Genomic DNA, 144,179 nt, shown 5'->3' with positions numbered 1-144,179 from the left:
AAACTTCCAGCGCTGGCATTCCAAGCGCTACTATTTTCCCGCGCTCCAAACCTGTGCGCTGTTATATTCCAGCGCTACAGTTTGTGTCTTACAAAATCACGCAAAAGATAGAATTGATCCAGCTGTCACCAGAATAATTTCTGGCGCACAAATGTCAAGCGCTAGAAATAACCAGCGCTCCTGATCCAAGCGCTTTTAGCGCTCAGCAAATCTCAGTTGGAAAATTCCCATTCCGAAACTTTTCTTATTCTGGCCTATTTTACTATAAATAGGGCCTGTGAAAACCGGAAAATAACACACAATTCCAACCCTAAACCCTTAAGCTTGAGTATTGACCGAAGCTTTCCTCTGTCCCGTATTCGTGCGATTGCCGCTTTAACACACTGTTAAGCAGACCCTGCCCGTACGACCGTCTGCTCACTGAATACTGTCGAAGTGCTGTTGAAACCTAAACCCAGTCCTTAAGCCTAAAATACTCAAAACTCTGGAATAATCCCGTCCCATAGTCAGTCAGTCATCGACAAGTTCTAAAACTAAACGGAAAGCTAGCAAAGTCAAGTGGTAGGTGTTCCTGAGAACCGCAGTAAAGCCTACGCTTTGCTGTAACGTGAATCTATATTTTATTGCTTTCCCCACCATATGAATTTTTTAACTTTAATTTGTTATATTGCTCACGCCTAAATCAGACAATACTTGGACAAACCGGTTTATTGTTAAGCACCCTTAAATCAACCTAAATCAGCGTTTTGACATCTGTTTAATAATATATGTGCATTAAAATCAATCAAGAGTAGTAATGTAGCATAACGCATGTCCCATCATCGTCACAATTGAACTAGTAAGGACCGCGCCGCGTGGGCTAATGTTGGGCACTCCTCATATTAGTAAACGTCCCCCGAACTCTCAATCTCTACTCCGCTGGATGTACGTTGAGGGATCTCCATACCAGGCATCACAAGGGAATCTATGGCCGTCGTGAATCACATATGTTTGCACTCCAGGCATATCACGATAACCGGGTTTTGTCAGTTTTCTAAAACTGAATGACGACTCCTAAAGACTAGTAAAAAGAGGCTAACACCTACATTTAGTCCATGTTTACTTAATATTCTTTCCACATCCCGAGGGGAAAAGTCGTGCGGGCCGTACACTCTTCCTTAAGAGGTGCCCCATTGTGTTTTTCGATCCCCTCACAGTGGCGAATCCGCTGGGGATAATATTGAATTGATCTGTGCAAGTAGTGCGTCGGTGAGGAAGCCGTATAGCAGAAATCGAATGCTACGCCACAATTATTTCCATATTAAGTTGGGACGACCTGAATATTCAATGTGACGAATGATCCGCGACAGAACCACATAAACGAATCTCGGCTTCCTTGGCATGTTACATCTCGGAAGTCCAGACTAAGGACACCTATTAGCCCGGGGGTGCACGCGCTTCAGATGTTATCCACTCGATGCATTCGTAATGTAGCACATCCACCAAAACTAATCCGCTTATCTCCTAGGTCCATTCACGGTATATGCCACTCAAGCACGTAGCGGATAGGCCTTGATAAAATTCGTCATGAACCTGGCTACTCTGACAAGGGCCTGTTGGGGAATTGGCGATAGGTTTGGTACACTTTGACACCCAAGTCTTTTTGAACCTTAGAGATTAGCATAAACTAAGTGTGCATTATACCTGAAATCATGCTCGTTGTTAGTTTGATGTAAAATTTTATCTGCTATGTGAACTAATCAATCAAACTCCTAAAACATACTCTAAACGTCGAAACAATATTAAGGCTATGAATCAGAAACAAAATTCCGCAGTCAGGATCCCAACGCCAGAAAAAAGTAGCGCGACCCTGACCTGCGATAGAAAATTCCAGCTCTAAGAAGCTGAGCGCAAAAAAGTTCTAGTGCACGCGACAAGGAAAAGAAAAGTAATCACAATGGTCAGCGCACCAAAATCCAACGCTGACTAGGCCTGCGCTGGAAAATTCCAGCGCTGCCCTTTCATGCGCTGGAATTTTCCAGCGCACACTCACTTTTCCTCGCATTTGAATTACTTACCAGAACTCGAAAATTCAGAACCCAGTCTATCGTGCAACCAATTCAAAAGACCAAAATACGCATTTGCCTTAAAGGACTACGTAGGTTTGGCTGAAAATACCCATTCCTGAATGCATATTCAAAACTGCGCCAAAGGTATTTCCACCGAATTGAAGTCTCCTTAAGTCAAAATTAAATGAAAATCCGCATTAGCTTTTACCAATCCAACCCAAAGGCTAGTACGCACAAATTACATATCACTTGCGTCGGAATGCTGAACGTTTGAGCGCACGAACGCTCTAACGAAGGGTCCAGTTTGGTAAAATTCAAGCCACAGAGTAAAACTGACTGAAAGGAAAAATCTGCACAAATGCCTACAAGCGTTGGAAATTTCCAGTGCTCCACAGGCAAGCGCAAGAAAATTTAAGCGCTGAAATATTCCAGCGCAGCTGGCTTCATCTTTGACAATTTTTGTGTACTCTGGCCTTAAAAAAACAATTCGTAAAGTAATCGTTGGCTCACCAACGATACTTATGAGTGGCATAACACCACTCAAGCTAAAAAAATAAATAATCTGACGTTCACATGAGTTAAGTCTTTGTAAGAAACTACCCTTACCCAAGAAATTGAGCCATTCCGGGTCAGTGTTAAGTTTGTATCCTATAGTAAGCCAATCCGTCATCCTAAATAGCTGTCTTGTAACACAGAGTTGGTTCCCCTACTTGGCGCCGAACTCAAGATCAAAGATTAGCACGTCTTGAGTCTGTCACCCCAATTTCCAGTCCGATTGCAGAAATAGTAACTCCTGTCTCCACCCGTCGTTCCCCTTTTCCAGGATCTCCAGTCTTCCAACCCAAGTTCTCCTCTACATCAACTAGCAACATGTCGCTCGAAGATTTGGCTGCACGGGTCCAGCTAATGGCCACTGCTATGGAACAGCCGAATAGCTCGGCATGGAAACTCAGAAACTAACGGCTACCCAGGCCCAAAATGAGCAGGATAACGCTAAGAAGATCGAGAAAATAGTCCTTCAACAGACCATTGGAAGCAAATTCTTCTCGGTCGATCCTAAACCTCTTGCTGGCAAATTACCAGACAAGTTCAATTCATCCGACTTGCCCAAGTTCAAGGTGAAAGATAATCCCAGGAATCACCTTTTGAGCTTTGTGGGCGCGATGAACCTGAAAGACGTGGATAGATCTATGTATCTGCCACCCTTCCCCTCGTCCTAGGAACCGACTGCACTCCAGTGGTTCTATGAACTGGACCCTAAGACTTTCCCCACTTGAAAGGACTTTACTAACATCTTTGTCAAACAATACTCGTCGAACATGGACTTCTAGGTAACTATGCGCGAGCTAGAAGTCCTCTCGCAGAAAAAGAACGAAGGATTCACGACTTACTTCAGTCGATGGAGAGCGCAAGCCGCTCAGATAATACAAAGGCCTCCCGAGCTAGAGCTAGTCCAAAAGTTCATTGATAACTTGGACCCAGCTTACAAACAGCATGTTCGGTACCTCGGTCTGGATTCCTTCAAGAGAATCTACGATGTGGGCATCAAAATTGAAGACGATCTCTTCAAAAGCACCCAGAATGCTGCGGCAAAACTGCAATACACGACTCGGAAGAACACTTACAAGAAAGGTGAGCAGTCCCAGGCCCAAGAGGTCCACGCTGTCGAAAACAGTCCGCCAAGGACTAAACGTTGGTTCAAGGGTCCAAAGTTCGCCCCACTAGGGTCAACTTTGGGAGCGACATTCGACCGACTATGCGCTCAAGGAAAATTGGTCCCATTAGAACCAACACCAGAGCCTACAGTAAAAAACAAGTACTTGGTTGACTCTGCCTACTGCAAATACCACAGGGTCAGAGGCCACGATATCGAAGATTGCTGGTTCCTTAAAAACACGATACATGATATGATAGAAAACACATCATTCCCCTGCCCAACGTGAACAAACCAAGCAACAACACCAGCCCTTTGGGAGCCTGCTGCATAACACTCGATCACCCAAAGTGCATAACTATCGACCCCTCAAGCTATATAACACCTCAAGGGGAACCACTGGCCCGATTACTAGCACACTATGAATATAACGACGTCTGTGACATTTGGGACGACAATGCCGAGGATGTCTACTTGTTCCAAGCCGAAGCCACATGCCAGAATTACTTCATCGAAGACTGGCACGCAATACCCTTCACCTACCCTCCTCTTGAAATCGAGGTCAACAACTTAACCCGGTCTGGAAGAGTGTATCAACCGGATATTAGCCCGCCACCTACGAGCGATATCCCGGTTCGGAAAAACCCCGAACAAACCCGACCCAACACCGTAGCCGGGGTTATCGAAGATCCCTTTCTGAGGCAGTTAAAGAAGACCAAGGCAGAAATCCATTTGGGATCTCATGTGCACCTCAAAAGTGCACCGTGACAATGTAGTCCCTTGACCTTGTTTCAGTCCCCACAGATATCACTCCATACTTGCTAGTAAACCAGGTCACCGAGGACTTAGAAGATCGGGAAATAGTCTTTACTGAAAAAGACTTACCCAAAGAAGGGAGCGCTCATAACAAAGCGCTTTACTTAGTGGTCGGATGCAAATGCCAAACCATCCCACTCGGACTAGTAGACAACGGCTCAGCTGTAAACGTTTGCCTGCTCCGCACGACTCGATTCCTGGGCCTGAAAGATACTGATCTCCAGCCATCGAGTCAAGGAATAAGAGCCTACGATAACTCAAGCGAGCAGTGTATGGCAAGATTAAGCTCACCATACAGACCGGACCTGTAGCAAGAACCAGGAGTTCCAAGTGGTGGACATTAAGCCCACATTCAACCTTCTCCTAGGTCGCCCATGGCTACACGACTTGGGAGGAGTAGCTTCCACTCTGCACCAAATGGTCAAACTAAACCATAACGGAGTGACGATAGCCATCGAAGCCCCGCCTCTCGACGTCAGCTGTTCCATGATCGAGACAACGGGAGAACAGGAAGACCTGTACGACTTTCAAATAGATGAGACCGTCTTAGCCGTCAAGGCATACGATCCAACGTTCTTGGATCCGCGAGCATCATAGATTATACCAAAAATGATGCTATCCTATGGATACTTTCCAGGGATGCCACTAGGCATAAGGGGAAGAGACATGACTTATCTCCCCTTACACATGTCTCCCCATTGTTTGGTTTGGGCTACAAACCACGGCAGGGAGAGGCTGACTTACGCAAAAGCCAAATGCGCATAGGAAGGATACGATCCGAAAACCGGGGAGGCCAGGAAAAGCCCACCCTGCAGCCATACCAGCTAACCTTGAATGGCATGTTCGTGCGAGAAGGAGAAGACTACCCATTTTACGACTTTCCGGAACCATTTGTCAGTAATGGCATCCAGAAGCCCGGCTTAGAGATTTCTATGACTGTAACCTCTCGGACGAGGCACTATACCTCGCCCTAGATAGGCCTGAATATGAGCTATCCATAGAAGAGCAAGCCTGTAATTTACAGGCTTGCTCTTCTATGGATAGCTCATATTCAGGCCTATCTAGGGCGAGGTTAGGGGTGCAAACGAGCCCAGTCAAGCCGAGCTTTACCATGTTCATGTTCATGTTCATGTTCATGTTCATTTAACTTTTGCGAGCTCGAGTCCGAGCTTTTAACCGAGCTCAAAATTCTGTTCAAGCTCGGTTCGTTTAAAAGATTTTGTGTTCGCGAACTGTTCGTGAACGACTCATTTATTAATCGAGCCGAGTTTATAAACGAGCTTTCTTAAACGAGCTTTCTTAAACGAGTTTTAGAGTTTAACCACTTGAAAATCTAACAAATTATAATCATATCTAATAATAAAGATTAGAGTACATTAATTTATTTGATAAACAAACTAATAATTTAAATTAACAATCTTGAATAACATTATAAAAACTTAAATTATGTCCTACAGAATACTCAGCTCCTCGAGCGACATCATAGTTCCGTAATAACTTTATTGCTACGTCCCTTACTTCTTATAATCTGGAGAGTAATTAAAAGAAAGTTAGTAAAAAAATAGTGTAGACACCTACTTTTGTCCCCATTCCCGAAAGGGAAGGTTAGATGATGAGAACATAAATCTCCATTTGGCAACACATCTCCTATAAAATAACGAATCTCAATCACCCTTTCATTTAAGCCAAAACTGCTATTTATAGAAACCTGCTAAGATTAGTAACTGCCGTAAGAAGTACTCCCTTTGTATTTATTTAAGGGATACACTTGCCTTTTCCGGCCGTATTTATTTAAGAGATACACTTGCCATTTTTAGTAACTTATCAACCCCACCATCTAATTAAATAATCTATCTATACATGTAGACACCTACATTTGTCCCCATTCCCGAAAGGGAAAGGTTCGATGATGAAAGCATAAATCTCCACTTGACAACGCATCTCCTATAAAATAAACGAATCTCAATTCCCCTTTTCATTTCACCCGAAACCTGATATTTATAGAAAACTGCTATTTATGGAAACCTGCTAAAAATAGTAACTGCCGTAAAAGGTAGCTTCTAAAAGTGGCAAATCATAAAGGATAGAAACCTGTCAGAATTAGGTGTTGCATTCCAACATAAATCCTAAATGAGATAGAAAACTACGAGAATCCTATTCCTAATATGATTCGGAAATAAGAGTTACGTATTAATTAAAATCCTAACGAGCCTAGAGTTCGTAACGGGCACAGACGCATCCCGTCGCAAGGTTAGTACGCACTAAAAGACTCGATTAAGTCTCAAACTCTACGGATTTCAGGAATCCAAATCTGACTAAAGAAAACAGCCCAGACCCTATTTTCAACGCCTGGCTCTGGGCGCCGAAATCTTCAGCGCCCAGGCCTGGGCGCTGAAAATACCTGGGTACTTGTTTTTTCCTAATTCTTTATGGATTAGAACTCTGCAATTCTATCTTTCCACGAACTCTTCCCTATAAATACAGCCCTAAATTCGACTTGAAAAGAACACACACACAACACAATTATATTCTGAGTATTGACTCCAACCCTTAGCCTAAGCCTCACGCTGCGAAACTGTTCACGCGTTCTGTCGCAATCGATCCATAAATCGAACAGAACGTATCCTGTCCCATAATTGAGATTCGTTAAATAAAAAGGAGAAATAGCAAAGTCAAAGTGGTTAGTTTTCTGAGAACCGTGACGCACCTCTCAAGGGTGCGTTGTAATGCCCCCCTTCTCGATGATTTAATTGCTTTCCTCGCCCTTTTTATGAACTGTTAAACTAACTAAATCTGATTGTTCTATCACGCCTAACAAATATAATATTTTTGGGAAATTGGATTATCATGCTAGGTCCCTTAATGCAATCTAAATCAGATAATCGTGATCGATCTAGTATTATATGTTGCATATTGCTAAAATCAACTCAGATTAGTTTAATAGTTAACGCATGTCCCTTCAATTATTTATGTTGAGCTAGTAAGGATATCCTGCCTCTGGAGTTATCGACGAGCGAAGTACTCCTCTCGGTAGTTACAGTCCCCCGAACCCTCAATCTCTACCTTGCGGGTGTATGTTGAGAGATCCCCACACCAGGGATCACAAGGGAACCTACGGCCGTCGTGGTCAAACATAATTGCACTCCCTTTATGTCACGATAACCGGGTTTTGTCAGTTTTTCTCATTGTCGTTAAAAACTGAATGGCGACTCCTATATTACTAGTCAATTGGGTGTATACTCACAGGAAATCCAATTACACTTGATTGAATAAAAGAATCATCACACCCACGAGGGACGAGGTCACGCATTAGCCTCGTGCTTTTTCGACCCCCTCACAGTGGCGACTCCACTGGGGAAGTGAAGGAAATACTCGTGCTTGTGGGTAATCGAAATAGCCGAAGGGTGAAACGATCCTACCCCTCGTGTATTTCCCCATCAAGTTGGGATGACCTGAAAATCAGCATATTAATGTGAACGGGCAGAACCGCATAACGAATCTCGGCTCCCTCGGGAGTTGGGATTAAGGATACCTTTTTCCGCCAATAGGGGGGTGCATACGCCGCACATGTTGCCCACTCGGTACTTGTGCAGGTAGTACACCTATCCCGAACCCAATCGCTCGCTCATTAGGTCCCTCTCGCCTGCATGCCCCCTTGGCTTGCACTTGCGGGTTGGCCTCTTGGGCGAAATTCGTCTGTTGAAGACACTACCTCGACCGGGGCATGTGTTAGATCTACGATAGAAGCGGTACCAAGCCAGGCGCAAATAAACTATCCATAGAAGCCTATCATAAACTATGTGACATGTTTAACTTTCAAATCCATGTTTGTAATATAGTTATGTGTAGCGAAATATGTGATTGTGTGTGACAAACTATCCCGGAAAACCAACGACCTTAAAAATTGCCCAAATATTCATAGACTAATTTGCCAAAGAGTTATACCGAAACACGTGTTCCGCAAACCCGAATGATCGCCACAAAAATAAGCGACGCTCGGGATGGCCTGTAACGAATCCCACAAACGCTGCTACGCGTAAAGGACGTTATTAGGCAAGCACGCAAATCGAAGTCGCATAAACAGAAGACAGAAAACGAGAACCAGCCAGGGACGCATTTTCAACGCCCCTGGCTGGGCGCCAGAATTTCTCACGCCCCTCGCTGGGCGCTGAAGTTGCTGCTTGGCCTTCTGGTCAAGCGCAGCAGCCTCGGTACCCGCGCGAAAGGAAATACGTAGCACAAAAAATGTTCGTAAAAAGAATTGCTACGAGGGCGTAAGAAAAGCACTCGATTTCAAAAGCGACTCGTGAAAAAATTAATAACTCTTTGTGTCGTTGTTAGGCCTCCTACGACGACAATGCTCGGCACCAAAACCGAACGTGCTAATAAATATGAATGTCACACGGGCAAGTGTTTCGAAAATCCAAAGAATGTTTAAAAAATAAAAAAACCAAAAAGTGTACCGACAAAAAAAAGAGTGAAAAACCAATTTAGAGAGTCGAAGTCTAGACTAAGTAATGCTTGAAACTTTGGGAACCTAAACTTTAGCTTATCTTATCCCCAGGACTGGTCCTGCCACTTGGTGCCGATCAGGGAATCAACGGTTAGTGCGTCTCGAAGATACATCGCCAACATCAGGTTTAGTGACTCCAAGCTCCGTCCGTCATCCCTCATTTCAAGGATCTCCGCTTCCCCAACCTCGATTCGCACCTTTAAACATGTCCATCGAAGATTTGCAAGAGCAGATGGCTCAAATGACCCGACTCATGGGCCAACTAAAAATGGAAATTGAAGCTTTAGCGGCTGCGCAAGCCAAAAATGACCTCGATAACGTGAAGAGGATTGAAAAAATGGTCCTACAGGAAACCATGGGGAGCAAATACTTCTCCCTCGATCCTGAACCTTTTCCTGGCAACCTACCAGAAAAGTTCAGTTCATCTGACTTACCAAAGTTCAAGGCCACGGATAACCCCCGTGATCATCTACTGAGCTTTGTGAATGCCATGAACTTGAAAGGCGTGGACAAGTCCATGTACTTACCTGACTTTCCTTTGTCCTTGGAACCTGTGCCGCTCAAATGGTACTATCACCAGGACCCTAAGCTCTTCCCCACTTGGGAAGACTTTGTCAATGTCTTCATCAAGCAATACTCGTCGAACATGGATTTCCAAGTCACCATGCGCGAGCTGGAAGTTCTCTTCCAAAAGAAAAATGAGGGTTTCACGACCTACTTTGCTAGATGGAGGGACCAGGCGGCCCAGCTAATCAATAGGCCTCCCAAAACAGAATTCGTCCAAAAATTCATTGACAACCTGGACCCGGCTTACAGACAACAGCTTAGGTACCTGGGACTTGACACTTTCAAAAGAGTTTATGATGTGGGAATAAAGATCGAGGACGACCTCGCCAAAACCATACAAAGCAAACCCACATATAAGAACAACACCTATAATCGGGGTAACACATCCCAAGCCCAAGAAGTCCATGCTGTAGAAGAGACTCCCGCCCGAAGAAGCCCTGGAAGATGGGTCCGAGACCGAAAGTTTGCCCCACTCGGGTCGACTTTGGTACAAGCCTTTGAAAGACTAACCAATCAAGGAAAGTTGAGACCTATAGGCCCCACCCGTGACCCTCCTGTCAAAAGCAAATATTGGGTCGAAGGTACTTATTGCAAATTCCATCAAGGAAATGGGCATGACACTGAAAACTGCTGGAATCTAAAACATACGATCCAGGACATGATAGAGGATGAAGTGATACCTCTCCCTAACGTTGGCAAACCCAACAATAACAAGAACCCACTCGGCTCTTGTCACATCTCTCTCGACCAACCAGAGAATTTCGACCCCACGGTGTATATTACACCTCAAGGTGCACCACTCGCTGTGGTCCCTATGGATCGAATCGAGAGGGAAGTGTGCGGTGTGTGGAATGGTGATGCTGAAGATATTTACCTATCTCAAGTGTCGGGCCAGGACCTCTTCACTGAAACTTGGCTCGGGTATGCTCTCATTGACACCACCCCTCAGGAGCCCGAGGTCGACAACCTCACCCGATCCGGAAGAATATACCAACCGGATATTCACCCACCTCCTATGGAAGACTTCCTGGTTAGGCAAACTCCTGAGAATGGACGGCACGCCACCGTCGCAAAAGTCATTGAAAATCCTCTCCTGAAACAACTAAAAAGAACCAAGGCCGAGATTACCATCTGGGATCTTATGTGTACTTCAAAGGAACATCGCGAAAAGCTTATTCGCTCACTTGACCTCATCTCAGTACCTACAGATATCACACCTGACTCATTGGTTAGCCATGTCACGAGAGATGCCGGAGAAAAGGCCATAGTTTTCACTGATAAAGACTTACCCAAAGAGGGGGGTGCTCACAATAAAGCCCTTTACCTAGTGGTTGGATGCAAAGGACAAAACATCCCCCTAGCGCTCGTAGATAATGGTTCGGCGGTTAATGTCTGCCCATTGCAAACCGCCCATTGCTTGGGGCTAGGAAACGATGACTTCCAAACCTCCACGCAAGGGGTACGAGCTTATGATAACTCCAGAAGGCCTGTATTGGGAAAAATCAACCTTACCATACAAACCGGGCCTGTGACACGCACCACGGAGTTTCAAATAATCGACATCAAGCCCACTTTCAACCTCCTCTTGGGGCGACCTTGGCTCCATGACTTAGGAGGTGTAATTTACAGGCTTGCTCTTCTATGGATAGCTCATATTCAGGCCTATCTAGGGCGAGGTTAGGGGTGCAAACGAGCCCAGTCAAGCCGAGCTTTACCATGTTCATGTTCATGTTCATGTTCATGTTCATTTAACTTTTGCGAGCTCGAGTCCGAGCTTTTAACCGAGCTCAAAATTCTGTTCAAGCTCGGTTCGTTTAAAAGATTTTGTGTTCGCGAACTGTTCGTGAACGACTCATTTATTAATCGAGCCGAGTTTATAAACGAGCTTTCTTAAACGAGCTTTCTTAAACGAGTTTTAGAGTTTAACCACTTGAAAATCTAACAAATTATAATCATATCTAATAATAAAGATTAGAGTACATTAATTTATTTGATAAACAAACTAATAATTTAAATTAACAATCTTGAATAACATTATAAAAACTTAAATTATGTCCTACAGAATACTCAGCTCCTCGAGCGACATCATAGTTCCGTAATAACTTTATTGCTACGTCCCTTACTTCTTATAATCTGGAGAGTAATTAAAAGAAAGTTAGTAAAAAAATAGTGTAGACACCTACTTTTGTCCCCATTCCCGAAAGGGAAGGTTAGATGATGAGAACATAAATCTCCATTTGGCAACACATCTCCTATAAAATAACGAATCTCAATCACCCTTTCATTTAAGCCAAAACTGCTATTTATAGAAACCTGCTAAGATTAGTAACTGCCGTAAGAAGTACTCCCTTTGTATTTATTTAAGGGATACACTTGCCTTTTCCGGCCGTATTTATTTAAGAGATACACTTGCCATTTTTAGTAACTTATCAACCCCACCATCTAATTAAATAATCTATCTATACATGTAGACACCTACATTTGTCCCCATTCCCGAAAGGGAAAGGTTCGATGATGAAAGCATAAATCTCCACTTGACAACGCATCTCCTATAAAATAAACGAATCTCAATTCCCCTTTTCATTTCACCCGAAACCTGATATTTATAGAAAACTGCTATTTATGGAAACCTGCTAAAAATAGTAACTGCCGTAAAAGGTAGCTTCTAAAAGTGGCAAATCATAAAGGATAGAAACCTGTCAGAATTAGGTGTTGCATTCCAACATAAATCCTAAATGAGATAGAAAACTACGAGAATCCTATTCCTAATATGATTCGGAAATAAGAGTTACGTATTAATTAAAATCCTAACGAGCCTAGAGTTCGTAACGGGCACAGACGCATCCCGTCGCAAGGTTAGTACGCACTAAAAGACTCGATTAAGTCTCAAACTCTACGGATTTCAGGAATCCAAATCTGACTAAAGAAAACAGCCCAGACCCTATTTTCAACGCCTGGCTCTGGGCGCCGAAATCTTCAGCGCCCAGGCCTGGGCGCTGAAAATACCTGGGTACTTGTTTTTTCCTAATTCTTTATGGATTAGAACTCTGCAATTCTATCTTTCCACGAACTCTTCCCTATAAATACAGCCCTAAATTCGACTTGAAAAGAACACACACACAACACAATTATATTCTGAGTATTGACTCCAACCCTTAGCCTAAGCCTCACGCTGCGAAACTGTTCACGCGTTCTGTCGCAATCGATCCATAAATCGAACAGAACGTATCCTGTCCCATAATTGAGATTCGTTAAATAAAAAGGAGAAATAGCAAAGTCAAAGTGGTTAGTTTTCTGAGAACCGTGACGCACCTCTCAAGGGTGCGTTGTAATGCCCCCCTTCTCGATGATTTAATTGCTTTCCTCGCCCTTTTTATGAACTGTTAAACTAACTAAATCTGATTGTTCTATCACGCCTAACAAATATAATATTTTTGGGAAATTGGATTATCATGCTAGGTCCCTTAATGCAATCTAAATCAGATAATCGTGATCGATCTAGTATTATATGTTGCATATTGCTAAAATCAACTCAGATTAGTTTAATAGTTAACGCATGTCCCTTCAATTATTTATGTTGAGCTAGTAAGGATATCCTGCCTCCGGAGTTATCGACGAGCGAAGTACTCCTCTCGGTAGTTACAGTCCCCCGAACCCTCAATCTCTACCTTGTGGGTGTATGTTGAGAGATCCCCACACCAGGGATCACAAGGGAACCTACGGCCGTCGTGGTCAAACATAATTGCACTCCCTTTATGTCACGATAACCGGGTTTTGTCAGTTTTTCTCATTGTCGTTAAAAACTGAATGGCGACTCCTATATTACTAGTCAATTGGGTGTATACTCACAGGAAATCCAATTACACTTGATTGAATAAAAGAATCATCACACCCACGAGGGACGAGGTCACGCATTAGCCTCGTGCTTTTTCGACCCCCTCACAGTGGCGACTCCACTGGGGAAGTGAAGGAAATACTCGTGCTTGTGGGTAATCGAAATAGCCGAAGGGTGAAACGATCCTACCCCTCGTGTATTTCCCCATCAAGTTGGGATGACCTGAAAATCAGCATATTAATGTGAACGGGCAGAACCGCATAACGAATCTCGGCTCCCTCGGGAGTTGGGATTAAGGATACCTTTTTCCGCCAATAGGGGGGTGCATACGCCGCGCATGTTGCCCACTCGGTACTTGTGCAGGTAGTACACCTATCCCGAACCCAATCGCTCGCTCATTAGGTCCCTCTCGCCTGCATGCCCCCTTGGCTTGCACTTGCGGGTTGGCCTCTTGGGCGAAATTCGTCTGTTGAAGACACTACCTCGACCGGGGCATGTGTTAGATCTACGATAGAAGCGGTACCAAGCCAGGCGCAAATAAACTATCCATAGAAGCCTATCATAAACTATGTGACATGTTTAACTTTCAAATCCATGTTTGTAATATAGTTATGTGTAGCGAAATATGTGATTGTGTGTGACAAACTATCCCGGAAAACCAACGACCTTAAAAATTGCCCAAATATTCATAGACTAATTTGCCAAAGAGTTATACCGAAACACGTGTTCCGCAAACCCGAATGATCGCCACAAAAATAAGCGACGCTCGGGATGGCCTGTAACGAATCCCACAAACGCTGCTACGCGTAAAGGACGTTATTAGGCAAGCACGCAAATCGAAGTCGCATAAACAGAAGACAGAAAACGAGAACCAGCCAGGGACGCATTTTCAACGCCCCTGGCTGGGCGCCAGAATTTCTCACGCCCCTCGCTGGGCGCTGAAGTTGCTGCTTGGCCTTCTGGTCAAGCGCAGCAGCCTCGGTACCCGCGCGAAAGGAAATACGTAGCACAAAAAATGTTCGTAAAAAGAATTGCTACGAGGGCGTAAGAAAAGCACTCGATTTCAAAAGCGACTCGTGAAAAAATTAATAACTCTTTGTGTCGTTGTTAGGCCTCCTACGACGACAATGCTCGGCACCAAAACCGAACGTGCTAATAAATATGAATGTCACACGGGCAAGTGTTTCGAAAATCCAAAGAATGTTTAAAAAATAAAAAAACCAAAAAGTGTACCGACAAAAAAAAGAGTGAAAAACCAATTTAGAGAGTCGAAGTCTAGACTAAGTAATGCTTGAAACTTTGGGAACCTAAACTTTAGCTTATCTTATCCCCAGGACTGGTCCTGCCACTTGGTGCCGATCAGGGAATCAACGGTTAGTGCGTCTCGAAGATACATCGCCAACATCAGGTTTAGTGACTCCAAGCTCCGTCCGTCATCCCTCATTTCAAGGATCTCCGCTTCCCCAACCTCGATTCGCACCTTTAAACATGTCCATCGAAGATTTGCAAGAGCAGATGGCTCAAATGACCCGACTCATGGGCCAACTAAAAATGGAAATTGAAGCTTTAGCGGCTGCGCAAGCCAAAAATGACCTCGATAACGTGAAGAGGATTGAAAAAATGGTCCTACAGGAAACCATGGGGAGCAAATACTTCTCCCTCGATCCTGAACCTTTTCCTGGCAACCTACCAGAAAAGTTCAGTTCATCTGACTTACCAAAGTTCAAGGCCACGGATAACCCCCGTGATCATCTACTGAGCTTTGTGAATGCCATGAACTTGAAAGGCGTGGACAAGTCCATGTACTTACCTGACTTTCCTTTGTCCTTGGAACCTGTGCCGCTCAAATGGTACTATCACCAGGACCCTAAGCTCTTCCCCACTTGGGAAGACTTTGTCAATGTCTTCATCAAGCAATACTCGTCGAACATGGATTTCCAAGTCACCATGCGCGAGCTGGAAGTTCTCTTCCAAAAGAAAAATGAGGGTTTCACGACCTACTTTGCTAGATGGAGGGACCAGGCGGCCCAGCTAATCAATAGGCCTCCCAAAACAGAATTCGTCCAAAAATTCATTGACAACCTGGACCCGGCTTACAGACAACAGCTTAGGTACCTGGGACTTGACACTTTCAAAAGAGTTTATGATGTGGGAATAAAGATCGAGGACGACCTCGCCAAAACCATACAAAGCAAACCCACATATAAGAACAACACCTATAATCGGGGTAACACATCCCAAGCCCAAGAAGTCCATGCTGTAGAAGAGACTCCCGCCCGAAGAAGCCCTGGAAGATGGGTCCGAGACCGAAAGTTTGCCCCACTCGGGTCGACTTTGGTACAAGCCTTTGAAAGACTAACCAATCAAGGAAAGTTGAGACCTATAGGCCCCACCCGTGACCCTCCTGTCAAAAGCAAATATTGGGTCGAAGGTACTTACTGCAAATTCCATCAAGGAAATGGGCATGACACTGAAAACTGCTGGAATCTAAAACATACGATCCAGGACATGATAGAGGATGAAGTGATACCTCTCCCTAACGTTGGCAAACCCAACAATAACAAGAACCCACTCGGCTCTTGTCACATCTCTCTCGACCAACCAGAGAATTTCGACCCCACGGTGTATATTACACCTCAAGGTGCACCACTCGCTGTGGTCCCTATGGATCGAATCGAGAGGGAAGTGTGCGGTGTGTGGAATGGTGATGCTGAAGATATTTACCTATCTCAAGTGTCGGGCCAGGACCTCTTCACTGAAACTTGGCTCGGGTATGCTCTCATTGACACCACCCCTCAGGAGCCCGAGGTCGACAACCTCACCCGATCCGGAAGAATATACCAACCGGATATTCACCCACCTCCTATGGAAGACTTCCTGGTTAGGCAAACTCCTGAGAATGGACGGCACGCCACCGTCGCAAAAGTCATTGAAAATCCTCTCCTGAAACAACTAAAAAGAACCAAGGCCGAGATTACCATCTGGGATCTTATGTGTACTTCAAAGGAACATCGCGAAAAGCTTATTCGCTCACTTGACCTCATCTCAGTACCTACAGATATCACACCTGACTCATTGGTTAGCCATGTCACGAGAGATGCCGGAGAAAAGGCCATAGTTTTCACTGATAAAGACTTACCCAAAGAGGGGGGTGCTCACAATAAAGCCCTTTACCTAGTGGTTGGATGCAAAGGACAAAACATCCCCCTAGCGCTCGTAGATAATGGTTCGGCGGTTAATGTCTGCCCATTGCAAACCGCCCATTGCTTGGGGCTAGGAAACGATGACTTCCAAACCTCCACGCAAGGGGTACGAGCTTATGATAACTCCAGAAGGCCTGTATTGGGAAAAATCAACCTTACCATACAAACCGGGCCTGTGACACGCACCACGGAGTTTCAAATAATCGACATCAAGCCCACTTTCAACCTCCTCTTGGGGCGACCTTGGCTCCATGACTTAGGAGGTGTGGCTTCTACCTTGCACCAAATGGTTATACTTAACCATAACGGGGTAATACTAGAAATCCGCGCCCCTCCTCTCGACGTCAGTTGCACTATGGTTGGAACGGCCGAAACTGCAGACGACCTTTACGGGTTTCAAATGGAAGAAACAATCCAGTTCATCGAAGATTATGACCCAGCATTCCTAGACCCGCATGCATCCCGAGTCATCCCTAGAATGCTGTTAGCTCAAGGTTATTTCCCAGGAACCCCATTGGGCATAAGGAAGAAGGAATACACATTCCATCCTTTTCCCGACAAATCTACTCCCTTTGGCTTAGGTTATGAACCAACGGAGGAAGATATTGCTGACCGCCTGTCTAGGCTACGCCTTAACAAAGCCAAACAAACCACCCTCCTTCCCCCATATCAAAGGACCCTTAACGGGATGTTCGTTCGGGACGGAGAAGAACACCCATGCTGTGATTTCCCTGAACCCTTCGTTCAGGATGGCTTGCTAAAACCCGGATTTGAAATTTTCCATGACTGCCACACCTTGGATGAGGCACCCCACCTCACCAAGACTAAAGCAGCTGAAATACAGGACAACCAGGCTCTATGGACATTGTTTAACGAATCGAGGCCTATGGAGAACGAGACTGTGATGACTACCCTAGCTTTACAAGATGAAGGTTTCGATTCAACCCGGTTAATCTCTCCTGCATCAACACTAGAAGAGGTCGAGAACGGATAGGTGAAGACATATCAGTGGGTCAATGCAAAAGGAATGGAATTCAAGATGAGTATCGGTGAAGGACCGAAGTTTTATGAGACTAAACCCCAGGCTTGAGCCACATAGAGCACCATTAGTAAAAAGCGCCTAGTAGTTCTTTAGATTGATAGAAAAAAAAAAATAATAGACTTTAGATGGTCCTAAGGCCCCTTAGAATATGGGTCAGTTTTATTTCAGTGTGTTTTCCTTATTTTCCGAATCAATAAAGGCGTAATATTTCTCCTAAAAATTTTATTCTAACACTAAATAAACACCAAATGTACTTGCAAAATACAAAAATAAAGAGGCGGCCCACTCCAGGCCCAACAAACAAAGCCCACTCGGTTTTGAAATAGTGCCATGGGAACCAATTCCCGAAACCCACAAAATAAACCACACTATCCCATTCATACCCCCAAAACCTAAAAAGCCAAACCAGTGTCATCATAAGAGTCAATCCATGCAACCCAGAATCAAAGGAAATCAAAATCCAAAACAATGCAAATGTTACCAAAAAACAGATTCATAAAACATAGATTCCATCATACCCTTCACTAACAACACCTCAAAAACCTACACAAAGATCTTCATAACTTCCGCACCCTAACCCCATTTTCAAAACTGTTTCGAGTCACGAATAGAAAAAATTGATTCGGACAAAAACGTATTTCACGCTAACAGTCAAAAAAGCCTCCAAAGTAGCCTCAAAATTGGCCTTTAAATACGAGCAAAATATCAAGGCACAAAAAAAGGAAATGCAAGAACATGTGAAGCAAAGCGTCAAAAATCGACCGCCCAAGTCATTTTCAGCGCCCAGGGCTGGGCGCCGAAATTTCTGACGCCCTAGCCTGGGCGTTGAAACTCTCTGCCTGACAAAAATTTTCTTTTCAGAAAGTGCTCGTCATTTTATCCGCACTAAAATAACGAACACTTGGGGGGTACAGTACGTATCCAAGTATCCAAATAGGCTTACCAACCAAGAATATAGCCATACAAATTAGTCGGATTTCGAGTTTCATATTTTACGCAACTTATGGCAAAAAAAACGGCAGATGAAAATAATGATAATACTTCACTCATTTGACCGATTAAGTAATATGTTTCCACCTCAGGGCATATCTACAGAAATCCGGCATACTAGAACTTATTCTAAAGCGAGAACTACACGCGACCTGATTCTGACAAGATACGTAGGCAATCCTTACCAAGGATTCGGTCCAATAAAAAAAAAACGAATATTCTTTGTGCAAAAAGTGTTAGACATATAAAATACATAAAAAAAGGAGAAACAAAAATAAATGAAAATGAAAAATAAAAATACGCCTTTATTAAAAAATAATAAGAAGGAAAACAAAGTGCTAAGAATAAAAACAAACACAACTGAAATAAATAGAGGGCACCTACACCCTAGCAAGAACTACACTACTCTAGTTCTTCCGGATCATCAAATAAAGTCTTGTAGAGGGCAATGTTCGCAGATCCACCCCCACAGTCTTCTGCGCTGCCCCAATATCAATCTCCATAAGAACCGGCTCCTGGACACTAACTTCCAAAGATGCCAAGGCTTCAGAAACATTCTCAGTTATAGCCCGCTCAGCCAAAAGGGCACAGACAATGGTGGGAGAAGGATTATTATCATCAACTAGACTAGCCACTGTTTCTACAGGCGGCTGAGCCTCCCTAACCCATACATTGTTCCGGCGACGATCTCCGCGAGAGCTTGCATTTCTTTTGACAACAGCAGGCCCCTTCATGTTAGGCATCTTTTTAGGCCTGAAACTGGAACGGGGAGGAACTTCCTTTCATTTTCGATCAGGACGAGCTTTCACAGTCTTAATACTATAGGTACGAGGTCTGGCAGAATCAGGACCCTCATACTTAACACGAATACGAGGTATCAAAAGCTCAGCCGGCTCCCCATTACGAGCCTCGGCCCTCACATCTTTATCATCGGAGCTCATCCACAACTTGTAGTTTTCAGAAAGACCCACAAAGCCATTTGTAGCTACGGCCCAACGCGGGAGACCATCATAATACTTAGCCCACGCTAGGACCCGTGTTTGTGAAAAGGCCGCTACCTTAGGTGGTACCGTATCAGAAAAGGGGATAGTCTGCCTTAAACCATATTGACGCATGACTCGGTATGGGAAAATATAAATAGGACGAGATAGCCCCAACTAAGAAACATAAACCGATACATCAGAACCCCCTGTCATAGTAGTCAAACCCCACCATGGTACCACCCACTTAATAGAACAAATGCCATAAGTAAAAAAGGAGGTCCATTCGGCCTCGTCCTGGCCTTGGTGCAAGTATTTTCGGTTACCCAAGGCTATAGGGCGATAATGTTTAGGATCGGCAGGAGCTTCCAAAATTCTAAGCCGTTCCGCAAGCCAAATCTGCAAAAACAGGTACGATCGAATCAAAAGAATGAAAAGAAAGAAAAAAAAAACGGTTCCTGGGGCGCAGTTTCAACGCCCAGGACCAGGCGCCGAAAATTCCAGCGCCCAGCCCTGGGTGCTGAAACTCAGCCCCAGGCAAAAAGAAATATATGCAAAAGGGACGTATACGTGCGCAAGGAAAAATCGATTACCTGCAGTAAGAGGGGGCTTCCCTTAAAATGTTCAGATTTGGCATCCTTCTTCAGCTCATCCGCACTCAGCAAAGTCTCGGCAACAACCAACGGCATAATAGAATAGCAACTTTCCATCTGGCTAATCAAGGGGATCAACCTTATGTCACCGAACTCACCATTGTTATTCGATAGCAAATAGTGATTCAACAAGCAAAATACAAGGGCTCGAATATTCAATTTCTATTCGGTCATATTCTTACTAGGCCTAAAGTGATGTTTTACAAGTTTTGCCAAGTTAACCTTATCATCTACAACAATTTCAGCAAACATGTTATCATCTAGTCCTAGGAAAGCCCTTATGGCTGTTTTACCCTCTTCAATAGTGCCAGGGGTAACAGGAGTAGCATTAGTAGGATAACCAAGGATCGTAGCAAATTCATCGGGCAAAGGACATATTTCGTTGCCCCGAAAGGCAAAAACATGATGATTTGAGTCCCAAAATCTTAGGGCAGCATGCAGAAAGTTATAATCAATATTGATTTGTTGTAAGCCTAAAAGTGCCTCTAAGTGGTATTCTTTTAAGAAAGCTTTTTCTGTGGGAGTAAGGGCCCGTAGGCAACGCCTAACAGTCCGTTGGAGTGAGAAAGTAGGGATCGACATGGAAAAAGCAATGAGTAATTAAAGCACAACAAAAAGGAGAGAAAGAATTTGAGAGTGTGGAAAATAGGGACGTATCTAGCCCCTATATATAGCTGAACGCACCCAATGACATCCTGATCCCATTCGGAAACGTGTTAGGAAATCCGAAAGTCAAATATCACCAGGAAAAGACTTTCAGCGCCCACGGCTGGGCGCCGAAATGTTTAACGCCTGGCCTTGGGCGCTGAAAATGCAGCCCAAGGCCCAAATTTCACAAAACACGGAACATGAAAGGACTTAAGACCGTGTTGCTAAACACGAGGCCCTATTGCAAGTAGGATCAAGCCCAAAGCACCTTTAGCTCCCAAATAAGCAAAAAAAAAAATAAACATTAAAAACTTGGTCGAAACCTAGACTCGTCTCAGAAAATGCTTATGTACACTTTTCAAAAAACAAGTTAAATATCATGGTCATTCTTCGAAACACCAAAAATGTGTATCGTTAAGTCGTTGGTTTTCCAAATAAAAATGATTGTCAGTCAAAGGATTAATCCGGGCCAAGCTAAAACCGGATGTCGCCTGAAAACTAAAGTCGCACTCCACGGCTTGGCTAAAGTAGCACACTACTATAAAAGGTCGCTCGCACATACGAGCATGACCCCAAACATGATTACAGGATGCGAAAAACGACCGACGAGCCCCAGTGCTTGGGGGCTCGCGGAAAATAGACTCCAACAAGGAGCGCACAATCGAAATCACATTCTCGGACTGCGCCATACACCATATCATGTTTGGATATCTCAAAAAAAAAATAACAGGTTCGACCTGATCGAAAGGTCGTCATTGACACTTGTGCACGGTCCTCTGATCGAAGACCAAGTCGAGCCGTAAAGACTAGCTCAAAATCACGAAAGCAGACGGTCGCAAGACAAAGGTCCGTCTGAACACGTTGTCAGCCCACGTTCAGGTTACAACTAAATTCGAGCATCCCTCGAAAGAATTCTCTCTTGCAAGAATGAATAAAAAGAAATTCTCAAAAGAAATCACAAAGAACCAAAGAAATAGGAACTTGCCCATCTTCAGTCGGCAAGATCGCGTCACAAACCGAGCGAGTTCCCAAATCGAAAAAAACGAATTCAGGGACGTCCACCCTCAGCGGACAGGGCTCGCCCACCCTCAGCGGGCGGGGTCTGCGTCACTAGCCGCGCAGGTCCTCAGTTTTCGAAAAAATAAAGTCTTCAAATTTAAAATAGGCTCGCCATCTTTAGCCGGCGGGGTCTACGTCACAAACCACGTAGGTCCTTATTTTCAAAAAAGCAAACAAACTTCAAAACAGATTTTTCCACTTCTATCGGACGGGGTGTCCACCCTTAGCGGACAGGTTCGCCATCTTCAGCCGGCGGGGTCTACGTCACAAACCGTGTAGGTCCTTATTTTCAAATTTCAAAAATAGATTCGTCCACTTCTATCGGACGGGGTGTCCACCCTTAGCGGACAAGCTCGCCATCTTTAGCCGGCGGGGTCTGCATCACTAACCGTGCAGGTCCTTAGTCGCTGCAGCGATAACTTTTTCTGGTTTTCCCTTTTCCAAAAATTAAAAGGATTGGTTTTCCGTTTTTTCCAAAAAAGAGCGATGTGCTGGATTTTCCTTCGTTTTACGTCCCACAAAAACAAGGGGGTTTTCTCGTTTAGCTAGCCCTGAAAATGAGAATCTTTAAAAACATTTTTACCTCGTGGTTGGGCTTGGCCAGGCCCAATTACACTTTATAGCTTTGATTTCGAAAATATCTGTAGCTACTCCCAATGACAAAGTGAGGGAGTTTCTACGCCTCTTTAGATACTTCCAATGACAAAGTGAGGGAGTATTCTATACTATCCGTTGAATAATCCCAATGACACGTGAGTGATATGTCGACATTTCAAGTGATGACCCTTAAGTCAAATGTTATCACTCGGGGGCTCGTGAGACCCTCGCAAAACAGGTCACATACACCATGGCTTGTGTGACGCACTCCGTCTAGTACTTTGACCATCGTCTTACTCCAAGACTCAGTCAAAGTGGGGGCTAACTGTAGACACCTACTTTTGTCCCCATTCCCGAAAGGGAAAGGTTCGATGATGAAAGCATAAATCTCCACTTGACAACGCATCTCCTATAAAATAAACGAATCTCAATTCCCCTTTTCAATTCACCCGAAACCTGATATTTATAGAAAACTGCTATTTATGGAAACCTGCTAAAAATAGTAACTGCCGTAAAAGGTAGCTTCTAAAAGTGGCAAATCATAAAGGATAGAAACCTGTCAGAATTAGGTGTTGCATTCCAACATAAATCCTAAATGAGATAGAAAACTGCGAGAATCCTATTCCTAATATGATTCGGAAATAAGAGTTACGTATTAATTAAAATCCTAACGAGCCTAGAGTTCGTAACGGGCACAGACGCATCCCGTCGCAAGGTTAGTACGCACTAAAAGACTCGATTAAGTCTCAAACTCTACGGATTTCAGGAATCCAAATCTGACTAAAGAAAACAGCCCAGACCCTATTTTCAACGCCTGGCTCTGGGCGCCGAAATCTTCAGCGCCCAGGCCTGGGCGCTGAAAATACCTGGGTACGTGTTTTTTCCTAATTCTTTATGGATTAGAACTCTGCAATTCTATCTTTCCACGAACTCTTCCCTATAAATACAGCCCTAAATTCGACGTGAAAAGAACACACACACAACACAATTATATTCTGAGTATTGACTCCAACCCTTAGCCTAAGCCTCACGCTGCGAAACTGTTCACGCGTTCTGTCGCAATCGATCCATAAATCGAACAGAACGTATCCTGTCCCATAATTGAGATTCGTTAAACAAAAAGGAGAAATAGCAAAGTCAAAGTGGTTAGTTTTCTTAGAACCGTGACGCACCTCTCAAGGGTGCGTCGTAATGCCCCCCTTCTCGATGATTTAATTGCTTTCCTCGCCCTTTTTATAAACTGTTAAACTAACTAAATCTGATTGTTCTATCACGCCTAACAAATATAATATTTTTGGGAAATTGGATTATCATGCTAGGTCCCTTAATGCAATCTAAATTAAATTATCGCGATCGATCTAGTATTATATGTTGCATATTGCTAAAATCAACTCAGATTAGTTTAATAGTTAACGCATGTCCCTTCAATTATTTATGCTGAGCTAGTAAGGATATCCTGCCTCTGGAGTTATCGACGAGCGAAGTACTCCTCTCGGTAGTTACAATCCCCCGAACCCTCAATCTCTACCTTGCGGGTGTATGTTGAGAGATCCCCACACCAGGGATCACAAGGGAACCTACGGCCGTCGTGGTCAAACATAATTGCACTCCCTTTATGTCACGATAACCGGGTTTTGTCAGTTTTTCTCATTGTCGTTAAAAACTAAATGGCGACTCCTATATTACTAGTCAATTGGGTGTATACTCACAGGAAATCCAATTACACTTGATTGAATAAAAGAATCGTCACACCCACGAGGGACGAGGTCACGCATTAGCCTCGTGCTTTTTCGACCCCCTCACAATACCCCACTCTCACCCCCACCTCCTAAAATGACATGGTCCCCACTTGTTTTACCTATTAAAATATCTAACCAACCCCACTTGTTTTATCACTTTATTTCATTCAATTATTTTTCTTAATACCCGTGTCCGGCCAAGTGTATCTCTTAAATAAATACGGAGGGAGTAGTTGTTAAAAGTGGCAAAGTCATAAAAGATAGAAATATGTCAGAATTAGGTGTTGCACTCCAACATAAGTCCTAAAAGAGATAGAATTGGCAAAAGGAAATCTATTCCTGCTATAATTCGGAAATAGAGTTACGTATTAATTAAATTCCTAACGAACCTAGAGTTCGTAATGGGCCCAGACGCATTCCGTCATAAATTAATACGCACTAAGAAACTCGAATAAGTCTCAAAAGCTCCGTGTTTAAGAGTCCAAATCCGACAAAAAGGCTCAGCTCAGATCCTATTTTCAACGCCTGGGTCTGGGCGCTGAAAATACCTTGGGCCGTGTCGTCTCCGAATTCTTTTTGGATTCGTATTCTAAAGATCTATCTTTCCACAAACTCTTTCCCTATAAATACAGCCTAAAAACCAACGTGAACACAACACACAATTACATAACCTGAGTATTGACTCTAGCCTTAAGCCTAGCCTCACGCTACGAAATTGATCCCGCGTTCTGTCGCAATCGACCCAAAAGTCGAACAGAACGCATCCTGCCCCTTGTAGCTGATGAATTAAGCCTAAATACTGGAACATTGCTTGGAAACCCGAGATTCGTTAAATAAAAGGAGAAATCGCAAAGCCAAGTGGTTAGTTTTCTGAGAACCGTGACGCACCTCTCAAGGGTGCGTTGTAATGTGTCCCTTATATGATTTAATCGCTTTCATCACCCTTTTATAAAATTGTCAAACTATTAACTTGATTGATCTATCACGCCTAATAAGATAATACCTTGGACAATTGAATTATCATGCTAGGTACCTTAAATCAATATAAATAAGATAATCACGATCGATTTAGTATTATGTGTTGCATATTGCTAAAATCAATTCAGAATAGTTTAATAGTTTAAACGCATGTCCCTTCAATTATTTATGCTGAGCTTGTAAGGATAACCTGCCTCTGGAGTTACCGATGAGCACTCCTCTCGGTAGTTACAGTCCCCCAAACTCTCAATCTCTGCCCTGCGGGTGTACGTTGAGCGATCCCCACACTAGGGATCACAAGGGAACCTATGGCCGTCGTGGTCGAACGTAATTGCACTCCCTTTATGTCACGATAACCGGGTTTTGTCAGTTTTTCTCATTGTCGTTAAAAACTGAATGGTGACTCCTACATTACTAGTCGATTGGGTGTAAACTCACAGGAAATCTAACTACACTTGATCTAACAACGTCACGCCCACGAGGGACGAGGTCATGCATTAGCTACACTTGATCTAACAACGTCACGCCCACGAGGGACGAGGTCATGCATTAGCCTCGTGCTTTTTCGACCCCCTCACAAATAGCATCGAGCTGAAAAACTTAATCATTACCGAATAGTATAAATAAAAATGAAGTCATTACCTCCATTATTAACAATCACTCTAAAGCTAAGGTAGATCGACAAGCTTGATCTCTTCTTTGACCTAAAAAGATAAGATCTATATATTTCAACCTTATAGCTTTTAAAATATTATCAGACAAAATTAATTTCTTAAACTTCAGTACTTCTATACCTTTTGTTTCCTTTTGATTCCATAAAAGCTCCTTAGCCAATCTTCAGTGCACATTAGCATCCGGACAGTTGATGTTCCTAGGGATGCTCTATAAGAATCTATGACCCTGCCACCAGCGCTAAAGGTGGCTTCAGAAGCAACCGACGTAACAGGAATAGCAAGAATGTCACATGCCATCTTTGATAAAATGCGAAACTTCAATTTGTTAGCCTTCCACTATTGTAATGTATCAAAAGCCTCAGACTCTTCATCACATTCACAAATGACAACACCTTCTTCTAAATAGACATCAAGCTCTGATTTTACGTTCTTAAATGAGCTATAGGCACTCCTAATGTAGCTATCAAATTTCTTCCTACCCTTTTGGAAAATCTTGTTTTTTTCCATTGCTACAAGATCCTACTTTTATAGCATTTTCATCACTTTCTTGAGCACCTTTTTGAGCATTTTCTAAATCATGGGCTTCAGCATACTCCAAGTAAATATCAAATAAAGTTACTTGCACATATTTTGTATGTATTACTGTCTCATCCTCCGAGTAAAGTGTAGAGAAAGACCACTCTATCAATTTTAACTTGTTTCTAGGATCCAAAGCAACATCAACAGATATAAGCAAATTAAAATTTCCCCAATATTTATCAAACTTAACCTTCATTCTTTGAGCCATTGCCCTCATAAAATCAAAGTCGCGTAGACCTTGGTTTAACAAAGCCTCTTTTATATTGGTAAGCTTTGGCAAAAACAAGTTTGAAGTTGGATACTCACTACCTACATGTAATACCTCGTATTTTTATAATAATTATAAATATACTTTATTATAATTATAAAGCATTTTATGATTTTTAGAGTTTATTTCGCATTTAAATGTTATTTAAATGTATTTTAATTAATTAGAATATTTATTATTTTAATTAATTACGAAACGAACTTAATTTTCGAGTCGGGAAATTTAATGGGTCGCAAGTAATTTTAAAGGTTTGGGTTTTTCAATAAAAGTCCAACTCGTTTTATTAATCGAGCCCAATCAAAAGAATTTAATTCTAAGCTTTAGGCTAGCCCAATCATTTAATTGCTAAGCCCAATGTCAAATTTCCAAGCCTAGACCACTAGGGGTTTGAGAGCCTATAAATAGGACTCTCCTCATTAAATGACCCCCTTGTTTTTCATAAAAGTCTCTCCTCTTTTCTTGCCCCACACTCTTTCTCTCTCTCTCCTCTCTTGTCGGGCTCACCCTCACCCGCACGCCCGCACGGCACTCGCATGCCTTGTGCCCTCGCTGCTCGCCCACTCTCTTGCTCGCAGCCCGCCCAGCCAGCACGCCTTGCTGCTGGTGCTGTGCTGTTGTTGTGTTGCTGGTGCGCTGCTTCCCGCCCAGCCACACACGCCCCTCTCGCTCTCATCTCTTGCGCGCCCAGCGCCCTCGCGCCCTCGCCCCTCGTCCCGCGCGTTGTGCCCTGCTCGTCGCCCCTCTGTCGCGCGCGCACACACGAAGTGTGTGTGTGTGTGTGTTCTTTTGTTTTGTTCGTTTAATTCTTTCGCCCAATCACAATTAATTCGTGGTTGTTCCGTGCTATAGGCCGGATTGGTATAATTCTCTTCTTCCTTACCTATTCTATTTCAATTCCGTATTTTAAATTATATTATTATTATTGTTTTGAGTAATTAAAATGCTGGGAATCGGTTATGAACATCGTATTTTGAGGATTTTTTTTTGTTGATTCATGAGGCGTATTTTAATTATTAAAGTATGAATTTTCAGATTTGTTTATGTAATAAAGAATTGATTTTTATGATGTTAAATTGGTTTTATCGGGAAATTCAAGTTAGGGTTTTAACCTAGACCTAATGGGTCAATTGATTAGCATAATTAGGTGACTAATTTAATTATGATAATCAATTATATTTTCAGATTTATAAAAAGGTCTAAAGTGTTGATTTTAAGGGTTGAAAAAGTATATTTTCATACTAGGGATTAGTTTTGCAAATTGAGACGATTATTTTATTAAAGAACGATTGAATTCTAATTATTAACAAGGTTTTATATTTTATAAAGTTGCTGGAAATTTAATGAACATGGAAATAATTAAAGTTTCATTATTTTGATGATAGGAGGTGATTTCTAAGTGAGTGATCGTTTTGCAAAGTGGCCCCTACGCTTAGGTATTCAAGGTACGTACAAGTCTAGGGCGATCACATTATTTGTCAAGGGACATTACATGATTGTTATTGATGTGAACTATATTATGTGAACTTGATGGATTCATATTTTCTTTGGTGAACGATCATGTGAATTATTATTATTATTGAATTATTGATTTATCGATTGAACAAGCATGTTGGGACTATTGTGAGTATGGATTTCATTGTCGATCATGTTGTTCAATATTTATGCATGTATGGTTTGTTTCACATGCAAGGGATAAATTATTTATTGTTATGCTATTGTACGGGATGTCTAGCATACTTTTGAGCCAATTATTCGTACCTCGTTGTACTATTTATTTTACCACATGTGAAGGGTTAGCTCACGTAAGCCACCACACATGTAGGGTTCAGTTGGGAATATTTTATATGAAATGAATTAGGATTTTTCGTGCAAGGGCACAACCCTCATGTTAATAGGCATGATGTGGAATCTCACCTTTTGTGAGAAGGAACTTGGTAGTAATTGTTAGGTTATGATACATATGACAATACATAAATCATGCGGAAAAACCATAAAGCCAGGAAAGCATATTATTTACACATAATCATTTAGCATTGTATAGATGCATACACTTTGTAGCGTGCCTTCCCTAGCTGCGCCCGAACCGAACAAGAACATGTGTTTAGGACTCCAAATGTCGTCCCTCCGTAGATAGTCCACAGTACGTCCGGATCCGCCTGAAGTTTGACCAACTAGAATCGCCCTTAAGGTAGTATAGATTTACGGCTAGGTTAGTGCAAGTGTATGGCTGAATTTTTCTTTCAAAACTTACCCTTTAGAATACTTCAATCGTCTCTATAAATAATGACCCTAGGCACGTATTTATAGAGGTATAGAAAAGGAACTAGAATCCTATTAGGATACTAATTAATTTAATTAGAATCCTGCTAGGACTCTATTAAATAAACTTTATCTAATAGGTTTAGGATTTAATCTTTTATCGAATCCCGATTGCTTTAGGATTCGCACACGAGCATCGCACGAGCACCGTACACCCGCGCAGGCCTTGCGGCCCATGCTGAGCGCACATCGCTCGGCCCATACTGTTGTCCGCGCGCGCCCATGGCTTAGGTTGGGCCTGGCTTGCGCTGGGCCTGGTCGAGGCTTGGCGTGTGTTGGTGATGCGTGTGGCTTGCTGGGCGATGGCCTGGCTTCGTGCTGGGCCTTCGTCTAGCGAGCCTCGTCCGACACTAATTCGTACGATACGCTTCCGATTAAATTCCCGATTCGGAATTTATTTCCGATACGAACAATATTTAATATTTCCGATTCCGGAATTAATTTCCGTTTCGAACAAATATTTAATATTTCCGTTTCCGGAATTATTTTCCGATTTCCGATAATATTTCCGATTCTGACAATATTTCCGTTTCCGGCAATATTTCCGATTCCGGCAATATTTCCATTTCCGATAATATTTTCCGATACGTACCATGTTTCCGTTTCCGGTAACATCTACGACTTGGATAATATTTATATTTCCGATACGATCCATATTTCCGTTTCCGGCAATATCATCGTTTCCGGAGTATTCATTTCTTGCTTGTGACGATCTCAGCTCCCACTGAAACCAAGATCCGTCGATTTCGAATATCCATAGATATAGTATTTAATGCCATTAAATACTTGATCCGTTTACGTACTATTTGTGTGACCCTACGGGTTCAGTCAAGAGTAAGCTGTGGATTAATATCATTAATTCCAATTGAACTGAAGCGGCCTCTAGCTAGGCATTCAGCTCACTTGATCTCACTGAATTATTAACTTGTTAATTAATACTGAACCGCATTTATTAGACTTAACATTGAATTTATACTTGGACCAAGGCATTATTTCCTTCAGTCTCCCACTTGTCCTTAGGGACAAGTGTGCATTTCCTAATTCCTTTGTCGCTCGATGCTTGCTCTTGAACATAAGGTAAGAGTTGTCATCCTTATTATGTCCAGAGGTGTTTCTCGGTTTCAGAGTTCAACTGATCAAATAAGTAGATAATCATAGCCTATGATTCATCTGAGCACGGCCATGCATTTCACAGTTTCTAGCTCTCCGAGTGGCCTTGTACAACTTTTAAGCATCTCATCCCGATTTATGGGAGGACAATCCCAATCTTGTGATCTTGAGATTAGACTTCGTTTGATAGGTGATTACCTGAGCGTTGCCTTTATAGCCTCCTTTTACGGTGTGACGGTTGGTCAACGTCAAAGCAACCAGTTCTCAAACAAGTAATCTCAAATCACTCAGGTATTGAGGATTTAGTGTCTAATAATTTTAATGAAATTTACTTATGACAGATTTTCATCTCTTACAGTAAAGTTTCATAGGTCTGTCCGATAGTAGTCTTCTCAAAGTAAGTATCTATGCAAATGATTATGACATTGCCATGTCCACATAGTTCAAGAAACAGAACTACTAGTCATCTTGCATTCTAGTCGTCTAACGTTTTCTATGCGTCCAATTTTATAGAAAACTTCGACCAGGGACCATTTTCAACTTTTAACATTCAAGTGAACTTGATAGACATTTCTTAGTCACAGGACTGGTCCTGACAGTCTATCTTGAATATATCGTCAAATTGAAGGGACTCATCATTTAATACTAAACCAAGATTAAATGGAATATGAAAATACATTTCATATATGATAAATGTTCAACCCCAATGTTTTACAACCATGGGCCTCAAACCCATCTTTAATAACAGTTCATGGAACTCAAAGCTATGCTTGATTTCCAGTGCTACGACGTGAGTGTTGCTTCTCACTTGTTGAATAGGTTTAGTTATCATGCTTTTCCAATCTTAATATCCTTTTCATCGAATAATATTCGAGATATGATGATAAGATCTTTTGAGTTTGTTTATTATGTGATCTAGTCTTTCTTACTTCGATAGTGGTTCTACGCATTTTGCAATGAAGAACCATCAAGTTAGCAGACATGTGATCCACCCAAGTTCAGTGAAGAACTCTTTAACTTAAACAACCCTGTTTCATTGCTTCTTAGGCAATAATTACTTTTACTTCAACTATTTAGGTTGCTAGTGATGCTTTGTTTGGAATTACTTATCCAAGCAGTTCACAGATATGTGGAATACTTTCCAGCTGTATCTTAGAACATAGAAATTAATATTTTAATATCCCACGCAACAAATCATGGTCTCCAATCCATGTTGCCATTTCAAAACACGATGCTCTATAGCTCGTCCTTATCAATGGTTAACTCCAAAGGGATCTTGCTTGATCCTTTGCCAGTGTTTATGCGTGTAGCATCAAAGTTTAGCATATCTTTATTTCCTTGAATCAAGAACTAATCCTATGTACCTTTTTAAGTACCATAAGTTTTTCTTGATCTCAATCTAGTTGATCTTTACTTAGATCAATAGAGATTGGCATATGTTCGTCATGCCCAAAGTCATACGATACGTTTTTGACGATCCTCATATTATATCATACATGATAAATTCTTTTGCAGAATAATTCCCAATTGAATTCTATTCATGTAACTTTAGCTCATCTAGTTTCAGTAGATACTAAATCCAGCTAAATTCTTTGACATATAATATAGGTTAAGAATCTTACTTAGATCCTTTGATGTTTAACTTAGTAAATGATTATACATAGTTCAAACATTCTTTACTTAGATTTATTCACATGGGTCGAATATCTCCAATGGAGTCTTTCGTGTTTGATTTAGTAAATGCCATTACTTAATCCAAAACATTAATATAAGATCTTTGTAAATAGATCTTAATACCCAGTATGTACTAAGTTTCGCCTTGGTCCATCATTGATGAATAATTTCAAATCTAAGTCATTAGCATTTGAATGTTATTTCACAATAGTGAGATATGTGTGTGATACACATAGAACCAATTAAGTTTTTATGTACTCCCACTAAACTTCCTATATATCTATAAGAATTATGTACATTTTATGAAACTAAAATACTTATTAGCTTCACTAAGATACATTTCCATTTCCCAATTGTTTGCTTAAATCTGTACTTAGATTTCATAAGCCCGCTTTCTATTCAAGCATTTATTTGGATCCACAAATCCTATGACATACCATGTACATAGTTTCTTCCAACATTTGATTGAGGAATACGTTTTGTCATCCAATTGTCATATGTATCAATATGCAATCATTGCTTGAATTATAGACTTGAGCATTACGATTATGCATGAGGTTTCAACACAATCCACGTCGTGAATTTACTTGTAACCTTTAGCAACTAATCTATCTTTGTGTGTGAACACAATTTCATGTTTGATGGTTTTTATCCTTAAAACAAACTTGCAACCAATAGGTGTGAAACTATTCTTGCAAATCAACAAAATTTCAATTTTGTCATCAAAACATTGAGTATGTTTTATGGCCTCTAACCATTTAAAACATTTGAGTCTATGTATGGCCTCTAACCATTTTAGGGAATCTGGGTTTCGTCATAGCTTTCTTACAAGTCACAAACTCATTAATCTACATGATAATAGTTTGACTGCAAGTTGTAGGTTTCTTCACTATCTAATAGAAGAATCGCATAGCTTAAGTGACCTGAGCTCTATGCCTACTAGGGTATAGAACATCAAACAATAGAATATCAATAGCCACTTGAAAGTCCTTTGAATATTCTGTTCTCCTTGAAGCACCTGTAAAGTCTTCTAAGAGATGTCTATTCTTTAAAGCCACTTCTAAAGTCCTTAAAGAATAAGTTCGGATTTTCTGAAGCACTTCGAAAAGCCTCCGGAATGTCCGTTTATGTTTGTTGTTCGCATCGAAGACTTTCGAGGTCTATTTTCTCCCACTTGTCATTTTGGAAACGAATCTCCAAAAGGACATTATTTCGAGCAAACAAACATTATGTTCTCAAAAATTCGTGGTAGAAACAATACCCTTCTCAAAAAGCCATAGTATAGATGCATACACTTTGTAGCGTGCCTTCCCTAGCTGCGCCCGAACCGAACAAGAACAAGTCTTTAGTACTCCAAATGTCGTCCCTCCGTAGATAGTCCACAGTACGTCCGGATCCGCCTGAAGTTTGACCAACTAGAATCGCCCTTAAGGTAGTATAGATTTTCGGCTAGGTTAGTGCAAGTGTATGGCTGAATTTTTCTTTCAAAACTTACCCTTTAGAATACTTCAATCGTCTCTGTAAATAATGACCCTAGGCACTTATTTATAGAGGTATGGAAAAGGAACTGGAATCCTATTAGGATACTAATTAATTTAATTAGAATCCTGCTAGGACTCTATTAAATAAACTTTATCTAATAGGTTTGGGATTTAATCTATTATCGAATCCCGATAGCTTTAGGATTCGCACACGAGCATTGCACGAGCACCGTACACCCGCGCAGGCCTTGCGGCCCACGCTGAGCGCACAACGCTCGGCCCATGCTGTTGTCCACGCGCGCCCATGGCTTCGGCTGGGCCTGGCTTGCGCTGGGCCTGGTCGAGGCTTGGCGTGTGTTGGTGATGCGTGTGGCTTGCTGGGCGATGGCCTGGCTTCGTGCTGGGCCTTCGTTTAGCGAGCCTCGTCCGACGCTAATTCGTACGATACGCTTCCGATTAAATTCTCGATTTCGGAATTTATTTCCGATACGAACAATATTTAATATTTCCGATTCCGGAATTAATTTCCGTTTCGAACAAATATTTAATATTTCCGTTTCCGGAATTATTTTCCGATTTTCGATAGTATTTCCGATTCTGACAATATTTCCGTTTCCGGCAATATTTCCGATTCAGGCAATATTTCCATTTCCGATAATATTTTCCGATACGTACCATGTTTCCGTTTCCGGTAACATCTACGACTTGGATAATATTTATATTTCCGATACGATCCATATTTCCGTTTCCGGCAATATCATCGTTTCCGGAGTATTCATTTCTTGCTTGTGACGATCTCAGCTCCCACTGAAACCAAGATCCGTCGATTCCGAATATCCATAGATAGAGTATTTAATGCCATTAAATACTTTATCCGTTTACGTACTATTTGTGTGACCCTACGGGTTCAGTCAAGAGTAAGCTGTGGATTAATATCATTAATTCCACTTGAACTGAAGCGACCTCTAGCTAGGCATTCAGCTCACTTGATCTCACTGAATTATTAACTTGTTAATTAATACTGAACCGCATTTATTAGACTTAAGATTGAATGCATACTTGGACCAAGGGCATTATTTACTTCAGTAATTTCACTACGTCTTGATTTATTGATCACAAGTCCTAAGGAATTAAAATAAGATTGTTTTGGTTGTTGTTTATTAATTGTATGTATGTATGTGTGTTCGAGTCTCGAGTTCACCATTAATAAAATATTAATAAACGTAAAGTGCAACCAGAACAAGCTTCAAAACTCTTGGAACGTATATACCTTGAGTATGAGCAATGGGGGGAGTCTTGCCGGAAAGCTCGTTCTCCTACTAATGATACAAGACGTTGTTTCATTTAATTTATACGCTGGAATTCCGTCGGTATGGCCCGACACTCGGTATGGTCCGATTTTCATTATATTATTTATTATGGTGTTTGGTGGGCTCCCAACACCCTTCCTTTATGGAATATTCTTTTGGCCCGTTCGAAGCTTATTCTAATTAAATTGTGAGTCAAGAGTCGAGTCTTGTATTCATGATTTACTTGTTGATTATTAAATGGCTTTTGCGTGTTGATTAATACTTAGCGAGTGATGCATGTTTATAGTTTTATTTCACTCTAGCCTTGTAAGTACTCAGCTTTTGCTGACTACGTGCTTTGTGTCTTTTGGTCATGGCCTTTGCCTTAATGCATGACCCTATGATGATCCATCATTTGCACTTGCATTGTTGGGGAGTAGATTAATATAGCAGGTTGGTAGATCAAAGTACGATCGAAATCATGTGTCTTAGGATAGTTGAGAGAGTTGCATTCTTTCGTGCTTTGAAACTATTTTAAATTATACTTTATGCATGTTTTTGAAGGAAATATGTCCTTCAACCAAGGTGCATTTAGTCTAATACCAAGGTTCAGATTAATTGCGAACAATTAATTCAGTGAGATCAAGTGATCGGAACAGCTAGCTGGAGCAATTCTTCCGATCAGTGAGTTCTAAATGAATATTAAGCTCACAACTTACACTTGACTGAACCTACAAGGTCACACCAATGACACGTAACAGATCACCGGATTAAATGAATCGGAAATTCATTTAATAGCTTTTCGGGAATTAGTTTGGAAAACATAAATATACGATATGACGTTGGATCGGAATCGTATATCGTATTGCGCATATTCGTAAGCTAGGCGAAACGAATAATCGTATAGTTCGACATTGGATCATCAAGTACTATACGATAAATAATTGCCGTAAGGCATTGGATGCAAATATGAGAAGGCAACGCTGCCAGCCCAACGAGCCAAGACGCGCAAGCGCGCAAGGCCCACTAGGCGTAGCAGCGAGCCAGCGCGCACAAGGCCCATGCCTCGGCTGCGCGCGCGCGCATGTGAGGAGCAGCAGCAGCAGGCACACAGCGCGACCCAAGGCTCAATGCCTGTGTGCTGCGCGCGTATGGGCTTGCGTGTGCTGTTCGGTTCTTGCCCTTGTGGCTTGTCCGGATAGTATTATAACCTAACGGGTTATAATATTATTCTACACAAGTTTTCCTAACCTAATACAGAATTCAGTCGACACACATCAAACCCTAAGGATAAGAGAAAAACCCTAATTCTCTCTCAGCCTCCATGGATGTGTTCTTCCCAAAAGCACAAACTCTTGAATGATTGTCTAAGCTATGATTATCAAGACGGATCTGATCGTGTCGGTGAACCAAGTAGAGGAACGACAAGTGGAGTTATTTGTTCGTTTTCGTTGACAGATTACTTGGGAAAATACGCTTCGAATGTAAGTTTGCTTAATCTGTGCTTTATACATGTTTCCTGGCTTTGGGGATTGTTTTCCACACATGTTATTATGTTTAACTGTATTCCCCTACAGTGGTATCATGAGAATTATGTATTCAAAGCATATTTTAGCATGTTTTATTTGTTTTTGCTGCTGTCGAAATTTTTGGAATTTTTGTTGAATTTTCGGATTTATTATGGATTATTGGACGAATTGCGTAATAAGGTCTGATTTCAAAAAGATTCGATTTTTCAACTTTTCAAACCCTAATCTGATTGAAAACGATTTTCTAAGATCAACTCATGATAACGGAATTGCAAAAACAGGCCTCGAAGTGTCGTTTTTTAGGCGTTTTTTTTTTTTATTTTTAATAAAAATTAAAAGTGATGGAAAGTAATTCAATTAAAACGTCGACCTGAACTACTCGGAATTGCTTGAAATTTTGACACGATATCACTAGGTATACTTTTGATCTATGGTAAAAATTTCAGATTTTTCGATAAGTATAAACCCTAAATTTGCTTTTCCCCAATTCGTAAAATTTAGATCTTTAATTGATTTTTTAAATAATTTAGGTCTAATAATTCGATTAATTGGGAAAGGGAATATAATTTCATGGGTCAGTGGCTAATTTTAAAAATTATTGGATTAAAAATTTGAATGATTTCGTTAATTTTAATCGTACTTAAACCTAATTATTAAAATCTGAAATTTAAATGTTTAAAGAACGATTTAAAGTTTTAGATTTTATTATTTAAAAGTTCAAAATTTTCAAGTTGATTCGTTCGTTCTTAAAAATTTGAATAATGTTAGCCTTGATTTATTATTATGCGGAATTGGATACGGACCAACTTTTTATGAAAAATAACATTAATGCAAAGTTCGTGAAAATAATTTTTTTTAATTAAGTTGGTCCGTAGGCACGAACCAAAGGCACGAACACGAGTGTGTGGTGGGCGTGTGGCTCGACGAGCCATGCGGGCTACCATGCGAGTGCCGAGCCGCAGCGACGTGGGCAGCAGCAAGCGAGCTGCATGCCGCGCGCGCGCTGGGCGAGGAAGGGGCAAGCAAGGCAGTGCCTTGGCTTGCGAGTGCTGCGACGAAGCAAGGCACAAGGCCTGCGACGTGCAGCGGTGCGATGAGCACGACGAGCGCACAGGGCAGCGACGAGCTGTGGGCACGCGCGCACATAGGCTGTGGGGTATGCGAGCTTGCTTATGTGCCTCGTAGGCCACACAAGGGCACAATGGGCTGGGCGCAAGCCTAGCCCAACCATGCACTTGGACTTTTTTCCTTGAAAATTGTTTATTTCGTTGGGCTTCGCATGTTTGCATTAATTTGGGCTAACGGGATATTTAATTTAATATTTTATTTGCTTGGGCCGGGCCGCGAGTTTTAATTTAATATTTTATAATTAATTATCCGGAATAATTATTGGTTTGAGTGGGAGCCACTAAATGAAATTAAAATGAAATAATTAATTTTAATTATTTTCGTAGGTCGCATTATTTTAATTAAATTCAATTTTAATTAGAATAAAGTCTAAGGATTAATAATTTGGAAATTGATTAATCTTTTAGGACGCGCTTATGTGAACGTGAATTTTAATTAATTCACGTAAATACTTTCATAATTATATGGGCCATTCGTTTTAGCATACGAATGGGTGAATGCATAGAATGTATATTTTATGTAATGCATGTACTCCAAGTGACTAGTATGGCCATTTAGGATAGTTAAATACGGTCTGCGAACCGTTCTATCTTTGAATGTAAAGTTTTAAATATGGTCTGCGTACCATGGAAATTTTGATGTAATTTTATTATTTTCAAGTATTTCTAAGTTTAGAACTTTAAGTTAGCATTTGAACGAAGATTCAAGACGATGCCAAGCTAACAAGATGGTGATGAAGATTGGATACTTCAAGACAAGATGTTTTGGGCCATACTAGTTCACCATTTATTTATGCATTTTGATATACATTATGCTTGAATGTATGTATGTATACTTTGCATGAATAGGATGACTCAATTAGATTAAGTTCTCTAAATAATCGAACCAACATAGAAACAACTAGGTCCAAAGTAATACTGAGTTCAAAAGTTGCCTTCCAAATCAAGCACTTACAAAAATCTAGGGATATGAGATAGTAGGTTTCCGCCAAAGCGAGGTGCTATTTTAGTAGACTTAGATGGTAAGGCGTCCCAAAGGAGCACGTTGATTGTGGTTTCAACTCAAACAACAATGACATTATGTTGTGGCAATGGGATAAATTATGGTATTAATTTATTAACCAAGAGTACTTTGGAGATTACTAGCAATAGGTTTTGCTTACCTAGAATCTTAAACTACTTAAGACATGCAAAAGCTGCTTAAGGATTTAGGACTTTTAGGGTCTTGGAATCGTTTCATTCATTTTGGACCATGTTTTATTTTTTGCATGAATGAAATGTTTAATAGCTTTGATGATTGCGTGAATGCTTTTATTTCAAGTTATTAAAGTATGATAAATGTTTTCTTTGCTATTTCATTCTGTAGAATAGTACATCTTCAACCTTATTGCGTCCGGACAATAAAACTACGATATTTCCTCGATCGATTGGTAACTAATTTTGAGAGAGATTCTCAAAGAAAAGGAGAGTGAGAGCGTATCTTGAATGCGATTTTCTTATAGTGATCTTCATGGTTGTTTTCAAACTAAAATTTGAATGGTAGACCAATTGGACCTCATATATTCAGAATAATGAGTAGTTTTGGAATAATGAAGTATTGAGTTAAAGACTCGTGTATAACCAATGGTTAACAACCAATTTTATTTTAATTCGATAATGAACTAGACTCATTGGATGAGGTCATTCAAAGTGAACAAAAGAAAGGGACTTTGTAAGCAAGGGACTTTGTAAGCATAACAAAGTAAGAAGATTAAGCAAAGAGTAAATACTTTAGGACTATAAGAAAACGTGCTAGAAAGGATAGGAAAGGGGAACAAAAGAAATGAATTCAAGATTCAATTTCTACCTTGGAGTTTAAGTTAACGAGAAACGACTTAGCAAATAAACTCCCATGGTATTAGATTACCGCTTGAGGTTCTAACTCTTGTTAAGAACTCAAATTCCGGGAGCTAAGTCTGGTAATTGACCTACAAGTGGGAAATGAAGCAAAGTTGTGCTACATTAATTGTAGGGTCATCATGTTTGTTTTAAAGTCCTTCTAAAGGCTGGAACTTAATGGTATTTTGTTCCATTAATCATCATAATCAATTTCTGTTTGGACAACGGAAAGACTCACATTTAAAGTAAACAAAAACATTCGTTGAGTGTTTATTTGAATGAAATGGTCATTTAAGGGTTGAGTCATATGATTGATTAATAAACAAACGAATCTCTTCACACTCAAACTTCAGAAGGTTCAAATCAAACATTTTGATTTGTGTTCCACATATCTTTGGCAATGTCACACGACCATATCAACAAGACAACATTCTAAGATTCCATGGCATGGATTTCTGAAAGTTGGTTAATTTAAGACATGTGGGTCTTGCTTGTTGAACATGACATCGAAATGGACTATTGTTAGAAGAGTCTAGACAATTATGTTCATGGGCCAAAGATGGATTTTATGACTTACCCATTTCACAAGAATTTGAGAAAATATGGCTATATTTACTCAACATGAAATATGTGAAATGCTTCAATGCGATTCACAAAAGGGTATAAAATCAACTTGGCAAGAATTTTGGAACATCTAGGCTGGGTCAAGGTGATGTTTGCATGAGCCAAGAAAGATTATCTAGATTGTTTATATGGCATTATAACAATCGAAGCTCCATAAGAATATGGTATGTCCAAATGGAGAAATCGGAATCTATTTTGATTAACGATAATCACGACTATTTTCCTATATAGTTTCTAAATGATACTCTCAAGTGACTATCACACTAAACAAAGTTGTCAAAGCTAAGGATAAGATGTCCTAAGGATTGAACTTCGGTTCAGTACATCTTTTCAGTACATATATATCTAGGGTTGTCAAACCCAGTGGGAGTTAGTGTTTACATCAAACAAACTCAAGAATAGATATATGTTTCTTTATGAGCGACTCATAGAAACAAAAGGTATTGATTCTACCACGAATCTGAGAACATATGGTTGTTGCTCTAGATAATTTCTTTTAGGAAAACCATCATGTTTCCAAAAAGGCAAAAATGACCTCGAATGAACTTCGAGTCAAGCAACAAACAAATGTAGGGTACTTAGGAGTCTTTGGAAAAGCTCCGTACTTAGAATTCTTTGGAAGAGCTTCAGGAAGATGTTAGAAGTGCTTCAAGAGAATCCTAATACTCAAAGGACTTGAGTAATGTCTTTATAGACACCAACATTTGATGTTCAATACCTAGGTAAATCGTATAAGGAATGGAATTCAACCAAGATAGATACATAGATATCTCGAGGAATGAAAACTATGAAGACTTTGGAAAGTGCTTCAAAAACATACGACTTACAGGTTAGCTACGACGAATTAAAATTCCCAAGTATGGTTTGAGGCCATCAGAAACATAAGTATGGTTCAAGGCCATACAAAATGGTTTGAGGCCATTTTATCCGCAATATCTTCATCTTAAAGAATCAAATCTATGATTTTGTTGATTTGCATAAAGGGTTCACTCCCATTAGTTGCAAACATGTTTTCTAAACATAGAACGTTGATTTGCATAAAGGGTTCACTCCCATTGGTTGCAAACATGTTTTCTAAACATACAACGTTGATTTGCATAAAGGGTTTACTCCCATTGGTTGCAAACATGTTTTCAAAACATACAGAGATGATATTGTATACACATACAAAAGAGAAGCTAGATTGGTGGTTAAAGATTGTAAACAACTTCATGGCGTTGATAATGTTGAAATATTTTTCACCAAGTCGGAATGCTTGAACTATTTTGGATAAATCTAGCAATCATTGCATATGGAAATATGGCAATTGGAAAACGAAACACCTTACTCAATTGGACTTGTAGAAAGGAATTGTGTACATCACACAATGTAAAAGTTTTGGATGCTAGATAAAAGAGCAAGCTTAAGAAATCTATCCGTAGATTAAAGCATGCAAGTGGGAATTGGACCATATTTGTCTAAAAGGCTATTGAGCAATCATAGTTTTATGAAAATATGGATCATCTTATAGATGAGGAGTTTAGCGGGAGCTAAGTCAAGTTTATTGGTTCTATATATATGAGATACATATCTCTCTATTGAAAATGACATTCAAATTCTAAGTGGTTAGTTTTGAAAGTATTTGTCAATATTAGAACCATGGCGAAACTTAGAACATACTGGGTTAAAGATCTATTGGATAGGATCTAAAGCGTTGTTTGGATTCTATAAAAGTAATTACTAAATCAAACACAATGGAGAGACTCAAAAGAGACTCTCAAACCATATGAGTAAGTCTAAGTAATGAATGCTTTAACTAAGTATAAAGCTAGGCTGTTATCACTAAAGTTAAGCATGAAGGACCTTGAAGAGGTACCTTCACCTTATGTCACATGGCAATGCCAAGATTTTAGCAAGATTCAGTATCTCTTGAAACAGAATCAAGCTAAAAGTTACATGGATAGATTTTAAAATGCGAATGTTTTTCGCATTACAATCAATCATGTATGATGTGATATATAGATCTCCAAGATAACTCGTGAACATTGGATCGTAACGAGTTTATACCAACCTCTATTGATCTGGATCAAATATCATTGGAACAGTATCAAGAACATCCAATACATTTGGATATGTAGGATGAGCACTTGATAAGAGGAAGTGAAGATAACTAAAGTTTTGATGCTACATGCATTTTCCTAAGCAAAAGTTGAATCTTGTTGTTAGGCAAACCACAAACATACACGGGCAATTAGGCGTCGTGATTAAAAGGTGGTAACATAGGTTCTAAACCATATGTGATGCATGGGAAACTGAATCAATGATTAGTTTCCAAGTTCTTAGTTGAAAGATGTATCTCCCACATCTATGTGAACTGGTTGGAGCATTCCAAAAGGTAAGCATCATTTGAAATTATACATAATTGAAATGAATTCATTGTTGCCTAAGAAGCAATAAAAGGGAATTGTTTTTAGTGGGAGTTCTTCAATGAACTCAGGTTGATCACAAGTCTGCTACCTGTATGATTTTCTATTTAGATATGATTATCATTCTAAACAGCAATGAAAGACTAGATCATTCTAGAAACATATTCAAATATCTTTTCATCTTACATCGAAAGGCTTTCGATAGAAAAGATGCTAAGGATAACAAAGTATGATACACTGAACCTCTGCATTGAATGATACACAACATTCATATGCAGAAATGGAATCAAGTTTGAGTTCCCTGAATGTTTTAAGTATTGGGTGAAAGGCCTATATCTGTAAAACATTAAATGCTTGATTTTGGGTTTGAGGCCCACAAATTGGTAAGCATTTGGTTTAAACATTTATCATTTATGAAATCATATTTCATAGATCATTTAATCTTGGTTTAGTATTAAATGATAAGTCCATGTGATTCAAAACATTCAAATGGGATGTCAAGATGGATTCTTCGACAAAGAAACACCCATAAGTGAACTTGAATATTGAAATCACAAAAGGATCCCTAATCCAGGTCATTGAAAGGTGGATGACCAATGACTAATTAATGAAGATTAGATTTCAAGTAGATTTCTTAGTTCTGTTTCTTGAACTAGAGTGACTGGATGTCAGAATCTTTTGCATAGATACTTATTGGATCTTGTATCGGATTGACCATGAGAACACTTTAAGAGATTAAAGTCATGTCGTATACGTCATAGGTAGTTCTCATTAATGGTGATTAGAAACCGTTCCTCAGAACATGAGCGATTATGTCTGCTCGTTTGAGAATTAATTCGCTTTGATGCTAGCTAAACGTCGCACCGTAAAAGGAGGCTATAAAAGCAGTTATTGGGCGTACTATGAATCAAAGTGAGTGTTCATAGATTGCAAGAATGGATTGTCCTCCTATCTTTGATAGGATATGGTGTTGTTGTGTAACAAGGCCTCTCGGAGAGTTAGACACTGTAAAATGCATGGCCGTGCTCAGAATGGTTAAGGCTTAACCTTCTGTAAAAGTTTAACAGTTGAGCTCTGTAATCCGAGAAACACTTCTGGACCTAATAAGGATGGCTTGGATCTTACCTTATGTTCAGTAAGTAACACTAAGTGACAAAGGAATGTGAATGCACACTTGTTTGAATGACAAGTGGGAGATTGAAGGAAATATGTCCTTCAACCAAGGTGCATTTAGTCTAATACCAAGGTTCAGATTAATTGCGAACAATTAATTCAGTGAGATCAAGTGATCGAAACAGCTAGCTGGAGCAATGCTTCCGATCAGTGAGTTCTAAATGAATATTAAGCTCACAACTTACTCTTGACTGGACCTACAAGGTCACACCAATGACACGTAACAGATCACCGGATTAAATGAATCGGAAATTCATTTAATATCTTTTCGGGAATTACTTTGGAAAACATAAATATACGATATGACGTTGGATCGGAATCGTATATCGTATTGCGTATATTCGTAAGCTAGGAAAAACGAATAATCGTATAGTTCAACATTGGATCGTCAAGTACTATACGATAAATAATTGCCGTAAGGCATTGGACGAAAATACGAGAAGGCAACGTTGTCAGCCCAACAAGCCAAGGCGCGCAAGCGCGCAAGGCCCACTAGGCGTAGCAGCGAGCCAGCGCGCACAAGACCCATGCCTTGGCTGGGCGCGCGCACATGTGAGGAGCAGCAGCAGCAGCGCACACAGCGCGGCCCAAGGCCCAGCGCCTGTGTGGTGCGTGCGTATGGGATTGCGTGTGCTGTCTGGTTCTTTCCCTTGTGGCTTGGCCGGATAGTATTATAACCTAAGGGGTTATAATATTATTCTACACAAGTTTTCCTAATCTAATACACAATTCAGTCGACACACATCAAACCCTAAGGATAAGAGAGAAACCCTAATTCTCTCTCAGCCTCCATGGATGTGTTCTTCCCAAAAGCACAAACTCTTGAATGATTGTCTAAGCTACGATTATCAAGACGGATCTGATCGTATCGGTGAACCAAGTAGAGGAACGACAAGTGGAGTTCTTTGTTCGTGTTCGTTGACAGATTACTTGGGAAAATACGCTTCGAATGTAAGTTTGCTTAATCTGTGCTTTATACATGTTTCCTGGCTTTGGGGATTGTTTTCCACACATGTTATTATGTTTAACTGTATTCCCCTACAGTTTTGGGTTTGTTGAATTTTTAATACTTTGGTTTTTGGGCCATTATGGTTCCAACTTGTAGGAGGCCTCAATAATCATTATTTATGTTGTTTTGAAAGTTAGTTGACATTAAATTCCGCTGCGTAATTCTGGTACTAGCCTTAACCGTTATCACGGTGGCGGTAATACTTTAGTAATACCTTTATTTTAAGTTGGAAAATGGTTTTATAAAAGCAAGGAATTATTAGGGTGTTACACTACATTCATATTGTAATGTTAATAAATATATTATAGGATTCCTAATCAGAATAAGATAAAAAAAACATGTATCACCTGATATTATTTATGTAGCTTCATTAAAAAGTGATAAGAAAGTGCAACTAGCTTCAACTTGCTTCCACTCTTCTTCAGATGGCAGGAGATTGTAACTTGGCTCTCTATTCTTGTACCTTGGAAATGCAGCCTTAAACTCTAATGCAACGGATAACATGTGGTAGGTTGCATTCCACCTAGTACAACAATCAAAAACTAGCCTTCTACTAGGTAACTTTAGTTGTTGACATATATCACTAAAGATGTTAAGCCAAGCGATGGATAATGTAACATGCTTAACACTTTCCCTCACCTTAAAACTTACACCCTTGATCTTTTCTAATCCATCATGCACCAAAATGTTAAGGATATGAGCACAACAATGAACATAAAATAACTTTCCACCACAAGGTAAAATTGCTTGGCAAGATATGCCGTCTTTCAATGTCCTTACCACTACGTCATTATAAGTTGTATTAACCACCGTTATACTAGCTACTTTACTCTCGATTCCCCACTCAACTAAACATTTATATAAAGCATCATGAACAGCAACTCCAGAGTGAGGTGGTGGAATATCAACAAACTTAATGACTCTTTGGTATAATTGATAGTCAATGTCGAAGTGACAAGTTATTGTCATATACAATATCTTTTGTGGATCTGACCTCCAAATATCAGTAGTAATACAAACCCGATTTGCTTGTTTTAACAATCCCCTAGTTCTCTTCTTTTCAATATCATAACTAGTCATACAATCATTTTTTATAGTAGTACGAGACCATTTAAAATTCCGGGGCAGCAACTTCCATTAACATATTAAAAATCTCATATTCTGCAAACATAAACGGTAACTCATGAACAACAACCATGCGAGCCATATAAGCTCTCTAATTTTAGCATGGTCATATTTCCAATTTTTAAGACTCTGTAGATTTTCTGATTGGGGAGTAGAAATTTGGAAACCCAACTTTTGTTGCCCATTCACTTTACACATATAACAAGACAAAAAATGCCTCCTATATGTAGTTGTAGGACCACCCTTTGTGTACTTCAGAAAAGTGCTACAATGATTGCACTTTACCTTTGAAATTCCGGTTGGATTTGTCACCAATTCAAGGTGTCTCCATACCCATGATGTCTTTATCTCTTTGGAAAAGGATTTGGGTCATCCTTTATTTCATCATCTATTCTAGGTACAGTAAGATCAATCACTTCTTCTCCTTCCCGATTGTTTCCTATGAACAGGGGATCATTCTCCATCCTATATTCATAAGCAAATTGGGTTTTTAGTCGCAAACCTTACCTTAATCCCCAAGCAAATCACTATGCTCCAAAGCTCGTACAAATCCCCGGTACGAAGAAAGGACGGTGTTATCGTCCTTCTTTGGCGGCACATGGGACACGTCAGCAGCGCCTGACGCAGCCCTTGCGCATGGTGCTGGCGTGGTTTAGCTTTTAGCCTACTAATCCCCTATTTAAACCCTTCTTTTCACCCGAATGAAGGAGAAAATTTTTAATACAACGTTGTAATACACATTTTTCCTCTCAACATCAAATACAAATTCAATCTTCAAAAACCTTCAATTTTCCTACAATTCTCCAAAACATCAAAGCGATTGGGAGCACAAATCGGAAATCTGGCTTAACCCTAACAAGGTAAAACCGAGTCTCTAATACAAATTACTATGAAATTTCAATTTTATTAATCCTATGATGTTCTTGTGATGTTCATACTCACTTGAACTAGGAAATGCCTCAAAGGGGTAAGATTTGAGGGGATTTCATACTTGAATCCCCCCCTCAAATGATCTTCCAAACTACATTTACAAATTACAAGTTTCAATCTTTATGCATTTTTTTTCAAAAAACATGATTAGTAAGTTGAGGCTTTCATTCTTGAAAGTGTTACTTACAACAATCATCATACAAATATTCAAAAACTTTAACTTTATACAAGTTCAATGATGTTTGGAAAAGTGCAAACCCTTTTCCAAACTAGAACATATGAACATCCAACTTTATATGTTCAATATAAAAGTTCTACTTTCAATATTCAATGATGTTTAAATGAGATCAACTTCTCTTTAAACTATAATCAATTTTAAATCATGGAGCATCTTAAAGGTGAGGCCTTGCCTACTAATTTCAATATTCAAGTTCTATAATGAAGTTCAAGATTCAAAGTTCAAGTTCTATTTGAAGTTCTATTTAAATATTCAAAATCAATGATGCTTGAAGATGAGAAACTCATCTAAAGTTAAGATTTTTAGAGAATTGAACCTATGTTGGGCACAATTATTATTAAGAAGTTTCTTTGCGTTCAGATTTCAAATACAATAATACAATTTCAATATTGTCATTTCAATACAGCAATTTCAATATCGTCATTTCAATACCGCAATTTCGCTTTCGCAATTTCAATATCGCACTTTCAATACCGCACTTTCAGTACCACACTTTCAATATCTCAATTTTACTATCGCACTTTCAATATCGCACCCTTTAAAATTTTTCAAGGTGAGGTGGTTTTGCACCAAAACGGTGTTGTACGCATTTCAATAATTGCTTTTAGTATTTGTGATGATGCTTTACGTGTTTATTGCTTTCATCACCCAACATGTTAAATACAACAAAATAAAAAAGGTTACATCACTCTTAACAAAGATAATTTTTGGAAAAAACGGCCTTAGGTTCCTTAAATCAACTTTAAAGCAAAGTCACCACGTACAAGTAAAATATTCAATGTTCTAAAATGCATGATTCAACCAACCTATTTCCATGATTAGGATTTCTCAAAACGATCCTTTACTTGTGTTTGAATGTGTTTCTAAAGCCTACCAAAAAATAAGCACTTTGTTCCCGTACCCGAATCTCACCCGTTCGGTTTCAAGATTCAATGCCTTATCCGACCCAAAACAGTCAACTTTCCGAACGGGACCCTTAATATGTTTGGTGGCGACTTTCGAAAGTCGTAGGGGTATTTTGCGCACTTTCCTATATTTTGAGCTTTGATTTTCTATGTTCAAAATTCAATTACATCACTTGTGTGAACATAGAATTTGGCTCCCCTTTCAGGGGTGGGATTGAGAAGGTCAAGTCAAATCTAGTTGATCACACACTTGAAAAATTGAAGAAGTTAGGGACTTTGGTGAGTCTTAAACAAGACTCATCAAGCTCTCATAACTTAAATACAAAATTCAATGTACAAGCTATACGAAACACGAAAAATACCACTACAAGAAAAAAATACAAAAAAATCCCTACAATCTGGCGACTCCACTGGGGACTCCTAAACTTGAAATTCAGACAGTAGGTAAGTGTTGAGCAATCTTCCACTGCTACGCTCTAGCGCTGAGACCAGACAGGGGCGCTGGGCGCTGTACAGGCGTCTAGCGCCGCTGTCTGCTCTAGACGCGGTGGCTTCCAGTGGCTGTTTTCCTATTCTGCCCAACGTCCGAATGGGAGTTTAGCTCAAATTTTGCACTTCGAAAAAGCGCTCCCAAACTTCGAGAACGAATGCCGAAAGGTAGGCTTTTCAAATACAATGTTCAAATACAATTGTGATTCTAGGAATCTCATGCACGTTTTAGAAAATACTATTTGTGTAAAATAAATTTCTACCTTCGCCCATACGAATGTGTTCTACCTCCGGGATAGCCGTGGGGGTAAAGGAGTGGTCACTCTCCATACGGTTCCTGACCAAAGTGTTTGACCACTTACGAGCCCACTGAACCTTTAAATTTTTTTGATGTTCCTGACATCTTTCATGGAGGTCGTCTGCCGAAGAACACATCCCTTGGGTGGAGGTGCTTTGTTTCTGGATCCGCCTCTCAGTCAAGGACCCTTTTGCCTCCTAAGTCGACCACTTGCATCATACAAAACTTAGACCGACCTTAGGTTGAGAACTTTGCATGTCACATTCATATTCATGCTAGTGTGACAACGTGTTATTTGTTCATTGTGTGGGCGTCTTTACACGCGTGAATGGCTAACCCCGAGTTCTAGCTTTGCCAAAACCATTCGCCTCCAACTAGGAAACCTAACCCCTAGGAGCATCATCCAAACCTCATGCATCTAAAATCACCGATTTAGGGTCTTCAAGGAGTGCCAATCCATTTGATTCAAAACCCCTAAACCCTAAACTCCAAAATCTAAATTCTGAAATCCCAATCCAACGGCGTTATAATGCCGAATTTCAAGTCAAATTTCCAAATCCTAGTTTCAAAATTCCAATCCAACGGCGTTATAATGCCGGATTTTGGAGTCAAATTTCCAAATCCAAGTTTCAAAATTCCAATCCAACGACGTCATAATGCCGGATTTTCGAGTCAAATTTCCAAATCCAAGTTTCAAAATTCCAATCCAATGGCGTTATAATGCCGGATTTTCGAGTCAAATTTCCAAATCCAAGTTTCAAAATTCCGATCCAACGGCGTTAAGATGCTGGATATTCGTGTCAAATTTCCAAACCCGAGTTTCAAATTTCAGAACGGCGTCGTAATGCCGGATTTTCAAGGTAAAATTTCATTCCAAGCTCTATGTTCAAAATACTAAGTTCAAATTTCCAAATCCATGATGTCATAATACCGTATTTTCAAATTCCAAGTTCCTATTCGAGCCCTTGAAAAATCAAGTTCCAATTTGTGTCTCCTAATTCGTGTCTTCCCTAATGGGATGATGACGAATACTATTACCCTTGTTAGGTGGTTGGAACAACTCCATGCGGAAGTCCTAGTTGCTAAGATGTATTCCGAAATCCAAAATCCAAAGTCCAATTCCCGAGCCCATTCCCATTTCGGAGCTCGGTACAAAATTCAATTTCTAAAATTCAAGTTCAAAATCCAAATACAATCTCACCCAATGGACCTCTCCATTGGTTTTACAATGCCATTTCCAATCTAAATGTCATTAAACAATCCAAAATCTGGCGCCGACCCACAAAACCGAGCATGCCGGGCTCCGTCCCATAAAACTGAGTCCAAATACAAATCCCGACACAAAAGGTAGGTTTTTAGTTGCAAACCTTACCTTAATCCCCAATAACATCACTACGCTCCGAAGCTCGTAGAAAGGTACAAAGCCCCGGTACGAAGAAAGGACGGCGTTATCGTCCTTCTTTGGCGGCACTTGGGACACGTCAGCAGCGCCTGACGCAGCCCTTGCACATGGCGCTGGCGTGGTTTGGCTTTTAGCCTGCTAATCCCCTATTTAAACCTTTCATTTTCACCCAAATGAATGAGAAAAATTTTAATACAACGTCGTAATACGCATTTTTCCTCTCAACATCAAATACAAATTCAATCTTCAAAAACCTTCAATATTCCTACAATACTTCAAAAATCAAAGCCATTGGGAGCACTAATTGAAAATCTAGCCTAACCCTAACAAGGTAAAACCGAATCCCTAATACAAATTACTATGACATATCAAGTTTATTAATCCTATGATGTTCTTGTGATGTGCATACTCACTTGAACTAGGAAATGCCTCAAAAGGAGTAATCTTTGAGTGGATTTCATACTTGAATCCCCCCCGCAAATGATCTTCCAAACTACATTTGCAAATGTCAAGTTTCAATCTTTATGCTTTGTTTTCAAAAAACATGATTAGTAAGTTGAGGCTTTCATTCTTGAAAGTGTTCTTTACAACAATCATCATACAAATCTTCAAAAACTTTAACATTATACAAGTTCAAGGATGTTTGGAAAAGTGCAAACCCTTTTCTAAACTAGAACATATGAACATCCAACTTTCTATATTCAATATACAAGTTCTACTTTCAATATTCAATAATGTTTAAATGAGATCAACTTCTTTTTAAACTAGAATCAATTTTAAATCATGGAGCATCTTAAAGGTGAGGCCTTGCCTCCTAATTTCAATATTCAAGTTCTATATTCAAGTTCAAGATTCAAAGTTCAAGTTCTATTTCAATATTCAAAATCAATATTGCTTCAAGATGATCAAATCATCTAAAGTTAAGATTTTTGGAGAATTGAATCCGTGTCGGGCACAATTATTATTAAGAAGTTGCTTGGCGTTCGAATTTCAAATACAATAATACAATTTCAATATCTTCATTTCAATACAGAAATTTCAATATCGTCATTTCAATACCGCACTTTCAATACCGCACTTTCAATATTGCACTTTCAATATCGCAATTTCAATATCGCACTTTCAATATCGCACCCTTTACTCACCTTTTTCAAGGTTATGTGGTTTTGCACCTAAACGGTGTTGTACGCATTTCAATAATTCCTTTTCTATTTGTGATGATGATTGTTGTAAAATTGGGTTTTCAAGGCAAAATACTAGAATAATTCGTTGCGCCGTGGTAACCAAACCACTGCTTTGAAAACGAGAATCGGTGAAACCGGGGTGCACAATTGTATTCACCGATTCGTTCCCTAAGGTTATACAACTCACAACACACAAAGGAACTTTTGGGTTATGAGATGGAGCCACATAAAATTATGCCCAAAAGAATAAGATTGAAGAGGTTTTGAGAGATACGAATAATCACGACTTAATCATGAACCAAAAGTCTTCCATCAAAACAAAGAGAAATGAAGGAAGAGAGGAAGAGATCAATCTATTGTGTCCCACAAACTCAGAAAATAAAAAGTATATATAGTATTAGTTGAGGATAAAACAACTAAAGAAATAAAAGGACTTAAAGGAATCCAATGACATTGAACCACCAATTAAACCCATGATAATGAAGGGTTTATAACCCCCATAATCAAGAGGAATAATGGACCAACTTATTGTCCATAAATCATACTTAAAAGGATATCACAAAATTAGAATCCAAAAAGAAGATAAAAAACTGGACAACACAAAAAACTGATCTCAAAACATGCCGGTTTTTGGTGCACTTCAAGAAATGCCTTTTAAGTCCGTTTTTCAACTTGCGCTAACCTGGCAGGCAGGTTTTGAGAAACTTGCCGGTTTTGGAAAACCTGGTAGGCACGTTTTGAGCACACTTTTCCATCTTTAAATTCCAACAATCCGCCACTAAAGATGAGAAAATATACCAAATGAAAGAGGAAAATATTGGGCATAAGAGGAGATCAATACATAACACTTGGTGTTACCTAAAGTAAATTGAAACCAAATGCTTAGTGAAGTGAATTATGACTTACAAACCCAAGGGTGGACGAACCTTGAAACCCTCAAGTCCTTGATCAAAGAGTGGACTAACTTTAAAACTCTAAGATTTAAGTCACGCCCCCACAACACATACCTTGCTCCAAAGATTATGTGGACTCCGCAAAGTGTACGCGTTTTAAGCCATACGTTTCTTTAGTTATCATGGAAGCTCTAGGAAACCGCCCAAGTTTTCATAAAAGATGGCGAGTCTTCACAACCACGTAGGTGAATCCTCAAGTGCTTCTCAAATAGGACTTAGTCAATAGGGTTAAAATATGTTCACTTTTAGTGAACCATCAAGAGCTCCCTCGTAGCTATATTAACCCCCACAAGACCATAGATTCATTAAGAACATAATATAATGTTCAACCTCTCAAATAATTTGGTTGGTGAATCCACATGTTGAATGCGTCCATTTCAATATGTTAGATTCATTTAGAGTTTATACAACTCAACCCTCATACAAGCGGTGGTTCTCTTAAAGTGCATCTCAACTATAACTTTACCATTAAGAGTTCAAGACTCAACCTAATTCAAGCATTATATTACAACACATGCCATAGGGATAAGCAAGTAATGCTTGTTATTGTACTCAAATGGGCATGAAGCCTATCCCCCTCGACATTTCAATCATCAAGGATCATTATATGTCACAATTAGATCTTATTACCATAGGGCGTTCCTTGCATTTCAATTTCTGTTAGAAATATAACCACAAGCAAGGATAATATATGCTCACTCAAAAGCACGTACACATGGGTTAGAAATCATAAATCACTTTGTTCTTGGTTCAACCAAAACAAATTAAATTTGATGGGACAATTTTGTACAACTCTCTTTTACAAAAAAATTCTTTTATAAAGTATGATCCTCAAAATCAGCATAGCCTCTCTTAGTAAAAGTACTTCATCAATATCAAACTCTAAAATTTGCATCGAAAACTTCAAAGTAACATACCTTGAAAACATTGCAAATGAAAACCATTGTACCTTAAACATAGTACTTTGGAAAGATGAAGTAAACACACGTTCACTATAAAATTTGTGAAAATAAAAACAACTCAGTTATTTCACAGAAATTTCACAAATAATTTCTATGTCAAAATACCAACAATACATATCATTATCATAGTGGAAAACATATAGCGTACACAACCTAAATCATGTTTTAGGTCCTTTTAAAGATTGATGCTAAATAGTACAGTCCACACATCCACAAATGATATGATTTTATATTTCACAAAACTTTTCAAAAATTAAGAAAATGGCTTACTATGAGAACCAAACATTTGTTTTTCATATATTACTCAAAACCATTTAATTAAATAACACTTTCAACTTTCAAGGGAGAATACATGGAATCCAAAGCGGGTTTCAAACTCAATATTTAACATGTGATGTAAAACTAACTTGAGCACATCACCAACATATAGAGTAAAACAACCAAACATATTATCACCTTGGAAAACTAAGAATTAAAATTCTTCACACAAGTCATTACTCTAAACAACTATGAGAATTAAAATTCTAAACCATCAATATGCATCAAGATATTGATAAGGTACATGTACCATTACAAAGGCGATAACCTCAACACACATAATGAATTCCATAAACACATGATAACTATCCTCTAGCATGGGAACTCACCACTCATGGTTTTTCCACTTAGAACAATCACTTTACATACCTATGGTAAAAAGAGCATGCAATATAGAAATGAAAGTCAAACTGCTCAAAAAAAACCTAAGTGATATAAAACTTCTTCCCAAAAAAATAAGAATAAGAATAACAAAATCTCAATCCCTTAATTTGATAAGGTTCTCCCAAAAACCAAGAATGGCCTTGGAACTCCTAATAACCATCCGGTGAATAGTCAACAAAACCTTTCAAGAAAACATCTAGATATTCACGTTCCCTCTTAAAGTTTAAAGACAAAAAGTCTCAATTGAAAATTCACGGAATCTAGGTCTTATTCATAGGAATCGAAAACTCAACACAAATTCAAGGCATACCTAAAAACGTCTTTTAGCATAACGGGCAGTTCTCATGCTTTGAAAACTATAACTCCAAGTCTCTTCTAAATTCAACTTGTTCACTACTAACAAAAGAATTAGAAGAAAATAGAACAATAAAGCAAGAGACACTTTAATCTCAACGTGCATAGCCAAACAATTAATTTCATCATGCACAAACATGTTAAAAGAAGAATTACCATTAAAATGAGACTACTCAAATAAAATACATACCAAGACTCATCAATAAGATGGACACCCAAAAAATCATAGATTTAAACACATAATAAAATGAGTACCCTCAAGAAATACAAGGACCAAGGAAACTAGTCCAACATTGAAATAATAGGCACTTCCCACATAGTGGCCTTAAAGCCTCATTGCATGACGCCTAAATTTTTAAAACTTTGGAAAAGAGGACTTGGACTTACAATCACTTTCCAAAAAACACCGGGGTCTAAAGGTTTTCCAAGAGAAACTCTTAAGATACATGAGCATACAAAATACAACCCCCACATGGAAATAATAAGCCCCAAATTTAAGATCATAAAATGATCACTCAACAAGGTTTAGATTATGAGAAATAACATAATAAAATTATGTACTCAACAATTCCCATAAAATCATTTAAAGATCAATCAACCCTTAAAAATCAAGTCTCAAAACTTTTGGCCAACTTTAATGAAATTCCAACACCAACACAAAGTGAGAATAAAAAGTCTATTTAGTCTCAACCATAGAAAATTCATTAAACAACACCATACCAATCATGACAAGATTAATGGTCCAATTCCCAAAAGTGTAGTGACTCGAATAATTAGGTATACATCCAAGGAAAATATTACACGTAATTATTCACTCAACATGTTCCAAGGAAAAGGGTTCAACAAAGTTTGCTTCCACAAACTTATACACCTATGTTTTAGGGGGTCGTCAAAAGCTTACGACAACTAACTCCAATGGGTACACAAAAAACTCCAAGAAATTAATTATGCATATTTCCAACAATGCTTAAGAAACCATTAACAATTATGTTACATACCCAAAATTCATGGTAATAAATAAGAAATTGGACTCATAAGTATGCACCAATATTACCATAAAAAATTAACGCTTGAAATGACAACGTACAAAGGCTAATAATCTAATCACCATTAGAACTACTTGCTAAGTACCCTTTTAAATGCAAGTACACAAAGTCACAAAAATCCAAAATTCCCCCACCTAAGAAAATATGACAATGCACAACTAATTCACATTAGTCTTTAAAAGACTAAAAGCATACCTCTAATAAAACTAAGGTCTACGCATGAAATTAAACATGCATGAAACCAAAGTCAACTAGAGAGTATGTTCATACATCATAAATAATTCAAATCCTCTATCTTCTAGTAATCATTCCAACAAACATCATTTGACAATAAAAAAACCATTTTATTATTGTCAACTTCACAAAATATAATTTGTTGAAATGGCCATTAGAATTGAACATGTTAGAATAATAACTTATTAAAAAAAGTAGTTTAGAATGAACCTCCCTTGATATTAAATCAATTTTGCGTATTTTATGACATACCAAACTCTTCAATCAATCTTCCATCACGATATCATGACCACCATTCATTAACCATCTTCTTCAAGACATTACTTTTGACAACGAATATTGTGTCATAATATCAGGACAATCGGACAACGGATGACCCTCGATCAGGGTCAATCTTTGAGACTTCTCCCAGAAAAAACGTGAATGAAAAACGTCTTTGGAAACCCTCTAAATTTCCTCTATCTTTCACTCAAACTCATTAATATAAATTTCCTCACAAATCATAAGAAGTATTTAGCCATTGAAATATCTCTCGTTTTCAAATTGTTGTAATAATTGGGTTTTCAAGGCAAACTACTAGAATAAGAACTAGAACGTTTTTAGGAAATCGTTGCGCCGTGGTAACCAAACCACTGCCTAAAAAACAAGATTCGGTGCAACCGGGGTGCACAATTGTATTCACCGATTCGTTCCCTAAGGTTTACACAACTCTCAACACACAAAGGCACTTTTGGGTGATGAGATGGAGCCACATAAACTTATGCCCAAAAGAATAAGAATGAAGAGGTTTTGAGAGATACGAATAATCATGACTTAATCATGAACCAAAAGTCTTCAATCAAAACAAAGAGAAAGGAAGGAAGAGAGGAAGAGATCAATCTATTGTGTCCCACAAACTCAGAAAATGAAGAGTATATATAGGATTAGTGGAGGAGATAAAACAACCAAAGAAATCAAAGGACTCAAAGGAATCTAATGACATTGAACCACCAATTAAACCCATGATAATGAAGGGTTTATAACCCCCATAATCAAGAGGAATAATGGACCAACTTAATCACCATAATCAGAATGATAATTGTCCAAAACCGGACAACACAAAAAACTGATCTCAAAACCTGCCGGTCTTCCAAAACCGGCCGGTTTTCGGTGCACTTCAAGAAATGCCTTTTAAGTCCGTTTTTCAACTTCCGCTCGAAACCTGCCGGTTTCGGAAAATCTAGGAGGCAGGTTTTGAGAAACTTGCCGGTTTTAAAAAACCTGGCAGGCAAGTTTTGAGCGCACTTTTCCATCTTTAAATTCCAACAATGCTTTTCGTGTTTATTTCTTTCAACACCCAACATGCTAAATACAACAAAATACAAATAGTTACATCACGCTTGACAAAGATAATTTTTGGACAAATCGGCCTTAGGTTCCTTAAATCAACTTTAAAGCAAAGTGACCACGTACAAGTAGCAAATTTAATGTTCTAAAATGCATGATTCAACCAACCTAGTGCCATGATTAGGATTTCTCAAAGCGATCCTTGTCTTGTGTTTGAATGTGTTTCTAAAGCCTACCAAAATAAGCACGTCCTTCCCGTACCCGAATATCACCCGTTCAGTTTTAAGATTCAATGCCTTATCCAAAAGAGTCAACTTTGGTCCTTCCAAACGGGACCCCTAACATGTTTGGTGGTGACTCCGTCAAGCTTCAAAATTTCGAAATCGGTAGGGGTATTTTGCGCACTTTCCTATATTTTGAGCTTTGATTTCTATGTTCAAAATTCAATTACATCACTTGTGTGAACCTAGAATTTGGCTCCCCTTTTAGGGGTGGGATTGAGAAGATCAAGTAAAATCTAGTTGATCACACACTTGACAAATTGAACAAATTAGGGACTTTGGTGAGTCTTAAACAAGACTCATCGAGCTCTCATCACTTACATAAAAAATCCAATATACAAGCTTTACGAAATACAAAAAATACCACTACAAGAGCAAATACAAAAAAAACCCCTACACTAGGCTATCCATGTCTAAGAAGTTATTCAAGTTCTACACCAACGTCTAGGCTATCCAAGCCTATTATTATACAAGACCGATAAAGGTCCTAGTGGAGTCATCATCTACAAGTTCTAAGTACAACATTCCAAGTACAAAAGTTCAAATTCACATTCTACAAAGTTCCAACGGTTCAAGTTTGAGATGGCTATCAAATAATTTTTCATATAAAGTACAAGAGGCCTACTACTATCTACATATCAACATTTCAACACTTCAACATTTTCAAGATACAAGTGCAACATCAACAATTCATGAATCTTTCAAGTACACAAATTTATCCTACATGCAATCCTAAGGTAATTTCAAAAGCAAAACTTGAAATACTTACATGGACAAGTGTAGAGGAAATCAAGAAACAACAAGATCAAAGGGAGAGAGCAATCAAACTTTGAAAGAAAAAAGCGAAAGAAATGAAGTGTGCTGCACCAAGAGCACACCGGGGGGTATATATACACAGCCCCATCGCTGGGCGCTGATGGCGCGCTAAGCGCGTGGCCTGACGGTCCGCGCATGCAGAATCTTAACACGGTCCTCCGTGCTCATTGTGCGTACCTTGCTGCTACGGTTTTCAGCACCATGCATCAAACGTCGAATCAGGCTCCTTTCCAACAAATACGGGTATACATTTGTTCCATCAACACTGACAGATAAATATCTCAAGCATACAAAGTCCAAAAAATACGCGGATTCAAGCTTTCTACTCCCAGCGGAACCAAGCTCTAGGAAAGTCAAAGAAATTTAAGTTCCAAGAGTTAGTAAAAAACTCTTTTCCCCAGTGGATACATTCCTCAGCGGATCAAGCCTCAAACGACGTTTCAAGAGAGTACAAAATACCAGCGGATTCACTCCGGGTACCGAAAATTCAAGATTCAAATTCAAAATTTCAAAGTTCAAAATTCAAGATTCAAAATTTTCGATGTCATCCTCCGTTCTAAGTCAAAGGCGGAAAAGAAATACAATCCATACCAAGATCAGAGTCGTCAAGCCGCACGGAGGTAGACCCTATCCTTTTTCTAACTCTTGTCTTGTGAAGGTACCGACGTACAAAGAATGGTCTTGATTGCAGAACATCTTGACTATTCTCCGTCCCATTTCGAAAACTTTGACTGTTGCTTTCCTAACCGAACGCGCAGTCAAAGTGGGGGCTTCTGTAGACACCTTATTCGTGTCTCCCCTAATGGGATGATGACGAAACCATTATCCTTGATAGGTAGTTGGTGCAACTCCTTGCTGAACTCCCAATTGCTAAGATATATTCCAATATCCAAAGTCCAACTCCCGAGCCCGTTTCCATTTTAAAACACGGTACAAAATTAAAATTCTAAACTTCAAATTCAAAATGCAAACATAATCTCACCCAATGGACCTCTTCATTGGTTTTACAAGGCCATTTCGAATCAAAATTCCATTAAGCAATCCAAAAACGGACGCCGACCTACAAAACCGAGCATGTCGGCCCCGTCCAGTTAAACAGAGTCCAAATACAAATGCCGAATTCAAAAGGTGGGTTTTTTGTCGCAAATTCTTTCCTTAACCACCAATAAATCTCTACATTCCGAAATCATACAAAAGTACGAAACCACCGGTACAAGAAGGACGGTGTCAAACCAGCGGTACAAGAAGGACGGTGTCATCGTCCTTATTTTGGCAGCTTCTACCACATGTCATCAGCGCTTGGCGCAGCCCAGGCGCCACGCGCACCCAAGTTTCGCTTTTAGCAGGTTAATCCCCTATATAAACCCTCATTTTCTCCAAAAAATAGAGGAGGAATTTTTAATACAAGGTCGTAATCCTGAAATTTCCTCTCAACAAAATCAATACAAAATTCAATTCAATCTTCAAAAACTTCAAAAATCCTACAATTTTCCTAATATCAATAGCAATTGGGAGTTAAAATCGGAGGCATAACCTATTCTAAATTACCATGATTTATTCTAATCTTCTACCTTTTTAATCCAAGATCCAAACTCCAATGATGTTTGTGTTTGAGTTCATACTCATGAAAAACTAGGAAAACAATACAAAGGTGCAATCTTTGGGAGAATTTAATTCTTGAAATCTCTCTCAAATGATTTTCCAAGCACCATTTCAATATTCAAATGCAAGTTTCAAGCTTTGTTTTAAAAAATGATTAGTAAAATGAGGAACATTCGCTCTTGAAACATTTTCTCTTTACAACAATTATCATACAATCTTACAAAATCTAAACCTTTTCAAAAGTTCAAAGATGTTTATGAAAAGTGCAATCCCTTTTCTAAACTAGAATACATGAACATTCAAGTTCATAATACAAAATTCAATGCATGTTCAAGCTCAATGATGTTTAAATGAGAGCAAACTCTCTTTAAACTAGAACATTTCAAATCATGGACTATGTTAAAGATGAGATTTTCTAGCATGAAATCTCTTAATCTTTTATGTAGAACCTCCCTTTTCAAGTTCAAGTTCTATTTCAAGTTCAATTTCAAGTTTTATTTCAATGTTAAAAATCAATTACACTTTAAGATGATAAACTCATCTAGAGTTAAGGTTTCTAGAGAATTGAATCCGTGTCGGGCACAGTTATTATTAAGAAGTTTCTTGGCGTTCGGATTTCAAATACAATAGTGCTATTTCAATATTGCAATTTCAATAACACACCTTTATCCTCTTAATTTTCTTAAGTGGTGATTGCTATTATTATTGCTCTTATTATTACTATGATTGTAATATCAATATCACACCCTTTACTCGCAGTTATCAAGGGGGTGTGGTTTTGCACCTAAACGGTGTTGTACGCATTTAAATAATTCATTTTCCACTTGTGATGATGCTTTATTTGTTTATTGTATTCATCACCCAACATGCTAAATACAACAAAATACAAAAGGTTACATCACGCTTAACGAAGATAATTTTTGGACAAATCGGCCTTAGGTTCATTAAATTAACTTTAAAGCTAAGTTACCACGTACAAGTAGCAATTTCAATGTTTCTAAAATGTATGATTCAACCAACCTAGTGCCATGATTAGGATTTTCTCAAAATAATCCTTGTCTTGTATTCGGATGTATTTCTAAAATCCTACCAAAATAAGTGGTTTGTTCCCGTACCCTAATCTCACACATTCGGTTTCAAGATTCAATGCCTTTTCCAAAAAAAGAGTCAACTTTGGTCCTTCCAAATGGGACCTTAATATGTTTGGTGGCGACTCCGTCAAAGTTCAATATTTGAAAGTCGTAGGGGTCTTTACGTAGACTTTTATATATTGAGTTTCGATATTTCAAATGTTCAAAACAGGTTAACGTCACTAGGAAAACTCTATATTTTGGCTCCATTTGATCGGGTTGGGTTGTGAAAAACCAAGTCAAAACTACGAGTTTTTCTCTTCGATAAACCCGGGAAACTTTAGGTCTTTGATGAGTCCTAATCAGGGTTCATCAAACTCCCCTAACTTGCATTTCGAGATTCAAAAATACAACATATACAATTGTAAGAAAAAAAACCCCTACAATCGCGGTATACATGTTTACAGCTTAACTATGTGATACGAACAAATCGGAAGAAGGGTCGTAGGTGGCTCCACTCTTTCCATTGTGTTCAATATGTTTGATGTTTTATTGCATATAAAGTGAATTTCTTGTTCGATCTATAACCTTAGTAATTTCTATGTCGAACCCAATCATTGAAGTTAGTCATTTATTTCATTGAGAAGAAAAGATATGGCTAACCAGGGAATAGCTGATGTGGTTAGACAACTAACTCAGATAGCTCAGAATCTAGCACAGGCTAGGCAAAACCCAATTCATGATCTGACTGGGGAAATTTTCGAAAAGGTAACTCAGAGTAATCCTCCACTATACCAAGGGGAGTCCGACCCAAGTGTATTGGAGAATTGGCTAAGAGAATTCGATAAGATAATAGTGGATGTGAATTGTCCTGAAAACCTTAGGGTTAATAGTGTTGTATATTACCTTAGAGGGTAAGCTGATTTATGGTGGCAAAGGTGTGAGAATTCTTTGAGAGCTACACCTGGATTTGGATGGAAATCATTCAAAGTTTCTTTAGGGAACAAGTTTTACCCACCGTACCTGAAGAAGAAGAAGAAGGCCCAAGAGTTCATTGAGCTGAAGATGGAAGGGATGTGGTGGCGACTGAGGAACTTGGGGCTGAAAGGTTCGAAAATGGACTGTCAATGGATTTACAATTGTTGCTTTATGGAGAAACATTTACTTCTAGTCACTAGTAGAAAAAACCCTTGTTACAACGGGCTTTTAGACCCTTGTTGCAACGTACATCGTATGCTGCAACTGAGGGGCCTGCAACAAGACAAGACTTATTGCAGCGAACAAGTGCTTTTTTTCAGCGTACATATATATGTACGCTGCAACAAGTGTGTAAAAATAGGAAAAATTCAAGACATGTTGTAGCGTAAAAATTGGTGTACGCTGCAACAGGGTAGGTTTGTTACAGCGAACAACAATTTGTACGCTGCAATAGACCTACCCTGTTGCAGCGTACACCATTTTTACGTTGTAACAGGTCTTGAATTTTGCCTAATTTCACACACTTGTTGCATCGTACATATATATATGTCCCCTGCAACAGAGCACAAATATTAGTTTCATTTATCTATACGTGCCTTGCACCGAATATAGGAACCTGTCAACAACAATAATAGAATATCGCAACCTGTAGAACAAATATAAAAACAATAATTGGGGTTTTGTATACATATATATATATATATATATATATATATATATATATATCCCAAAACCAAAGTGCACGTACTACATTTAAATATATGTTCCAATTTCAATGTACATATACATTTTAATATAAAAGATTGTGCTATAACATCTAAACCAACTCAATCAAGCATGCTCAGGCCAATAATAAATACTTGTTGGTAAAAAACTTATCCCATTGCTCACAAACCAAATCAATTTCCTCACTAGCATAAGGCGCATTCCTCGGAGTATAGACCTTTAAAAAAACAAAATTTTCAATTAAGCATTAGATTATATGCATATTAAATGTCACAGTTTAACATTCAAGCAACTAATGACAATGGTCCTAATAGTCTAGAATACGAATCAAGAGTAAGGAAAATTAATTAATTACCTCATCTAGCATTAGGTTATGAATATTAAACATGTAATAAGTTTAAATGAGTCATTAGGTTCTTTAGTTCAAAGTTGGGAGCGAAAATGCCTCATTTTAGCCTAAATATGACCTATAACGACCCAATGAGCCTTAAATGTGCGTAAATAGATTGAAATGAGTCTTAGAAAGTTAAAACTAAGCATATTAATCATGTAAAAGGTTTAAAATGAGTCCGTAGGTTCTTTAGTTCATAGTTGGGAGCGAAAATGTCATTTTAGCCTAAATATGTCCTATAATGACCAAACAAGCCTTAAATGTGCATAAATAGATTGGAATATGTCTTAGAAAGTTAAAACTAAGCACATTAATCATGTAAAAGGTTTAAAATGAGTCCTTAGGTTCTTTAGTTCAAAATTGGGAGCAAAAATGTCATTTTAGCCTAAATATGACCTATAACGACCCTATGAGCCTTAAAGGTGCATGAATAGATTGGAACGAGTCTTAGAAAGTTAAAATTATGCATATTAAACACGTAATAAGTGTAAAATGAGTCCTTAGGTTCTTTATTTCAAAGTTGGGAGCAAAAATGCCTCATTTTAGCCTAAATATGACCTATAACGATAAAACTCGCATTAAATGTGCATAAATAGATTAGAATAAGTCTTAGAAACTTAAAACTAAGCATATTAATCATATAATAAGTTTAAAATGAGTCCTTAGGTTCTTAAGTTCAAAGTTCGGAGCGAAAATGTCATTTTAGCCTAAATATGACCTACAACGACACAATGAGCCTTAAATGTGCATAAATGGATTAGAATGAGTCCTATAATGTTAAAAATAAGAATATAAAACATTTAGTAAGTTTAAAATGATTCCTTAGGTTCTTTAGTTCATAGTTGGGAGCGAAAATGTCATTTTAGCCTAAATATGTCCTATAACGACAAAAAAATCCTTAAATGTGTATAAGTAGATTAGAATAAGTCTTAGAAACTTAAAAATAAGAATATTAATCATGTAATAAGTTTAAAATGAGTCCTTAGGTTCTTTAATTCAAAGTTGGGAGCGCAAATTCCTCATTTTAGCCTAAATATGACCTATAACGACTTCGAATGGCAACTTAATTTGTACGGCTTGTCATGGATTAATCGAAGGAATAGATCCGGAAAGTAGGTTGGTTGAAAGATCAAGCTGTGTCAGGTCATATAGTCTTCCTATATCAGAGGGTATAGTTCCAGTGAAACTGTTATTTTAAAGATAAAGAATCTGAAGTTTTGACAGTTGCTCCATTTCTGTTGGAATAATCCCACTGAAATTAATGTTCTGGAATTGCAAGGAAAGCAACTCAGTCCAATTGGTAAGGAAATGTGCGAAGATTTCACCAGACAAATTGTTTTCAAATAAACCAAGATCTGTCATTTTCCTAAGATTGCTAAAGGACAATGGCAATTCCTTAGTCAGTGAATTCCCACCAACAACAAAAAGTAAGGTTTCTACATAAACCAAGCTCATAAGGAATACTCGAGTTCAATCTGTTCATATGAACATCAAATGTCTTGAGGCTCTTAAGTTGGCCTATGGAAGAAGGAATGCTACCAAAGAAAGAATTATTAAACAACTCAATAACTTTGAGTCCAGAAATCGAACCGATATTATCAGGAATTACTCCAGAAAATTGGTTCATGCTAAAAAAAAACTCAGTTAGACTTGAAAGCTCTGAAATGTTGTCTAATACTGATCCCCTGAACAAATTAGAACTAAGATCAAGGTATTGAAGATTTGGAAGACTGTTGAAAAGGGATGCTGGGATCAACCCAGTTAAATGATTAATTGACAAATCAAGGTAAGTCAAGTTCCTGATCCTAAATATGAACCCAGGAAAATCCCCAGTTAACTCTTTAAGCCCAAAATTCAAGTGGGTTAACAAAGGCATAGAACTAAACATAGACCAATCATCGGGTGTTTCAAGATAATTAGCATGCGGCTGCTTGTTTCCTACACTTGTATAATGTATATAACGAAGAAGGTAACGGCAGTCATGAATCTTTACAGATTTGTATAGTTAAAACATGCAAGACTTTCGGAAAAATGGCCGAGTACATATCAGATTTGTAGCTCAACTAGCAGAAGAAGATTTCAGAAGAGAAATAAACATGGAACATATGGTAATGAATGTTTTAGGAAGCATACCCATATCTCCAGCATTATCTTCAAGGAACCACTTATTGCTTCAACAAGTTTGGTAGATACTACTCCAGGGGAACTTGAGATGCCAACCAATATGAGCTTTAACATTTGGGATTGAACAGGATGAAAAGGTATTTCAGCTACGCGAGGCAGAACGGAGACCAAAGTAGAGATGCCAAGGGAAAGCCTCTGCCTGAAGGCGTGTTCAACTGTTGATAAGAGATCGAGAACTTGAATGCAAGAGCTTACAATTTGATCCTTGTACTCTGGACAAAGTAGAAATAAAGTATACAGCTAGGAAGCTTGAAAAATTAGCCTCCCATTACTACATTATAATGTGAATTAAAATGGTGGGTATTTGGAAAAAAAACATTACTCAAAGCGTAACTGAGATATATAAAGTGATTTACATGTAACATAATGTAACAGAACCTGTGAAATAAACCAAAAAGGGGACAACGAAAAGAGGAAAATGCAATTAATAAGAGAACATAATATCATTATCCCAATACTCGAGTCTTTGGCCACCGAGGGAAGAGTAAGAGCTGAACCATACCACAAAATAACATTTGATTATTTGAAAGTTCTGCTGAACTATCTAATCTATACCAAAATACTATAATTACTCAAAGGGACACACTAGGACCTATGTACAAGACTGACTTCCCAAATATGGCAAGATCTTAGAGAACTAGATTGTCCAAACTGCCAATTATAACAAAGGATTTTGAGGCAATGAGTTATACACTTATACTACACCCATTAGCATATATTTGAATCCTCTATAAGTACGAGATCAGATTTTTTATCCATCTTCAAATATTAATACCTGGAGCCAAACTTTCGTATATTTGGTGATATCAAATTATTAAGTATAGTAAAGTATACATCTGAAATTTAATATATGCAATTCCTATCCATGAAACACTGATTTTGGAACAATTCTTTCCCTAGTTCCCATAGTGATGACAACATGTTTTAGTGTAATGTGCAGTGTTCAAGGCGATTTTTGATGTTTGGTTTGTTTAATGTCCCCCACCAGTTTCTACTTTAATGAAACACAGTAAAATGAAAATGTCAAGAAGCTAGCCATCTGGCTAATCCCTCCCGCCTCCCTAAAAGACCCTTAAAATTCTTGCTGCCGGAGCTACCAGTTAACAATCTCCACTTCCTACACTGCACCCATTCGTTATCAGGTTTATATCGAGTAGTGCCCTTTTTCTGACACAAATACAAACATAGAAGGTCTTTATTCAGAAAACAAGGTATACGACCTAAACTTTTATGAGCTATCAAGCACCAGTTCCCCAATATATATATAACCTTCAGTGACTTGGCCAGCTGAAGGTGATCTGAATATTATACATTGACTGGAAAGGATTTTACTATGAAATGAACAGTAAACAAGTATTGCAACCCGATAAATAGGTTATTGAATTCACACAGTGATTGCACTTGAAAAGGTGACCTGCATTCGGCTTCTGTATCCCATAGCCCCAGACACAAAAAAATCATACATATTGATCAATGAACTAGTTTATCTGGCCACATTTACATTGCTAAACCAACACAATAACCAATAGAGTAATATTGCGTTACTATATGACCAAGTGACCACATAGCGCGCACCCCATCAGGCAATGCCATAAGCTGAAAATAAGAGGACCAAATAAACATGGTTCAAAAAAGTTTATGAATTCTACATAACCAACAAAAAGAGATTGTCAGCACACAAGAAATGATTATGAAAGAATTCTTCTAGTAATGAACCATTAGAACCAGTTTAAAAAGCCCATTCATAAAAATATGAACCATGAGAGCTGACAATGAACAACCAATGAAAGGTATATAATGCAATAACAAGTTCATAGCAATTTGAAAGGGAAAAAACACGACCCCATCCAGCCTCAATAGATCAGATTGATGGTCACTGGTAAGTCAAATTGTGGTTATTGCTCTGAGGCCATTCGTGGCCCACCTGTTACTACCACTTCTACACATGGCTTTAGTTTTTCTCCTACTCATACTACCGTTCGTTTCCAACCTTACCACCTTCAGGCTTTAAACACCCACCAGCAAGCCCTGTCCAGAGTTTCCTCATGACTTCGCCAGTTTTGGAGAGAAAATGTAGTTGTACCACTGTTACTCAGAGACTTAAGGTAGCCAAACAGAGCAAAATCATAAATGTAAAAAAGTATAAAATAAAGAATATACCAGCTGTACTGGATCAAAATACGCATCCCAATATTCATCTACCTTCTTTACCAACCATTCTTCAAGGAAAGCATATGGTTCACAATCTTGGAATGCTTGTTTGTTGCTATGAACCCAAACACCACCATGCCCATCATCCTGTGTTTAAGAGGAGGATAAAAGATGGTTTAACTGCACAGAATTCACAATTTAAATTGAAAGTTAAGATATGGGGTTCATATTAACTGCACAGACAAACTAGTTAATTGTAAGTTAAGATATGAGGTTCATGTTACTTTAAATTTTGCAACAAACTGTGTGTGCAGACATGGATTCTCTCTTTGCTAGCTTAGATCAACTACTGTTCTTGTAAGTTCTCATCCACCCACTTTATTCAATCATAATTCTCACTTACCCTTTTCGATTTATCTTCTCCTTTTCTACATTATCTCATGATAATGACATTGATTGTATACCATAATGTATCAAATTCCTTGAATTTTAATATCAATATGATGTTTACAAGAGCTAAGAAATCAATACAATGTTTTGACGAATTGAACAACTTTCCACACAAAAAAAAAAATTAAATAAATTGAACAAACCCTAATTCTGAAAAACGAAAATCAAGAGGGGATAGGGAAGATAGTTACTTGCCGCTGCGAGGATTGGTTTACTTCCTGATTTCAGCGGTGGTTTTTCGAGCAGGAAGTAATTTCAGCGGTGGTTTTTCGAGCAGGGAACCACCGGTGAGGAGGCGAGTAAATAGACCCACCGGCGACTGGCGACAACCACCAGCAATGGGCGAGACGCAGGGAAAACAGAGGGGAGAAGAAGAGAGTACTGAGCGCGGGCTATGAAATTCGAAGTTGGTATAGATTTTTGAGAGGATATGTTTGGTCTGAATTAAACGTTGCAGCGAAAAAATTTATAACACGCTGTTGCAGGGGCTTTTACCATGTACTCTTTAAAGTAACGGGGTATTGTAGGGGGCTTGTACAACGTACGCTGCACAAAACTCTTTTGCAGGGGGTAATTTATTTGTACGCTGCAAGAATCCTTTAAAGGGATTGACTCGCGTTGACCTACTGGTTTTTGAAGCGTATTAATACATGTACGCTACAACTAAAGATGGCGGTGGGCCGGGCCGGGCCGGGCTTCAGGTCGAGCCCACGGGCCGTGGGCCTAACCGGGCCGGGCTCACGCCAGGCCCACGTTGTTTCGTGTCGTGCCGTGCCCTGCCGAAAAGTTAAAAAAAAGGGCCCAGGCCCGGCCCAAGCCCACGGGCTTTCGTGCAGTGCCGGGCCGGCCCGTCGTGCCTAAGGCTAATTTTACTAAATTTAGCGTGCTTTGTCGTGCCGGGTCGAGTCGTAACGTGCCTTGTCGTGCTTTTTCCAAAAATCAAGGCCAGGCCCAGCCTACGGCCCACGACTTCGTGCCCGTGCCGGACCGTGCTTTTTTCGTGCTCGTGCCGGGCCGGGCTTTTTCGTGCCGGGTCGGCTCGGGCTTCGGCCCGGCCCGGCCCATAGCCATCTTTAGCTGCAACAAGGGAGCTGCAATAGGGGTTTTTTCTACTAGTGTCTCTAGATATCCCATATGGAAAAGCTGCTCATCTGTATGGACTACAGTTGAGGAAGAGTACTAGTGAGAAGAGAAAGGATGTTGGAAACTAAGGTCATGGAGGTAACCAATAAAACAAGGAAAAATTTAAGAAGAGCAAGGGGAATAACCATTTCTTGTTCAAGGAAAACAACGGTGGAAACCGCAACAACAAGGGTAATGGAAATCAATATGGAAGGAACGGAGTGAGAAGCTATGAATGTAGGCGTTGAAATATGAACCACCCTGGAAAGGATTGTGATGGTAATCTAGTAATTTGTAGGTTTTGTGATATGTTAGGCCATAGAGAATATGAGTGTTATGCCAAGAATGGGAAGCCTAACCAGAACAATTACCAAAACAACAACCGGAACAACCAGAATAGGAATGGAGGATATGTTGGTAACAATGGAGGGAACCAGAGGGGTTACCAAGGAAATAACAATATCAACAATAACCAGAAAAATGCAAAACCTGGGGGGAAATCAACAATAGAATGGGAATAGAGGCAACAATGGAAATGCCGATGGAGGTGGAAACAACAAAGAAATTGTCCAAGGAAAACTGAATGTGATTTCTAGGCAAGAAGCAGAAACTTCATTTGAGGTTATAGCCGATACGTTTTCTATTAACTCCATTCTAGTTAAAGTGTTATTTAATTCTGGTGCAACTTATACATTTATCTGAGTCGATTCTTTGGGAAAATTAGGTTTGAGCGAACCTGAAACAATTGAAGTACCCATAGTTATACCAACTGGCAGCATAGTGAAATGCACCAAGATTCATAGAAATGTGCCTTTAACCATAGCCAATACCATATTCTTGTCTAACCTGATTGAGTTTGAATTAGGGGAATTGGATGTAATCTTAGGAATGGATTGGTTGGCCTTGTTCAAAGCCAAGATTGACCGGGAGAAGCAGAAGATTGATTTGAGATCTAGCTTGGGTAAAGTAGTGTCCTATCGTCGTTTTGGTAAGCCTAGAAACGTAGGAATCATCACGGCAATGGAACTCGTGAAGCTAGTCAGTAAAGGGAACCCAGTTTTCTTGTGCAATGTGAGAGACCTCGATAACGAAATTAAGGATAAACATGAGGAAATTGCAGTTGTGAATGAATTTTTAGATGTGTTTCCGGAATAAGTCTCGAGGATGCCTCCCAATCGACCTATTGAATTTACTATATATTTAGTACCTGGAACTGCACCTATTCGAAAGCTTTATATCGAATGGCTTCAGCAGAAATGAGTGAGTTGAAAGGCCAATTGGAGGAATTGCTATAAAAGGGTTATATTAGACCAAGTGCATCTCTATGGGGAGCACCAGTTCTGTTTGTGAAGAAGAAAGATGGAAGCATGAGACACTGTATGGACTACAAGGAGCTTAATAAAGTCAAAATCAAGAGCAAATATACTTTGGCTAGGATAGATTACCTGTTAGACCAGCTGAAATGAGCAGGAATCTTCTCCAAAATCTATCTAGGTTCGAGTTATCATCAATTGAGAATCGCGGATAACGATATACCAAAGGCTGCATTTAGGACTAGATACGGTCACTATGAGTTCACAGTTATGCCTTTTGGGTTGACCAATGCACTTGCGATATTTATGGACTTGATGAACCGTGTATTCCATGCATTTTTGGACAAGTTTGTAGTGGTGTTCATAGATGACATTTTAGTGTTATTCGAGGAACGAAGAAGATCATGATGAACATTTAAGGTCTGTATTGAATACACTCAGAGACAACCAATTGTATGCCAAGTTCTCGAAGTGTGAATTTCGGTTAGAGAAAGTTGCATTTTTAGGACATTTTGTGTCAAATGAAGGAGATGCATTGGACCCTGTAAAGATTAAAGTTGTTAGTGAACGACCTACACCTAAGAGTGTCACTGATATTCGAAATTTTCTCGGTTTAGATGGAAATTATAGGCGCTTTGTGCGAGATTTCTCTAGAATAGCCAAGCCAAAGGCTACTTTGATGAAAAAGAAAGCAAGGATTGAATGGAATGAATAGTGTGAAGGGGAATTCCAAGCTCTGAAGACATGATTGACAACCGCGCCAATATTAACCTTACCAAATGGAAGTGATACTTATGATGTGTATAGTGATGAATCAAAGAATGGTTTAGGTGTGTTTTGATGCATAACGGAAAGGTTATTGCGTATGCATCAAGGCAGTTGAAACCGTATGAAGCTAATTACCCTACCTATGACTTAAAGCTAGCAGCCATAGTGTATGCATTGAAAATTTGGAGACATTACCTGGATGGTGTGAGGTGTAAGATATTCACGGATCACACGGGTTTGAAGTACATTTTCACACAGAAGGATTTGAATATGCGTCAAAGAAGACGTTTGGACCCGACTAGACATCTGGTATCACGAAGGAAAAACTAATGTAGTTACAGATGCCTTGAGTAGGAAATCAAGTCATAGTGTGAATGTGTTAGTAGTTGCTAACGAGTTCTGCCAGGATATGCAACGATTGAATCTAGAGACCGTGAGTGGTGAATGTCTGAAGGGAATGATGAATGCGTTGACTATTCAACCATCAGTATTTGATGAAATTAAGGAGAATAAAGTCGGAGATGTTAAGTTGGAGGGAATCAAGGAAAATATTTCGCAAGGAAAAGAAATAGATTTTAAGATCCGTGATGATGGAAGTTTGAGGTACAAAGGAAGGTGGTGTGTGCCTCAAAAGTGTGAAGAATTAAAGGAAAAGCTTATGAGAGAAGGTCACAATACACTATATTCTGTTCACCCAAGTGGTGACAAGTTGTATAAGGATCTGAAGAAGGTCTATTGGTGGCCAAGAATGAAAAATGAAGTAGCTAAGTTTGTTGCTAGATGCTTGACTTGTTAGAAAGTAAAGATAGAGTATAGGAGACCTCAAGGAAAGTTTGAACCATTATAAATTCTGTGTTGGAAGTGGGACTGTATTTCAATGGACTTTTTCACTTGTTTTCCCAAGTCGAAAAGTGGAAATGATACCCTTTGGGTTGTGGTAGATAGATTGACCAAGTCAACGGTGTTTATACCAATGAAGGAGACTTGAAAAATTAAGAAACTTGTTAAGGCTTACATTAAGTATGTTGTGAGACTACATGGAGTTCCTAAGGATATCGTATCAGATAGGGATTCAAGGTTTCTTTCAAACTTCTGGAAAAGTGGGCAGAAGAAATTTGGCACAACATTGAAAATGAGTACAACATTCCATCTAGCCATAGATTGACAAACCGATAGAACCATTCCGACACTTGAGGATATGCTTCGTGCGTGTGTGTATGATGTTCCTATAACACTTGAGGATTTCCAAGGAAGTTAAGATAGCTTAGATTTGATTAAATTTTCCTATAACAATAACTATCATGCCAGTATAGGAATGACACCATTTGAGGCCTTGTATGGAAGGAAATGCAGAGGTCCACTATATGCTGAAGTGACATTAGTTAGACAGTTGTGTTAGACATCAAATGATAGAGGACACCATGAACCAGATTTGAACTATTCAATCCAACAATCAAGCAACGGAAGATCGACAAAAGAGCTTTGCGGACTTGAAACGTAGGGATGAAGAATTCCAAGTGGGTGACAAGGTGTTACTCAAAGTTTCACCAATGAAGGGTGTGATGAGATTTGGAAAGAAGGGAAACTTAAGCCCAAAGTACATAGGTCCTTATGAGATCCTAGAGCGGATAGGAAAGGTAGCTTATAGACTAGCCTTACATATGGACTTACATAGAGTTTATAATGTGTTCCACAACTCTCAATTGAGAAAGTATGTTATGGATAAGTCGCATGTGTTGCAATCGTAAACCATCGAATTAGACCAAAGTTTATCTTTCAAGAAAAGACCAATTTAAATCCTGGATAGTAAAGTTCGTATTACACGAACCAAGGATGTTAAGATTGTTAAAGTGTTATGGTCTAATCAAGAATCATAAGAATCAACCTGGGAACCCGAGGACAAAATGAGAAAGAAATATCCCGATCGTTTTCCCGAGGTTAGTTGATTTATGGGGTCGTAACTCGTGTCATTTAAGGGGGGTAGAGCGTAGTACAATTTCACGCTTTTTACCTTATTTTCCCTTATTTTATGCTTGATTTAGTGCTTTCTATTTAATTTGCACCCTAACTTTATCATGTTAAATCATTTAAAGAGTACAACAACTTAAAATTTGCTAGATAAGCAATAAAGTCTAAAGTTTTGAGCTTCAAGTTTGAGTTATCGTACCCAAGTTTCGTGACGAAACTTCTTTTAAAGAGGGTAGACTATAATATCTCGTACTTTTGAAGTAATTATAAATATATTTTATTATATTTATAAAGTATTTTGGGATTTTAGGAACTTAAATCGCATTTAAGTTAGTTATTTAAATGTGTTTAATTAATTAAAAGTATTTATTATTTTAATTAATTATAAAGTGAATTTAATTTTCAACTTGAGAATTAGTTTGGGTTTTGAAATTAAAACAATTTGAATTATTCCAAAGCTTAAACAAATTTTCGTAAGAAACTAAAGTGAATGATTCAAGAGCATATTCAATCTTAACCCAAAGCCCAATCAAGGAGGCCTAACATAAGTTAAGGAAGCTTCAAGGAAACTTCTCTTAAACCTAATTCTTAAGGGATCTAGCAAATAAATACCCTTTAGGGTCTCACATTTTCCGACATCCTTGAAAGCCTCAATTTCTCTCTCCTATATATTTTCTTCCTCTCCAAGTTTCTCTCTTTTTCTTTCCTCTCTTTCTCTTTCTTTTTCTCTCTCTTTTCTCCTTGCATGCGCCAGCCCAAAGCTCGCCTAGCTCGCTAGCGTGTTGTTGCTTCTGTGCGGTGGCCGCTGCTCGCCTGTGCTGATGTGTGGCTGCATTCCCGTGCCACACACCCTGCTCATCCCTCTGTCTCTCTCGTGTGTTGCTGTCCGCTAGCCACCAAGTAGCCACACTGATGTGTTCATGCGCCAAGCATCACCATTTTGTTTCATTTTGCGCCCCATTACCTCAACTAAGTAATCGTACCGTGCTCTAGGCCAATTTGGTATAATCGCTCTTCTTCCTAACCTTCTCTATTTTAAAGTTTGGATTTTTATTTTGATGATGGATTTTGATTGTACTTGGGATTGAATACGAACACCAAAGTTGAGGATTTTGATAATTAGAATGTTGAGGACTATTTTTGAGTAAAGGATAGTAATTTTCTGATTTGGTTGTAAAATAAAGTTTCAATATTTATGGGTTATAATGATTTTAAATAATGATTTAGGGTTAGGATTTTGCCTTAAACCTTATGGCGAATTGGTTAGCATAATTAGATGACAATCTTAATTATGGTAACCAATTATAATTTGCATATTTTTTTGAGACATAAAGTGTCAATTTTAATGGTTTTAAGCATGAAATTATTCAAATTTGGGTTTTAAGCGGTTAATTGAAATTATTATTTTATCGATGAATTTCTAATTAATTCAAGCGTTTTAAAATTTAATAAAGTTGCTGAAAATTTAATGAACATGGATAATAATTAAGTTTTATTATTTTAATGATAGGAGAAGATTTTAAATTAGTGGATTAAATCACAAAGTGGCCCCCGTAATTAGGAATTCAAGGTATGTGCAAGTCTAGGGTGACCATTTTATTTCCATGAGAATTCATGTGATGATGTTATATTGTTATTCATGGATTTGGAATATTTATGGATTCATGTTTGATCGTTTGAGCAAGCATGTTATGGATATGGATTATGTTTGTTGAATTAAAGTGAACAAGCATGTTATGATTGGTTATGTTTGTGGAATTTAAATAACAAGCATGTTGTCCAAGTATGGTTATGCATGTATGATTTACTCGCATGCAAGGAATGGTTTATGCTATTGTACGTAATGTCTAGCATCTTATGAGCCAAGTATATTATGCCTAGTTGCACTATTGTTATTTACCACATATGAAGGGTACGCTCATGTAAGCCACCGCATATGTAGGGTCGACTTTCGAGTCATGTTTTTTAAGTACATATGAAAGGTACACTATCGTTAGCCACCGCATATGTAGAATGAGTCAAGGTGAATTGAATTAAGGACTATTCGTGCCTAGTGCACAACCCGCATGTTAACAGGCATGTCGTGGAATCTCAAACGGTATGTTGAGAAGGGAAAATGGGAGTAATTTCACTTGAGTCTTGAATGTTTTATCACAAGTCCTGATGATCTTAAAAGGAGTATTGCTTCGTTGTTCGTTTATTAAATGCTTTGCTTGATTGGGACTTGAGTAGGCTTTGTGAATAAAATATTAATAAACGTAAAGTGCAACCAGAACAAGCTTCAAAAATCTTCGAACGTATATACCTTGAGTATGAACAATGGGGTGAGTACCTTGCCAGGGGGATTTTACTCCTATTAATGATACAAGACGTTGTTTCATTTCTTTTATGTGCTGGAATTCCGTCGGGATGGTCCGACAACCGGGTTATTGATATTATTTTGGTGTTTGGTGGACTCCCAACACCTGTCCAATGGACATTTCTGTTTAGGCCCGTTCGAAGCTTAATCTAATTAATCTATGAGTCAAGAGTCGAGTCTTGTCGTCATGATTAATTGTTTATTCATGGATTTTGCATGTGGTTTAATTTATTGTTGGAATGAAGCATGTTAGATGTAGGATTTCATTCTAGATTGTTTGTACTCAGCTTTCGCTGATTACATGCTTTGTGTTTGGTCATGGAATTTTCCTTAATGACCCTATGACGAACCATCATTTGCATTTGCATTGATGGGGAGTAGTAATTTGATAAGCAAGTTTGTAGAGATGACTTGCAAGAAAAGTTATCTTGCATGGGGCTGGTTGAGCGAGTTTATTTTCTCTTGCATCGATCTAAACTCTATTTATTTTCATTAGCCTAAACTATAAAGTTTTGATTAGTAATGGATTTTGTTTTACGGTATTTTCGTTTGGGCCGTTATGGTTCCAACTTGTATGGAGGTCATTAACTATTATTTACTGTCTTTGAAGTTTATTTATTCCGCTGCGTAATTCTGGTAAATAGCTTTAGTTTTCAACTTGAGAATTAGTTTGGATTTTGAAATTAAAACAATTTGAATTATTCCAAAGCTTAAACAAATTTTCGTAAGAAACTCAAGTGAATGATTCAAGAGCATATTCAATCTTAACCCAAAGCCCAATCAAGGAGGCCTAACATAAGTTAAGGAAGCTTCAAGGAAACTTCTCTTAAACCTAATTCTTAAGGGATCTAGCAAATAAATACCCTTTAGGGTCTCACATTTTCCGACATCCTTGAAAGCCTCAATTTCTCTCTCCTATATATTTTCTTCCTCTCCAAGTTTCTCTCTTTTTCTTTCCTCTCTTTCTCTTTCTTTTTCTCTCTCTTTTCTCCTTGCATGCGCCAGCCCAAAGCTCGCCTAGCTCGCTAGCGTGTTGTTGCTTCTGTGCGGTGGCCGCTGCTCGCCTGTGCTGATGTGTGGCTGCATTCCCGTGCCACGCACCCTGCTCATCCCTCTCTCTCTTTCGTGTGCTTCTGTCCGCTAGCCACCAAGCAGCCACACTGATGTGTTCATGCGCCAAGCATCACCATTTTGTTTCATTTTGCGCCCCATTACCTCAACTAAGTAATCGTACCGTGCTCTAGGCCAATTTGGTATAATCGCTCTTCTTCCTAACCTTCTCTATTTTAAAGTTTGGATTTTTATTTTGATGATGGATTTTGATTGTACTTGGGATTGAATACGAACACCAAAGTTGAGGATTTTGATAATTAGAATGTAGAGGACTATTTTTGAGTAAAGGATAGTAATTTTCTGATTTGGTTGTGAAATAAAGTTTCAATATTTATGGGTTATAATGATTTTAAATAATGATTTAGGGTTAGGATTTTGCCTTAAACCTTATGGCGAATTGGTTAGCATAATTAGATGACAATCTTAATTATGGTAACCAATTATAATTTGCATATTTTTTTGAGACATAAAGTGTCAATTTTAATGGTTTTAAGCATGAAATTATTCAAATTTGGGTTTTAAGCGGTTAATTGAAATTATTATTTTATCGATGAATTTCTAATTAATTCAAGCGTTTTAAAATTTAATAAAGTTGCTGAAAATTTAATGAACATGGATAATAATTAAGTTTTATTATTTTAATGATAGGAGAAGATTTTAAATTAGTGGATTAAATCACAAAGTGGCCCCCGTAATTAGGAATTCAAGGTACGTGCAAGTCTAGGGTGACCATTTTATTTCCATGAGAATTCATGTGATGATGTTATATTGTTATTCATGTATTTGGAATATTTATGGATTCATGTTTGATCGTTTGAGCAAGCATGTTATGGATATGGATTATGTTTGTTGAATTAAAGTGAACAAGCATGTTATGATTGGTTATGTTTGTGGAATTTAAATAACAAGCATGTTGTCCAAGTATGGTTATGCATGTATGATTTACTCGCATGCAAGGAATGGTTTATGCTATTGTACGTAATGTCTAGCATCTTATGAGCCAAGTATATTATGCCTAGTTGCACTATTGTTATTTACCACATATGAAGGGTACGCTCATGTAAGCCACCGCATATGTAGGGTCGACTTTCGAGACATGGTTTTTAAGTACATATGAAAGGTACACTATCGTTAGCCACCGCATATGTAGAATGAGTCAAGGTGAATTGAATTAAGGACTATTCGTGCCTAGTGCACAACCCGCATGTTAACAGGCATGTCGTGGAATCTCAAACGGTATGTTGAGAAGGGAAAATGGGAGTAATTTCACTTGAGTCTTGAATGTTTTATCACAAGTCCTGATGATCTTAAAAGGAGTATTGCTTCGTTGTTCGTTTATTAAATGCTTTGCTTGATTGGGACTTGAGTAGGCTTTGTGAATAAAATATTAATAAACGTAAAGTGCAACCAGAACAAGCTTCAAAAATCTTCGAACGTATATACCTTGAGTATGAACAATGGGGTGAGTACCTTGCCAGGGGGATTTTACTCCTATTAATGATACAAGACGTTGTTTCATTTCTTTTATGTGCTGGAATTCCGTCGGGATGGTCCGACAACCGGGTTATTGATATTATTTTGGTGTTTGGTGGACTCCCAACACCTGTCCAATGGACATTTCTGTTTAGGCCCGTTCGAAGCTTAATCTAATTAATCTATGAGTCAAGAGTCGAGTCTTGTCGTCATGATTAATTGTTTATTCATGGATTTTGCATGTGGTTTAATTTATTGTTGGAATGAAGCATGTTAGATGTAGGATTTCATTCTAGCTTGTTTGTACTCAGCTTTCGCTGATTACATGCTTTGTGTTTGGTCATGGAATTTTCCTTAAAGACCCTATGACGAACCATCATTTGCATTTGCATTGATGGGGAGTAGTAATTTGATAAGCAAGTTTGTAGAGATGACTTGCAAGAAAAGTTATCTTGCATGGGGCTGGTTGAGCGAGTTTATTTTCTCTTGCATCGATCTAAACACTATTTATTTTCATTAGCCTAAACTATAAAGTTTTGATTAGTAATGGATTTTGTTTTACGGTATTTTCGTTTGGGCCGTTATGGTTCCAACTTGTATGGAGGTCATTAACTATTATTTACTGTCTTTGAAGTTTATTTATTCCGCTGCGTAATTCTGGTAAATAGCTTTAGTTTTCAACTTGAGAATTAGTTTGGATTTTGAAATTAAAACAATTTGAATTATTCCAAAGCTTAAACAAATTTTCGTAAGAAACTCAAGTGAATGATTCAAGAGCATATTCAATCTTAACCCAAAGCCCAATCAAGGAGGCCTAACATAAGTTAAGGAAGCTTCAAGGAAACTTCTCTTAAACCTAATTCTTAAGGGATCTAGCAAATAAATACCCTTTAGGGTCTCACATTTTCCGACATCCTTAAAAGTCTCAATTTCTCTCTCCTGTATATTTTCTTCCTCTCCAAGTTTCTCTCTTTTTCTTTCCTCTCTTTCTCTTTCTTTTTCTCTCTCTTTTCTCCTTGCATGCGCCAGCCCAAAGCTCGCCTAGCTCGCTAGCGTGTTGTTGCTTCTGTGCGGTGGTCGCTGCTCGCCTGTGCTGATGTGTGGCTGCATTCCCGTGCCACGCACCCTGCTCATCCCTCTCTCTCTCTCGTGTGCTGCTGTCCGCTAGCCACCAAGCAGCCACACTGATGTGTTCATGCGCCAAGCATCACCATTTTGTTTCATTTTGCGCCCCATTACCTCAACTAAGTAATCGTACCGTGCTCTAGGCCAATTTGGTATAATCGCTCTTCTTCCTAACCTTCTCTATTTTAAAGTTTGGATTTTTATTTTGTTGATGGATTTTTATTGTACTTGGGATTGAATACGAACACCAAAGTTGAAGATTTTGATAATTAGAATGTTGAGGACTATTTTTGAGTAAAGGATAGTAATTTTCTGATTTGGTTGTGAAATAAAGTTTCAATATTTATGGGTTATAATGATTTTAAATAATGATTTAGGGTTAGGATTTTGCCTTAAACCTTATGGCGAATTGGTTAGCATAATTAGATGACAATCTTAATTATGGTAACCAATTATAATATGCATATTTTTTTGAGACATAAAGTGTCAATTTTAATGGTTTTAAGCATGAAATTATTCAAATTTGGGTTTTAAGCGGTTAATTGAAATTATTATTTTATCGATGAATTTCTAATTAATTCAAGCGTTTTAAAATTTAATAAAGTTGCTGAAAATTTAATGAACATGGATAATAATTAAGTTTTATTATTTTAATGATAGGAGAAGATTTTAAATTAGTGGATTAAATCACAAAGTGGCCCCCGTAATTAGGAATTCAAGGTACGTGCAAGTCTAGGGTGACCATTTTATTTCCATGAGAATTCATGTGATGATGTTATATTGTTATTCATGTATTTGGAATATTTATGGATTCATGTTTGATCGTTTGAGCAAGCATGTTATGGATATGGATTATGTTTTTTGAATTAAAGTGAACAAGCATGTTATGATTGGTTATGTTTGTGGAATTTAAATAACAAGCATGTTGTCCAAGTATGGTTATGCATGTATGATTTACTCGCATGCAAGGAATGGTTTATGCTATTGTACGTAATGTCTAGCATCTTATGAGCCAAGTATATTATGCCTAGTTGCACTATTGTTATTTACCACATATGAAGGGTACGCTCATGTAAGCCACCGCATATGTAGGGTCGACTTTCGAGTCATGTTTTTTAAGTACATATGAAAGGTACACTATCGTTAGCCACCACATATGTAGAATGAGTCAAGGTGAATTGAATTAAGGACTATTCGTGCCTAGTGCACAACCCGCATGTTAACAGGCATGTCGTGGAATCTCAAACGGTATGTTGAGAAGGGAAAATGGGAGTAATTTCACTTGAGTCTTGAATGTTTTATCACAAGTCCTGATGATCTTAAAAGGAGTATTGCTTCGTTGTTCGTTTATTAAATGCTTTGCTTGATTGGGACTTGAGTAGGCTTTGTGAATAAAATATTAATAAACGTAAAGTGCAACCAGAACAAGCTTCAAAAATCTTCGAACGTATATACCTTGAGTATGAACAATGGGGTGAGTACCTTGCCAGGGGGATTTTACTCCTATTAATGATACAAGACGTTGTTTCATTTCTTTTATGTGCTGGAATTCCGTCGGGATGGTCCGACAACCGGGTTATTGATATTATTTTGGTGTTTGGTGGACTCCCAACACCTGTCCAATGGACATTTCTGTTTAGGCCCGTTCGAAGCTTAATCTAATTAATCTATGAGTCAAGAGTCGAGTCTTGTCGTCATGATTAATTGTTTATTCATGGATTTTGCATGTGGTTTAATTTATTGTTGGAATGAAGCATGTTAGATGTAGGATTTCATTCTAGATTGTTTGTACTCAGCTTTCGCTGATTACATGCTTTGTGTTTGGTCATGGAATTTTCCTTAATGACCCTATGACGAACCATCATTTGCATTTGCATTGATGGGGAGTAATAATTTGATAAGCAAGTTTGTAGAGATGACTTGCAAGAAAAGTTATCTTGCATGGGGCTGGTTGAGCGAGTTTATTTTCTCTTGCATCGATCTAAACACTATTTATTTCCATTAGCCTAAACTATAAAGTTTTGATTAGTAATGGATTTTGTTTTACGGTATTTTCATTTGGGCCGTTATGGTTCCAACTTGTATGGAGGTCATTAACTATTATTTACTGTCTTTGAAGTTTATTTATTCCGCTGCGTAATTCTGGTAAATAGCTTTAACCGTTAACACGGTGGCCGTAATACTTTAGTAATTCCTTATTTGGAGTTGGAAAAAGGTTTTATTTTAGTAAGGAATTATTACGGTGTTACAAACAGGTGGATTGCTCGTGGACCATAATAAATTAATTATTGTTTATTTTAAGTGATGAAGGGGTAGATTAAGAAGGGCATATTTAGTTAAGTATGTATTAAGTGTCTTTTATTTGCTAAGTGTTTACTTAGTTGAATTCATTTAAAGCTTTGAAAAGGGTTTGTTTTGCTTTATGTGATTAATTGCATTATAATTTATGATTAAGCATGTACTTGTGCATTGAAATGGTTTGGCTCCACGAACATAAATTGCTTTCTTTCGGGGGTTTAATTTTTATATGGGAATACGTTAGTAAGACCTTTAAGTTATGTGTTTATAGGGAGTAAGAATGTTGCCTTCGAAGTTTTCCAACCTAGGTCATCTTGAGAAGCTTGATAGTGAGACTCCACACCTTTATGTGAAGAAAATCGAGTTCTCATGCAATTAATTTTCCACACCGAAGAATATGCCTCACCTAAGGAATAGAGACGTGATGGCAAAGATGATCATTTATTGTTTGCCCTATAAAATGTAGGGGAATACAGTTAAATACATATTAACATGTGCAGAACAATCCCCAAAGCCAGGAAGCATGTACAAAGTACAGATTAAGCAAACTTACATTCCAAGCGTGTTTCCCCTAGTTTATCGATTCACGAACACAAACAAAGAACTCCAATTGTCGTTCCTCTATTTGTTTCACCGACACGTTCAGATCCTTCTTGAGATTCGTAGCTTAGACAACACTCAAGATTTTTTAACTTTTCGGGAAGAATAGTATGAACGGAGGCAAAGAGAGAATTAGGGCTTTCTTTGATTTTGGTTAAACTGAACTCACGTAGAATTAGAATGCAATAGGGTTGGAAAAACATAAGTTGAATGGTCGTGTGTTATAACCCTAAGGTTATAACATGACCGGCCAACGCACAAGGCCTCAACCAGCCACACATACGCACCAAGTCCACGAGCAGCCCACACGGGCATCACAACCGTGGGCCTTGGGCCTTGCTGCTTTGCCTGCTACCTTGCTGCTCTTCGCGTGCGCACAACCGAGCCTTGCGGGCTGGCTCCTCGTTGCAGGCGAGCTGCTGGCTCTCTGGGACTTGGGCGCATGCGCGATTGCCTCGATGGGCCGGCAGCCTTGTCTCGGCTCGTCTTCGCGACCAACGCCTTACAGCTATTGTTTATCGTATCGTACTTGACGAATCACCGTCGTACGATACGATTATTCATTTTGCGTAGCTTACGAATATTCGCGATACGATATACGATTCCGATCCAACGGCATATCCTATATTTATGTTTTTCCGAACTAATTCCCGAAAAGCTATTAAATGAATTTCCGATTCATTTAATCCGGTGATCTGTTACATGCCATTGGTGTGACCTTATAGGTTAAGTCAAGAGTAAGTTGCGCATTGCTCCAGCTAGCTGTTCCGATCACTTGATCTCACTGAATTAATTGTTCGTAATTAGTCTAAACCTTGGTATTAGACTAATGCACCTTGGGTGAAGGACACATTTCCTTCAGTCACCCACTTGTCATTTAGACAAGTGTGCATTCACATTCCTTTTTCCCTTAGTGTTACTTGCTGAACATAAAGTAAGATCCAAGCCATCCTTATTAGTTCCAGAAGTTTTTCTCAGATTATTGAGTTCAACTGTTAAACTTTTACAGAAGGTTAAGCCTTAACCATTCTGAGCACGGCCAAGCATTTTCACAGTATTTAACTCTCCAAGAGGCCTTGTTACACAGCAACACCATATCCTATCAACGATAGGAGGACAATCCATTCTTGCAATCTATGAATACTAACTTTGGTTCATAGTACGCCCAATAACTGCTTTTATAGCCTCCTTTTACGGTGCGACGTTTTGTGAGCATTAGAGCGAACTAACCTTCAAACGAGCAATCATAATTACTCATGTTCTGAGGAATGGTTCTAATCACCATTAATGAGAACTGCTTATGACATGACTTTAATCTCTTAAAGTGTTCTCATGGTCAATCCGATACAAGATCCAATAAGTATCTATGTAAAAGATTTTGACATCTAGTCAATCTAGTTCAAGAAACCGAACTACAAATCTACTTGCAATCTAATCTTCACTAGTCATTGGTCGTCACCTTTCAATGACCCGGATTAAGGATCCTTTGTCACTTCAATATTCAAGTTCACTTATGGGTGTTTCTTTGTCAAAGAATCCATCTTGACATCCCATTTGAATGTTTTGAATCACTTGGACTTTTCATTTAATACTAAACCAAATTAAATGAATATGAAATAAGGAATTTCATAAATATAAAATGGTTAAACCAGTTGGTTTAAACACAGATCTAACAGATGTTCTAAAACAAAACATAGAAAATCAAAGCCATTCTCCAACATGCTTGATTCCCATGCTGTTTGCTACATGTGCGTTGTGCTTCACTTGTGGCAACGGTTTAGTCAATGGATCCGCGACGTTGTCGTCAGTTCTAACCTTGCAAATCTCAATTTCTTTCCTTTCAACGATTTCTCGAAGTATGTGAAATTACCGCAGTACGTGCTTGGACTTCTGGTGGCTCGTAGGCTCCATTTCCTGGGAAATGGCTCCGCTATTGTCGCAATACAAAGCCATTGGTCCTTTAATGGAGGGGACAACCCCAAGTTCTTCGATGAAATTCCGAATCCAAACAGCTTCCTTTGCTGCTTATGAGGCATCAAAGTACTCGACTTCAGTTGTAGAATCCGCAATAGTGCTTTGCTTAGCACTTTTCCAGCTTACTGCTCCGCCATTGAGGCAGAACACAAAACCAGATTGTGATTTGAAATCATCTCTGTCGGTTTGAAAGCTTGCGTCCGTATAGCCTCTAACAATCAACTCATCTGTACGACCATAGACCAGAAACTGCTCCTTAGTCCTTTTCATGTACTTTAGGATATTCTTGGCAGCAGTCCAATGCGCCTCACCTAGGTCTGGTACCTGCACGTTGCACTGAGTGCGACCTAAACATCCGGCCTTGTTCAAATCATATCATACATGATGGATCCAATAGCCGAAGCGTATGGAATTCCACTCATCTTTCTATTCTCATCAAATGTCTTGGGACACTGAGTCTTGCTAAGATATGTTCCATGTGTCATGGGTAGATGGCCTCTCTTGGCTTCCATCGTATTGAACCTAGCTAGCACTTTGTCAATGTAAGTGCTCTGGCTTAGTCCAATCATCCTTTTAGATCTATCTCTAAAGATCTTGATGCCCAATATGTACTGTGCCTCTCCTAAGTCTTTCATTGAGAAACACTTTACAAGACAAGTCTTTACAGACTCCAGCATAGGAATGTCGTTTCCAATAAGCAGTATGTCGTCTACATACAAGACTAGGAATGCAATTTTTACTCCCACTGACTTTCTTGTATACACAAGATTCGTCGTGATTCTTGATGAAGCCAAACTTATTGACTGCTTCATCAAATCGTTTATTCTAGCTCCTTGATGCCTGCTTTAATCCATAGATGGATTTCTTAAGCTTGCATACCTTTCCTTGATTCTTTTGATCGACAAAACCCTCCGACTGTGTCATAAACACAGGCTCTTCAAGAACACCATTCAAGAAGGCAGTTTTGACATCCATTTGCCATATTTTATAGTCATGAAACGCGGCAATCGCAAGGATTATCCGAATAGACTTAAGCATAGCTACTGGAGAAAAGGTTTCATCATAGTCAACACCGTGAACTTGCCTGTAACCTTTTGCTACCAATCTAGCCTTGTATATGTATACAATTCCATCCTTGTCTTTCTTCAATTTGAAGATCCATTTGCATCCGATAGGTGTAAACCCATCCGAGAAATCTACCAAATTCTTGATTTGATTTTCAGACATGGAGTCTATCTCAGATTTCATGGCCTCTAACCATTTAGTGGATCTTGGGCTCGTCATAGCTTTCTTGTAGGTCATAGGTTCATCACTATATAATATGAGAATATCTAAGTTTTCAGTCAAGAGGACGCCTGTCCATCTGTCCGGCTGAACCTTAGTTCTATGTGACCTACGAGGGGCAACAACGTCTTGAGGAACTACTCCCACTGGATCTTCTAAAGGCCTTGGAGGTTCTTCACCTTGAACTGCTTCTAAAGAGTTCTTGGTTCGTTGTTCATCTCGAATCTCTTCGAGGTCTATTATTCTCCCACTTGTCATTTTGGAAATGTGATTTCTTTCCAAAAAGACACCGTCACGAGCAACGAATACCTTGTTCTCTGACTTGTTGTAGAAGTAATACCCCTTTGTTTCTTTTGGATACCCAACGAAGAAACATTTGTCAGGTTTTGGTTCGAGCTTATCCGAAATTAATCTCTTGACATATGCTTCGCAACTCCAAATCTTTAGAAAAGACAACTTTGGATGTTTCCCAGTCCATAATTCGTATGGAGTCTTTTCAACAGCTTTTGACGGAGCATGATTCAGTGTGAGTACTGCTGTTTACAACGCATGTCCCCAAAATTGTAAAGGAAGTTTGGCTTGACCCATCATTCACTACAAAAAAAACACGACTCATAGTGACGCTTTTTTGGTCAAAAAGTGGCGCTTAAAAGCGTCACAATTTTCTGTGATGACGCTTTTTTTATATTTTGGGCCACTATATAATGACGCTTTTAGTAGCCACGAAGTTCAACTTTTGTGACGCTTTTTTAAGCCACTCCTTCAATATAAGGACGCTTTTAGTGGTTGATTTTTGTCGAGCTACATTTGAGCCAAATCGATTGTGATGCAACAAAGCGTCACAATTTACCTCCCCATATTTCCCACAAAAACGATTATGATCCAAAAGAGCGTCACAATTTACCTCCCCATTATTTCCCACCAAAACAGCTTTGATGCAAAAAAGCGTCACAATTTACCTCCCAATCATATTTTTTATTTTTATTTTGAAATAGAGAAATTTTATTACTTAAGGAAGTATTACAAGAAAAGTCCAAACAAAGAAACAAAAACCATAGCTAAGGGTGCACAGACCGCAACCCTAAGAGACAAACCTTAAAGCAAGCATCCAAGCATATCCATCAGAAACAACCTAGAATCATTAAGAATGGAGCAGACAACCTGCAAGCAACAACACACCAGCAGCACCTTCAACACAACAGTGCAGCCTATGAAAACCAAACTGCAGCAGAAACACATGCACCAAGCAGACCATAAACCTGCAAACATGAGGTAGAATGAAGCATAGCAGCAACACTAAACAACCTGCAAACAGCAACAACACTAAACAACCTTCAAACAACATCAACCAACCAACAGAAACAACTGACTGCAACAACAGAACAAAACAACAACAAACACTCATCCATGTTCATATTTGGAATGTCCAATAATCAAACTTACTTTTAATCACATACTTAATTTTAATTAAAAAACATCCATGTGCGTATTTGCAATGTCCAATAATCAAACTAATTAATAACATACCAAAATAACAGTAGGATCCAATATTATATATCTATACATCAAATTTTTTTTCTTAGCAAATCACACTAGAAATAAAAATAACTTCTTTTGTCCCTTTAACATAAAAAAAAAATTCGTTCCTAAATCCCCGTGATTGAAATCGGAGCTTCAATATCTTGATCTAATTGTTACCTTTGCCACCTGAATCATCATTAATCTACACATAAAAAATTATGTCATAAATGTGAAATGGAAAAAGCATTATAACACTATTTTATTTGAGGAAATACTTTCATAAAAAAACAGACATATATTGGAGACAACGGGTTTAGAAAACGTAGCTGACTGCCGCTATTTTTTACATTTTGCTGATTGGTTCAAATGGGTGTTGCAATGTATAAATAAGGAGCAAATGGAGATCTCACTATGTGATGTTTCACAAAGGGGGTGAGTGTTGGGTGTTTCTTAGTTATACCTAGAAAAGTAAGTTTTATGCAAAGCTCTACTACTATTTTCAGCTACTGAATGAACCTCGTACTAAGTTGACAATTGCAATTACTGTTAATAATCAATCTCGCAATTACTGTTAATATTCTAAGCAACTATTCTCGACTTACATATGCTTAAAGTTCTACATTTTGATTATTAAAGATGATTATAAAAGATATAATATTCTTGTAAGTATATGGCTAGCTAGATTAATGCATAATCAGCCTGATATAGAATTATAGATGTTGTTAGCGGTCTGATGCGCATGTATCATTCTCATCAATAGACCAATGGAATAATCTGTTATTGGTATTCTTTTTATTCCCTTGGTACGTTGTGTATCTTCCATCTTACTCCTATAGTATATTTCAAGTTCTTTTTGGTGAGGAATTGTGTAAACTGTTTTTGAACTTCTATTTCTTTAAGTTACTCTTATGAATTGGATAGTGTACTAATCTGATGAGTGTTCTTCATTCTTAAATCGAACAAGTAATAAACATTTACAAAAACTCCAAACTCACCGTTTCCTCTTCTTTGTGTGGGTGAAAATGTGGGGGTTTCTAGTTTGAGAATCTGCTTGAAGAGTGATCAAAGAATTACCTCATGTGTGCATTTTATGGGGGTGGGGAGGGCAGAACCCCTGGGGTACTGATTGCAGGCGCACACAACCTACTTGATGCTTTTCACTCGATGAAAGACGAGCTCAAAGTGATAAGAAGGGGCTGCAGGTTGTGCAGGCGCAAGACCGAGCAAATGAGAAGTGCAGTGGACAGTGCATCATGGGTGGCTAAAGGTAAACACTAATGCAGTCGTAAGTGAGGCGGTAGGGTGCGGCTTAGAGGTGGTAATCTGTTACCATGAAGGAAGTATGAGGCGGTAGGGTGCAGCTTAGGAGTGGTAATCCGTGACCATGAAGGAAGTGTGAGGATAGGAGCTTGCTCATAGGTGAAGCACTCGTGGCCTGTGGATGTAGATGAAGCTAAGGGCATAGTTCTAGGTCTCCAATTGGCTGGGCAATGTCGTGAAAGAAGAATAATACCTCTAGGTCTCCAATTCTCTAAGTAATGTTAAAAGAAAACTTACCTTCCTACCAAAAGGGCAGAAAGTTTACTATGTAGTATACGACATAGCAAAGATTTTAATATTGGAAAGAATGTCCAGCACGTACTAGAAATAATCTTCTAGATGTTCCAATCTTAACATCCTTCTAGGCCTAAACAAAGTTGAAGAAAGATGACTCATCTAAAAGTTCAGATCGAACTCGTGGTTCCACGTATATGCTTAACTTCTTCTGTTCTTTTCAAACATTAATGTATACACCTCGTGCTACTTGAAACTAGAGTAGATTTTCATGTTGATGGCACGACCAACTTATTTAAGGATTCAGATAAAATACACGAGAAAGAAATACAAGACATCAAAGTAGAGTTGAAAATAATGGCATATTTTTAATAAAAACATTGTGTACCTGACCAGTTCGGAGCATAGAAGTTTAACAGAATCTGAATTTGGCTTGGTCAATACGAACAGTCTGGGAATTACTGTCCCACTTGAGGATTATAAGAACTTATACATGTACTCACGTCTAATATGGGTGTCCGAGTTCGGGTAACATAGGAACTGAAAAGGCACATTCGTTGTTTCCCTGAAAATAGACAACTAAATAAACGGAGATTCACACATTACGAGCATCATGTTTACACAAAAACAAGCAGAGTGTAGAGTGTTTTAGTTTGTTAGATCAAACCTGTGGATGGACCATCGATCCTCCAACTGCCATTGAATACGCAGTGCTTCCAGACGTGGTGGATGAAATTAATCCGTCTGCTTGAACACGTCACAAAAGTGTTATCACAATAGCACTCTAGGTTTGTGAGGTATGAGGATATCCCTCGATCAATAGTAACCTCATTCAAAACGAGTATTGGCTCCTCTGCATCGAACTCATGCTTTGCTGTCTCTCGAATTACATCGACTTGGAACCTGTGTCGTGATGTGATACTGATAGGATTAAAAAAAAACATTTGACAGGATTTCAAATATATAAGTATTAGAAGAGAGTACTTAATCAAACCTCAATTTTCAAGGGGGAGATCACAGGAGCATATCTCTCAACAACATTTCCTTGTTTGTCCACCAAAAATTTCGAAAAGTTTCATTTGATCTCATCTAATATTACTCCAAACTTCTTTGACTTTAAAAACTTGTAAAAGTGGTGCTGCACTCTTCTTGTTGACATCTAACTGCGGAGTTTACATAACTAACTTGTAAGTTGCATATACTCCGTGGAGTTGTTGAGAATCATAACAGTCAAAAATTAGAAGAACCTTCAGGGTCAGGCAAGGATGGGAAACTAAACAACGGATTTCTACTCTAAAAGAACAAAAGAGATCGACCAAAGGACAAAAATCTACATCAAGGGCTCGTCTATGGCTTGGAGATAAACAACTTTTGTTTTTCTTTTCCTACAAATTTTATTTTTAAATATGTTTTCCAGTTCAGTATGAGGAGGGTATTAATCAAGTTAATTTTCCATTAGAAGATGAGGCAAAAACCTTCAAGGAAAGGTACATTCTTATGGTAACAATACAAACTCACATTCAAAATGATGATGAAGCTATTTATGGTTATACGAGTTTCATTTGCTCTAGTCTGTAGGTCATCAGATGGATTTCAATCAACATATATTTACTTGAGCTACAATATGAATTCTCAGCAGGCATTAATACACATTTACAACAATTCGCATTCTCTAGTAATCTTGAGTCAAGATTTTAGAATTAAGACCTATCATCAAATTGAAAGACAAGTCTCTCTTTGAACCTTCAGTAATTGCAAATGCAGATAAACAGGAAACAAAGACGAGAAGTGACAAATTATTCTACGTGTAGTGTAATCTTTTAATCGGAAATTTGATCTAATGGATGATTTTATGCGTGGTATCATCTTTTATTATACCAGATACTTAAGCCAACCCTCAGTACAAGAAGAAAAAGTGTAATATCTAATTGATTGAATAAATAAAAAGCACATATTATATGATTTTGTTTCATTTAGCGTTACATTTTTCAGCAGTTGGGTCTCATTTCATGTTTTCTGAGATTCATTACCTTCTGAAATAAAGGGAATTCTGCTTTAAAAGAAGAACAGACTGCTTCGTTGATTTCTTCATTACTTCCTGGTTCTTGCCATCCAAACTGGCTACATGGGAAGGCTAACATTTCAAAGCTTAGCATAAAGATGACAGTCACATCAACATACATCTAAGACCACTGAATATTAGATACTGTAAGAAAAACTTACAGTTGGAGAAAGAACAAACCTTGGTCCTTGTACTTCCTATACAAAATGTTCAATTCCTTGTAGTTCGACTTCGTTAAACCACTACACTTTTAAGGAAAACAAGATCCTCAAATGAGAAAATTCCAAATGGAAAAGAATTCGAGGGGAAAAAACAGATTGTTGTATCCACATGGGACCATATCATAGCAAGAACTCCAATCAAAATTGTCCTGTTGGACTGACTCGTGACTCCTTGAGGATCAAGAGGAATTAATCTAATCAAATCAATCATAAGAGCACTCTAATCAAATATGAACACAATGAATTTATATTCCAAATCACCTCTCTCAAACTTCTAGGAGAAAGTTAAAGTTCCCAGATTACGCGTTGTTAGTGTGTTGCAAAATGCATCCAGGTGATCGATGGGCAAGCAAGTCTGGATAGATCGTTCAAAAGTATTTCAAGAGGATAAAAAGTACATGGTAAAACGTGATTATGACTTATGAGAAATAGAGCATTAAGCAAGACTTGGGGAAAGGGTACGTCACTCTTGCTGCACGGTATGGTTCAATTACCAGGCCTAAACTAAAGAGATGTGGGTTCAGACGGTTTAGCTTTAGCCAATCCCAAATCCATCAAGATGATCTCTACTGGGTAGTTCTTGTTAATAGGTATCACTCTTCTGCTTTTCATGCAATGAATCTAAATTCAGCAGAGACATTTCACAACATTTTATGAAAGTGATAGTGTCTACAACAACATCAAAAGACTTTTCTTAGAACACTCATGAGATTGATGCTATCACAGGGTTCAAGGAGACACATATCAGCACACCAAGAGAATACACAAAGGGAATTGAGAATTGTATTTACCATTGGGAAGCGACATTAAAAATCAGAAGAACCTTCCTCTTGTAAGTACTAGACTTACATCTTTACCACGGATAACCTGTTGATCCATAAGAAGTGAAACAACAAATCAAACATCAATAATCCAACTTATTATATTCGCACACTAGTTGAAATAGTTAAATCGAACATTGTTGTTTAGGATATTTCATACTACTCTAGAAGAGTAATCCCTAGAATCAACAGCCAAATCCTCAAATAAGAAAAATCTGAGCTTCTAATTACAGTGCAACTTGGTGCATTGCATTCTACAACTTTTGTCATTTGGAGGTAAAACTCAGCTATAGGAAGTCCAGATCTGGACCCTTGATGGTCGAATTAGATTGCCTAAAATCCAAAACTAGTGGACTTTTTATTTATTTTTCAGGTTAGTATAATTTATTTTTTTAATTAATACAACAATTTTGGATCAAAGGGAGTAGTACACTGTTTCATAAAATTAGCAGCTTCACCATTTCACAGACAATAATAAATCAAGAACAGCTTCATTAACAGCCAATTATCCCTCTCATCCTACCGAAACATCATATAATTCAGGAAAACGGTGTAAAATGTGATAAACCAACCCACAATGTCTCCCACTGTTACACTACGCACCAACAAACATCAATTGTAGACTGGATAACCTACATCAATTGTAGACTTAATAGCTACTAAAATCACAATATATACTTGTAAACTTCGTATTACAACACCAATCTATGCGAAAACTACTACAATTCCCTCACCGGACAAAGAAAATTCACCCACAATTCAGTAAAACATATCGGGAGGGGAAAATGCAACAGAAATTCTAAAACTTGCAGAACTTAGTTCACCAAATCAGAAATAGAAGAGGAAAAAAGGTTGAAAGAAAGGAATTGAATTGAGTGAAATGAACAATTATAGCCAAGAACAGTATAACCCCAATCAAACTAGCATGTATAGAACATTAATATTTACAGTATAACCAATCAAACAAGCATGTATAGAACATTAACATTAATAGTTAGAGGCGAATCGGTTGAGAGAAGTAGAGGAGGTTGAGATCGTGGGTGTGTGAAAAGGGGATTGTCCCTTGAAATATTTACTCTTGAAAATTTCAAACTAATGGGGTGTAAGGACACGTGTGCTTATTTTGGTATATTACGACCCATTTTATCGTCAATAGTTGTGTAGGCACCCAAAAGCGTCACTATATGCATTTTCAGTTTTCACGAATCTAATAAACTTGTGACCCTCCTTAATAGCGTCATAGCAAAAGCGTCAATATGTACCCCATTTTCTTGTAGTGAGTGTAAGACAGTCTGATAGGGAAATAGTTGTCACTTATTTAACCAATTTTTACTGATTTCAATAAGTTAAGACAAAATCAAGAGGTTAATGGATGACCGGATTAAGTTTTTAACACCATATCAAGCTTGCAGCAACTAATATGAAGTAGGCAATGTATCATGACAACTTGCAACAAATTAGAAATTCATGATGAAACCAAATTTACCATTTTCTTTCAGAAAGTAACTGACTAAACATGTTCGTCAAAAGCACAGTCGGTGCAAAACTGCTATACAAAAGTCGAAACATGCTGAAAGCCTATAACTGAAGGTTTTGAACCACACTTGGAGTCCTATATTCCAGTGCATCATTAAGTGGAAGATTATGGTGTACATGCTGAAAGCCTATATCTAAAAGTATTGAACCATACTAGAAGTCCTATATTCCAGTGCATCATGAACTGCAAGAAGCCAACTACTGCAAACACTAATAATAACAGAGTCAGCAGAAGGATGGACTTTGGCCAGTGTCTTACGATGCAGGGATATTACAACCAACCAATTGACCATTTGATTGAGGAAATTATCTTCTTTTACACTATTTGGTTATTCTGGCATGGCTGCTTAGATGGTGGCATTAGATCCATAATTGATATGTATTTTCTTAAATCTAATGATGCTGATTTATTTTGTTTTCATTTTAGCCAAACATTTCTCCATTTCAGTGATCAACCTGTTGTTTGGCCATTTGTCCCAACTCCTGCCCCAGTCTTGAGAAATGCGGGCAGGCTCCAACATTGGGTTCTCATCTTTATCCAGTTAGTGCATCCGCACCTTTTTCTTATGCATGTGAAGGGTTTATAATATCTATCTTATCATAACATCTTAAGCTTTATGCAGGGATCTACTAACTCTAGTTATCATACATAAAATTAAAGAATTTGTTAGGGCAGGAAACTATAAAACACAAGTTCGTTGTCTACAGAAGAATAAAATGACAATAAGAAAAGAAAAACAAGCATTCTGCTCAGATAAGTGCATAATATACTGTATTTTTATCCCCTAATTTCAGCTTTAACCTGTCTTTTATATTGTATTTTTGTTTCCGTAGTTAATCTATTGATTAAAACTAAAGGTACTCAAGCTGATTTAACTAATTCCTTGTTCGTACTAGTACGCACGTATAATCTGCATAATTTAATTGCAACTTAAGTTCAACATCCCAAGTTTCAAAGCAATAAACAACATGATTAGCTAAAGTTCTGAAGACGTAGCAACTGGCTCATTAGGCATCAAGCATCTAATGGAGGCAACTACATTTAAAAAGGAAAACTCTCCAGGATCTATAAGCATAACCACTACATAAGGGTAACAACTTGAGCAAGACAGAAACTTGGAATGAGAACCCTTCCCCCTCCCAAAAAGCAGTACCCAAAAGTAAGTGCTATGAAGACATTGAGTAGATGAAAATCTGATTCAATGTCTAGATGGAAAAGGGAATGAAGAATCTTCTTGAGGATATGTGTAGATTTATTAGTGCTTCAGTTGTTGTAGCATTGACCTGTGAAAATGTTCAAAATAGTATTATTCACAAAGAGTTAGCATGTTGTGTATGTGAAGCAGAGAATAACAAATGAAAATTTGATTTATATCAATTATTAATGAAGAAATAAGCCCATTATTGTACCAATTACCAATATACGCTTTCCCACATAGGTATGCCAGGAAGGGCATATTGCAGACTAAAATGCAGAGAGCTCTATACACTCTTGCTAGTATGTATTAATATAAATTTCTACTGTCAAATGCTAAATAGCAGGTAGCCGCATAAACGTAAGTAATACAGAATTACGGAGAAATTGATTTGATTTACCTTCCCGACCTCCCTGATTCTAGCTAAACACGGTGAAAGAACATGTTCTGAATAGTATTATTCACAAAGAGTCAGCATGTTGTGTATATTCATAGGTAGTGGGAAGGTAAAATCTATGTTATTGTGGAGAAAGTAACAGCAATAGCAATAGAAGACAGTTTTTATACCCAATTATATGGTGTAAAAGACTTGATTAGTAAGAGATTGTCCACCAAAGCAGAAGTATAAACATCAAACAAGAGAACTATGCATCGTATCAGGTGATAAAAAAGTAACTCTGCAATCACACTACATCATATCAGGCGATCAACAAGTAAGTCTACAATTACACTACAGACCAAGGACTTGATCCCATAACATTGAAAACACAGAATGTGCAAGACGGCGGTGCGAAAAAAAAAATTACAGCATACAAAACTAAAAAGATATTAATTCAAGCAACGTGACTGGTAATTTTCAAAAAGAGAAACCTTTTTCTGAAGACTTAAAATCAAAGTATCTTAATCTTTGTAACTATTTTTCTTACTCAAACACAAGGAATAGAGCCATAAACAGTGGTAATTTTGAGATATAATGCAAATAAGTCTTCGTTACAATTTTTCTGACCAATATAATTTAATTATACTAAGTATATTACCATTAACACCGGAAGTGATATGAATTAATTATTAGGAGAGCTCTTACAAGCACATGTGATATACTGCATCGACTAAATATGCTCATTCAACTTCAAGAAATTAAAGTTCCGCTTTTTAATCAAAATCAAATTCAGTGTGTATGTTCTTTTAAATTTTCATACTAAGCGGGAAGCAAGGACACGTTTGTAACATGTGTTTATTTTGGTATATTGTCAAATTCATTTCAACAAGGTTTATTTTATTCAAACTATTTTATTTCAACAAGGTGTTTTATTCAAACTATTACTAACTTTGACTTCTCCAAACAATGTTAGAAATCCAAGATACACAAGATAGACATTAGGTGGTTCAAGAACAAGTCATCTTCCATGAGAAAAACAAAATTCAATCATGTAATAATCGGGTATCAAAAGAATTTAAACAAGATATATGGATTTTAATAACTTCAAAATTTTATGAAAGAGTAGTCCCACTCCGAATTGATTGGTTCTCGAGTAGAAATATGAACATATCAGACATTCGAAAGCTCATGTAAATAGCACGAAAGATTCTGAAATTAATATAACTAAATAAAAATGTCTGCTGCCTTGCAGATAGGACATTGAATCTAATAATTTAGTTTATAACTCTCGTGCAACAAGATTTTAAGCCAAAATCAAGAGGAAGAGACGGCAAACACACCAGAAATGACCGAATGGACAAACAAAGCCAAGGCCACTAATCAGATCCAACTTTAAAGGATTCCACTAAACCAGTAACCCACAACATCTGGAGAAATCAAGTCAAATTCAAAGAGATTCATTAACTAGCTAAGTCAGTATCATGAGACAGACATTCTATTCAGTTGAAAAACTTCAGTAAGATTTACCTTAGGATTTTTGTCTTTGTTAACCAAGATTGCTCGGCAACCCTGCAGTAGAAGGGAGAACTTAATAGCCACACACATGACACATGTTTGACAGGAAAAATAACTGATTTAGTCTTTTGGAACCTCGAAGACATCTTTGCTGACATCTCCTTGCAGAACATGGCAAACCATCCTAAACTCGTTGACCAACCCCTTGCAATCTGCCTTCTCTCATCTGAAAATATCACAGGGCATAAAATATGCAATGTATCAGACTAGTTTAACGTCAGCAAGTTCAATAGACCCCTACTTCAGCAAGTATAACTTCAGCAAGTTCAACCAGATAATAACCCTAATGAAATATCTCTGTGCTTGGCACAACCAGGAACACAAGTGAAGCCTATGCTTAATCCGTATAACTAATAAAAACCAAAGTCTCATATTCACAGTATACACTGATCAATTCATTATGGAAGTTCACAACAAAGAAAAAGTAATTGCAGGATTTTTATTTAGCATATGTTTCCCCTTGAAATTCAAAGGCTCAAAATCTGTAGAATTTTTGTGTCCCTGATTCCCATAAAAGAATCCCCTTCCTAAACCACACACTTGTTCCATCGATACCTCTTCCTATAACTCAATTGCAGAAACTAATTATACAATCAACTTGATATAATATAGAACATTAATAAGTAAATAAAACTTACCAGTGAAATTAGCGGCGATGGATCTGTTGACGGTGTTGCAGGTGGTGTTGTGGGTTCGAATGAATCTTCAATATTGAAATTACAAAATCAAATCTTTAAATCCAAAGAAGCTTGTAATTAAAGATGAAATTAGCGGTGAAAGTAAGAATTATGTGCTTCTCCAGATTTCCCATTTAACTTGAAAGGGATGAGAGAGAATTGAGTTGAGGAGATTGTTTTGCAAATAATAATCTGGGATTATTTTGAGAAAAATTTGGGATTTTTCTGAAGAATATCTAGAGTGAGGGCGAGTCGGTTGAGGATAGAGGGAGGTTGAGGATGATTTCGTGGGGATGTGAAAACTGAAAAGCGGGATTGCATATTTTTATTCTTTGGATTTTTCAATCCAGCGGGGAGTGAAAACGAGTTTATTTTGGTATATTGCGACTCTTTTTGTTGTCAATATTTGCATAAGCGCTTAAAACTGTCAACATGTGTATTCCTTGATTTCGTGGAGGCAAATATATTGTGACCCTTCTTAAAAGCGTCATAGAAAAAGTGTCACTATAGATAAAATTTTCTTGTAGATTGACCTGACCATATCGAGTAAGGTTCTTTTTCTCCGTTCCGACACTCCATTCCATTGAGGTGTCCCTGGAGCAGTCAATTCAGAAAGAATACCGCATTCTTTTAGATGGTCATAAAACTCGTGGCTAAGACATTAACCTCCTCGATCAGATCTTATAGATTTGATTTTCTTTCCATGTTGATTCTCTATTTCATTTTGAAATTCTCGGAATTTCTCAAACGATTCACACTTGTGTTTCATTAAGTAAATTTAACCATATCTACTGAAATCGTCCGTAAATGTTACGAAATAGCTGAAATCACCTCTAGCGTTCGTACTCATAGGCCCACATACGTCCATATGTATTAGCCCTAGTAGTTCGCTTGCTCTTTCTCCCACCTTTGAGAAAGGTCGCTTTGTCATTTTGGCAAGTAAACAAGATTCGCATTGATCAATCTTCTCTAAGTCAAATGATTCTAGAATGCCCTTCCGTTGAAGTCTTTCCATGCGCTTTGTGTTTATATGGCCTAATCGACAATGCCACAGATATGTGAGATCGGAATCACCAGTTTTAGCCTTTTGGTATTTATGATATAAATGTGTTTGCTCGTATCTAGCACATATAGACCATTTTCTTGTTGTGCTGAACCATAAAACATTCCATTCAAAGAAAAAGAACAACTATTATCTTTAAATTGAAAACTAAATCCTTTAGAATCCAAACTTGAAATGAAAATAATGTTTCTGGTGATACTAGGAACATAGTAACAGTTTTCTAGTTCCAAAACGAAACTACTAGGCAGAGATATAAAATAAGATCATACGGCTAATGCAACAATCCGTGCTCCATTTCCCACGCGTAGATCCATCTCGCCTTTATCAAGCTTTCTACTTCTCCTTAGTCCCTGCGAATTGGAACATAAGTGTGAGCCACAACCAGTATCTAATACCCAAGAAGTAGAATTAGCAAGATTACAATATATAACATACATACCTGAAGGAGAAGCGACATTTTCGTCCTTCTTTTCTTCCTTTAGTTTAGGGCAATCTCTTTTGTAATGATCAATTTCATTACAATTTAAGCATTGCGATGTAGATGGAGAACGATCTCTCTTCATTTTTCTCTTGGAGGGCGCCACTTGCCCTCCTGGAGTAGATGGAGATACACCCTTGCTTTGGATCTTTCCCGGAACCTTTTTCTTGATTTTCTTACTCTTTACTTTTAGTGACGATTGCTTATCATTTACAAAGTCCAATTCATATTGATTAAGCAAATAAATTAGCTCACTAACAATGTTTTCCCTTTTCTTGGAGAAATAGAGTAGCTTGAATTTCTTATAACCAGGGTGAAGAGAATTCAAAAGTATTCCAGCAGCTGCAAAATCTGGGAATGGCTCACCAAGTAACTCAAGGCGGTTGAGAAGCCCAACCATTTTCTTTGTATGAGCCTTAATTGGTGTTCCATCTGTCATTTTGAGATCAATGACCATTTCCCTTGCCTTTTGTCTTTCGATGTCAAAGCAACAACCCCGTGGAGCATTAAGCTTTAGATACACAAATGAATGTACCAATTCAAAGACATTTTGGTCGACATGTTGACCACCATGTTGGAATCTACCACGACATATATCCCTAAGATGCCTTAGGAGTGCCCATGGCTCATATGCCATGAACCTTGCACTCCAATCCTTGGGGATTGAGCCAAGAATAAGATCCATCACTAGCGACATGTGGTTCGCCCAGGCACAGTGCTTTTCTGTTGTCATATCCTTTGAGTAATAGCTGGGATGGGATTGTCAACAACATATTCAAGGTTGTTCCACCTGAGGACTTGCCGAAGCTTCCTCTCCCAATCAAGAAAGTTTGATAGGTTCAATTTTACATCCAAAATTTCTGTTACTTTGAGTTTTGTTTTGATCGCGGCCATATTGATTACTACAATCGAAAAGTATTTGCAATAAATAACCATTCATACAATTCAATAACTTTGAAATAAAAGCAAAACATGCAATCATTAAAGCTATTAAAACATTTCATTCATGCAAAAAGTAAAAACATGGTCCAAAATGAATGAAACGATTCCAAGACCCAAAAGTCTTAAATCCTTAAGACTTTTGGGTCTTAAGATACGATATGTATTTATAGGGAAAGAGTTTATAGGGAAAGATAGATTTTAAGATACGAATCCAAAAAGAATCTGGAAATAAAACGGCCCCAGGCATTTTCAGTGCCCAGGTCTGGGAGCCAAAGATTTCGGCGCCCAGGGCTGGGCGTTGAAAATGTGATCTGGGCCGAGTTCTTGTCAGATTTGGACTCTTTAAAACACGGAGCTTTCGAGACTTATCCGAGTCTTTTAGTGCGTATTAACTTATGACAGAATGCGTTTGGGCCCGTTACGAACTCTAGGTTCGTTAGGAATTTAATTAATACGTAACTCTTATTTTTGAATTATACTACGAATGCAAATTCTATCTCTTTTAGGATTTATGTTGGAGTGCAACACCTAATTCTGACAGGCTTCTATCTCTTTGGCTGAAATGAATGGGTGATTGAGATTCGTTATTTTATAGGAGATGCGTTGCCAAGTGGAGATTTGTGTTCTCATCATCGAACCTTCCCTTTCGGGAATGGGGAAAAAAGTAGGTGTCTACAGTTAGCCCCCACTTTGACTGAGTCTCGGGATGAGACGATGGTCAAAGTACTAGACGGAGTGCGTCATACAAGCCATGGTGTATGTGACCTGTTTTGCGAGGGTCTCACGAGCCCCCGGGTGATAACATTTGACTTAAGGGTCATCACTTGAAGCGTTAACACATTCCTCACGTGTCATTGGAATCTGTTAACCGATAGTATAGAAACTCCCTCACTTTGTCATTGGAAGTATCTAAAGATGTTTTCGAAATCAAAGCTATAAAGTGTAACTAGGCCTGGCCAAGCCCAATCACGAGGTAAAACGTTTTAAAAGATTCTCATTTTTAAGGTTACCTAAACGAGAAAACCCCCTTGTTTTTATAGGACGTAAAACGAAGGAAAATCCAGCACATCGCTTTTTTTGGGAAAACAGAAAACCAGTCCTTCGATTTTTGGAAAAGGGAAACCAGAAAAATTTATCGCTGTAGCGACTAAGGACCTGCGCAGTTAGTGACGCAGACCCCTCCCGCTGAAGGTGGGCGACCCTGTCCGCTGAGGGTGGACGCCCCGTCCGATAGAAGTGGACGAATCTGTTTTGATGTTTTGAAAATAAGGACCTACGCGGTTTGTGACGTAGACCCCGCCGGCTGAAGATGGCGAGCCTGTTTTGTGTTTTTGAAGATTTCATTTTCGAAAACTGAGGACCTGCACGGTTATTGACGCAGACCCCGCCTGCTGAAGGTGTGTCCGATAGAAGTGGACGAATCTGTTTTGATGTTTTGAAAATAAGGACCTACGCGGTTTGTGACGTAGACCCCGCCGGCTTATGATGGCGAGCCTGTTTTATTTTTGAAGAATTTATTTTCTTTTCATTTTCGAAAACTGAGGACCTGCGCGGTTAGTGATGCAGACCCCGACGGTTGAAGATGGCGAGCCTGTTTTTGTTTTTTGAAGAATTTATTTTCTTTCGAGGGATGCTCGGATTTAGTTGCAACCTGAATGTGGGTTGACAACATGCTTAGACGGACCATTTTCTCGTGGTCATCGTTTTTCATGGTTTTGAGCTACTCTTTACGGCTCAATTTTGCCACTACTTGGGTCCTTGACTAGGGGACTATGTATAAGTATCAACGGCGACCTTTGTCTTGAGGTCGTAATCTGGTTTTATCTTTTTAGATTATCCAAACACGGGACTTCGTACATCGTAGTCTGTGAATATTGTTTTAACTTTACATACTCTCTTTTAAGATATATTTTTTCTTTCGAGCCCTCAAGCACTCGTGCTTGACGGTCATTTCTTGTCAAAGAGGTTCCTTGGGGATACGCATTTTGTAATGTCCTTGATCGTGTTTGGGATCGTGCTCGTAAGTGCGAGCGATCTTTGTAGTGGTATGCTACTTTGATGAAGTCGTGGAGTGCGACTTTCAGTAAAGAAATCGGCAATTTTCGAGTTGAATGGATACGGCAGGACCCTACAGAAGTCAGGGCTCTTTTTTTGGGCCTGGGCTCATTTTCGGCGCCCAGGCCTGGGCGTTGAAATAATTCACGCCCAAGTGGGGCGTTGAAAATATTGTTTGGGTTGGTCTTTTGATGACACAGTTGGCCTCTTGTTCGTTCGTTTATTTCACTTGGAAATTCTACGTATTCTCTTCTCTTTTGTTTTTCTTTATTTTTTGGAACGTAGAATTTTATTTAGAAATCACAATGAGTTGAGTGGTCGTGATGATTTCTCGAGAAGCCGTAGCCGATTGGTGGACTACGGTGTTTGTCGCTTTGGGGCGATTATTTAAAGGAACTGTCGCTCTTAAGGCGTACAGTTACTGCAATAGTTGGGCGAGTCTATATGGCCCGAGGAACATACCTTGAGGCGTAAGACTTTGATCGCGTATATATATTTTTTATTTTTCTACGGTCGTTTCGTAGCTTGGAGCCCCCAAGTATGCATGTTGGGATGCTTCCTTTTGGCGTACGATTTTTGTAGGTTCTTGTTAGGTTATGATACATATGACATTACATAGATCATGCGGAAACAACCATTAACCCAGGAAACATATTATTTACACATAATCATTTAGCATAGTTTAGATGCATACTCTTTGTTGCGTGCCTTCCCTAGCTGCGCCCGAACCGAACAAGAACAAGTCTTTTAGGACTCCAAGTGTCGTCCCTCCGTAGAAAGTCCACAGCACGTCCGGATCCGCCTTAAGATTGACCAACTAGAATCGCCCTTAAGGTACTCAGAAAATTCGGCACTTTTGGGGCAAGATGGGTGTTTGAATTTTCTCTCAAAAACTCACTTTTGAATACTTAAAAACTTGTGTATAAATTATGACCCCTAGGCCTTTATTTATAGAGTTATGGAAAAGGAATCGTAATCCTAGTAGGATGCGAATTAATTGGAATTAGAATTCTACATGAATTCTACTTAATCAATTTATCCAATAGGAATAGACATTTAATCATACACTGACTCTTGCAGATTCAGGAATCTCGCATGAGCTCAAACTCACACACACACGGCAGCCACAAGGGCTGCCCACGCATGCGAGCAGCAGCCCACGCAGCGCGGCCCACGCATGCGCGGCCTTGTGCGCGCTGGGCTGTGGCGTGCGTGCTTGCTGGGCGATGGCCTGGCTTCGTGCTGGGCCTTCGTCCGGCAGGCCTCGTCCGATGCTAATTCGTACGATACGCTTCCGATTAAATTTCCATTTCCGGAATCTATTTCCGATACGAACAATATTTAATATTTCCGATTCCGGAATTAATTTCCGTTTCGAACAAATATTTAATATTTCCGTTTTCGGAATTATTTTCCGATTCCGGCAATATTTCCGATTCTGACAATATTTCCGTTTCCGGCAATATTTCCGATTCTGGTAATATTTCCATTTCCAATAATATTTTCCGATACGTACCATGTTTCCGTTTCCGGCAACATCTACGACTTGGATAATATTCATATTTCCGATACGATCCATATTTCCGTTTCCGGCAATATCATCGTTTCCGGAGTATTCATTTCTTGCCTGTGACGATCTTAGCTCCCACTGAAACCAAGATCCGTCGGTTCCGAATATTCATAGATGGAGTATTTAATGCCATTAAATACTTGATCCGTTTACGTACTATTTGTGTGACCCTACGGGTTCAGTCAAGAGTAAGCTGTGGATTAATATCATTAATTCCACTTGAACTGAAGCGGCCTCTAGCTAGGCATTCAGCTCACTTGATCTCACTGAATTATTAACTTGTTAATTAATACTGAACCGCATTTATTAGACTTAACATAGAATGCATACTTGGACCAAGGGCATTATTTCCTTCAGTCTCCCACTTGTCCTTAGGGACAAGTGTGCATTTCCTAATTCCTTTGTCGCTCGATGCTTGCTCTTGAACATAAGGTAAGAGTTGTCATCCTTATTATGTCCAGAGGTGTTCCTCGGTTTCAGAGTTCAACTGATCAAATAAACAGATAATCATAGCCTATGATTCATCCGAGCACGGCCATGCATTTCACAGTTTCTAGCTCTCCGAGTGGCCTTGTACAACTTTTAAGCATCTCATCCCGATTTATGGGAGGACAATCCCAATCTTGCGATCTTGAGATTAGACTTCGTTTGATAGGTGATTACCTGAGCGTTGCCTTTATAGCCTCCTTTTACGGTGCGACGGTTGGTCAACGTCAAAGCAACCAGTTCTCAAACAAGTAATCTCAAATCACTCAGGTATTGAGGATTTAGTGTCTAATAATTTAATGAAATTTACTTATGACAGATTTTCATCTCTTACAGTAAAGTTTCATAGGTCTTGTCCGATACTAGTCTTCCCAAAGTAAGTATCTATGCAAATGATTATGACATTGCCATGTCCACATAGTTCAAGAAACAGAACTACTAGTCATCTTGCATTCTAATCGTCTAACGTTTTCTATGCGTCCAATTTTATAGAAAACTCCGACCAGGGACCATTTTCAACCTTTGACATTCAAGTTCACTTGATAGACATTTCTTAGTCACAGGACTGGTCCTGACAGTCTATCTTGAATATATCGTCAAATTTGAAGGGACTCATCATTTAATACTAAACCAAGATTAAATGGAATATGAAAATACATTTCATATATGATAAATGTTCAACCCCAATGTTTTATAACCATGGGCCTCAAACCCATCTTCTAAAACAATTCATGGAATTCAAAGCTATGCTTGATTTCCAGTGCGACAATGTGAGTGTTGCTTCTCACTTGTTGCATAGGTTTAGTTATTATGTTTTGCCAATCTTAATATCCTTTTTCATCGAATGTTCTTCGAGATATGATGATAAGATCTTTTGAGTATGTTTATTTTGTGATCTAGTCTTTCTTGCTACATTAGTGGTTCTACGCATTTTGCAATGAAGGACCATCAAGTTAGCAGACGTTTTTCTTGCTTTCAAGAGTGGTTCTACGCATTTTTCAATGAAGAACCATCAAGCCAGCAGATAAGTGATCTACCCAAGTTCAGTGAAGAACTTTAAACACCCCTGTTTTATTGCTTCTTAGGCAATAATTACTTTTACTTCAACTGTATAGGTTGCTAGTGATGCTTTGTTTGGATTTACCTATCCAGGCAGTTCATAGATATGTGGAAGATTCTCCAACTATATCTTAGAACATAGAAATCATTATTTTAATTTCCCACGCAACAACTCATGGTCTCCAACCCATGTTGCCATTTCAAAACACGATGCTCTATAGCTCGTCCTTATCAATGGTTAACTCCAAAGGGTCTTGCTTGATCCTTTGCCAGTGTTTCTGCGTGTAGCATCAATATTTAGCATATCTTTATTTCCTTGAATCAAGAACTATTCCTATGTACCTTTTCAAGTACCATAAGTATTCTTGATCTCAATCTAGTTGATCTTCACTTAGATCAATAGAGATTGGTATATGTTCGTCATGGCTAAAGTCATACGATACGTTTTTGGCGATCCTCATATTATATCATACATGATAAATTCTTTTGCAGAATAATTCCCAATTGAATTCTATTCATGTAACTTTAGCTTATTCAATTTCAGCAGATACTGAATCCAGCTAAATTCTTTGACATATAATATAGGTTAAGAATCTCATTTAGACTCTTTGATGTTTAACTTAGTAAATGCTTATACATAGTTCAAACATCCTTTACTTAGATTTATTCACATGGGTCGAATATCTCCAATGGAGACTTTCGTGTTTGATTTAGTAAATGCCATTACTTAATCCAAAACAATATCATAAGATTTTTGTAAATAGATCTTAATACCCAGTATGTACTAAGTTTCGCCATGGTCCATCATTGATGAATTATTTCAAATCTAAGTCATTAGCATTTGAATGTTATTTCACAATAGAGAGATATGTGTGTAATACACATAGGACCAATTAAGTTTTAAGTACTCCCACTAAACTTCTTATATATCTATAAGAATCATGTACATTTTATGAAACTAAAATACTTATTAGCTTCACTAAAATACATTTCTAATTCCCAATTGCTTGCTTAAATCTGTACTTAGATTTCATAAGCTAGCTTTCCTTTTCAAGCATTTATTTGGATCCACAAATCCTATGACATACCATGTACATAGTTTATTCCAACATTTGATTGAGGAATACGTTTTGTCATCCAATTGCCATATGTACCAATATGCAATCATTGCTTGAATTATAGACTTAAGCATTACGATTTTGCATGAGGTTTCAACACAATCCATGCCATGAATTTGCTTGTAACCTTTAGCAACTAATCTAGCTTTGTGTGTGAACACAATTCCATGTTTGATGGTTTTTATCCTTAAAACAAACTTGCAACCAATAGGTGTGAAACTATTCTTGCAAAACAAAATTTCAATTTTGTCATCAAAACATTGAGTATGTTTTATGGCCTCTAACCATTTAAAACATTTGAGTCTATATATGGCCTCTAACCATTTTAGGGAATCTAGGTTTCGTCATAGCTTTCTTACAAGTCACAAACTCATTAATCTACATGATAATAGTTTGACTGCAAGTTGTAGGTTTCTTCACTATTTAATAGAAGAATCTCATAGTTTCATTGATCTGATCTCTATGTTTCTTCACTATCTAATAGAAGAATCTCACAGTTTCAGTGACTTGAATTCTATGCCTACTTGGGTATAGAACATCAAACAATAGAATATCAATAGCCACTTGAAAGTCCTTTGAATATTCTGTTCTCCTTGAAGCGCTTGTAAAGTCTTCTAAGAGATATCTATTCTTTAAAGCCACTTCTAAAGTCCTTAAAGAATAAGTTCGGATTTTCTGAAGCACTTCGAAAAGCCTCCGGAATGTCCGTTTTATGTTTGTTGTTCGCCTTGAAAACTTTCGAGGTCTATTTTCTCCCACTTGTCATTTTGGAAACGAATCTCCAAAAGGACATTATTTCGAGCAAACAAACATTATGTTCTCAAAAATTCGTGGTAGAAACAATACCCTTGTGTCTCATTTGAATAAATCACAATGAAACATATATCTAGATGGTCTTAGTTTGTTGAATAACAAACACTAAGCTCCCACTGAGTTTAGCAACTCTTTAGATATATATATAATTGAAAAGATATCCTGAAATTACTTTTCAATAGCTTTGACGAATTTGGTTTAGTTTGGTGGTAGTTGAGCATTTTGTTTTAGAAATTATAGGAAAAGTCTTTATGATTCATCATTGATCGAATCAAGTACTAATTGACTTCGATCATTCCAACGTAGATATGCCATATCTTATGGAGCTAGATTGTGAAATTACAACACACAATCATTGATGATCATATTTGGTCTCAAGTAATCATCAACATGATCTAACCTAGATCTTTATGATTTCTTGCCGAGTGGATTTTATACTTCTGAATCTTTGAACTAGCCAAACAGATTCAACTTATATCACATTTGAGTAAATAAACCTATATTCACTCAAATCCATGTGAAATAATAAAGTCATAAAACCTTTCTTTAGCTTTGAACTCTATCGTCTAGGCGTTCTAACAATAGTTCATATTCTTTGTTACTTTCAACAAGTAAGACTAGCTTGTCTTAAGTTGATCTAGAAATCAACCAACTTTCAAAAGTCCATCAAAATAGAGCTTATGAATGTTAACTTGTTGATATGGTCTAAGCAACAATGCCAAAGATTTAATGGAACTCAAATCAAGGGTTTGATTTGAACCTAGTAAAGTTCTTTAAAGAGTTGTTTGTTTTAATCAAGCATATTGACTCAACCAGTAATTGACCATTTCATTCAAATAAACAAACAAACAAGCATTGTTTTTGTTCTTCTGAATGTGAGTCTTTCTGTGTTTGAAGCAGAAATTTAGGTATGCTGATTATGGAACAAAATAGCCATTAAGTTCCAGCCTTTGAAAGGACTTAAAACAAACTAGATGACCCTACAACTAATGTAGCATTGCCATGCTTCATTTCCCACTTGTAGGTCATTAGTGTATCCTAGCTTCCATTATTTGAGTTATTACCGAAGTAAGAACCTCAAGCGGTATATGATACCTAGGAAGTTTGATTGCTAGGTCACTTCTCTTTAAACATAAATTTATAGGTAGAAACGGAATCGTAAATTCCTTTCATTTGTTCCTCGTTTTCCTATTTCTTGTACCCTTTCTTATAGTCTTAAGAATTGAATTCTTTAGTGTTGACTTTTATACTTTGTTAGACATGTCCAATGTCACCAACAAGGTTCTTTACCATTTTAATTTATGTTGAATATTCTGTTTCAACTAGATGATCTTACCAGAAGCTTCTAAAGTTCTCTAAGCATCGATCTATTCGAATGTCTAGGAACTAGACTCATTCGAGAATTAAATGGAAAAAGGATTTTAGGTTGTTAACCATTGGTAAAGCTGAGCGTTTAAACTCAATGCTTTATGATCTCAAAACTACATTGTATTTTGAATTCACAAGCACCAATTGGTTTGCCATTCGATTTTGATATTCGAAAACAACCATAAAAGTCGCTATAAGAAACGTACATTTTAAATTGCTCACTTTCTCTCTTTTCCGTGAATCGTTCTTGGATTCACTACCAATCGAGGAAATTTACTGTTACCTTTCTAAAAGGATTTATTGCAGTGCAAGATATTTAATTATAAACAATAATTAAAACATACATTGAAGCATGCAAAGTCTAAACATTTATCATGAATAATAACTTGAAATTAAAGCAACCATGCAATTCAAACAAGTTATTAGCATTTTATTCGATTTTATTGTTCCGGCAGGTGTGAATAAAATGATTCCAAGATCCTAAAACCATTGAAGAATTAAGCACAGTTTGTCGACTCAATTCTAAAACATTTTAGGTAAGCAAAAGCCTTTTGCTAATAGTCTAAAAACTACTCTTGGTTGATAGGTACGTCTAAGAACTTATTAGGTAAACCTATCGATGTTGCCACGACATAAAAGGACTCCTTACTTATATCGTTGAGTTTCACCAAAACTAACATGTACTCACAATTATTTGTGTACCTTGCCCCTTTAGGACCAATAAGTAACACCTCGCTGAGCGAAAACTATTACTAGATTGATGTAAAGGATATCCAAGCAAGTGTATATTTTGGCATGGCACCTTTTAACTCAATTTTTAAGTTTGGAACTTAAGGCTCTTACTATGTTGGTTAGATTTTAAGTGAACTAAAATCCTTAATCATGCAACATAATCAAGCTTTTGATCTCATGCATTTTAAGACATATTTAAAGCAATAAATAACTTAAAACATGCATAAGATATTTGTGATCTAGTATGGCCCGACTTCATCTTGAAGCTTTGACTTCAAAGTCCGTCTTGAAAATCTCCGTGGGAGGCACCATTTTCTTCAAATAGGATAAGTTATAACTAATTACAACTATTTGATGGTACGCAGACCATATTTGAATTGAAAAACAACTTTGGTACTTTAGACCAATTACATTCAAATTAATGGTACGCAGACCATATTTTCTATCCTATTTGGGCCATACTAGTCACTTCATAACCTGCAAAACAGTACATATACAATATATACCATTCACCCATTCATTATCATGAATGGCCCACATAGCTGGTTAGTTAAACACATTATGCATCACGTAAACATTTGCAGCAATTAATCAAGGGCACCAATAATCTACCAATTATTCAGTCCTTATTAATTCTAATCGAGTTGTTTTAACCTTAAGGATTTGTAGACCTAATCAAGAGTTTATGACTAAAAAGTGCTCCCACTCAAACCAATAAATTCATATGCTTTACTAATTTTAAACATAAAATTGTATTTCTAGTCTAACCGGAAACATACAAATTTAATTAAAATTTAAAGCTCATATAAATTTATAATTGAATCCAAAATTTAATTTAATTTCAGTCGTATTTAAATTAATTCATGATTTTAATTTTAGTAAAATAATTAGAATAAATAATATTTATTATAATTATAATATTCAAAATTAAAATCCAAGAAATTAATTCAAATTATTAATTTTAAAATTAATTAAAATTACGTGAACTGAAATTTTCAAATTAAACATTCAAAACGATCTAATCGTAACGCAAACACCCTACGCGTTGCACGCCCATGGGCTGTACGCACACAGCCATTGCTGGCCATGTGCGCGCAGCCCATGCGCTCGTAGCATAGCTGCTGCTGTCCCAACGCAAGCCTCCGCACAGCGCCCCATCGCACGCGAGCTATCGCTCGCAGTGCGCGCGCGAGATCGCTCGCTGGGCGCGCTGGCTCGCTCGCTGGCGCGCGAGATCGCTCGCTGGCGCGCGAGATCGCTCGCTGGTGCGCGCGATCGCTCGCTGGTGCGCGCGATCGCTCGCTGGTGCGCGCGAGCCATCGCTCGCTGGCGCGCGAGATCGCTCGCTGCGCGCGCGCGAGCCATCGCTCGCTGGTGCGCGACATCGCTCGCTGGGCGGGCGACGTCGCGCGCTGTGCGCGCGAGTGATGCTGTGCGCAGCGCTCGTGGCACGCGAGCTTGCGCTCGCTGCGCACGAGGCTGCGCGCTGTTGTGCGAGGCAGCGCGCGCTGTGGCGCAGCTCGCTTGCTGCCCACACGCGACTGCCTTGGCTCGCCCCTCGCCCATGCCCATCCGTTCATTGCTCGTGGCACACGTCACAAGGCAGGGCTGCTGCCTTGTGCTCGTGCACTACGCCCTTGCTCATTGCATTCGTGCCGCACGGGCGACGAGCTCCCTTGCTCGTCGTCGCATGCCCGCATTATACAACACCCCTTAAGGGTAACACGAAGCGTCCATTGCTTCGTGCGTGCAAGTTATTTGAACGAATCGCATAAAAATTTAAAATTTATATTTAAAATTAATGACAAATTAATAAATATTATTAATTTCATAATTTTAGGGCGAAAAATCGAAAATTTATTATCCAATTGATTTCCGATTGATATGGATTCAAGTCTAGGTCATAAAAATTTAAAATTTATCGTAAATTTACAATTTTTATGGTGGTTTTTAATCATAGGTTTCTAATTAAATTACAATTAATTATGAAAATCAAATTAATTCTAAATTATTCTAATTTTCAACAAATTAATCATAATTACAAATTAGATTGCATAATTAACAAGACTAGGCATTCAAACTTGTTAAACATATGCAGTAGGTTAATCAAAAATTCAAGATTTATCAACAGGAATCGCAAATATTTAATTTAACATCTTAAATTTACGAAATTTTGCATCCGAAAAACTAAAACCTTCGAAAAGTCATAGTTAGGCTTCGAATTTGAGAATTCTGGGTTCGGCAGAAAAATACTATTTTTGTCAAAATTTTAGAATGCCTTTTACATACGGAATTGACACAAAAATCACTCAATTCGGATGAGTAATGAAGAAACTGCCGAAAAACTGCGTACATATATTTAAATAAACGCAATTTGCAATTAATTAACAATTACGAAAATTAATCACCCCTTTTAATTCTTGCAAATTTGTAATATTTAACCATGTTCATGCAATTTAGATTATGAAAATAATAAGGGGCTCGTGATACCACTGTTAGGTTATGATACATATGACATTACATAGATCATGCGGAAACAACCATTAACCCAGGAAACATATTATTTACACATAATCATTTAGCATAGTTTAGATGCATACTCTTTGTTGCGTGCCTTCCCTAGCTGCGCCCGAACCGAACAAGAACAAGTCTTTTAGGACTCCAAGTGTCGTCCCTCCGTAGAAAGTCCACAGCACGTCCGGATCCGCCTTAAGATTGACCAACTAGAATCGCCCTTAAGGTACTCAGAAAATTCGGCACTTTTGGGGCAAGATGGGTGTTTGAATTTTCTCTCAAAAACTCACTTTTGAATACTTAAAAACTTGTGTATAAATTATGACCCCTAGGCCTTTATTTATAGAGTTATGGAAAAGGAATCGTAATCCTAGTAGGATGCGAATTAATTGGAATTAGAATTCTACATGAATTCTACTTAATCAATTTATCCAATAGGAATAGACATTTAATCATACACTGACTCTTGCAGATTCAGGAATCTCGCATGAGCTCAAACTCACACACACACGGCAGCCACAAGGGCTGCCCACGCATGCGAGCAGCAGCCCACGCAGCGCGGCCCACGCATGCGCGGCCTTGTGCGCGCTGGGCTGTGGCGTGCGTGCTTGCTGGGCGATGGCCTGGCTTCGTGCTGGGCCTTCGTCCGGCAGGCCTCGTCCGATGCTAATTCGTACGATACGCTTCCGATTAAATTTCCATTTCCGGAATCTATTTCCGATACGAACAATATTTAATATTTCCGATTCCGGAATTAATTTCCGTTTCGAACAAATATTTAATATTTCCGTTTTCGGAATTATTTTCCGATTCCGGCAATATTTCCGATTCTGACAATATTTCCGTTTCCGGCAATATTTCCGATTCTGGTAATATTTCCATTTCCAATAATATTTTCCGATACGTACCATGTTTCCGTTTCCGGCAACATCTACGACTTGGATAATATTCATATTTCCGATACGATCCATATTTCCGTTTCCGGCAATATCATCGTTTCCGGAGTATTCATTTCTTGCCTGTGACGATCTTAGCTCCCACTGAAACCAAGATCCGTCGGTTCCGAATATTCATAGATGGAGTATTTAATGCCATTAAATACTTGATCCGTTTACGTACTATTTGTGTGACCCTACGGGTTCAGTCAAGAGTAAGCTGTGGATTAATATCATTAATTCCACTTGAACTGAAGCGGCCTCTAGCTAGGCATTCAGCTCACTTGATCTCACTGAATTATTAACTTGTTAATTAATACTGAACCGCATTTATTAGACTTAACATAGAATGCATACTTGGACCAAGGGCATTATTTCCTTCAGTCTCCCACTTGTCCTTAGGGACAAGTGTGCATTTCCTAATTCCTTTGTCGCTCGATGCTTGCTCTTGAACATAAGGTAAGAGTTGTCATCCTTATTATGTCCAGAGGTGTTCCTCGGTTTCAGAGTTCAACTGATCAAATAAACAGATAATCATAGCCTATGATTCATCCGAGCACGGCCATGCATTTCACAGTTTCTAGCTCTCCGAGTGGCCTTGTACAACTTTTAAGCATCTCATCCCGATTTATGGGAGGACAATCCCAATCTTGCGATCTTGAGATTAGACTTCGTTTGATAGGTGATTACCTGAGCGTTGCCTTTATAGCCTCCTTTTACGGTGCGACGGTTGGTCAACGTCAAAGCAACCAGTTCTCAAACAAGTAATCTCAAATCACTCAGGTATTGAGGATTTAGTGTCTAATAATTTAATGAAATTTACTTATGACAGATTTTCATCTCTTACAGTAAAGTTTCATAGGTCTTGTCCGATACTAGTCTTCCCAAAGTAAGTATCTATGCAAATGATTATGACATTGCCATGTCCACATAGTTCAAGAAACAGAACTACTAGTCATCTTGCATTCTAATCGTCTAACGTTTTCTATGCGTCCAATTTTATAGAAAACTCCGACCAGGGACCATTTTCAACCTTTGACATTCAAGTTCACTTGATAGACATTTCTTAGTCACAGGACTGGTCCTGACAGTCTATCTTGAATATATCGTCAAATTTGAAGGGACTCATCATTTAATACTAAACCAAGATTAAATGGAATATGAAAATACATTTCATATATGATAAATGTTCAACCCCAATGTTTTATAACCATGGGCCTCAAACCCATCTTCTAAAACAATTCATGGAATTCAAAGCTATGCTTGATTTCCAGTGCGACAATGTGAGTGTTGCTTCTCACTTGTTGCATAGGTTTAGTTATTATGTTTTGCCAATCTTAATATCCTTTTTCATCGAATGTTCTTCGAGATATGATGATAAGATCTTTTGAGTATGTTTATTTTGTGATCTAGTCTTTCTTGCTACATTAGTGGTTCTACGCATTTTGCAATGAAGGACCATCAAGTTAGCAGACGTTTTTCTTGCTTTCAAGAGTGGTTCTACGCATTTTTCAATGAAGAACCATCAAGCCAGCAGATAAGTGATCTACCCAAGTTCAGTGAAGAACTTTAAACACCCCTGTTTTATTGCTTCTTAGGCAATAATTACTTTTACTTCAACTGTATAGGTTGCTAGTGATGCTTTGTTTGGATTTACCTATCCAGGCAGTTCATAGATATGTGGAAGATTCTCCAACTATATCTTAGAACATAGAAATCATTATTTTAATTTCCCACGCAACAACTCATGGTCTCCAACCCATGTTGCCATTTCAAAACACGATGCTCTATAGCTCGTCCTTATCAATGGTTAACTCCAAAGGGTCTTGCTTGATCCTTTGCCAGTGTTTCTGCGTGTAGCATCAATATTTAGCATATCTTTATTTCCTTGAATCAAGAACTATTCCTATGTACCTTTTCAAGTACCATAAGTATTCTTGATCTCAATCTAGTTGATCTTCACTTAGATCAATAGAGATTGGTATATGTTCGTCATGGCTAAAGTCATACGATACGTTTTTGGCGATCCTCATATTATATCATACATGATAAATTCTTTTGCAGAATAATTCCCAATTGAATTCTATTCATGTAACTTTAGCTTATTCAATTTCAGCAGATACTGAATCCAGCTAAATTCTTTGACATATAATATAGGTTAAGAATCTCATTTAGACTCTTTGATGTTTAACTTAGTAAATGCTTATACATAGTTCAAACATCCTTTACTTAGATTTATTCACATGGGTCGAATATCTCCAATGGAGACTTTCGTGTTTGATTTAGTAAATGCCATTACTTAATCCAAAACAATATCATAAGATTTTTGTAAATAGATCTTAATACCCAGTATGTACTAAGTTTCGCCATGGTCCATCATTGATGAATTATTTCAAATCTAAGTCATTAGCATTTGAATGTTATTTCACAATAGAGAGATATGTGTGTAATACACATAGGACCAATTAAGTTTTAAGTACTCCCACTAAACTTCTTATATATCTATAAGAATCATGTACATTTTATGAAACTAAAATACTTATTAGCTTCACTAAAATACATTTCTAATTCCCAATTGCTTGCTTAAATCTGTACTTAGATTTCATAAGCTAGCTTTCCTTTTCAAGCATTTATTTGGATCCACAAATCCTATGACATACCATGTACATAGTTTATTCCAACATTTGATTGAGGAATACGTTTTGTCATCCAATTGCCATATGTACCAATATGCAATCATTGCTTGAATTATAGACTTAAGCATTACGATTTTGCATGAGGTTTCAACACAATCCATGCCATGAATTTGCTTGTAACCTTTAGCAACTAATCTAGCTTTGTGTGTGAACACAATTCCATGTTTGATGGTTTTTATCCTTAAAACAAACTTGCAACCAATAGGTGTGAAACTATTCTTGCAAAACAAAATTTCAATTTTGTCATCAAAACATTGAGTATGTTTTATGGCCTCTAACCATTTAAAACATTTGAGTCTATATATGGCCTCTAACCATTTTAGGGAATCTAGGTTTCGTCATAGCTTTCTTACAAGTCACAAACTCATTAATCTACATGATAATAGTTTGACTGCAAGTTGTAGGTTTCTTCACTATTTAATAGAAGAATCTCATAGTTTCATTGATCTGATCTCTATGTTTCTTCACTATCTAATAGAAGAATCTCACAGTTTCAGTGACTTGAATTCTATGCCTACTTGGGTATAGAACATCAAACAATAGAATATCAATAGCCACTTGAAAGTCCTTTGAATATTCTGTTCTCCTTGAAGCGCTTGTAAAGTCTTCTAAGAGATATCTATTCTTTAAAGCCACTTCTAAAGTCCTTAAAGAATAAGTTCGGATTTTCTGAAGCACTTCGAAAAGCCTCCGGAATGTCCGTTTTATGTTTGTTGTTCGCCTTGAAAACTTTCGAGGTCTATTTTCTCCCACTTGTCATTTTGGAAACGAATCTCCAAAAGGACATTATTTCGAGCAAACAAACATTATGTTCTCAAAAATTCGTGGTAGAAACAATACCCTTGTGTCTCATTTGAATAAATCACAATGAAACATATATCTAGATGGTCTTAGTTTGTTGAATAACAAACACTAAGCTCCCACTGAGTTTAGCAACTCTTTAGATATATATATAATTGAAAAGATATCCTGAAATTACTTTTCAATAGCTTTGACGAATTTGGTTTAGTTTGGTGGTAGTTGAGCATTTTGTTTTAGAAATTATAGGAAAAGTCTTTATGATTCATCATTGATCGAATCAAGTACTAATTGACTTCGATCATTCCAACGTAGATATGCCATATCTTATGGAGCTAGATTGTGAAATTACAACACACAATCATTGATGATCATATTTGGTCTCAAGTAATCATCAACATGATCTAACCTAGATCTTTATGATTTCTTGCCGAGTGGATTTTATACTTCTGAATCTTTGAACTAGCCAAACAGATTCAACTTATATCACATTTGAGTAAATAAACCTATATTCACTCAAATCCATGTGAAATAATAAAGTCATAAAACCTTTCTTTAGCTTTGAACTCTATCGTCTAGGCGTTCTAACAATAGTTCATATTCTTTGTTACTTTCAACAAGTAAGACTAGCTTGTCTTAAGTTGATCTAGAAATCAACCAACTTTCAAAAGTCCATCAAAATAGAGCTTATGAATGTTAACTTGTTGATATGGTCTAAGCAACAATGCCAAAGATTTAATGGAACTCAAATCAAGGGTTTGATTTGAACCTAGTAAAGTTCTTTAAAGAGTTGTTTGTTTTAATCAAGCATATTGACTCAACCAGTAATTGACCATTTCATTCAAATAAACAAACAAACAAGCATTGTTTTTGTTCTTCTGAATGTGAGTCTTTCTGTGTTTGAAGCAGAAATTTAGGTATGCTGATTATGGAACAAAATAGCCATTAAGTTCCAGCCTTTGAAAGGACTTAAAACAAACTAGATGACCCTACAACTAATGTAGCATTGCCATGCTTCATTTCCCACTTGTAGGTCATTAGTGTATCCTAGCTTCCATTATTTGAGTTATTACCGAAGTAAGAACCTCAAGCGGTATATGATACCTAGGAAGTTTGATTGCTAGGTCACTTCTCTTTAAACATAAATTTATAGGTAGAAACGGAATCGTAAATTCCTTTCATTTGTTCCTCGTTTTCCTATTTCTTGTACCCTTTCTTATAGTCTTAAGAATTGAATTCTTTAGTGTTGACTTTTATACTTTGTTAGACATGTCCAATGTCACCAACAAGGTTCTTTACCATTTTAATTTATGTTGAATATTCTGTTTCAACTAGATGATCTTACCAGAAGCTTCTAAAGTTCTCTAAGCATCGATCTATTCGAATGTCTAGGAACTAGACTCATTCGAGAATTAAATGGAAAAAGGATTTTAGGTTGTTAACCATTGGTAAAGCTGAGCGTTTAAACTCAATGCTTTATGATCTCAAAACTACATTGTATTTTGAATTCACAAGCACCAATTGGTTTGCCATTCGATTTTGATATTCGAAAACAACCATAAAAGTCGCTATAAGAAACGTACATTTTAAATTGCTCACTTTCTCTCTTTTCCGTGAATCGTTCTTGGATTCACTACCAATCGAGGAAATTTACTGTTACCTTTCTAAAAGGATTTATTGCAGTGCAAGATATTTAATTATAAACAATAATTAAAACATACATTGAAGCATGCAAAGTCTAAACATTTATCATGAATAATAACTTGAAATTAAAGCAACCATGCAATTCAAACAAGTTATTAGCATTTTATTCGATTTTATTGTTCCGGCAGGTGTGAATAAAATGATTCCAAGATCCTAAAACCATTGAAGAATTAAGCACAGTTTGTCGACTCAATTCTAAAACATTTTAGGTAAGCAAAAGCCTTTTGCTAATAGTCTAAAAACTACTCTTGGTTGATAGGTACGTCTAAGAACTTATTAGGTAAACCTATCGATGTTGCCACGACATAAAAGGACTCCTTACTTATATCGTTGAGTTTCACCAAAACTAACATGTACTCACAATTATTTGTGTACCTTGCCCCTTTAGGACCAATAAGTAACACCTCGCTGAGCGAAAACTATTACTAGATTGATGTAAAGGATATCCAAGCAAGTGTATATTTTGGCATGGCACCTTTTAACTCAATTTTTAAGTTTGGAACTTAAGGCTCTTACTATGTTGGTTAGATTTTAAGTGAACTAAAATCCTTAATCATGCAACATAATCAAGCTTTTGATCTCATGCATTTTAAGACATATTTAAAGCAATAAATAACTTAAAACATGCATAAGATATTTGTGATCTAGTATGGCCCGACTTCATCTTGAAGCTTTGACTTCAAAGTCCGTCTTGAAAATCTCCGTGGGAGGCACCATTTTCTTCAAATAGGATAAGTTATAACTAATTACAACTATTTGATGGTACGCAGACCATATTTGAATTGAAAAACAACTTTGGTACTTTAGACCAATTACATTCAAATTAATGGTACGCAGACCATATTTTCTATCCTATTTGGGCCATACTAGTCACTTCATAACCTGCAAAACAGTACATATACAATATATACCATTCACCCATTCATTATCATGAATGGCCCACATAGCTGGTTAGTTAAACACATTATGCATCACGTAAACATTTGCAGCAATTAATCAAGGGCACCAATAATCTACCAATTATTCAGTCCTTATTAATTCTAATCGAGTTGTTTTAACCTTAAGGATTTGTAGACCTAATCAAGAGTTTATGACTAAAAAGTGCTCCCACTCAAACCAATAAATTCATATGCTTTACTAATTTTAAACATAAAATTGTATTTCTAGTCTAACCGGAAACATACAAATTTAATTAAAATTTAAAGCTCATATAAATTTATAATTGAATCCAAAATTTAATTTAATTTCAGTCGTATTTAAATTAATTCATGATTTTAATTTTAGTAAAATAATTAGAATAAATAATATTTAGTCTTAAGAATTGAGGCAAAGCGATCTTTTGTGTATTGGCTAAGTGCCTAGGAGTGTGAGTGCTCCTTCTTGCAAGGGTACGTGCCCTTATTATTTTTCGATGTGTGCTCATTTTAGCATCTTGATTACTTGGATTCTTCCTTTGACTTAAATTTTTCTTTCGATTTGGATTGCAAGTAATTAAATTTCAATAAGGGACTCTATTTTTTATTCTTGTTATTCTATAGACTTTAACATTTTTGCAAATTGGTTGGACCGAATCATGGATTGCCTACGTATCCGCCTTAAATAGATTTAATTCGGAATCAGGTCTTGCGTAGTTCTTAGGCAGAAAATGGTTTCTTAGAATGCCGATTTTAAACAAGTACGTTCGAGTGGAATCGTAATGTTTGAAATAGGGTGAAATAAGTGTACGGAAATTTTGGAGCGTGCGTATTTTGCGTATTTTATATGATCTTCTACCCCCCAAGTGTTCGTTATTCTTCCGCATGTATATAGGAAAATATACGAACATCTTTAGGAATTGGGAGTTGGAAAGTGATAAGCAAGAACGGCGCCAAGGGCTGGGCGTTATTATTTTTGGCGCCCAGATCTGGGTTGCCTTTTTGTGCTGCTCCTTTTCGTTTTGTGCCTAATATTTGCGAATCTTTTTTGTGCGCTAAATGTTTCTTTTTCTTTTTAGACGAACTTTAAAGGCTCTTTGCAAAGTTTCTTTTTTTTTTTTTTTTTTTTTACGTTAAGCGTAGAATGTACTTTTCATTTGTCTTTTATTTATTCGTGACTCAAGACGGCTTGAAAGATGGTTTGAATGAGATAGGATAATTTGTATAGGTATTAGTCAAGCATGAGGATTGGAAAGGGTAGAAGATCGTAGAACTTTATATAGTTTTTGTGGTATGATTTGGATTGGTTGACTCAATTCTTTTCCTTCGTTTACTTGGGTAAATTTCGCACTTTGGGAGGTACGGGCTAAGTATTTCATGGCTCGCTCTTTTCGCTCTCCCTTTTCTCTCTCTCTTTTTTCTTTTTTTTTTTTGCTTGGGATTTCTCCCCCTTTTTATTTGGGCTAAAAGGTAGATGGTTGTGGTCTTTGAGTCACGAGGCGAGACTGAGTGAGCCTCGTTTGGTAGGCCTATAGTGGACCTTTAATTTTAGTAGGCCTAGGGTGGATCTTTAAATTGTCTTACTTTGCAAGAGTTTTTAGTCGTTTCTTAAAATGTGCAAATAGCGTAGATTCAAAATGTTGTTTTTACTTTATTGAAATTTAACGAAAGAATTACATCGAAAATAATTTTTTTTGCTTCTTTCAGATTCAAGTTTCCGGGATTTAATTGGAAGTTGTGATTTAGACTCGAACTTTCATTAACTTTTCTGATTATAACCCGTGTATGAATACAAGGAGGTGGCCTAGACTCAAAAAAATGACGTGGCGTAAGCCTATAATACTTGACCAAGCGACTTTCAGACTTAGGCTAATTGGACCATAACTTTCGTTGGTTGACACTTTAGATTTTAACCCTTGGGTGTTCATTTGTCATGCGCCATTTTGCTTAATGTTGACAAGGTAGTTTGTTGGGGAGATCGAATTTTCATTTTTGCAAGACTAGAATCATTAGTGCGGCTTCCCTCTTAGTGTGTATTGCTTTACCCCAATGGTAGCCTTATGACATGCCGATTTGGGTATTTTCATGGTTCGTCCTGTTGCATTCATGGAAAATCTTTTAGTCCGTACTTAGGAGTACTTCAAGGAGCGAGTGGCTCGAGAGGACTATGATAGTCGTGACCCAATGTGAACATAAGCCTATGGAGGAATGATTTTCAGAATGTGACTGTTTCCATTTTGCAAACACTTGAATTACATAATATATTCTTTCTATTGGTGAGAGAGAGTATTGAGGCCGTAGATTCTTAGCAAGGGATGACAATTACATATGGGTGCTTATTGATTTCTTTTAAATGTTAGGAAGGGAGACTCAATATGGTTTAACCTTTTAACTTGCAGAATGACACCAAGCATTAGGACCGATTCTATGTATAAGACAACTAAGACTTAGGATTTAGATTGTACTTTGGCATAGCCTAGTCTAGACTCGGATTTATTTATTTTTTATTCGAACATTATTTTTCCTTGAAAACTTTATTTGAACATCATTTTTTGAATACTTTACCCATGTGACATTCAAGGTCATTTAATCAGCGTGCTCGGTTTAGTGCCGAACATTGTCGTCATAGGAGGCCTAATGATGACACAAGGAGTTGTTTATTTTATAAGTCGTTCTTAGAATCGAGTGCCTTTTTCATATGTCCTCGTAGAAAATTTGTTACGAATTTTTTTTATTGCTACGTATACTTTATGCGCGGGCACCGAGGCTGCTGTGCCTGACCAAAAGGCCAGGCAGCCACTTCAGCGCCCATTTCTGGGCGTTGAAAATGATTGGCGCCCGGCCAGGGCGCTGAAAATGCGTCCCTGACTGGTACTCGTATTCTGTTCGCGTATCCTTTTTTCGTATATACGACTTAATTTTGCGTGCTCGCCCAATAACGTCCTTTACGCGTTGTGCAGCGTTGTGGGATCCGTTACAGGCTGTCCTGGGCGTCGCTTATTTTTGTGGCGATCGCCCGGGGCTACGGAACACGTATTTTGGTATAACTATTTGGCCAATTGGTGTTTATGAATGTTTGGGCAATTTTTAGGGTCGTTGGTTTTCTAGTATTATTTGTCACACACAATCACATAATTCGCTACACGTAACTAACATTACAACATGAAGCAAAATAATATGTCACGTAGTTTATGATAGGCTTCTATGGGTAATATTTGCGCCGGCTTGGTACCGCTTCTATCGTCGATCCAACACATGCCCCGGTCGAGGTAGTGCATTCACGAGCGAATTTCGTCCCAAGAGGCCAATCACGATGTAAGCCAAGGGGGCATGCACCAATGAGAGGGACCTAGTGGGCGAGCGATTGGGTTTGGGACAGGTGTACTACTAGCGAAAGTGCCAAGTGGACAACATTCGTAGCGTATGCACCCCCCGGTTGGCGATGGGTATCCTTATTCCCAACTCCCGAGATGAAACATGCCAAGGGAGCCAAGATTCGTTATGCGGTTCTGTCCGTTCACATTAACATGCTGGTTTTCTGGTCGTCCCAACTTGATAGGGAAATAAACGCGTGGTAGGATCGTTTCACCGTTCGGCTATTTTGATTACCTACGAGCACGAGTATTTCATTAACGTCCCCAGTGGAGTCGCCACTGTGAGGGGGTCGAAAAAGCACGAGGCTAATGCGTGACCTCGTCCCTCGTGGGCGTGACGTTGTCAGATCAAGTGTAATTAGATTTCCTGTGAGTTTACACCCAATCGACTAGTAATATAGGAGTCGCCATTCAGTTTTTTAACGACAATGAGAAAAACTGACAAAACCCGGTTATCGTGACATAAAGGGAGTGCAATTATGTTCGACCACGACGGCCATAGGTTCCCTTGTGATCCCTGGTGTGGGGATCGCTCAACGTACACCCGCAGGGCAGAGATTGAGAGTTCAGGGGACTGTAGGAACCGAGAGGTGTGCTCATCGATAATACTCCAGAGGCAGGTTATCCTTACTAGCTCAGCATAAATAATTGAAGGGACATGCGTTAAACTATTAAACTATTCTGAATTGATTTTAGCAATATGCAACACATAACACTAAATCGATCGTGATTATCTTATTTAGATTGATTTAAGGTACCTAGCATGATAATTCAATTGTCCAAGGTATTATCTTATTAGGCATGATAGATCAATCAAGTTAATAGTTTGACAATTTTATAAAAGGGTGACGAAAGCGATTAAATCATATGAGGGACACATTACAACGCACCCTTGAGAGGTGCGTTACGGTTCTCAGAAAACTAACCACCTGGCTTTGCTATTTCTCCTTTTATTTAACGAATCTCGGGTTTTCAAGCAATGTTCCAGTATTTAGGCTTAAATCATCAGCTACAAGGGGCGGGACACGTTCTGTTCGACTTTTGGGTCGATTGCGACAGAACGCCGGATCAATTTCGCAGCGTGAGGCTAAGCTTAAGGCTAGAGTCAATACTCAGGTTATGGAATTGTGTGTCCCCTTCACATTGGTTTTGAGGCTGTATTTATACGGAAAGAGTTTGTGGAAAGATAGATTTTAAGATACGAATCCAAAAAGAATCCGGAAATAAAACGGCCCCAGGCATTTTCAGTGCCCAGGTCTGGGCGCCAAAGATTTCGGCGCCCAGGGCTGGGCGTTGAAAATGTGATCTGGGCCGAGTTCTTGTCAGATTTGGACTCTTTAAAACACGGAGCTTTCGAGACTTATCCGAGTCTTTTAGTGCGTATTAACTTATGACATAATGCGTCTGGGCCCGTTACGAACTCTAGGTTCGTTAGGAATTTAATTAATACGTAACTCTTATTTTTGAATTATACTAGGAATGCAAATTCTATCTCTTTTAGGATTTATGTTGGAGTGCAACACCTAATTCTGACAGGCTTCTATCTTTTATGACTTTACCACTTTTAACAACTACCTTTTACGGCACTTACTATTCTTAGCAGGTTTCTATAAATAGTAGTTTTGGCTGAAATGAAAGGGTGATTGAGATTCGTTATTTTATAGGAGATGCATTGCCAAGTGGAGATTTGTGTTCTCATCATCGAACCTTCCCTTTCGGGAATGGGGACAAAAGTAGGTGTCTACACCACTTAATGTGAAATTATATTCCCTTTCCCAATTAACCAAATTTCCAGATGTAAATTATTTTAAAAATCAATTTACGATCTAAAAGTTATAAATTTAGGGAAAATAAAATTAGGGTTTATACTTGACATTTTTGGCCGAATATTTTACCATAATTTTAAAATATACCCAATAAGAGTAGGGAAAAATTTCAATCAATTCCGAGTAGTTTAGGTCATGCAATTAATTGAAAAACGTTCCAAAATTGTTAATTTAATTCCTTAATTAACAAAAACGCCCAAAAACTCGAACTTCGAGGCCTGTTTTTGCGATTCTGTTCCCATGACTTGATCTTAGAAAATCGTATTCAATCAGATTAGGGTCAGAAAACTCGAAATTCCGACAATTTTCGAATTCAGATATTTTGTAAATTCATTAAAAAATTCAGAAAATTTCGACAGCAACAAAAACATATTAATCATGCTGAAAAGTACTTAAATACATAAGGCTCATGTTACCACTGTAGGGGAATATAGTTAAATACATATTAACAAGGGCAGAACAATACCCAAAGCCAGGAAGCATGTATAAAGTACAAATTAAGCAAACTTATATTCGAAGCGTGTTTTCCCTGGTTTATCGATTCACGAACATGAACAAAGAACTCCAACTGTCGTTCCTCTATTTGGTTCACCGACACGTTCAGATCCGTCTTGATATTCGTAGCTTAGACAACACTCAAGAGTTTTTAGCTTTTAGGGAAGAACAGTATGAACGGAGGCAAAGAGAGAATTAGGGCTCTCTTTGATTTTGGTTAAACTGAAGTCACGTAGAATTAGAATGCAGTAGGGTCGGAAAATCATAAGTTGAATGGTGGTGTGTTATAACCCTAAGGTTGTAACATGACCGACCAAGGCACAAGGCCTCAACCGGCCCCACATACGCACCAAGCCCACGAGCAGCGCACACGGGCATCGCAGCCGTGGGCCTTGGGCCTCGCTGCTTTGCCTGCTGCCTTGCTGCTCTCCGCACGTGCACAGCCGAGCCTTGCGGGCTGGCTCCTCGCTGCAAGCGAGCTGCAGGCTCGTTGAGCCTTGCGCGCATGCGCGCTTGGCTCGATGGGCCGGCAGCCTCGTCTCGGCTCGTATTCGCGACCAACGCCTTACGGCTATTGTTTATCTTATCGTACTTGATGAATCACGGTCGTACAATACGATTATTCGTTTCTCCTAGCTTACGAATATTCGCGATACGATATACGATTCCGATCCAACGTCATATCGTATATTTATGTTTTTCCGAACTAATTCCCGAAATGCTATTAAACGAATTTCTGATTCATTTAACCCGGTGATCTGTTACATACTTACATACCATTGGTGTGACCTTATAGGTTCAGTCAAGAGTAAGCTGTGAGCCTAATATAGGCTAGAACTCACTGATCGAAAGCATTGCTCCGGCTAGCTATTTTGATCACTTGATCTCACTAAATTAATTGTTCGTAATTAATCTGAACCATGGTATTAGACTAATGCACCTTGGGAGAAGGACACATTTCCTTCATAAAACCCCTTACATATCCCTAAAGAAAAAGTTTAAGGATATGCACTATGAAGATGGTACGCCTAATTGGCACAAGTACGGTACCGAGGATGGTAGGTGGAGATATGACACGGAAGTTATAACCACTATTTTAGAACTAGTTGAGAGCTGCTATGATGACGACCAACTGGCAGAGAGTTTTATCCTAAAGTTTGTGAAGGGGGATGATGGCACCGAAAATGCCATAAGGGCTAGTTGCAATGACAATGATGATGAGGTCGTTAAAGTGTAGAATCCGAACCCAGTAATCCCCAACCCTGCTATTGAGGTATCTAGTGAGTTTGATACCGAGGCTGAACTTGACTATGAGGCCAATAGTTTGAATCAACAAGGTGGTGAAGTGATGGAGGAAGATTCTGGCCCAGAAGAGGATATGTATGATGTTGTAGGTCAAGACCCTTCTCCTCAAGTTTTTAGGGGAGGTTAGCTAGAGGAGTAGCAATAAAATTTCAAAGTTGTAATAGTTAGTTATTTTCTTTTATGGTGGTTGAATAGTTTAGTAAAAAACTACTTTATGGTTTTGATGGAGTAACCTTTAGGATTGCGCGATGATGTAGGATCCTTATTTTAAGAAATGAAAGTGTGTAGTTTCTTTTGTTAATCTTCAAAGTTCTAAGTCCTAACGTATTCCAATTCAAGTGAGTTGAGTGATTAACGCAAAGGGATAATATTCTTATTTCTTTAATGAAATTCTAAATGCATCGCGGTATACATGTATACATCTTAAATATGTGATACGAACAAATCGGAACAAGGGTCGTAGGTGGCGGCACTCTTTCCATTGTGTTCGAAATGTTTCATTCTTTATTGCATATAAAGTGAATTGCTTGTTCACACTATAACCTTAGTAATGTCTATGTCGAACCCAGCTATTGAAGTTAGTCCTTTATTTCATTCAGGAGAAGAGATATAGCTAACCAGGGAATAACTGATGTGGTTAGACAACTAGTTGAGATAGTTCAGAATCTAGCATAGGTTAGGCAGAACCCAGTTAATAATCCGGCTGGGGAAATGTTCAAAAAGATAGCTCGGAGTAAGCCTCCACTGTACCAAGGGGAGTCTGACCCAAGTGTATTTGAGAATTCGCTAAGAGAATTCGATAAGTTGATAGTGGCTTTGAACTGTAAGTACGGTCGACTTTCTTTATACTGTCTCATTTTAAGAGAGTTTCCTAATTTGTTTGTGTTTTTCGTTTTCTTTTTTTTTCTTTATTCAAACAGGTGGCTTGCTCCACCTAGGAGCAGCTGTGTGGCATTGAGGAGTTGGAGGAGAGCCGACGCCAGGCCTGGTGTCGAATCTTATATCAGGGTCCCAAGGGTCCAGCATGTTTCCTTGGGGAACGAGTACTCTGGCAAACGACGGGACTCGTGTGGGTGCCTTAGCCGCCTCCGACCGGCATATTGCGCCCTATGGGCATTCCCATTCGCCGTCGTGTGGACTTGCAAGAGGGCATGCCGGCGGGTCATCTGGTGATTGCGGATGCTAGTTATCTGGACTTTGTTCGTAACCGGGTTTTGCTTCCTCCGGTCGTCGAGGTATGTGTAATCTTTGATTTTGTTGATATGCACATATTTATTTCTTGTTGTGTTGACTAATATTTTATTCATAATTCTGTAATATGCAGCCTGAGCCTACGGAGCATGAAGGTTGGGTGCCGCATGACTGTCGTATCACCATATCGCGGAGGGAGGTTTCGAGATGATTGAGATGGTGCTTGTTATTCCTGACGAGGAGGGATTTCATCCTTTATTCCTTGAGGGTGCTCGTCCGGTAGCGACTCTTAATTTTTTGGCAGTTGTACTTGTTTTGGATCTTGTATGTTTGTTGTTAATGTGTCTTGTGTTTTTCTTTAGCCACCCGTTAGCATGGTCAATGGGATGGTGAGGGTGATCAACCAGCTAAAGAACTCGTTGGTCAAGACTCAGACGAATTTCTTGTGCCGCAGCCCGGGTTCGACTGAGGTAGTGTACCTGAGCCTTTTTTAGCTTTTAGTAACTGTACGTATGCTAACTTGTTGTTTATGTTTTGGAGACCGGAGCGCCGCAATCTCGTGTGCAGGAGCTGGTGCGGGCTACTCGGAGGGACCCACATTCTTTCGAGGGCGGTCGTGGCATCTCCGGTTCGCAGGCTAGGCCCCGCATGTCTGGTGTTGGGATGGGTCAAAGGCCTTTGCATTTACAGGTCGAGCATCGGAGGAGTCATATCGGTCCGTTTGGTCTGCCGGTATCTCAGGTGAGATGACAACATCAGCCATTTTAGCTGTTTCAACTTAATTAGCGGCCCCTTTCATTTTAGCATCCATCATAGTCTGGTTGGCCGTCGCCACCATTTCAGCAGCCCATTAGTACAGGGTGGGTGCCGATGCAGATAACATAGTCGTTACAGCCATTGACGTGGTCCTCCGCGCAGTAGCATAGTTGAGGATCTTCTCAGCTCAATGATCCATTTGGTGGATCACATAATGAGCAAGATGAGGGTCCGAGCGGGTATGCTCCAGATGACGAGGATGATTCTTATCCTTCGAAGTTTAGTGGGCCCCAGCATTAGACCTTGTACATGTATTTAGCCATGTAGTATTTTCCGTAGCGGTATTCATACTTTTGCTAGACTTTGTACATCCTCAGTATTAATGTTCCGTATTTGCATTTTCATTTTGTCTGATTTGCATTGAATTCCATTTTGCGAAAAATAGGTTGTTTTTTCGGTATTTTGCCTTTCGGAGGTATTCCCCTTTTTTGGAGGCATCCCGACTAACCTTAAAATAAAAACGCATAATAGAAAATGACACATTTTAAGAAATTTCTAGCGCTCAGCTTGTGTGCGCTCAAAAGGTATGGCCTGGATGAGGCCTGCGCTAGAAATTTCTAGTGCTTGTTTCCTGGTTCTGTAGAAATTCAATTTTCGTTTCTGTTTTTCAAACTGACTTAGGATCGGCTTGGTGTGTCTATAAATAGAGGCATGTTGTGTTCGTTACCCTTCACCCTTTGCTGCATTGCTTTGATTGGTTATCTAGTTTCTGAGTTTTTTAGCTTTTATTGTCATTATGTCTGCTCCCGTATCCACCGTGTCTCTGAAATTTGTTGTTATCAAGTGGCTTCAATCGCTTGCCCCAACTGAAAAAATGTTAATAAAAGAATATGCTTTAGATGCCTTCTTAGGATCACAACAGATAAAAATAGACTTTAGTTTCATTCATGCTGCCCCAAACTTTAGGATCCCGACCATCACGTGTTTGTTTTTCGTAATAGCAAGATTGTCCCTTTCCCTGAAGAGCTTACTGCAATTCTAGGTTACCCAGTTTATTGCACTTTCCGTCACCCCCAGTACTGTTTATGAGGGAAGGAAGCTGATGGGGAAGTTCCTTGGCCTGGGTGATGATGCAGTTAATGAGATGTTAGTAGAGGATACTGTTGACCTGTCTAAACTCATTAAACGTTTTATAATCCCTACGAATAACATAACTAAACAAAAGTGTAGTGTTAGGGCTATGTTCTTTTGCTTTTTGAACTGTTATTTATTCTGTAACAATGACAATATGTTTAGGGATCTAAGACAGATGTTGGTTGTCAGTTAGATGGAAATTCGGTACTCCATGATGCCATGGTTGTTGCCAAAACTATACTTTGTGCGGATGCGTTGAAGAAGGATACAAAGTCCAAATTTTTTGGTGGAAACCCCCTATTATTGCAGGTAAACAATCGTACTTTATGCATATATATCTTTTTTATCACCGCAGGGCGTGGCGCTATGAAATTATAGCGCAAGTTTGCCTGCGTTACGATTTTGTAGGGCGTCTTTGCGTGCGCTACAATTTATAGATGCACTGAATATAGATTTAGTTTAACAAAGTTGGCGCTGGAAGTTTTCAGTGCTCTGGTGCCAAGCGCTAGAAATTTCTAGTGCCTGCCACGTGCGCTGAAAATTTCCAGCGTTATTGTTATGTTTTTGTTTGCTCGTGTTGTTCGCGTTTTGATTTTGCGAATTATTTGTGAGTGTCGTACGATTGATTCATGTTTCTTTATTTTCAGATTTGGCTCATAGAGCGTTTGAGGCTTTTGGAGGCCCCATCTGATCTTAGGACTTACTGTCCCTGGGCTCTTCGCAACAGGAATTATCTTCACCAAGGGTTGAACGAGGCCGAGCGGACCTCATATTTTACGCACGGACTTTGTTCTGTTAAGTAGGTGATCTTGTGGTCGGGTCCTTATTCAATGATAGGCGCCGGAGAGTGCATTATTTTTACGAGACTTACGGGTTAACTCATCCTACCTACATGTTTCCCTACCGGGTTATGAGGCAGTACGACATGAGACAAACTATCCTTTTTCCAGAGACAATTCGACCGGCTAAAACTTCTTTCCTGGGGTACTACACCCTTGCGTGAGAAGAATATTATGACCGTCTACCCCGTTGGGATGTTTCGGCGGAGGGAAATATTTCTCTTTCTGAAAGTTACAAGATTCTGATGAGTTCAGATGATGCTGCGGAGAGGACTATGGTTCATAGTGCTGAACCTACTGAGATGATGCGGTCGCAAAATAGACATAAATATGAACGGGAGATTATTTCAAGGTCTCGTGACACTTGGGCTAGACCTCAAAGGAGGTAGATCGACAAGAAGCATATAACTAATCACCCATATACCAATACTAGATTTTGCAAGAAGCTTGTTGAGCGTTGTGTAGCTGCGCCCAAGAAGTGTATTGCAATAGACCCGATTATGGGTCGTCGTCGTGATAGAGGTAAAAAGCAGGCTTGGACTAAGAATAATCCTGCCTCCGCAGGTGCAGTTGTTGGAGCCTCTACTGTTAGTGCACCTGTTAAGATTGATGTATTTGGATCTGGTTCTTTGATTGATATACAAGCATTGAAGATGACTGAGGCCTTGGCATCCACGGAAGTAGGCTTACAAGAATCGGATGCTTTTATGGACATTGGTATGGGGACGGTGAAGGAATATGTTGATGTGACTCCTACATGTTTCGACCTTCACAGGGATTTGTTTGGAGATCTTGGAGAGTTGGAATAGTGTTCTAGGATGTTATGGGGTGCATGTGCCCCTTTTGATTTCTTTCTTTAGTTTAATGTAGTACTTTTTACTTACTTTCCCTTTTGTGTTTATTTCTTTTCCATTCGAAATGCGGGTATTTGGATTTTGATTTCAATAAATATGTCACTTTTATTTTAGCAATTCCATAGATTTACAAGGTTTTGCAAATTATTTAGACAAAATCCATTTTTTAGGATTCCCTACGTATATTCCCTAAGAGAACTTAGTTTATAATCAGGTCGTGCGTAGTTCTGGCTTAGAAAACAATTTTTAATTACCGGATTTAAGCAAATAAGTCTGAGTGAAACGTTGTTTGCATTAAACTTGGTTAGTTGACAATTGCACAGAAAACTCGAAATTTTTTGCGTATGTGTGTACGTACCCCCCAAGTGTTCGAGATTTTTCTACAAAAATGTAGGAAAAGTCTGAAGCACTTAAGTTTGGGCGCTAGAATTTTCTAGCGTGTAGCAGGCTAGCGTTTGAAAATTCTAGCGCGGCTCTTGCATGCGCCAGAATATTCTAGCGCGAGGGTGGTTCGTTCGAGCATTGTTCATGCTATTTTTTTGTGTAATCTAAAAATTTGATCGTGCACTATAAGATGACTGAAATTAAGTATGCTTTGCAAAACTTTTTTTTTGTGTTCGTGACTTAAGACGGTTTTATGAATGCTGCTTGCATGGGTTAGATTTTTTAGATCAATTTGTTCAAGATAGACTTGACCCCTTTTTTTGTATATCCACTTTTATCGGATTCTGTTTGTCCCTTATTTAGAGAATAATATGGGTTTAACTGGACTTTTTGTAGCTAATAGTAGAGTATTGGCCAAGGGGTGTTGGTTTGTCTAGGTGATAGCTATCCTGGGTTTAGGTCTTGGATTAGACCCGGGATTCTAGCTTGGGCGCAGGTTCATTTGTGATGAATTTGGGTCCTTCTCCGGTGGTCATCTCAAACTTAATTCCCCTTGTGGTGGTCCATTTGATTGTTCTACACCAACCGTTCTTGATTTCTACAGCAGTGGTAGGTGACAGAGTGATTAACTAGATCGGATCAAAGTTCTCAACTTGTAGGGCCAGGGTGGTCATGTCGGGTTTGTCTTCGAATGACCTCAGTTCACTGAAAAGTAATTCTCAAGGCTTGCTCTTGTATGGTTAGCTTATCTTCAGGTCCTTCGAGAACGAGGTAAAGTGCCTTGCCCAAGAGGTCGCAATCATGGAAAATCTCGAAATCGAGTTTTCGAATGTCGTCGTTAACGAGTGGTTCAGGGAAACTGTAGCAGGGATAGTCTTAGCCTTCTCGCACAAACATACCATTCAATGTCAGCTGGTATGGTTGTAGAATAGGCCTCCTAAGCTCATGTCCGTTTTCGGATATTATTCTTTCCATGCGCATTTACCGTTTGCGCAGGGTTGTTTCTCCTCTTTATGGTTGATAACTTAAACCAAAGAGAAGGGATAAAATAGGTAAAGGGAGATAGGTTATGTCTTTCTCCCTTATGTTTAGTGGCATCCCTGGGAAATACTCTTGGGAAAGCATCATTTTAATTATTATTTGTGATGCTCGAGGACCATGAATGCTGGATCGTATGCCTCGATGGCTTGAACTGTTTCTTCCATTTGAAAGCATATAGATTTTCTCCTTTGCCCGTGACTTCAGCCATAGAGCAGCTGACGTCAAGTGGTGGGGCCTTGGATAAATATTGCTTCTCGGTTGTGGTTGAGTTTAACCATTTGATGCAAAGTTGATGCTACAACTCCTAAGTCGTTGACCTAGGGGCGTCCAAGTAAAAGGTTAAATGTGGGTCTAATGTCCACTACATGGAATTCTGTAGTTCTCGCTATAGGTCCTGTTTGGATGGAAAGGTTAACTTTGCCATGTATCGTTCGTTTTTAATTATCATAAGCCCTTATTCCTTGGTTAGATTGTTGAAAATAAGCATTTTTTAGGCCTATGAATCGATCTGTTCGGAGTGGATAGAAGTTTACGAATAAACAGTTGTCAACTAGTCCGAGAGAGATGTTCTGACCTTTGCATCCGATTACTAGGTATAGTGCCTTGTTGTGGGCATTTCATTCTTAGGTTAAGTCCTTTTTCGTGAAGACTATTGCCCGGTCTTCTATGTCCCCAGTAACTTGGTTCACTAGTTAGTTTGGAGTGATGTTAGTGGGGACTGAAACATGGTCGGAGGACCTGATCACTTTATCGCGATGTACCTTCAAAATGCACACTAAATCCCAAATAGTTATTTCTGTTTTGGTTTTCTTTAGCTATTTTAAGAAGAGATCTTCGATTGCTTCCGCCACGGTGTTAGGCCGTGTGTTTTCGGGAGTTTGCCAAACCGAGATATCTCCCAAATGTGGCGGGTTGATATCAGGTTGGTAGATTCTTCCGGATTGATGAGCGACATTTATGTCGCTCTTAGCTTAGGATTTCATGTTAGTTTATTGTGCTTTTTCATAGTTTTTATAACTTTTCGTATGATTTTTATAAGTTTCTTTCCATCTTGTGTTTTATAGGTGATTATGGTGAAATATGATGGAAAACAAGTAGAATTGAGCCAAAACAGGGCATGTGCGACCGAACAGAAGTTCGTGCGCCCGAACAGTGCTGAACTGGTGGATTCATGGAAGATGGAGCTTTGTGCGACCGAACAACCCTTTTTGTTCGATCGCACAAAATCCCCTTTGTGCTATCGAGCTTTGTTAAACGGTCGCACAAATTGGATTTTGGAGACAGAATGCCCCAATTTTGGTAAATGACCGCACAAGAATTTGTGCGCCCACACATGACAAGCTGTTCGACCAAATTAGAGTTCGAAGAAGACATGGGCCAAGAAAAGATCATTCGACCGAACATGATTCTCTGTTCGGTCGCACATGACGAAGGAGTTCATCTTCGCTTTGTTTGCTCGCACAGGATTTAAAGGTTGCTCGAATAAGCTTTCTGTGTTCGATCGCACAGAGGGTATGTGCGACCGAACAGTTGCACGGGCTGCAGATTTTCGAATTTAAGCTTCTATTTGGGGAAACTTATAAATAGATTTTTCATTTTAATTTTAGAACATTCAATTTTAGATTAACATTTTTAGAATTCCAAAATACATTTTTAGCATTTTCTAGAGAGAGAAACTAAGTCGTTACATAATCATGATTGCTTGATTGTTTAGATCGTTTCCCTCGATTTCCCTAGCCTATCCCCGACTCCCTAGAATTTCCCTATATTGATAATTCGTTTAATCGTTAGCTTTAGTTTTCTTAGAATATAATTCAAACCAAACTTTTGTCCAAACTAGCTTAACACCTTGACTCAATGCACACCGTTTCTATGGGACGATCCTTATACTTGCCGCTATAGCAATATAGCCGGTTAGTTAGTGGTTTATAAATTTTGTTTGGTCAGGTGGTTTTCTTTTCAACGACGGAAAAACACCCTATCAAAATGGCGTCGTTGCCGGGGAACGGTCGTTGTTATTGAGTTTTGTTGAGACTAGTTTACCATTAGAAAAAAATACAAAAATATTGCATTCTTGTTTTGCTTTCTTTTCCTTTGCAATACTCACGTGTTTCTTTGAGTTTGTATGATTGATAGGGGTCGTGCACGTCAAAGGTCTCTCCACCCTCTTGACCTTGAATTGGAGAGGACACTAAGGAGATTAAGGCGCGTTCGAACTCGCTCATCAAGCCACAATCGGTTTGAATGCTTGAGTGTAGGTGTGGAACAAGAAGATAGTGAGAAAGCCTTTGTAACCATGGCGCTCCTGGTTAAGAATTTGGGTATACTGGGAGCATTTGAAGCAACATGCGGTATCCAAGCTCCCAGAACTAATGCAAATAACTTCGAAATCAAACCCGCTTTGATTAACTTGGTTCAAAGCCATCCTTTTTGTGGGAAGAGCAACGAGTCACCACATGAGCACCTAAAGCAATTCGAACATTATTGTGATACAATCAAACACAATGGTGTGACTTCGGACTATGTGCGGTTGACTCTATTCCGTTTCTCTCTCCTAGGGCGAGCTAGCTATTGGCTTGACAAGGAGGTCAAGCCAAATTCACTTCGCACTTGGAATGAAGTGACTAGCGCATTTTTGAGCAAGTTCTACTCTCATGGCAAGACGGCGGAATATCGCCACAAAATTCAATCATTTGAGCAAAAGCGGGACGAATCGCTTTTTTAAGCTTGGTACCGATCCAAAGAATACCAAAGGGAGTGCGCTCACCATGGGATCCCTAAGTGGTTGTTACTTCAAACCTTCTACTTGAGATTGAGCCCAACCTCCAAGATGAGTCTAGATGCGGGGGCGGGTGGTCCCATCATGAACAAGACCGAGGATCAAATTGAAGAGATAATTTAGGATGTGGTCCAAAATTATCAAGCTTGGCACGTTGGTGCAAGGGACTATGATGGCAAGGGTAGGAATGATGATGGTAAAGGGTCGGTATATGCTATGGAGCAAGCTAGGATCATTGAAAAGCTTAGCTCGAGATTGGAAAAGATAGAGAGCACACCAAGTCAACCACCATCTCAAAAAACAATTCCACCGCCTTCGGCTACTCTTCTCACCAAGGGGAAGAGCAAGGTTAGTTCCTATGACACTATGCCTCCGGGCACATCTTTTTGTGATAATTGTCCAGATTTTTGTCATTTCCCTAATGCTTGTCCTTTGGTGCATAATGTGTCTTATGTGGATTATGGCCCTTCTTGTGAAGGTGATTTTGATATGGAATATGCCCATGCTTTGAATGAGAGGTCTAGAAATGATAACCCCAATAATCAAAACATTGATAGGCAAGCACCTAGAGGGCCCCCTATGTATGGATCCTACCAAGGCTATGGCCAAGGAGGTGGGTATGATAGTCAAGGCCGAGGTGGCTATAGAGAGAAAGGCTATCAAGGCCAAGCACCCTATGGTCAATCTCATGGTCTTGGCAATCAAGCCCAATACAATCAAGGTAGTTATAATCCTAACCATCAAGGTGGAGGGGGTTACAACTATTCTTATGGGCAATTTAGGGGTGCCTCTAGTGGGGGTTATCCTTTGAACTCGGGAGGTCCATATGGTGTGTCTCAATTTCCACCTCCCGGATTCAATGGGCCAAGGACCTATGGCAACCAATTCCAACAAAACCTTAGTTGTTATGGCAACGCACCTCCACCGCTCCCGCCTCTCAAGTCTAATCTTGAGGCTCTCATGGAGTCGTTTGTGGGGGTGCAAGCCAAGAAGAATGTTGAGTTTGAGGATGGATTCAAGCAATCCAACACTCACTTGAAAATGATTGAAACTCAACTAGCACAACTAGCTAGCACCATCAAAGAACAACAGGTGCATACTAGTCTCCCGCCCCAAGGTCAAGCACCTAAACAAATGTATTCGATAGTGACTAGCAGTGGGATGATTCTAGATGATGGTGCTAAGCTAGTTGATGCATCTTGCTCTAGGGGTAAGGATTCTAAGGGAAATGAGTCTCCGGACTGTGATGTGGCGGAAGAGGAGTCTCATGTCGATGACGTGATTGATGGTGTTATGTCGACCGAGACTACTCTTCCTCCTCTCCCAATTCCTCCTCCCCCCTACCCTCAAAGATTTTCCGGAAAAAAGCTAGATGATCAATTTCACAAGTTTTGGGAAACCATTAGCAAGCTATATATGTCATTGTCTTTCACCGAGGCGCTTAAGCAAATGCCACATTATTCTCGGTTCATGAGAGACATTTTGAGCGGAAAAAGGACTTGTGGCACCAATGAAACCGTGAACCTAATGGAGCATTGTAGTGCTTTGATTTCGAGCACGTTCCCCCCAAAGCTCAAGGATCCCCGGAGCTTCTCGATTCCTTGTAGCATCCAAGAGCTGAAATTTGACAACACTCTATGTGATTTGGGGGCGAGCGTAAGTATTTTGCCGTATAAAATTTATGAGAAACTAAGTCTAGGCGATCTCACCCCTACCCCCATGTCTTTGCAATTAGTCGATCGCTCGGTTATGTCCCCTTGGGTAGGGTTAACTATGTTCCCCTAGTGATAGGGATGTTGACTTTCCTCGTTGACTTCATTGTCTTGGACATCGATGAGGACGCGCATACCCCTATCATCTTAGGGAGGCCATTCTTGGCTACGGCGGGTGCTCTCATCGATGTTCAAGGTGGCCTCATCACTTTGAAAGCGGGAGACGCCAAGGCTAGTTTCAAGCTTGCTATTGATGATCAATGTTGCTCTAAAATGAGAAGTTGCATGAAAATTGACACTATTGCTTGTGTTGAGCACCGTTATTCTTGTGCTAATTCTCCTAACAATCCTTTTGTTTCTAAGTGTGATGTTGAGATTGATTGGAAAGTCAAGAAGGATGTGCATGAGAGCTCTTTGGTGTTAGGTGACTCCTTTTATGAAGTCTTCACCATTCCCGACACATTCGGGATGGATCTTGATGATGAGGGGTCACACACTCCGGAAATCAATGGTAGGAAATGCATGAGCAAGAAGTCTAAGCAAGGCGATCCTACGCCTAGGAAGAATTGGTTTGGTCCCCATTCCATGAGTGGTGATTTTGGTAAGATGTTTGTGCCCAAAAGGGCAAAGAAGTGCATGTTGACTAGTGATGACCCAAAGTTGGGTGTGCTTGACCCCCCTTGACTTTTGGGGGGTCCGTCAAGATAATAACGTTAAACGTGCGCTACCCGGGAGGCAACCCGGTTGTCTGACTCTTAGTTTTAGTTTTCGTTCGATTTGGTGCATTATTTCCCTTTTGTTAGCTTTATTTTCATTTTAAATAAAAAGCTTGATTTAAAATTGCAAAATCAGGTTTTGTGCGACCGAACAGCCCTTTTTGTTCGGTCGCACAAAACTGATTTTGAGGTCAGAATGCCCCATTTTTGGTAAACGACGGCACATAAATTTCTGTTCGATCACACAGGTCTGTGCGATCGAACTCCTGTTTCTGTTCGGTCGCACACTCGGGCGGGGGCCAACTCTGATCCCTTTTCTTCAAAAAAATCGCAAACCCCATTTTCTATTTTCATTTATCTCGACTCTCTTTCTCACTCTCAACTCTATTACTCTCTTTCTCTTACTTCATACTCCTTCTCCTCATCAATCTTACTCCATTCCCATCACTAATTTCACTTTCCACACATCAAATTCACTCAATCTCATTCATCCCAATCCCTAAATCCCCAAATTTTCAGAATTTTTGCAAAACCCCCAATTTCTAGGGTTTTTGGAGAAAATTGTCAAATCGTGTGCTTGGTGAATTTGGAACTCTATAGGCTACTTGGGATTGATCCTTGACCACTTCCTCTACTTGTGGTGATGATTTCTTTCCTTTGATTCTTACATTTCATTCCAAATTTTACCACGTTCATGTTATTTTTGATTTTCTGAAATTTGTGGTTTTTGGGTGATTGTTGATGCATTTTTTATTATGTGAATGATCTTTAATTGTCTAGATGAGATATGCATGTTTAAGTCCTTATTCTACTTGAGCTCTAGACTTTTTTGAGATGATTAAGTGAAGTTTTGGCTAATTTGATTATGCTTGTTTGTGGAAGTGATGGTTGTTTGATTGTGGATAATTGTGTGGAGTAATGTTGTTGGTTTACACTTGTTTAATAGTTAGTATAGTGTTTGCTTGGTTGTGATAATTCTAGCTAGTTTGATAGAGATAGTTTAACTTTAACTATTGTAGTTGTTTGCTTGTTATAGTTTGTGAACTAACTTAGTTTCTCCTTCTTTCTGTGGGTTGGTTTGTTTTTCGTTTGCTTTTGTAGATTTTGCTTTGCTTAAACTCATCATTCAATGGCACCCAAGCGCTCCAAGAAGAACCCTACCGCCTCTACATCAAACCATACCGCCTCTACATCAAATAGAAAGGCACCGGCTCCTCCGGGCATCGAGACCTATGGCATTGAGTTCCTTGAACAGAGATCTTGGGAATTCTTTGAGCCGCTATCTAAGAGGGCCATAAAGCCCACCAAGTTCTTCCATAGGGAGAGTGTTCGTGCCTTGGGGGTCGAAGCGGAAGTTGATAAGTTGATCAAGGGACTAGGGTGGGAAGAGATCGTGAAATTTAGTGCCCCAACTTACACAAGGTTGACCTTGGAGTTCCTCTCCTAGGCCCGAAAGAATATTGTGCAAGATGAGGACGGGGATAGTGTGATAGAATTGAGCTTTCAAGTCTTCGGCCGCCAACACAAATTGACCAGCAATGAAATCAATGCCATCTTTTCCATTGATTCGGAGTACGGGCTCATCACGAACCCAAGGACCGAACGTGTGAATGACTATGATGAGCATAGTTGGTGGAGATCGCTCACCGGAGAGAGCGGGAAGTTCTACTCTGCATCGGCCAAAGCTTCTTCATTTCACCATCCGGCCATTCGTTACATGAGCCGCCTCCTCGTCTACGCCCTTTTCTCAAAGGGTGCTACCGGTGCCTTGTCGGGCACGGAGCTTGGTGGTTTGGGGTTGGCGACACAAGAGGAGCAAGGGGTCCTTGATTTTGGCCAATTGCTTATCTCCCGGATCATTGAGGTTCGGAATTGCCACTTGAACATGGCCGACATCCTCCTAGGTGGCATGCTTACTCTTCTTGTTCCGGCTCTACCGAACAACCCTCATGCCATGGAGATTGATGCTTTGACGCCCGTTCCCGGTGGGGAGTTCTTGAACGTCCGGGCGATGTATAATGCCATGTGGCTCCATTACACGGTCAACGAGGAGAAATATATTTGGCTTGTGAAAAAAGCCGATTGGTGCTATCTTCCACACCCGTTCATTACTTCATGGTCCTCTAGTGTACGTTACTTGCTTCCTCGGCATCGCAATTTCACCACCACCGCCACCACCACCGCCGGGCCTTCCACTCAAGCTCCTCCTAGATCTCCTAGTCCACCTCCCGGTCCTTCCCCGAATGCGGGTGGTATGTCTTCTTCCTCTCCTTTTGATTTGACTGGCTTGCAATCCACCCTTGCGGCTATCTTGCAAGGCCAAGAGGACCAAGCTCGTACCTTGGCCTCTCTTGCTCCTCAACGGAGCTGCGCGGTGGATTCTTATCCCGATTTTGACTCGTCATACTACCGTAGGCGGGTGTACGACTACTACGTTGACAAAGGGGACTTTTCCCCCTATGTCAACTATCCTTATCACCCTCCCCAACAAGGGCCCGTCCCTAGTTGGAATGAGGAGCGTACACCCACTTATCCGTATTGGACGGGCCCCTCCCAACCCGGTGTCACTCCCCCCTCCTTTCCGCCCTATGATTATACTATGATGGGAGGGAGTGACTACCGTGGTGATCCGATGTATCCCACACCCCCACCGGTTGATCCGCCTGATGGTTGGCCCAAGGATTTCACCGGGTGGCCCAAGGATTATGTTGGAGGTTTGGATGGGCCCCGAGGAGAGCCTCCCCATGGAAACTACCCCCTTAACCCCGAGTATGCTTGGCCTCCCTATACCGATGCTTCGGGTCCCGATGTGGAACCCACCTTCAATTTCACCCCTTTTACGGACGAAGAGGCTCATGCTCATCGTCTTAAAATGGATGAATATTGGAGGCTTTATGATCTTGAGCATCAAGGAGAGGGCCAAGCACCTCTTAGGGTTCCCTCCACTTCTCCCCCATCTTATATTGTGATGGTATGCTTGTATTTAGCTTGGGGGGAGAAGTGTGACGAGGGGTTTGCTATGAGGAGTTTTTGATGATTGTTGGTGTTGTTGATCTTCTTGCCACTTCGTGTGGTTTTATATATATGATGAGTTTATGATGGTTTTGGGTTTGTTTTGGCCATTTGGCCTTGTCTACTAACATCTTTTCTTGGTTGCTTTTGAGTGTTACTTTTGGTATGGTTTCTTTGAGGTGGGTTGGCACTTTCCACCATTGCCTTGTTCGTCGATTTTTCGGTGAGTTTTGTTCGGTTTTTACCAGTTCTTTGCGGGACTTGCTCCCACAGCATATCCGGTAATATCCTTCTATCTCACATGCATTCTTTAGGACGGGCATATTTCTTGTGGGGAATTTGGTTGGATGGGTAGTTGTTCCCCTCCATAGTCTTGTTTTAGGCCTTGGGGACATGGCCTAATTTAAGCTTGGGGGGAGTTTTGTTGTGTGGTTGCCAATTTGTTATGCTCATTTCTTTGAAATCATACCATTGTGTGCACTTGTATATACTAGTTTCTTTGTTCTTAGTTTGATTTTAGTTTCTTTTAGTTTCGTTCGTTTTCTTTTGTTTCTTTTTGTTTTCCTTTTGTGTGATTTCTTCTTTTCTTCCCTTTTCTTTCCTTTTTCTTTGTTTTCCTTTCCTTTTGTCAAGGCAAGTTTTTCTAGGTTTTCTTAGGCATTATTCTTGATTTGGGCAAATAAAATTGGAACTTGTAGGCTAGAATGCTTTTATTCCTAATTGGTAGATGTTTGCAAGGTTTTCAATATCTTGGGTCGAATCTAGGATTTAGGTGTTAAGAAAGTCGGTTAGAACTTTAGCTAGCATGAGTCTTGAACCCTTGGTTTGTGGTAAGATGGTGTCGATCTCTCTAGTGACTTGAAACCGGAGAGGGTAGTATTTGCTCCCATTGGTGAGGATCATGTTCACATTAGCCCAAACACATGTTTAAATATATTGAGTGGCATGGATCCTTGGAATTGACTTTCTTATCTCCCGAATTTGACTATTTCCTTCCCGAGACCGCGACCGAACTACTTTAGGGGACGATAGAGGCATTTCTTTCGGTGACTATTTTTCTTTCTAGTTTAGGACTTTATTTTCTATTTTTCTCACATATTTTTGTTTGCATTTTCCCCCTTGCTAGCCATTTTAGCCTTTCCCCTTTATTTCTTATAAGCACATTACAAGCCTAATAGCCTTTGTTTTATTTTCACCCTTAGAAGTGATAGTGAAGCTTTGAGTTATGATGCTTGATGGTTTTGAATGATTATGCAAAATTGAGGAATGATTGTTATTGGTATGAATGGCGAAGTTTGGGAATTATGTTGTATATAGTGAATAAATGATGCATATGCAAAAAGAGAAAGGAAAGTTTTGAAAAAGCCAAAAATAGAGAAAAACAAGGCAATGAGAAAAGTTTCAATTGAAACACAAAAAAAAAAAAAAAAATCAAATCAAGAAAAGTGCAAAAAGAGTTTTAGTGTAGCTTTGTTGTTGAATAAGCTTGGGGGTACCCCAAATAAGTGGTACGAGTTTGTTTTGGTTTGATTTGCTTGAGTTGAGTTCATTCATTGCGCTTCACTTTAGGTATGAGCACCAATTACCAAATTTGTTCCACACCTTACCCCTAGCCTACGTTACACCCTAAAAAGTCCTCTTGACCCTTTTGAGTTGAGTCTTTGTCGGTGGAGGGAGGATTTGATCAAATTTATGGAATGAGATTGTCATTCTAAGATGTCGGGTAACCTTCTCTTCTCCCTTCCAATTCTTGTTTTCCGGCGCCTTCGCGGCGTCATGAGAAAATATTCTTAAGGGTGGATGGGATCTAGAGATTTGACGTGGTATGCTCGGTTGAAGGGGAATTGATAAGTGCTTGCCCTTAGTTCTCTTTGCTTGGCATTTGAATCTTTCACTCGATTTAGGACATTGGTTAGCGTGCTTTCGTTTATTTAGTTAGTAATATTAGCATTCTTTTGTGCTTGTTCCATAATAAATGCCCTTTTCTTGAATTTTGTAGTTTCATTTTTCATTTTTCTTTCTTTTCTATTTTCTTTTCCTTTCTTTCTTTTTCTTTTCTTTCTTCTTTCTTTTCTTTCCTTTTCTTGGTTTATTTTTCATTTTAGGTCTTGCCTTGATTCAAATTTTTGGAAGAGTTATGGGTGATTCTCTTTGGAAACCCTTGCGAGATCCCACTCGCCCTCATGAGCGATTGTGGGGTTTAAAGAGCTTGTTGCATGCGCTTAAATGTAACCGTGATTCCTACGAAAGTGAGTTAGGATGTATATTCTTGTAGTTCTTGTTTTTGTAGTTTTTAGAATTTGAATAATTTCTCATTCTTCCCTATTCCGTGCTTGGTTTGCTAGAGACTAGCAAACTCCTAGCTTGGGGGAGTTTGATGAGCGACATTTATGTCGCTCTTAGATTAGGATTTCATGATAGTTTATTTTGCTTTTTCATAGTTTTTATAGCTTTTCGTATGATTTTTATAAGTTTCTTTCCATCTTGTGCTTTATAGGTGATTATTATGAAATATGATGGAAAACAAGTAGAATTGAGCCAAAACAGGGCATGTGCGACCGAACAGAAGTTCGTGCGCCCGAACAGTGCTGAACTGGTGGATTCATGGAAGATGGAGCTTTGTGCGACCGAACAGCCCTTTTTGTTCGATCGCACAAAAGCCCCTTTGTGCGATCGAGCTCTGTTAAACGGTCGCACAAATTGGATTTTTGAAACAGAATGCCCCAATTTTGGTAAATTACCGCACAAGATTCTGTTCGACCGCACAAGAATTTGTGCGCCCACACATGACTAGCTGTTCGACCAAATTAGAGTTCGAAGAAGACATGGGCCAAGAAAAGATCATTCGACCGAACATGATTCTCTGTTCGGTCGCACATGACGAAGGAGTTCGTCTTCGCTTCGTTTGCTCGCACGGGATTTAAAGGTTGCTCGAATAAGCTTTCTATGTTCGATCGCACAGAGGGTATGTGCGACCGAACTGTTGCATGGGCTGCAGATTTTCGAATTTAAGCTTCTATTTGGGGAAACTTATAAATAGATTTTTCATTTTAATTTTAGAACATTCAATTTTAGATTAACATTTTTAGAATTCCAAAATACATTTTCAGCATTTTCTAGAGAGAGAAACTCCTTGCTTTGAAGCTTCAAGTTGTAATTTCTTCAACTCTCTTTCAATTTCTTGCAATTTCAATTCAAATTCTTAGTTCCTTGTTCTTGCTATTTTGCTTTTGTTCTTTAATTGCTTTTAGTTCTTGAATTCCTCTTTGCTTTGATTTTAGTTTCATTGATTCTCAATTCTTTAATTGATTTTGCAATTGAATGTTCTACTCTTTGATTCCTTCTTTCTTCTCCTTCAATTACATGATCACTGGCCTAGAATTCATGAATTTCCTAATTTCTAGCATGTGTAGTGAGTAGACTTAGGTTAGGGAAAGGGGAGAATCTAGGGGCTTAATTAGGGGAAATTGATGGTTGAATGTTGATTGATTGTTGTACTTAAATTTGATTTGGTGATAGGATATCCATGCCTAATTGAGTGGTAGTTGCAAATACTATTTGATTAGGATTTGATTCGAATGCATAGCTTAGGTTTGGCAAGACATTGTGAGCCTAATTTGTGTAAGCTCTTCCATAGATTAGACGATTCGCGTGCCCCATCCGAGAGGTGGCTGGCATGTCATTCGATTCTATTCCCCTATGCACTAAGTCGTTACATAATCATGATTGCTTGATTGTTTAGATTGTTTCCCCCGATTTCCCTAGCCTATCCCCGACTCCCTAGCATTTCCCTATATTGATAATTCGTTTAATTGTTAGCTTTAGTTTTCTTAGAATATAATTCAAACCAACTTTTGTCCAAACTAGCTTAACACCTTGACTCAATGCACACTGTTTTTATAGGACGATCCCTATACTTGCCGCTATAGCAGTATAGCCGGTTAGTTAGTGGTTTATAAATTTTGTTTGGTCGGGTGGTTTTCTTTTCAACGACGGAAAAACACCCTATCAAAATGCAGCAAGCTCCCAAAGGGCTCTTGTCATTTCTTGGCTTGCATACGTTTGGAAGAGGAATGATGTTGTCCTCTATCATGTCTTGAATTGTGTTCTTGAGGTACTAGCAACTCTCGACATCATGGCCATTCCCCCTGTGATATTTGCAGTAGGAAGAGGAATTCCAGTATTTAGATTTGTCCGCGGGCTCGGGCGTTGGCGACATTGGAGAAATTTTCCCTTGAGCATAGATCCTATCATAAGCTGCTTCTAAAGTCCACCCTAGTGGGGTGAACTTTCGGTCTCTAACCCAGCGTTTGGTTCTTGGAGGGTTGTTACCTCGAAAGCGTGAACTTCCTGCACTTAGGAGGATTCACCCTTTTTGTATGTATTGTTTCGAGTTGTATAATATGGTTTTGCCACAGCTTTTTGGTTATTCTTGACGAGATCGTCCTCTATTTTAATGCCCACATCATATACCCTTTTGAAAGAGTCTAGGCCAAGGTATCAAATGTTTTTACTATAGGCCGGGTCCATATTATCAACAAATTTTTGGACCAGTTCCGATACATGGGGCCTTTGGATTATTTAGGCCGCTTCATCCCTCCATCTAGAAAAGTAGGTCGTGAAACCTTCGTTCTTCTTGTGATAAAGAACTTCTAACTCATACATGATAACTTCAAAGTCCATATTGAATGAGTATTGTTATTTGAAAATGTTGGTGAAATCTTCCCTAAGTGGGGAAGGTTTTTTGTTCCTGGTGATAAAAACCAATGTAGTGGAGTCGATTCTAAGGACAGAGGGAAGGTTGGTACGTACATGGACTTGTCCACATATTTGAGATTCATCTCGCCTACTAAGCTTAATAGGTGTTCCTGGGGTTATCAGTCACCTTAAACATAGGTAGATCAGATGAATTGAATTCTTCTTGTAGTTTTCCAGAAAGATGTTTAGTATCGAGTGAGAAGTATTTTCTTCCCATAGTCTGTTGAATGACCATTTTCTTTATCTTCTTTTCATTATCGAGCTCATTTTGGACCTGGAAGCTACTAAGGTTTGATTTTCTATGCGGAGTTGTTCCATAGTGGTAGCCATTTGTTTTAGCGGTGCTTGGAGATCTCCGAGCCACATGATGTTACTTAGTGCATGAGGGAATTGAGGCTGGAAGATTGTAGACCCTGGAAAAGGAGAATGATGAGTCGAGACAGGAGTTAATACTTCTGCAATCGGGGTAGAAATTGGGGTGGAAGACTCGAGACTCGTTAACCTTTGACCTTTAGTTCGGCACCAAGAAGTGGAACCGACCCTATGCATTAGACAGCTATT

The 144,179-nt window shown here is 38.8% G+C and overlaps 3 protein-coding genes and 1 long non-coding RNA gene across 27 annotated transcripts; 1 reads left to right on the top strand and 3 right to left on the bottom strand.

Moving 5' to 3' along the window:
* Positions 1-44,818: 44,818 nt before the first annotated feature.
* Positions 44,819-45,541, bottom strand: LOC130471754 (zinc finger BED domain-containing protein RICESLEEPER 1-like). Its single transcript, XM_056842046.1, has one exon. The coding sequence runs from the start codon at positions 45,539-45,541 to the stop codon at positions 44,819-44,821; it is 723 nt and encodes a 240-aa protein (XP_056698024.1).
* A 16,452-nt stretch (positions 45,542-61,993) lies between these two features.
* Positions 61,994-67,736, bottom strand: LOC110783774 (protein PUTATIVE RECOMBINATION INITIATION DEFECT 1-like). 8 transcript variants are annotated; one of them, XR_008919435.1, is made up of 4 exons: positions 67,450-67,735; positions 66,818-66,988; positions 64,607-64,869; positions 61,994-62,299 (listed from the first exon to the last, which is right to left on the bottom strand). XR_008919435.1 is itself a non-coding variant. In XM_056827359.1 (4 exons), the coding sequence occupies exons 2-4, from the start codon at positions 66,873-66,875 to the stop codon at positions 62,198-62,200; spliced, it is 324 nt and encodes a 107-aa protein (XP_056683337.1). In that variant the 5' UTR covers positions 66,876-66,955; positions 67,450-67,736; the 3' UTR covers positions 61,994-62,197. The 8 variants fall into 8 exon arrangements, 6 of the variants coding, with proteins under 6 accessions (XP_056683337.1, XP_056683336.1, XP_021843835.1 ...); XR_002532148.2 differs by having other exon boundaries at positions 66,818-66,955; positions 67,450-67,734; XM_056827359.1 differs by having other exon boundaries at positions 64,607-64,812; positions 66,860-66,955; positions 67,450-67,736.
* A 2,797-nt stretch (positions 67,737-70,533) lies between these two features.
* LOC130471753 (uncharacterized) lies at positions 70,534-71,860 on the top strand. The gene is made up of 3 exons (XM_056842045.1): positions 70,534-70,770; positions 70,868-71,064; positions 71,770-71,860. The coding sequence occupies exons 1-3, from the start codon at positions 70,534-70,536 to the stop codon at positions 71,858-71,860; spliced, it is 525 nt and encodes a 174-aa protein (XP_056698023.1).
* A 13,761-nt stretch (positions 71,861-85,621) lies between these two features.
* LOC110783786 (uncharacterized) lies at positions 85,622-96,630 on the bottom strand. Of its 17 annotated transcripts, none has more exons than XR_008919866.1 (10): positions 96,159-96,620; positions 95,596-95,686; positions 95,473-95,514; positions 93,525-93,654; positions 90,805-90,880; positions 89,761-90,039; positions 88,725-88,893; positions 88,398-88,633; positions 88,119-88,295; positions 86,095-86,378 (listed from the first exon to the last, which is right to left on the bottom strand). It is a non-coding gene; the product is annotated as an uncharacterized lncRNA (long non-coding RNA). The 17 variants fall into 17 exon arrangements; XR_008919871.1 differs by lacking the exon at positions 93,525-93,654 and adding an exon at positions 95,286-95,372 and having other exon boundaries at positions 96,159-96,619; XR_008919868.1 differs by lacking the exon at positions 93,525-93,654 and adding an exon at positions 95,286-95,372 and having other exon boundaries at positions 89,761-90,034; positions 96,159-96,619.
* Between the last annotated feature and the right edge of the window lie 47,549 nt (positions 96,631-144,179).

This window comes from Spinacia oleracea, chromosome 4 (genome assembly GCF_020520425.1).
Source record: "Spinacia oleracea cultivar Varoflay chromosome 4, BTI_SOV_V1, whole genome shotgun sequence".
In the NCBI taxonomy this organism is placed as follows: domain Eukaryota; kingdom Viridiplantae; phylum Streptophyta; class Magnoliopsida; order Caryophyllales; family Amaranthaceae; genus Spinacia; species Spinacia oleracea.
This window is presented reverse-complemented; position numbering and strand designations above follow the sequence as displayed.

Excerpts from the sequence above, each read along its gene's own strand:
- LOC130471754 (XM_056842046.1), bottom strand. The coding sequence starts at position 45,541 with ATGACTAGTTATGATATTGAAAAGAAGAGAACTAGGGGATTGTTAAAA.
- LOC110783774 (XM_021988143.2), bottom strand. Across the intron at positions 62,300-64,606 it reads AGATAATGCTGGAGATATGG|GTCTATACTCCGAGGAATGC; the intron begins GTATGCTTCCTA and ends GTTTTTTTAAAG.
- LOC130471753 (XM_056842045.1), top strand. The coding sequence starts at position 70,534 with ATGCATAACGGAAAGGTTATTGCGTATGCATCAAGGCAGTTGAAACCG. Across the intron at positions 70,771-70,867 it reads TGGACCCGACTAGACATCTG|GATATGCAACGATTGAATCT; the intron begins GTATCACGAAGG and ends GAGTTCTGCCAG. Across the intron at positions 71,065-71,769 it reads CGTGATGATGGAAGTTTGAG|TATAGGAATGACACCATTTG; the intron begins GTACAAAGGAAG and ends CTATCATGCCAG.